Genomic DNA, 121,896 nt, shown 5'->3' on the forward strand with positions numbered 1-121,896 from the left:
TACACTACTGCCTTAAAGTTCATTCCCCTTACACGCGTGTGCTACGCGTGACGGAACGTGTGTGAGTCGCGTTGGTCACTCATGTGGAACCTGTTGACCAAGCGTGTGAGACCCGTGTGACACGCGTTGCACATGGGTGTGAGTCGCGTTGGTCCCTCGTGTGGAACCCGTGACACACGCATTCCTTTGGGAACAAACTTTTGACCAAAGAAGGACCCATCTTAACCTAAAATTGGTGGTTGTAACAGAGAAATCAATTATTAATTGTCTGATGAAGTCTTTTCATATGTGATCTTGCAGGACAATAAGGGCGATGTGATCAATCAGACCCATCTTGTATACATGTATTCTTTTCATTAAAAGGTTTGTGTAAATTAAACAAATGCGGCACGACTTCCAGTTAGTTTATGCATGAGGTTTACGGGTGTATTGATTTTATTGGATCTTAATTACTTTATGATGGATTCGGTCATTTTGTGTCAGCTCCATGGTCATGACGCTGGGAAGGTTACAGCAGGAGGAAACACATGATGGGGAGGATTTTGATAATTGCCGTACCATAGGTATAGGGGGTATCCTCTCATTTGTTACACATGCCAGTTGTTACACACCCCAATACACATAAGGTCACAGACCACTGCACACACCTATTGCCTATTAGTTAAACATGGGATAGTCCATACTCGTTACAGACATAGAAAGAGAACGCAACACAATCCATTAGCACTAAATATCATTTTATTGCATTTGATATGCATTTGTTTGCAAATCTATGTATTATGAAGTTCATCATCACCAGTTTTTTGCCAGCAGGTATTGTTTAAAGGTTCCCGGTCACCGGACCGTGCTAATCTCTTAAAACAACAGGTGATGCACCGTTTAGTTACCCCTGAGCTGGTGAACACAGTTCACCTTACCACTGAGCTGAGCTGGTGAACACAGTTCACCTGAACTGACACTAATACTTCTGCGATGGTACCTTCAGCATGTGCCCGAGTTTATGTTACCAGATCTACTCAATCGCCAGCTTGAAGAACGGCTAGATCGCGAGAAGAGACTCCACTTGCCTACGGTGCATCTCACCTTGTGGGACTAAGAATAATGATGTATCCATGTGATATTGTGTATAATCTGATATTTTGTAATAATGTATGTTTGTATCATGCTGATAGTGCTAATATTGTCTAATGGTTGTATTTCATAATACTGTTGATGGGATTGATGATGATGATGATGGTGATGATGATGATAATATATATGTTGAAATAAATGAATGAATGAAGTCACAGTGTCCATTTTATGGGTAGCCTAGTTACCCCTGACCTTATTACACAGGGAACAACTTTTGCCCTGCACGCTCATTCATGTGTGTCCTCTTATCTCAGGTGGGGCGGTGGGGTAGCCTAGTGGTTAAAGCGTTGGCTCGTCACGCCGAAGACCCGGGTTCGATTCCCCACATGGGCACAATGTGTTAAGCCCATTTCTGGTGTCCCCCGCCGTGATATTGCTGGAATATTGCTAAAAGCGGCGTAAAACTAAACTCAGTCAGTCAGTCTTATCTCAGGTAATCCCTTGCTGGCTGCTGGCAAACTGGGGGTACACCATCTGCTTCGCTGCGATGTGACATACTGTACTCTTTGGGTTTATACCCGGACTGTCGACAACAATAAATAATCCGTCCAAATTACTTGTCGACAGTCCGGGGAAAGGGAGATGTTGTTCTACATGAGTGACTTCACGCCCAGTGTTCTCGAAATTAACAAACAAATTAAAACAGAGAGCGATATATATAGAGTGAGTGAGTTATTATTTAACGTCACATCGGCAATATTTCAGCCATATCGTGACGAGAACATATGTGACATTGAAATAGAATAGATGTATATTATAAAAACCTAATAGCACTATTTGGACAATACAATATAAAAACTGGCTATAGATCGCCAACAACTGAAGGTAGATCTTGTGTGGCCAGTACGACATCGTCGTATGATGACCTCTTCAAATCTGGACTGACAACTCAAGTAGGTGTAACCGATAGTTGGTTTTATTGCATGTAATTTATTGATACCTACTTGGCTGTCCCACCTCTTTTGCATCAGATCACGGATATAAGATCTAATAGCAGCTTTGTAATCAGAGTATGGGATCAAAAGTGGTGTCACAGATTTGTTGAGTGCTGCCTTAGCAGCAATATCGGCCATTCTGTTCCCAGAAATGCCAACGTGGCTGGGTAACCAACAAAAGATGATGTCGCATTGGCCAGTAGCAAGCTCATTATACAATTCAATAATTTCTAATAAAAGTGGATGTTTACAAGAAAGATTTTTAATAGCCTGAAGACACGAGAGAGAATCGGAAAATATTATGTATTGTTTATATTTACGGTGTTTATTAATCTATTTAAGAGCTGTTAATATGGCGTTAGCTTCTGCTGTGAAAATAGAGCTGTTATTTGGTAGAAGATATTGTTCTGGATCCAATGACAGTGGCACATCGCCACCATCCTTGGATCCATCTGTAAATAAGGATTTGTATGTATTATATTTATTTTTTAATTGATTATATTCTTGTTTATATTGTAATTCATTAGTTACAGATTTCTTAAACTTTGTCAGAGTTAGGTCAACTTCAGGACTCACAAGTTGCCAAGGAGGAGAAGAAGAAGACGGGAAGGAGATATATTTTCAAGCTCAATGCCGGCAGCAGAAATGAATGGTTTAATTCTCAAACCAAGAGGCAGAACAAGAGAAGGCTTTTTGTTGTACAGATCCTCATAAAGAGGATTAAAAACACAGTTAAATGCAGGATTTGACTCATTAGAATATAGTTTTGTTACATACTGCAAGGATAATTTTATACGGCGTTGTGTCAGAGATGGCTCATCGGCCTCGGCGTAGAGACTGTCAACAGGAGAAGTTCTAAAGGACCCAAGACAAAGTCTTAGACCTTGGTGGTGGATAAAATCTAATAGTTTGAGGTTGCTTTTGCAAGCCCCACCATAAACGAAGGAACCATAATCAAGTTTGGAACGTACCAGTGATCGATATAGATGTAGGATGGTAGCTTGATCCCCTCCCAACTTAGAACTGGAAACGACTTTCAACAAGTCAAGTGCCTTGAGGCATTTAGTTTTAAGGGATTTAATATGTGGTAGAAACGTTAAGTGTCAGTCAAAAATAATACCCAAGAACTTGGCCTCCTTCACAACTTTGATGGGTGTGCCATTTAGAGATAGTTCAGGATTCTTATGCGGATTGTAGTTACGGCAGAAATGTATACAATTAGTTTTGGATTTAGAAAATTTATAGCCGTTTTCAAGACACCATTTATTTATCTTGTTTAAACACAACTGCAGTTGCCGTTCAATCGTATGCATATTTTTACCACAAGAAATATTAAAATCATCCACAAAAAGTGATCCATCGATTGAATCATTTAAAACCTTGGATAAACTGTTGATCTTGATACTAAATAAAGTAACAGACAAAATACTGCCTTGTGGAACACCCTGATCCTGATTGTAATGATCAGACAGGGTAGAACCCACGCGGACTTGAAATTGTCTGTCATTTAAAAAAGTTAGTTAAAAATTGAGGCAAACGGCCTCGCAATCCGAAGCCATGTAAATCTCTTAATATGCCATATTTCCACGTAGTGTCATATGCCTTTTCAAGATAAAAAAAGATAGACACAGCGTGTTGTATATTAATTAGAGCGTTTTTAACAAATGATTCCAAACGCACTAGGTGATCGACAGTCCTTCTGTTTTTACGAGGGCGGTGGGGTAGCCTAATGGTTAAAGCGTTGGCTCATCACGCCGAAGACCCGGGTTCGAATCCCCACATGGGTACAATGTGTGAAGCCCATTTCTGGTGTCCCCCGCCGTGATGTTGCTGGAATATTGCTAAAAGCGACGTAAAACCAAACTCAGTCAGTCAGTCAGTCAGTCTGTTTTTACGGAAACCACATTGTATATCTGTTATAAGGTTATTGGTTTCCAAGTACCAAACAAGTCGATTATTTATCATGCGTTCCATGGTTTTGCAAACACAGCTTGATAGTGAAATCGTTCGATAATTGGACGGATCCGTATGATCAAGTCCAGGCTTAGGTATTGGTACTACTATAGCGTCACGCCATGAGGAAGGAAATTTCCCTGACGTCCAAATATCATCAAAAATGTGTAAGAGCGTCTCTAAACATGACTCTGGTAAGTGTTTCAGGAGTTGATAATGTATGTTATCTGCACCTGTAGCAGTATCGTGAGCTTGCTCAAGAGCAGTATGGAGTTCATGAATAGAAAATGTTTCAGTATAATCTTCCCCATTATCTGAATTGAAATTAATAGTTTTCTTTTCTTCTTGTTTTTGATATTGTTGGAATTTAGGCACATAATTAGAAGAGGAAGAGTGTTTAGCTAGAGTTTCACCGAGTTTATTCGCAATATCTGATTTATTTGTAAGTAATTGATCTCCATGTTTAAGATGATGGACACTAGATTTAGTACCTTTACCTTTAATTTTCTGGACCATGTTCCAAACCTTGGACATGGGCGTTCGAGAATTTATTTTGGATACATAATTTTGCCAAGATTGGCGTTTACTGTTGAAAAGTACGCCGCGCTTTAGCATTTAACATTTTCAATGATTTAAATTATGCACCATAGGATGGCGACGGAAATAATGTTCTGCATTTTTCCTTGCCTTCCTAGCTTGTTTGCACTCATCGTTGAACCATGGTTTTCGGATATGTGGATTTGCAGAGGACTGTAGTATACACTCATCAGCTATGGTATTCAGTTCATCAGAAAAAACGGTTAATAGCATCAGGAACGTCAATAAAAAGGTCAGTGTTTCAGTTTTGTAGCACATATAAAGCCCAGTTAGCCTTTTTAAAATTCCGCCTTGATGATGGAGGTACATCAGATGGAATTACATGTTTTAGTATAGTAGGGAAATGGTCACTTCCACATAGGTCATCGTGAACTGACCATTCACATTCATTTAGTAGTTCTGAATTTGTGACTGACAAGTCGAGAGCAGAATAGGTTCCTGTACCAGGGTGTAAATATGTGTTGGAACCATCATTATAAATACATAAATCATTATCTGAACAAAACTCCTCCAGCAATTTACCTTTAGCGTTTGTATTTGAACTACCCCAGAGTGGGTTGTGCCCATTTTAATCTCCCATAATAATACAGGGCTTCGGGAGTTGGTCATATAGAGCTTGAAGATCAGTTTTGTGAAACGTTGAAGACGGAGATATGTAGAGAGAGAGCATAATGTAAACGCAACGTGCAAAGTTAGTCGCACTGCAACAGCCTGAAGATTAGTAGTAAGTGCAACAGGGCTATGATAACGTTCTGTTTGACTAGGATGGAAGATCCTCCAGTGGCCCTATCACCCGGAGGTGAAAAACAATGATATGCATTAAAATGACGAAGGTCAAAAGTATCTGTCTGTTTTAAATATGTCTCCTGTAGACATATCGCTGATGGTATAAAATCTTGGACTAATAGCTGTAAATCGCTTAAATTAGTCCTCAGTCCTCTGCAGTTCCACTGCACAATACTATTGGAATAAACTATCTTTTGGGGGGATTTATTGGGGATCTACCCAGCACTTGTTTGGAGGGCGACAAGCTATGTGCCCTAGAATGGACGTTTTCAGATACGCCCATGTCCTCAAGAGATCCATATTTGTTGAACAACTGAAATCTATGCCGCGATATATATAGAAGAGGCACCCGTGAAGAGCCGCCTCCTCGTGGTGGGTGCTGGGTAACGCTAAGCGCTCTTCGACCCCCCGTTGTGGACCCGGGGGGATATTTGGTCCACCAACCCGTTTGCCGTGGGATGGGCCCCTGTGTCGATGGAGGACGGGAGGCTGGTGGTTGAGGGCACTGGTTCCAGGAGCAGTGTTCCTTTGCCCAACACACCACTTCGCCCCTTACTTCACCTAGACGGGTGGTTGAACTTGTCCCGGTTCAACCAATCGGCTGGTCACGCCAAGCCCTGTGTGTACTACAATTGTGAATTGTTACACAAAATTTTGGGATTTATATAATGATATTTTTAAGTCTTGGCCAATTTTTTGATCTCATAATTTCAAATACACTATTTGATGTATGTTTTTGCCTAGAGTCGTATGCCCAGAAGGCGGTGGCTCATGGGCCAATCTGGTGGAAGAATAAATCTTTTACTTTCTTCTGCTGGAGTATATCATCCGAGTATCCTTGGTGCTGCAAGTTGGAAACCCACTTGTTTTTAGCATTGTCTTCATGATACTCCATGGTGGGTGGGGAGCTCGGATGATGAACCTTTAAACACTAACCATGGCTAACGAAACCCCTATTACCAAAAAGAAACGTACTCTTGACACAGATCCTGAGGTTAATGACCAACGACCGTCCACGTCTATTGAATACTGGCCACGTTTTATAGTGCTTGAGACTGTTGACAAGTCTCCTTTAAAACTGAACCCTTTTGCTGTTTCAAAAGGCATACAAGGCATTGCAGGAGATGTAAAACAGGTCAAACGTTTGCGGACAGGTTCTCTACTTGTTGAATGCAGTAAGAGAAATCAGGCAAACAACCTTCTGTCAACTAAATCTTTTGTCGGCATTCCCGTATCAGTTTCGGCTCACCGAACGCTTAACACCAGCAAGGGTATTGTGAGAGACCGAGACCGACTGTTTGCTGATATGCTAGAAATTGATATTGCATCAGAGATGAAGGAACAAGGTGTGCTATACGTGAAACGTTTCACTGTCCGAAAAAACAATGAGATCCAACAAACGAACACCTATTTGTTTTCATTCTCCACTCCAACTGCTCCTACTTCCATAAAGGCTGGTTACTGTCAAATCAAAGTGGATACGTACATTCCGAATCCACTGAGATGTTTCAAGTGCCAGAAATATGGCCATGGTGTAAATACTTGCACATTGTCTGTTGTGTGTGCTCACTGTGGTGAGAAGACACACACGACAGAAGATTGTGCAAGTAATTATAAAAAATGCACAAATTATTCTGGAGACCATTCCTCTTTCTCTTAAGACTGCCCAATTTGGAAGCTACAGATGGAGATAAATAAGATCAAATTCACTCAAACTATTAGTTTTGCCGAAGCCAAACAGCTTGTCCAAAGATCTGAATTAAAAGAAACGTATGCCTCCAAAACCAGGACTCCATCTGAGGCAACACTTAAAGTAACTACATCATCTTCAAGCTGCCAAACAAATTTGACTTGGGTGAAAACCACTTCTCCACAGATTTTCTCCACTGCAATATCGATTCAAACAGTAGAATCACTTCCTGACAGGTTCGACAGTCAACCAGAGCCAGATCATGATCATGGTACATCATCTCAGTCTACCACAAGGTCTCAATCGCAAGCTCCTGTACATCACATTACTAAAGGGAAGAATAAACCTAAGCCTGATTATTCTAAAAAACAAAGTGGCAGAACACCAAAAGGGTCTGAAAATAAAATTAACCTTTACAACAAATATGGATCACTTGAGGACATGGACGTGTCCGAAAATGTCCATTCTAGGGCACAAAGCTTGTCGCCCTCCAAAACAGTGCGGGGTAGATCTCCAATAAATCCCCCGAAAAGATAGTTTATTCCAACAACATCGTACAGTGGAATTGCAGAGGACTACGGCATAATTACAATGAGTAACAGTTATTAGTCCAGGATTGTATGCCGTCAGCATTTTGTCTGCAAGAGACATATTTAAAGCAGACTGATTCTTTTGACCTTCGTCATTTCAATGCTTATCATTATTTCTCACCTCCAGGTGACAGGGCCACTGGAGGATCTTATATCCTAGTCAAACAGTCTGTTATCCATAGCCCTATTACACTTACTTCTAATCTTCAAGCAGTTGCAGTGCGACTCACTTTACACGTTGCATTTACATTATGCTCTTTGTATATCTCACCGTCTTCAGTCATTCAGAAGACTGATCTTCAAACTCTCTATGACCAACTACCAAAACCCTGTATTTTTATGGGGGACTTAAATGGCCACAACCCATTTTGGGGTGGTACAACTACTAATGCTAAAGGTAAACTGTTAGAAGAGTTCTGTTCAGATAATGATTTATGCATATACAATGACGGTTCCAACACCTATTTACATCCTGGCACTGGAAGTTATTCGGCGCTTGATTTATCAATCACGGATTCAAATCTACTGAATGAATTTGAATGGTCAGTTCACGATGACCTCTGCGGAAGTGACCATTTTCCTACAATTCTTACATCTGTTAACCCATCTGATATTACCCCATCTTCAAGATGGAATTTTAAGAAGGCTAACTGGCCTTTCTATCAAGCTCTGTGTTGTAACAGACTTAAACCTGAACTTTTTATAGAAAGTCCTGATCCTATAAAGGCTTTCTCTGATGAACTAATTAACATTGCTGATGAGTGTATCCCAAAATCCTCTGCAATTCAACACATACGAAAACCATGGTTCAACAATGAGTGCAAACAGGCTATGAAGGCACGGAAGAAAGCTGAAAATTATTTCCGACGCCATCCTATGGTCCATAATTTGAATACATTTAAAATTTTAAATGCTAAGGCACGGCGTACCTTCAAGCAAAATAAACGTCAATCCTGGCGAACTTATGTATCAAAAATAAATTCACGAACGCCGATATCAAAAGTATGGAATATGATCCAGAAAATAAAAGGTAAGGGTTCTAAATCTACCATTCAGCATCTTAAAGATGGAGACGAATTATTAACTAGTAAATCTGATATTGCAAATAAACTTGGAGAAACTATGGCCAAACACTCTTCCTCGTCGAATTATTTACCTGAATTCCAAATTTATAAAAAACAACAGGAAAAGAAACCTATTAATTTCATTTCAGATAATGGGGAAGATTACAATGAACTGTTTTCTATTCATGAGCTTCATACTGCTCTTGATCAAGCTCATGATACGGCTACAGGTGCTGATAACATACATTATCAGCTCCTGAAACACTTACCGGATTCATGCTTAGAAACCCTTTTAAACATTTTTGATGATATTTGGACATCTGGACATTTTCCTTCTTCATGGCGCGATGCTATTATTGTCCCAATCCCTAAACCTGGACGTGATCATACTGATCCTTCGAATTATCGACCAATCTCATTAACTAGCTGCGTTTGCAAGACCATGGAGCGCATGATAAATAATCGACTTGTGTGGTACCTTGAAACTAATAACCTCATAACAGACATTCAATGTGGTTTCCGTAAAAACAGAAGTACTATCGATCATTTAGTGCGTTTAGAATCTTTTGTTAAAAATGCCATTATTAAAAAACAACATGCAGTGTCGATCTTTTTCGATTTAGAAAAAGCATATGACACCACATGGAAACATGGTATTTTAAGAGATTTACACGATTTCGGATTGAGAGGCCGTTTGCCTCTTTTTATATCACAGTTTTAAACGGACAGGCAATTTCAAGTTCGCGTGGGTTCTACCCTGTCTGACTGTTACAATCAGGATCAGGGTGTCCCACAAGGCAGTATTTTGTCTGTCACACTCTTTAGTATTAAAATAAATAGTCTTTCAAAGGTTTTAAGTGATTCAATCGATGGATCTCTTTTCGTGGATGATTTTAATATTTCTTGCCGTGGTAAAAACATGCGAACTATTGAGAGACAATTACAAATTTGTCTAAACAAAATTTATAAATGGTGTCTTGAAAACGGGTTTAAATTTTCGAAATCCAAAACCAATTGTCTACATTTTTGTAGGAAATACAAACCCCATAAAGATCCTGAATTATCATTAAATGGCACACCCATCAAAGTTGTCAAGGAAGCTAAATTCCTTGGTCTCATCTTTGATTCGCATTTAACCTTTCTGCCACATATCAAACATCTAAAAGCCAAATGCCTGAAGGCACTCGACTTGTTGAAAGTCGTTTCCAGTTCAAAGTGGGGAGGGGACCAAACCACCCTCCTTCATTTGTATAGATCACTGGTCCGATCGAAACTTTATTACGGCTCTATCGTATATGGTGGGGCCTGTAAAAGCAACCTCAAACTACTTGATTCTATCCATCACCAGGGTCTAAGACTTTGTCTTGGGTCTTTCAGAACCTCTCCCATTGACAGTCTCTACGTTGAGGCCGATGAGCCATCTTTAAAACTTCGCCGTATCAAATTGTCCCTACAATATATCACAAAGTTATATTCTAATGAATCCAATCCTGCTCACACTTGCGTTTTTAATCCTCTTTATGAGGATTTGTATAATAAAAAACCTTCACTTGTCCCACCTCTTGGGATAAGAATCCAACAATATATTTCTGCTGCTGGCATTGAGTTGGAGAATATATCTCCTTCCCGTCTTCTTTCTTCTCCTCCTTGGCAATTAGTGAGGCCACAAGTTGACCTAACACTGTCAAAGTTTAAAAAATCCTAAACTAACGAATTACAGTATAAACAAGAATATAATCAAATAAAGAATAAATATAATACATACAAATCCTTATTTACAGATGGGTCCAAGGATGGTGGCGCGGTGGCTTGTGCCACTGTCATTGGATCCAGAACAATCTCTTCTCGTTTACCAGATAACAGCTCTATTTTTACAGCAGAAGCAAACGCCATCTTAACAGCTTTAAAATATGTTCAAAAACACCCTAAATATCAACAATATATCATCTTTTCTGACTCACTTTCTTGCCTTCAGGCTATTAAAAATATTTCTTGTAAACATCCACTTTTATTAGAAATTATTGAATTGCATAATGAGCTTGCTACTGGCCAATGCGACATCGTCTTTTGTTGGTTACTCAGCCATGTTGGCATTTCTGGGAACACAATGGCTGATCTTGCTGCTAAGGCAGCACTCAACAAATCTGTGACACCACTTCTGATCCCATACTCTGATTACAAAGCTTGCATTAGAACTTACATCCGTGATCTGATGCAGAAGAAGTGGGACAACCAAGTAGGTATCAATAAATTACATGAAATAAAACCCTATATCGGTTACACTTACTTGGGTTGTCAGTCCAGATTTGAGGAGGTCATCATGCGACGATGTCGCATTGGCCACACTAGATACACTCATGCGTACCTATTGAAAGGTGAGGATCCTCCGTTTTGTATCCCCTGTGATGAGAGAACCACGGTCAAGCATCTCCTGCTTGACTGTGTTGAATTCTCCATCATAAGGGATAAATATTTTAATGTTACAACTGTTAAGGATCTTTTTAGTACTGTTCATGTTCATTTAATTCTTGCTTTTTTAAAAGAAATTGATTTAATGAATGAATTTTGATAAATATGTTCTGTACATATATGTATTTTAATTATTGGTAGATTTGATTAGTAACTTAGATTGTTAGTGGCTGTACCCTCAAAGGGGGTTGAAGTATTGTAAAATTATTGTCCTCCTGAGAGGGTGCGTAAGTCCCAAAACATTTCAAGTACATTTAGGTATACCAGGTGTTTTAATCGTAGTATTTTTGTCATTTTAATGTATGGCTAATTATCGGTATAAACGCCAATGGCTGAAGGGATGGTGTAAATCCAGCTAGGGTCCATGCAGGTAGCAAAGGTAACGTAAGTCCCCATGGGCCTTAGTATGGTGATCTACCTTCAGTTGTTGGCGATCTATAGCCCATTTTTACATTGTATTGTCTTCTTTAATTGGAATATTTTAGCTTTGTTCGCTAGTTTTATATTCATATCTGTGATTATCTAGTATTTTTACTGTCCTTCGTCGGCAGGTTTTTATAATATCTATATATATATTCTATTTCATTGTCAAATGTTCTCGTCACGATATGGCTGAAATATTGCCGATGTGACGTTAAATTTTAACTCACTCACTCACTCACTATAGAAGACAATATATTTATTTAGTCAATATAACAACATGTATGTATCATATGTCACACAATATAACATATTTGTATATATATTTCATAAATCTCACACAATATATTTGTGTGTGTGTATTATAGAAATAAGTGATTTCTACATGTGTATAAGCAATAAATATATAAACGATGAGTCCAGATATTTTTTCTAATCTGTAATGTTCAGCCAGGATGAAGCAACTCTGAGACATGGTCTGTGTAGTTCAAGTCAATAAGTCTGTCGGCAAGAGTGAGTGAGTGAGTGAGTATGGTTTTACGCCGCTTTTAGCACTATTCCAGCAATATCACGGCGGGGGACACCAGAAATGGGCTTCACACATTGTACCCATGTGGGGATTCGAACCCGGGTCTTTGGCGTGACGAGTGGACGCTTTAACCACTAGGCTACCCCACCGCCCCCCTGTCGGCAAGAAGGTCGGCCTTCAAGGATCGAATCCTAGCGTCAATGATTCGGTAGCGACGTCTACGGACGGGATCTCTGCTTTCCTTGGATCTGGGGGCAGTGGGGTAGCCTAGTGGTTAAAGCGTTGGCTCGTCACGCCGAAGACCCGGGTTCGAATCCCCACATGGGTACAATGTGTGAAGCCCATTTCTGGTGTCCCCCGCCGTGATATTGCTGGAATAGTGCTAAAAGCGGCGTAAAACCAAACTCAGTCAGTCAGTCAGTCCTTGGATCTGCTGAATTTTAACTTCAGTAGCTGACTGTTCTTTTTGCAGCATTTGCACAACCTCAAACAAATTCGGATGTGTCTTTATGGCATACTTGTTGATTTGGCTGTGCCAACCTTCCAAATTATTATTAGTTCTGTGTCCCTTATTTTCAAGTTGGCAGACCATCATAAGGGACAAATATTTCAATGTAAAAACAATGAAGGATCTTTTTACAAAAATTAATTATCATTTAATTATTGTTTTTTTAAAAGAATTTGATTTGTTTGATGAATTCTGATTAATGTATTTTGTAAATAGACATATTTTAAAGATTGGTAATTTAGATTAGTAACTTAGATTGTTAGTGGCTGTACCCTACAATTATTGTCCTCTTGAGAGGGTACGTAAGTCCCAAACCTTTCAAAGTAAAATGTAAATTTACCATATTTTTAACGTAGTATCTTTGTTCTTTTAACTGCCGGCTACATTTTCCTACAATCGCCAGCGGATGAAGGGATGGTGTCAATCCAGCTAGGGTCCATGCAGGTAGCAAAAGTAATGTAAGTCCCTATGGTTCGTAGTATGGTGATCTTCCTTCAGTTGTTGGCTATAACCCGTGTTTTATACTGTATTGTCCTCTTTAATTGAAATGTTTTAGCTTTGCTCGCTAGTTTTATTCATATCTGTGATTCTCTAGTATTTTTACTGTCCATCGTCGACAGGTTTTAATCTTCAAAACGTTTTCTCTTTATATTGTATAAATTGTTTTCGTCATGATATGGCTGAGATATTGCCGATGTGACGTTAAATATTAACTCACTCACTCCAAGTTGGCAGAGTCCATGGACCTTCTACACAGGTGGTAGTAACGTAATCCAAATGGTTCGGGCAGTCATCACTGCAGTCTGAAACCTGTGGCGAAGATGGGTCACCCTTATCCATCTGTCCTGTCTTGGCGTTGTTACACGTGGACGTCAAGAACGTGGCCGATCGATGACGTCATTTGTGTTTTGGTCTCACCAGTGCAGAAATGGTGTTCCGGTGGCAGTGGAAATGTGCAGCCACTTGTCGTTGAGACATTCCCCCACGGACCATCCCAATGGCCTCATGACGTTGTGCAGATGTGAGCCTTGGCATGCTATGCGTTTCAATAGCCGTTTAATTTTTTGAACGATCGCAAGGGCAGGGGTTGAGCTTGCCAAAGTGAGAGTATTGTGTGGCATTCATTTGCTCTGTTTCTCTTTCCCGGAATGCACGTGCAACAACGTATTGCACGTCTCAAGGACGAACCCACTGACGTCACGGAACGTGGCATGTGCATGCATGTTGGATACATGTCTCTAATCTCTGAGTTTAAATTCTTATGTGTCTACACAGGTTTGATAAATTTAGATTTTACATTTTTGTATGCACAGCTTCTTTATGTGCCTAACACAGTTCGACAACGTTTACATCATCACGGGATCAGACCACGACGTCCCGCAATACGGCCTATCCTGACACAACGTCATCGACAAGCTCGCCGAATGTGGTGCCGAAATCATGTCACAGACCCTTGTTTTGGTGGAGAAATGTTGTTTTTACATATGAGTCCAGGTTTAACATTTCCCATAGTGATGGACGTCAACGTGCCTATAGACGCGTGGGAGAACGTTATGCACAGGCCTGTGTCTTGGAGAGGAATCGCTTTGGTGGTGATTCGGTGATGATTTGGGATGGAATAACAGTACGCCAAAGAACTCCTTTGGTGATTGTTCAGGGCAGCTTAACTGGTGTGGGCTACAGGGATCAGATTCTTCGACCTGTGGCAATTCCTTTTCTGCAACGTCATGGCCCTGGGTTAACATTCCAACAGGACAATGCCCGCCCTCATACGGCAAGGGTTGCTATGTATTTCTTGCAACACCACAACGTTGACTTACTGCCTTGGCCTGCAAATTCACCGGATCTCTCCCCGATAGAGCATGTTTGGAACGAGATGGATCGACGTCTACGCCGTCTTCCTCATCCGCCAGATAACGTCCTTGACCTTGCAACAGAACTTGAGAGAATCTGGCGTGACATCCCACAAGCCTTCCTTGCATGTTTGATAGGCTCTATGCGTCGTCGATGCACTGCTGTTCTCAATGCCGATGGTGGACATACCCGTTATTGACTCTTTACATTAATGAATAAATTATATATATCATTCATGGGTACATTATACAAACTGAGAGAGAGGGTAAATAAGTCATATGTAAGATAATAATAAAAGTCACATTCACACAATGTATTTCATTTTCGACCTTTCCGCAAAAGGGACAGGTTCTCAGGTGAATAGGATTAGGGGGGGTAGATAAACGTGCTTTGTCAATATCCATCGTAATTACAATATGAGATATTCATAGGTGGGTTGAGACAATAGATGGATTGTTCATCGGTCTGAATAGTGCCTCAGTATCCATTTTCGTTGTAGCTAACCATTCTTTGGATAGTGTACAACATTATCTTTGTTCGCGTCGTAGTTTGCAGGTTTCATTACATCACACAACCTCACTGATGGTGCAGTAGCTTCACATGTCACCACCAAACTTTAGTGATAAAAATGCAAGTTTTTTCAAACATACATTAGTCTCCACAAACCCGTATTTAGAAATACTATGGTTAGTTGGATAAATGCCAAACGTCACTCCTTCGTTCATTCATCATGCATGCATTCATTCATTGGTTCCTGTGACTGGTTCTATAATGTAGGATGGGTGACTTATTGGACGTAAGAGTATAGTTACAAAGAGTATAGTTACAAGGACGGCGAAGTTCCGAATTCCAAGTGTGTTAATACCCGTGAAAGTGCGGATTAGAATTGGCCAGCGGTAAACCATGCTTGTTGGTAGAGGCGACTAACGGGATTGGGTGGTCAGGCTCGCTGGCTTTGTTGACACGTGTCATAGGTTCCCCATTGCGCAGATCGATGCTCATGCTGTTGATCACTGGCTTGTCTGGTCCAGACTCGATTATTTACCAACCGCCGCCATATAGCTGGAATATTGATGAGTGCGGCGTAAAACTAAACTCACTCACTCACTCTCCAAATGTGTTAATGAAATGCATGATAAGAGTTCAAATACCAAATACCGAATGCCCAATGGCGAGTGCCGAATGTGCAAAAGAAAAAACTGCACGTGAACAAAATGCAGATTCCGGATTCGAATCCCGAATATGAAAAAAAATTTAAGATTCATCATTCGAATCCCGAATGTGAAAAAATATTCAGATTCGGGATTCGAATCCCCAATCCCCAATCCCGAATCCGTTTCAAACTTCATGTTGCTCGATACAGGCAGTGGAGAACTGTTCACATGAGAGTCGGTACTGTGTATGGCAGAACAAGAATATGGCGACGACGTGGCCAGCGTTACTCAGACCAATGTGTTATGAAAGAGACTCATGGGGAGGTGCAAGCATCATGGTATGGGGTGGAATAGGCCTGAACCAGAGAGTGGGTCCTGTGGTGTTCCAGAACCTTGGTCCAGGGAGGAGGCGGCATCACAGCGGTGCGCTACATCGACCAAGCTCTCAGACCCCACGTTATACAACATTTCGCACGTCACCCGGAACAACATGTTCCCGCATGATAACGCCCGGGCCCATACTGCCAGAGCTACACGGGACTTCCTACAGCAGAACGATGTTAACATTATGCAGTGGCCAGCCCTTAGTCCTGATTTAAACCCAATCGAACAACTTTGGGATGAAATTCAGAGTAGACTGAATAATCTCATACCAAGGCCGAACACAGCCGATTTTATTGCGCCAGGCCTTTCTCAGAGTGTGTTTCCAGGTGCCAGTGACCTTCATCAATCGATTGGTGCACTCCATGCATAGACGCTGTGCTGCCGTTATTGCCGCTCGTGGTGGTCACACTAGATACTGAAGTCAAGAGTCTGAATGAACTGCAAACGTTAACGTAATGTCTTGAAATTGTGCTGAGTTATTCATTGATGTGTCAAGGTATTGTACACAAAAAATGTTTTTGATTCGCTTATTATGTCAATTTCTGTAATGATTTGATTACTGTGCCTATCTAATTTTGAATTCGTACTGACGTTATTGTTTTTGCTGCTGAGTATATGTACATTATTTGTCATAAGTAGTTTCTTAAAGTTATGCATATTCGTTTTGAAGTCACTTGGCAAATATTTACGACGTAAGTCATATCTAGGACAAATGAAAGTAAAATTGTATTCGTCTTCAAGACCCCCGTAACAGATAGGATATGTTCTCAGATTTGCGTTAATTTTACACCATCGTCCTTCATTATATTTTAACCTTAGTTATCCTGCTCTAAATCTAACTTAATATTTACGTAATTTATAATCTGCAATTTCAAAAAAGTATTTTTCAGGATTTAATAAACTTTTAAATTCTCTATACAAAACATAACGTGTGCTATTGTCAAGATCGGATCTCCAGTTTTGTTTAAAAACATCCACTTAACGCATTTTAATGACTCCGATAAAACGTACACGATTTCCAACAGTTTGTGATAACCAAACAAATCCAAATCCATAAGAAAAGAGCAAATAAGGAATTTTTGAAGCCCATGTCTCATAGCCAGAGTTATCGACATTAAGTAACATTTCATAAGCTTTCTTTGGTATGCAATCTTTATGCATTGTAATTATTTTCATCCAGTAGTTAAAACAACGAACAGCTGCTTTTACAAAAATAGGGAAACGGCCACATTCACCATACTCAATAGCGTTAGGTGTCTGAGGTCCAACGTTTAGGCATAATTTGCAAGCCGAAAGATGTCCCACGTTTCTGAAGCATGTACTAGGATAGATTGTATTTGACTATCAAATATTTTGAAAACGATATCCGGTGATAACGAACCGATTTTCTAAGGTTGCCATTCAATTCCATTAATGCTTTTTTACCACGCTAGGAGAGATCGGAAAACGATTTGCCCAGGCTAACACGTGAATATAAAACCGAGATACTTATAGCTATTGACTATCTTTAAGTTATTACATTTAAAGTACCATGCATCAGTACTTTTAAGTCTACCTCCCCTCCTGAATACAATATTAGATTTATCAAGGTTAACGTTTAAACCCACTTATCTGAATACAATGCTAAAATATGTAATTGATTTTGAAGAATACATTTAGTATCTAAAGCTAAAATAACATCAGCGAAAAATAGCATCAGAATATTTCTATCATATCGGCAAATAACTGGATTCCATGTTTTCCATTTTGTGAAATTTCAACAGAAAGCTCATTTATGAACCGAGAAAAGAGTATTGGACTCAGCATACAACCTTGTTTTAGACCAAAAGGACAGTTAAAGTAGTCTGTTAAATGTGAATTACATCGCACACATGATTTAATGGAAGAGTAAATACCTTTTAGCGCTGGCATCATTTTCCCACCCAAACCGTAGCTTGAGAACAAGCTCCATAATTTAAATCTGTCTATTGAATCAAAAGCCTTTTTAAAATCTATAAAAGCAACAAACAATTTTTTTTCTCTTTTTACATAAGCATTTTTCAATAAGTGCGTTCAACGTGAAAATGTGATCTATAGTACACATGATTTAATCGCACACATGATTTAATGGAAGAGTAAATACCTTTTAGCGCTGGCATCATTTTCCCACCCAAACGGTAGCTTGAGAACAAGCTCCATAATTTAAATCTGTCTATTGAATCAAAAGCCTTTTTAAAATCTATAAGAGCAACAAACAATTTTTTTTCTCTTTTTACATAAGCATTTTTCAATAAGTGCGTTCAACGTGAAAATGTGATCTATAGTAGAACAAGCATTGTCACTAAGGTGACATAATCCCCCGCCGCAAATTATCAAATCAAACTTAAAAAGTAATGAAAGTGAAGGTCGTAATTTAAGATGAAGTTAAATGTCAACAAAAACATGACCAGTCAACCTCTCTTGATGTCTTGCTCTGTAGTTGTTCAAACGCACAAATATACTGAACATCATTGAAAACGCACCACTTATAAGAGTTCAGATTAGTAAAAGCACGTGTAAGGAATTGATATTTTATGAGTGGGTAATAACAGATGGACGACTGACAAAAACAACAACATAGCAAAGAATCTTATTCATTGAAATGCTCCACAGTCAGAAAGGATCAAACACTCGTGGGGTCAAATCGAAAAGTCAATATCGCGTGTGACCGCCATTTGCATTGACACATTGCAGTTCAAGGTCTCCTCATTGAGTCAATAAGCGTCCGAAGAGAGTTCTTGAGGATGGCATTCCACTTCAGTAGTGCAGCCTCAAGTTCCCGGATGTTTCGCATCTGTTGTCGCCGCGAAAGACTTTGACCAATTTCGTCCCACAAGTGCTCCATGGGGGATACATCTGGCGACTGTGCTGGCCAATGAATAACCTGGATGTGTTGCTGGGCCAGATACTGCATGGAAAGTCTTGTTGTGTGTGCCCGTGCGTTGTCCTGTTGAAAAGTATGGACATCTTGGTGGTGATTGAAGACGATGTGATGCTGAAGAATCTGCTCACGGTAATAAAGGGCATTAACTCTCCCTTGACAGACATGAAGGCAGTCCTGTGATTGTAATTTATTCCACCCGAGACCATGACGCCCCCACCACCCAAAGGTCTGTCTGAACCACACACTCATCAGCATAACGTTCACCACGTCTACGCCAAACACGTAATCGGCCGTCAGCATTACGTAGATGAAGACGTGAATCGTCAGCGACTACCACACCATGCCATTGTTGTAACCTTTACTGAAAATGCCTGCTTGCCCATTGTATACGCTCGTTACGATGTCTGTCAGTCAGAATTGGTCCAACGTAAGGACGTCGAGCATGGAGCCCTGTAGCGTGTAGACGGCGTCGCATGGAGTCAGCGCTAATGACCACCACGTCAACCTTGAACTAGTGCAACAGTCCTGGCAGTCGGCAGTGTTCAATCACTGATATGGACAAGGTCAATATGGCGATCCTGACGGAGCGTCGTAACACGTCGTTGCCAAGGTCATTGAAGGTCACGGGTGCTGCCTGTCTACTGATGTCGTCTATGAAGCCTAACGATGGTGGAGTGGCCAAGTCCAAGTTGTCGAGCAATATCCCTGCTGCTGGTGCCTACCTGAATCATGCCTACTGCACGTTTTCTTTCGTGAGGTGTTAACCTCGGCATCTCTGTCCTCGTTTCACAATCGTTAGTGAAGCAATGAGAATCGGTTCCCATACACCTGCTTTTAATGTCACAGTCAGTATGATTTCAGAATGAAATTCGCGCTTTTTTCATGGCGTGGCTGCATGTTGATGCATTTTGGAATTAAGAGTCATACTGTGGACAGAAATTTGTTTCTAAAGCATTTTTTCAACTGGACATACCCTTCGACTTCATGTTAGTTATATTCATTGATCATTGTCATGCTGAAATCCATCTTGATGTAAATATGGACAATTCTATACTGGTGCGTTTTCAATGATGTTCAGTATATTTTCAAGACTCACTTTGACCTTGACATGAATGTCTTAGTGTATGAAATATGCAATTATAGTAATAAAGAAATTGCTTATTGAAAAACATTCAAGGGAAGTCTTGAAAGTCCATGAAGAAAATCCAGTGAACTGTTCTTGAGAAATTTCGCTGACAATCTTAACATGCCGTTTAACATGCTGAAATCTTGAAAGTGTCGCAGTGACCTTGAAAATTATGTGATGGTCACCACAATCGGCTGGGCCTTGCACCTACCCCAGATGAAGCTTGGTGTCAAATATGAAGAAAATCCAGAGAACGGTTCTTGAGCTATCTCGCTGACAAGGGTAAAACGTTAAAGTCCCCTTGTGACCTTGAAATGAACGTCAAGGTCACCAAACCTGACGGAGACCTTTCTTTTACTGTGATGAACCAAGGTACCAAATATGAAAAGAATCCAGTCAACGGTTCTTCAGATATTCTAATTCGTACGTACTGACGGACGGACGGAGCCTAATACTATATCCCCGCTTCGCGCTAAACGCGCGGCGGGGGATAGTAACCTCCTTTAAAACCCGTTTGAGTTTCTGATATCTTATTCATGACAATTGCCCATTGTGTTAGACGAGTGTTTAATATGCTGGTATATAATTTGCTTAAAATACTTAACAATGAAATGCCCCTATTGTTATCTGGTTGTGGATATCACCCTTCTTGTGTAATGGCATAATTTTTGCTTTACTCCAAACATCTGGAAAGCTGCCGCTCTCAAATAGTTTATTAAATAATACGAGAAGAAATGGCATAACGACCTTTTCCGATGATTTAATCATTTCTGCTAGTATATTGTCGACGCCAGGCGATCTATCAATTTTTAACCGTCTAATAGCATCAAAAATTTCCTCTTCTTTAATTGGAGAATCTAACATCTGTTTCTAAAAATCGCTTGATTCAGGACATATATGTGCAACACATGTAACAAAAGTATCTTTATCTCGATCAGTAAGATCAGTTTTATCATACAGTGATGTGAAGTGATTAAACCATGATTCATCAGAAATATCGGGTGGTTGTTTCCTGGGATTAGATATATTTCTCAGTTCCTTCCAAAATGATTAAGCATTATGCCTAGAGTTATATAACATTCTGGCTGTTAGCTTATTCTTTTCCACTTCCTACATTTATTTCTATAAGTATTTCTGATTATGTAATAGTTCTTTCTATTTAAGTTATTTCTATCATTTCTAAAGCCCCTTTCTTGCCTCCAATTTAGCCCTGTGGCAATCCATACCATAGAAGTTCTTAGGTCTAGTTTTACGTCGAGGTGGCATTTTCATACAACCTGCCGCTTCTAATATACAATCTACAAATTTGGAAACAGCATTAGTAATGTCTATTGAAATTTCATCTGTGAGTAAGTCTAGTACATGCTTCCTATCATATATATTACATACAAATATTTGTTCATCACATGATTTCCATTTATATTTTGGTATGCAAACATTTTCCAGTGGTTGATTATAATTACTTTTTACACTTTTGAAACTGAGTACCAGTGGCATGTGTTTGCTTTCAATTCTATCACATATTTTGAAACTAACAAAGTACTTGAATAAATTAGGGGACAAAATAATATATCAATAACACTACAGCCCTGGTCAGAAATGTACGTGAACTGACCTCGTTCATCGCCTTTCATACTTCCATTAACTAGAAACAAGTTAAAAACATAGCAAAAGTTCAAAAGTAAATTCCCAAATCTATTTACAATAGCATCCTGAGTCGACCTGGTGTCTATAGGTACTGGTTCATATTCAGGAAAATAATTATCAATTCTGTCATCTGGAGCGTCAGGTGGCTGATTACCATCTCCAACACGAGCGTTAAAGTCACCAATCATATAAATATCACAATCAGTAATATAATGGGGTTTGTCTAGTAACCACTCTTCTAATTGATCAAACAGGGTACATGTTTGTACTTTCTTATAGAATGTTGAACCTTCTGGTGGAACATATACAGCAAAAAGTAAAATATCTCGTTCAGTATTCAACATGTTTGTTTAAGCGTAAACAATAACATTTGATATTGTAATAGGTATCTCTGAACAGTAATGTGACAATGAATTCCGTATAAGCATGTAGATACCCCCTGAACCCCTTCCAAGGTTAGACAATTTATGAGCTTTACAAAACTACAAGTGAAATTCAGATAACTCTGGTATAGTGATCAGATAATCAACAAAAGTCTCGTATAGGCATATTAGGTCAAACTGACCTGGGAAAGCTAAAACATCTGAGTCTTGTAACTTTTCTTTTAGGCCATCGATATTCTATGAAAGGAATGTAAAGGGAACAAAAGAGTTGTTATCGTAGAAATCACTACGATTTGTGTCATCACTAGGCGTCTGTTGGTCATCCATGTCATCAACAGGTATTTGTAATTGGTTACAGGCCCGGACGATTCCTATTGTGATGACATTGTGTCAAAAACATTCATTAAGATACGTTTGGTTAACATATTGGTTACTAATGCATCCTCGTGTATGATGCAGAATGGTCACTTGTCAACGTTTTTCGACAACGAAAGTGGATGTAGACAGGGTGATCCCATCTCTCCATATTTATTCTTACTGGTAGCCGAAATACTAGGAATAATGATCAGAGACAACCATAGAATAAAAGGAATTGTGTTAAACGACATCGAACATGTTATTGGTCAACATGCAGACGACACTGAATTGTTTTGGACGGTTCCAAAACCTCTCTTAATGAAGCTATGAAAACTTCGCTCTCCTTTTACAAGATGTCAGATTTGAAAATAAATATTGACAAAACAAAAGCAGTATGGCTAGGTTCAATGGCAGGTAGTAAAATAGTTTTATCCCATGAGTATAAGCTGGATTGGTATCATGATAATTTCGATGTGTTGGGAATCAAAATAAATGCTCATTAAGAAAACCTATGGGTAATTAATACAAAGAAGAGACTCGAAAATATAGAAAGCATTCTGCTGAATTGGAAAAGACGTAATGTAACGTTGAAAGGGAAAATAACCGTCGTAAAAAGTTTAGCGCTATCCACGATTGTCCAAATCATCTAATCCCTCCCTGATCCCACGAAAACATTTATTACTGATTATTCTTCAAATTCATATGGAATGATAAAATATACAAAATAAAACGATTAATTTAAAGCGAATGTACATAGAAGGTGGTCTAAGAATGGTCGATGTGAAAACCTTTATCGACTCTTTATAACTTTCATGCTTGAAGAGGTATATTTCAAAATCTAAGAACTGTGGTCTTGCCGGTTTCCCTTTACAAAACCTTCTTCTCCTAGGAGCCAACATTACAAAACACCATGAAAAATCCATTTTGGAAAGACTCTCTTGATGCCTTGCATAGATACAGTACCTGGCCATAAGTATTCGTAATTTTGGAAATGACTTTGTTTTTGCTAAAACGAATGCACCGTTTAGATTCGCACCGCGAGACACATTCAGTGTTCAGAAACGCTGATTTTCTAAAAATAGATTCCCTGTCCCTGACTCCTTCTGAATGGAACGGGAAACAAAAATGACGTCACGGACGATGGCTTGGCGTCAGAAGATGACGTGACACAGCCCGAGTTAGATGAGGAGATCAGTCTGGAAGAAGTGAAGTCAGCTGTTATGAAAGCGAAGAGTGGGAAAGCACCGGGCGTGGACGAGATACCAACACAACTGCTGAAAGGGGAATTAACTGTGGGACTATCACACAAACTCTTTAATGTATGTTTCAGATCAGCTAAAATCCAAAGAATGTGGTCGGATGGTATTATCAATCCAATACCAAAATCATCGATGGTTGACAAGTTGGACCCACTTAACTACAGGGCGATAACTCTTGCCCCAGCTGTCTACAAGGTCTACTGTGGTGTGTTGAATGCTCGTCTAAATGCGTGGTCGGAGAGGAATGATGTTTTAATGGACGAGCAAAATGGTTTTAGAAAAGGTAGATCAACCATGGACCATATTTCATCTATCACAAGTATTATAGAAAACAGAAAACTAGAAAGAAAATGTACTTTTGTCGCTTTTATTGATTTTAAGAAGGCCTATGACTGGATCGACCGAAACATTCTCTGGAAGAAGTTGAACGAGAAAGTAGTAAGAGGAAGAATGTTGACGGCTCAAGGTTCGGTGAAGAACATGTATCAGTATTGGCTTATGCTGATGATATCGTACTACTCGCTGAGAATGCAGAAGACCTTCAGTGTTTATTGGATGAAGTAAATATATGGTGTGGAGTAAACAAGATGACTATCAACCCAGAAAAGTCAAAGGTGGTCCATTTTAGAGTTCCTTCAAAAAGTAAAACAAGTACTATTTTTACATGTGGTGATTCGGCCATTGACGTTGAAGATCAGTACCACTACCTCGGCGTGCTTCTAACTCAGCATCTGGACTATAACGCCATGGCCAAATCTGCAGCCAAGTCAGCCAACAGATCACTGGGACTGCTCATCTCAAAGTTTAAGGCTCTAGGAGGAATGCCCCATAACGTGTTTACGAAGCTCTATGACACCATGGTCTTTTCAGTTATAAGTTATGGCGCTGCAATATGGGGAACAACAGAATACTCATGCATCAACGCAGTTCATCATAGAGCAATTAGATTTTTCCTAGGTCTAGGGAAATATGCACCCAACGCAGCTATAAATGGAGAGATGGGATGGGTTCCCCCAAAAGTGAGGAATTGGACATCTGTGCTAAGACATTGGATAAGATGCGTTAATACAACAAGGAGAAGACTGAATAAGAGGATATTTGTAATGGCGAACAATAGCAAAAAGAAAAACTGGAAGTTTAAAGTCAGAACCCATCTTGTATCCCTTGGATTCGAACACCTTACAGATATCGAACACCACCTGGAAAAGAAGCTATTCACCATGAACGTGCAAGAAGCAATGTATACGGCATACAAACAAGGATGGAGAGAGAAGATGTATGATGAAGGGGGAAGACGAGGAGGAAACAAATTGAGAAACTATAGACTTTTTAAAACAAAATATGAAACAGAACAGTATGTTAAGTATCCGCTTCCCCGAGGTCACAGAAGTTCTTTAGCAAAGTTCAGATGTGGAGTGGCCCCACTAAGAGTTGAAACGGGAAGATATGAAAATATACCGCACAACGAGAGATTTTGTTTTAACTGCCAAAATGTAGTCGAGGATGAAACCCATGTTTTATTTTTATGTCCAGCTTTTAACTATATCAGAAAAGATCTTATGCAAAAATGTGCTCTTAATAACGTTCATTTTAAGGATTTATCATGCCATGAAAGGCTTTCATATATTTTTACTTCCCCCGATGTAGTTTTTAGCGTTGCCAAAACCTGCCATGATATTTTAGTTAAAAGACGTGAAATTTTATATGGCTAATTTACATGACCATTTTATATAGCTGTATTTTGTAAATATATTTTTTATGAATATTTTATTTTAATAATGCTTAAGATGTCTCTCATAAGTCGCTGAGCGACTGGTCGTAGCATATTTTATTTATAATGTATATATATATGAAGTTATATATGTTTTATATGTACTACGAGTGAGACTTTAATAAACCTGTCTGTCTGTCTGTCTGTCTCAAAACATCAGTGTCGATTCGGGAAGTTAACTTGAAAAACCCCGCAGATTGTGGTGTCGGGAACGCAGGAATTTCACAGTTGATAATAACTGGAGTAAATACATTTTTTCTGACGAAAGTCAGGTTGTTATTGGAAGGGACAAGCGTGTGTATGTGTGGAGAAAGGGCGATGAAGTAAACCGGCCGCATTTAGTGTGTCGGCCCTCGCAACGTAAAGTGTCTCTCATGACATGGGGGGTGTCACCTTCAAGGGGATTGGAACTCTTACCCCAGTAAATGGTAACATCAATGCTGCAAAGTATATATACATCCTTGAAAACAATCTTTGGACAGTTATAGCCCGTCATTATACAAACGAGCCATATGCATTCATGGACGATATTAATGCTCCCGTACGTCGGGCCAGAATTGTGAAAAACTACAAAGAAGCAAATGGTATTATTGACACAGAATGGCCCCCACAGTCTCCAGATCTCAATATAACTGAAAATATCTGGTTAAAAATTAAGAAGCGGTTGCAGCCCGTCGCACATCGCATCAACAAACCTGACGAACTTTACGCGGAAATTCTGCGTGTGTGGGAAAATCTCTCACTGGACTATGTTAGAGACTTATATCGGACTTTACCTGACCGTGTACGGGAAGTGCTGCATATGAAGGGTCAACTGACAAAATACTAAGGTAAGACTTTCAAGCGCTATCAAGTTACGCTGTTTTGAGTTTCCCTCCTTTTCCCGTGCGCATGACATCGTGAACGTCAACATCACGAATACTTATGGCCAGCACAAGAAAAAAAATGGTGATTTCCAAAAATTTCCAATTTGGAAATAACATATTTCCAAAAAATTCCAAAATTGGAAATATGATAATTCCAAGGCTTGGAATTTTTTGGAAATTTAGGAGGGGATTTTACCACTACTTCTTTCAGTTTCTCCTTTTCCCAAGGCTCCCCATGAGTGTATAGACTGTGTATTCGTCCTCCTAGGAGTGTATTCGTCCTTCTATGCGATCAACTAGGAACCAATTCTATATATTAGTATAACCAGGGAGACTATAAGACGTTGTAGATTATCCCTGGCATAACTTCACTCATGTGCATCCTTGTTGTTCTAAATGTCAAAAATTGATATTGACTGTTTTATTTGCCCTTGGTATGGCTAGCATTTTCCAAAATACCATTTTAAGTGTATGTTTTACTTATTATCCACATAAGCGCAAATAGTTTTTGACCTGTCTCGGTTTGCATAAACACAAATTACATAGACCTACGTTACATCATGGATTAAATAAAAGTTTACCGGACCCACTGACTGACTGGACAGGGTTTATTACATGTCATAAAAGTGAACCCTTGCCAGGGAAAAATAGGCTTATTGTAGTAGAAGGGATGGACCGTTTGGGTGTTGTATCATTGCGTAATCAACAGTCAACAGACCATGAAATGTTGTTTTAAGACTGTAGGCGAATAGAGAACAACCCGTTTGGGTTTGTGGTCAGAGACGGTGTTATGCAGTTGGTGTATTCACGAAATATCATGAACTTGTTAATAGATAATTGGTTATGTTGTCCACACACGGGCGGACTGAGGCAAAAACAACCCAAATGAATTCCTTCTTAAAAAACTTCATAGTGTAACTAATTAGTTTGGTCATTTACAATGAAAGGTGACTAAATGTTTAATTCATTTTAGATCATGTTAAATAATTTCTAGAGAAATCACTACACAAGTTCATATCACAGATTATTCCAGAGACAAATAGTTCATGGGATTCTAGTTTATGAAAAGCATTAAATTCCAAAATAAGCAAGCCAATCTGTTCTCTAATGCTCAGGAATTATTACCACTTACATGACAATAGTTTGAGAAGGTGTCGACTAAGGAAGCCGACCTTTCGATTTTGATAAGGCTCAGGACGTTGACAAGGGGTACGCTTTGAAGTTTGGGTGTTATTTTAGCACATGGCTAATCTCATGTGACGTATTTATTACAAGCTGGTGATTGATGGAAGTGAACACATCGCACACGGAAGCCGACCGTGTAAAAATATGATTAAAACAATCATATGATGAACACATTTAAAAGGGCACTGATCCAGAGCAATATCCGCGCACTGGTTGTTGCTTTTGTTATTGTTTTTCTCCGCTGAGTACCCGGATGATATCCCAGTATTTTCGACTGGTTCGTGACCTTTGCTGCACCACCAGTATGCGCAATTGATAGTATAGGTATAGATTGATCAACAAAAATGAAATCTTTTTTACTCGATAATACACTCTTCAAAAAAAGAACCGCAAAACCCAAATATCAATGAAAATTTGGTGTTATTCAAGGACGTGTAGATCAGCGGAAAACAAAGATACATGAATGGAATTTTGTGGAGCAATGCATTGCTATCTTGTCCATATTTCGTGAGAATAACAGTCATCACAGTCTATACTGCTGTCCACCAGGTGGTGTTGAAGTCAGTACCTCGTATGACCACCTCCAGCTGCTACCACTGCCCGACACCTCCTGGGTACAGATCGAATCAGTCGTTGGATGTTTTGTTGTGGAATCCTTCTCCATTCCTCCTGCAGCATGTGGAACAACTGTTGAAGATTCTGTGGTGGAATACGACGTCGACGTACCCGTCTATCGATCTGATCCCAAAGGTGTTCGATTGGGTTTAGATCCGGGGATCTGGAGGGCCAGGGGAGGGTATTGATGTTGTTATTGGCCAGGTAGTCCACGGTGGCACGTGCTGTGTGGGGCCTGGCGTTGTCCTGTTGGAAGAGCTGCCGTTGACGGTCAACAAAGTGAAGGACGTGCGGACGGAGAATCTGGTTGATGTATCGATTGGCCGTCAGATTGCCTTGGACAAGCACAAGTTCCGATCTGCGGGTGTATGAGATCGCTCCCCACAACATAACACTCCCTCTACCGAATCTGTCCACCTGTCTGATGCAGTTAGGAGCAAAACGTTCATGACGTCGTCTGTAGACACGGTCTCTACCATCACGTCGCCTGAGGAGATAACGGGATTCATCGCTAAACCATATGCGCCTCCAGTTTGTCAGGTTCCATGGCAGCACCGTGTTACACCATCTCACTCGTCGACGTTGATGTAGTCGTGTCAAGGAGGGGGCAACTTTTGGACGTTTGGCACGTATTCCTACTCCTCGGAGACGGTTCCTGATTGTCTGATCGGACACTCTTCGGGCTCCAAACTGTTCTTGTGCTGTGTCCCGGGCGGTACGATGGCGGTCACGTAGGTGGGTTACCCGGATGTACCGATCTTGGGCAGGTGTGGTGACTCTAGGTCTTCCTGATCTTGGACGGTCATTTGTCGAATTTGTTTGACGAAATCGATCCCACAATCGAGTTATTGTGCTGGGATGAACGTTGAACATCCTTGCCACCTAACTCTTTGATTCGCCAGCTTGCCTGATTTCGATCGGCAGCGTTGAGACGTCCCATTTTCGTGTACAGTACTTGCAAATATCGTGGATGAAATTGTGAGATTCATTTGGGTCTTTTATAGTCACATGCTGTACTCATGTGAGAAACAATCATTGTGCCTGATATTCGTGCTGCATGACATCCACGCACATCATGACAATCCTGATTGATAAAACCGTTCAAAATCATTTTTGGTTGCGTTTGGTCAAGCATGATCTTCTAAAACATTCCAGAAACAATGTGCAACCCTAAAAAAAGGTTTGAGTTTATATATGTGTACAAAATTGTAAGTATCATTCTTGAATTTCATTTTGCGTTTCTTTTTTTGAAGAGTGTATTTCCATCTTCATTTTTATTATAACAAATGAAAACATTTTGAAGTTTAATCATCTGCCAGTGGTAAAAAACGTCAGGACTGAAAAATAACGAAGTCAGTGTATGTCTTTATATTTTGTCTTATAATCCTAATTATTTTATTGTCATATTTGTATGCATTTTGAAACTTAATAAAAAGCAAACGATCTGCTTATACTTATAGTGTATTTATAACATGACTGTAATATCTAGACATTTGACAGAATGCCAACATGAATCATATTTCACACACGCCCTAGGTGTATGTTGTCTGTCTCATTACGCTACATCCCGATTTCGACAGTCCCAAATTTGACAGTGACATTTCTCACTTCTGTAATTGATCTAGCCAGTTATCCCAATTTTGACAGTGAACTTTGGTACACTTTTCAGCTCTTCTCGTGCCCGTTTTTTGACAATACTGGTAAGGATATAGGAACCAATAGAGCTTTGGTCTGGATGTGTGTGCTGTTTGTCCCCGCTTCTGACAACAGTCCCATGTGCTGTTGTAGTGACTTAGGCTGTTTTCAGGCACTGACATCTACATATAATGGTACCATTCCTGTTGGCAGTTCGTCTCAGATACCTATATCCATCCAGCAACAATTCTCCACCTTTCTCAGCCATGATGAATTACGATAAGAAAATGTGATGTATATGTGGGCATATATACTTTGCAAGTAATTGGTAAAGCTACTTCTCCCATCCTGCTCATGACGTAACCTTTTTTAAATATTGCATTCATACATCTCAACGGATAATGCGGCTTCTCGCATCCTTTTCTCTGAGTTGATTGTGGTATTAGTGTTCAAGAATGTAACTTGTTCTGTACTTCTCTCAGGTGATTGCATTTACATAACTACCCTTAATTGGTGCAGCTAGTTATCCCAGGTTTGAGAGCGAAACTTCGCGAATCAGTGACCAAGACGCTGTCAAAAATGGGACACTACCTCCACATAAAGGAACAATATGCCATTGATCTGCAGCTTACAACGAATCCTGTTCCATGTCAAGTGACTTCTAACAGTCTAATATGCGCAAAAGGGATACATCGATTCAGTTTTTTTACCATTGGTCTATAATCTCATTGGTCATCCAAGATCGCACACATGGCAACTAATTGCATGATGTCCGCCATTCTTTAAAAGGGTAATTTAATTAGCTAATAATGAGGAATAAATCCACTTGTGTTTTCCTTGGCCTGGTCATCTCCTCCCCCCCCTCCCCAACCATTGTCTTGCTAATTAACATGGTCTGGTGATCCTCTTACGCCTTAAATAAACAACTGGCAAAAGAGGAACACCCCCATCAACTTACTGACGGTTAATACATTGAAGGAAAGATGTTGTTTTTACACAGGTACTTTACGACAGGGTGTAATCAGTATAGATTAGTAAATCTACATACATAAACACTACCTTTTGACAAATCCGCTGTGCAAGATAAAAGTAATTAATCAATCAGCGTGTTAGCGGTTAATCCTTTGATCAATGTTTGTTTTGTATCTCAGCTGATAATTCGTCTTGCTGCACTTCCATGAGCATATTACATAACATGTAATACATTTGTCACATCAGACCTTAATTCATAATGCTGAGTATTTACTTTGTCGGGTAATCTGAGTGGTATTACCATCATACCTGTTATAAATTCAGTAATCGACCATCAAGTGAATGATGACAAATAACATGTGTTGGTTTATACCACCAAACACTGGTTACAGCAAAGGGGTAGTAATCGCTGTAATGCATGCAATGTTAATTGCCTGAAAAAACTTATGGGCCGACACTGTTTGGAGGATACGAACGGAACTTCATTGTTGCATAAGAAATACATATAAGCATTTGATGTGTACTGAAGTTAAAATTGTATATACCTAAGTAAATTTTCATTTGTCATAAATATAATATGTAATAGACATCATATGTTTACATGGCATGATTAAATATCGAGGTAAAAAAACACAGAAATAAGATCAAATTGGATCAGTCACTATGCCATCTATGCATTAGAAAATCCGAAAAGCATACACTGCTGGTATACTTTATTGCAATCAGACAGGAACTACCGGGGGTATTCTCAAATAACAGCATCTGATGAGCATCCACCCTTCCTAATGTTCCGCTGTTTGGGTTGAAGAAATTTTGTCAAGGTGGCCAGAAGCCAGATACCGACAAGCTTGCAGTTTGGTTTTAATTAATTAGACTGTTGGCGAGAAACATTAATCGCTCTGGATCAATTCCCCTCTAATAATGAGAAGAAGCATGAAAGTGTACATTCGATTTCGAAATGGCTAATGCTCAACTTGAACATAAGTTTATTCCTACACCTCGTTGGTGCAATATGCCGAAGGCCAAAGACAACCCACGAAGAAGAAATACCGATACCTGGAACGTCGTCTTCAAGAACTGAGACACCAGTTTCAAAATGGAATGTTAACTGTTAGACAGTTTGCTGATTCAGCGTCTCTTCTTTCACATCTTTAATATATTTAAAATGTACTTATAAATGCGTATGTATATTTAAAATTTTGTAATATTTTGAAACATTTAATAATATGATGTAATATAACTATTTATAATTCATGTAAAATGTAGCATGTTGTAACATGATTAAATAAAATCTGCCCATACAGTCTCCCGTCTCCACTCGTGGCTTACGCCTTCTATGTTTTTTATGTGTTTTATATTTCAATGTATATATGCTGAAATAAAAACACTTTCTTTATACATATATTTGGCTCTTTTTCTCATTAGGTGTGCTCTCAATCGCATAATCCGGAATATCCTCTCCTATCAACATGTAGGCCTATCATTGTCTCTATAATCCAATGTTAATTTGCTAACGGACGGGACATCAACATTTCTCTTAACTCATCCGTTTGGACCAAAGGTCGATAGAGGGCAGTTTCCATGTATATTCTCACGCCGTTATCAAGATAAAAGTTACTACAACCAGGTCAATAAGAGTATATATGCATAGTGACAAGCAGCAAATTAACAACAGGTAATTCAGCAAAGAGCACATCGTTGGGGCCAACAGGAGAGTAAGATCAACAAGTCTAAATCCACTCCATTGTCCAAGTGATGGTATCAATCAACATTCAATCAGCTTGTTTATCCTGAACGTTGTACATCGAAATGCCGCTCTATGGAATAAACAGGGAGTTGTTATCACGTAAGTGGTATGTTTCGTTGTGTATCCCCATACTGTTTACTGCAGTATAAGTGGGATCTGCTTCACTTTGCGAATGACCAATCTTTTGAAGTTGAATTAAGTTCTACTTTAGTGAACTGCTACCTAACATATTGATCTCAGATTAAAACATCTCATTCCAAATTCGTGTTTTTTATTTCAGGTACTAAGAAATACTGAATTTTTACGTATTAGATATAAATCTATCGGTACCAGTTTGACGTGTCTGGTCATGAGTTAACAAATATAGTGATTATATATTTTTGACCATTACACGTGTCATTTACACGTCATTTATGCAATTATAATGTTCTCTGATCCATTTCATCATACAGCACTTATTTCATTCAATGTTTTGAAGCTCATATGAAAACATGAAAAATGTTACTGTTCCAGTTCCTTTTGGAGAGTGAAATTATTTTTGTTCCTCAAGTATTCCAACCAATATAGTCATTATGGTTACAAACGGTCTGATTTTAATGCCTATCAAGTTAGATGTTATACACGAGTGCATGCACACACACACACACACACAAAACATCCGTAATTTGTGAATTCTTTTCGGACGATAAAGAAATATCTAATTTGATAAGAATCACTATATAAATTATCTCCCCTTACTCTGATAGAAGCATGGCATTGTTCCTTCATTTTTTAATAATTGTATCTGCAAAGAAGGTATTATCAAAAATGTGAAACAAACTTCCGTATACTACCATTTCACTAACATTGCGATATTGACCATGGAATAATGTTAAGTTTAGTCTGTTTTCAATGTCATTATATGTGAGGTTCCTCATTCACATATACATACAAACTGACAGCATAACACAAAACAATATGCAACCAACCCAATGTAATACAATACAATTTTAACCGCCTGTGCATACCACACTGTTGACGAATCTCTCAGGTGTGTTAGAGCGATAATCACATCGCGACATGATTAACAAACCTACAGCTAAGCAGATTTTAATAACTTACCTTTTTAATAAGAAAAGCAAGATTTATGGATGTCAACTTCTTTATTGTGAATAACACGAAGTTTCGGAGCATATGCTTGCTCCTTCATCAGGTGAAAACCAGGTCACAGTAATGCATTCCACTTCTTAATGCCCATCAAAGATTTAACTTACTTTCAGAGGCTTCTTTAACTCATTAAGGCCGAGAGACGCATATATGGGGCAAATTGATCAGCTCCTCACAGCGAGTGACGTGTTTATGGGGCAGGTAATTAGCAGTTTCTCACAGCGAGTGCCACATACAGTCGTCAACAGAAAGCACCTCTTATTCAGCGAGAGACGCACATGTGTGTTGTACTTTCAAAAATCGCACTGTACATATTATTTCAACCAATTTAGCAGTACTGAGGAAATGTTAGCTTTTCTTACGAGAGATCCCACCTTTAGTATCAATCAGAAGAAGTATTTAAAGTGTTTTGATAACAATTGCTAATCATTATCATAGGCTTTTTACCGTTTAGCAAATGAACGCATGTCGGCGAGAAAGGGCCTGGTACTCTTCCTTGGGAATGGATACTAAAATACTTCGGATGCACCTTGATTGAATTAGATGTAATGGTTTCGAGGTTACTAAAAATTATATTTCCTTCAACTACCTAATAAATAGGAAACAATATACGAAATTTCAAGGACATACGAAGAATTCAAACACAATAGAATAGTTTGAATTTACTTTTTAAGCATCATTACGTTGTCATGTTTCATATACTGAAACATAATGTATAAACACAAGTAATTATACACCCAAGCTCGAATAGATTAAACATAATTGAACTTATTAATTTGAAGTTTACTGAATTGTAACTAGTTGTTTTCCATAATCTAAAGTTCGTAATGTTAGCTAAGTGAATATAAAGTGATAAGTCGCGCCTTTGCATCGAATACATATAAACATGTCAGTGTTATTACAACAATGAAATGTTTTACTACGTTTGTTACAAAAGACAGTAAGTTGGTAATTCAAAACATTGTCACACATGGACAGAAGTAATATCATAAGTTATTACATGTAAGCCATACAAAGGTATTTCAAGCATTTTTGTTCAAGCTGTTGAAAGTTTCATGTTGATTTGAATTGTCAGTTTTCCATGCAATTTACATGAGCATTCTGTAAAACGTTTGTATTTGATCTGTGAAATTATCAAATCCGGTGCAATTATCACGTGTATCAATCAACTCAGTCTCTATTGATCCATCGTCAATAAAAGCTGGATAGTATATCAGTTACGGTATCGATACACATGCGTATAATCATTCAAGCAGATTACAGTAATGAGATAATTGAACGCCTCTTTCGACCTTGAAATAACAGCCTCCGGTAGAATGCATATGTAGTTACGTCCTTATTTGTCCCGTGACAAGTGTAAAATAAACAGATGCGCTGTTATATCATTGGACATCTCGCTTTATGGAGTCGCGCCCCTCTCTGTGATGTTTATACATGCATGCACATCTGTAATCTTATGAACCTCGTTGGCATTCAGTAAAGATATAGGCACGCCCACCTTCATAAATATTGGGGGTGGGGGTGTCAACTGCAAGTTTATACACTATAATAATTCAATATAGTGTCACCTCGTGAATTCTGTAATGCGTGTACTCTAGTTTGGATAGTCATTCGTATCAAGGTGAAGATTATATTTACATGTACAGCAAACCATTATGTTTTATGTACTAGTTGTGTGCATAAAATGTATATGAAAATAAATACTACCTCTACTCAGTGGTTGGATTTCAATCGGTTTGTTTTACTTATCGAAAAACACTAAAATGAGGACAAATAAACTCGCCAAAGTGACTATCTACTCCTATTTGTCTTATGTGTATATTTCATACATCGTTACCAGTGTGTATGTTTACAATACACAAACTGTTACATGATAGCTTGAGTTGATAAAGCCGAAACCCAGCATATCTACTGGTCAAGGATATAGCCAATAACCAATCTCTATCAAAGCTGCTGAGTGACAAAACGTGCTCTTCAGAAATTTCGCCCACGCCCCATCACCTGTCCTTTCCTCTGTGACAGGTATCTCATGATACGATTGGTCGCAGATAACATATGACCAGCCACTACATTGAACAGTTGAGATACCGAACGTTCTATTCGGGAAATTTGATGACGCCCTATCACGGGACTCTTTGTTTTATGTTTATGCAAGGAATATGTAGTATACATTTTGTATATGTATGTTTGTATGGTCACGTATGTTTTCTGCATTAAATCTGTATGAAATAAAGTGCAATGCTATGAATGTGCTTTGTGCTAGTCACAGACTAGCGTTATAGTACTTTCATTAAAATAATTCGTAAACACTAGAAATGTATCGGCAAAACCGCTATTTTCGTCGAAGATTATAAGGTATGAAAGTAAATTCTTCTTTACAGTATGTCATTGTCATAGATGTTTTGTAAATTTAAACCTCACACAATGATATAAGAGAGAGAATTTGTTAACGTGTGTCTCATCTGTTACATACAAAGAATACACGTGTATGCATATTGTGATAAAATATAAATGTACAAGCCGACAAAAGGTCTACAAGAGAAACTTGCAATAAAATTACATAAAGCTTGCAATACACGACATGTATTCACACCTGATTTCTTTCAACATATATCTTTACGACACAATTAAACAATCAGGACTTGTTTGTACGACTGGACAGTTTCCTGTGATCCCCGAAACCTGCCAGGGAAATCAGGTGTGACTAGCACTAATTAGTCTCGGCACAGAGAGTGGGCAATCAGCAAGGGCTTCCAGGTGTTGAGTAGTGATGGGGCTCTCGGGCTTAATGAGTTAAGAGGCATAAAAACTTGTTAATTAACAAGGTAGTAGGCCTTGTTAATTGGTGACTCTTAACTGCCTTGACTCACTCATCAATCAACAAGGGATTAGGTCCTGGGGGCGTGCAAAGAACAATAATTTACCATCACCCACCAGTTATCTCCCCCCCTTGTGGACATTTCCAAAATTGTAAATGTTTTGAAATCTCATATTTCCAAAATTGGAAATGTCTTGGAAACATCATCTTTCCAAGACATTTCCAAGCTTGTAAATGTGGACTTTTTTTCCAGTGCAGGTACTGTATGTTAAAAGATATGTATGCAACAATAACGATATTAATGAAATACTCATGCAACCACTATGGCTAAATCACTAGTGTAACCAGCCAAGCTTGATCATTCATAACTGGTTTAAATGTGGAGTCGTATATAGTAAAGATATTTGTAACGACCACGATTTTCTAACATTTGCGGAACTTAAAAATTAAGGGTACTGTACTTGATTTTTATCGTGTTCTTCTTAGTACACCCAAACAGTGGAAAGAAGTTATACGAACAAGAAACAATTTTAATATACCGACGTTATGTATGTGTTCTCCTTTGAATGTTTTGATTAAACCTAGTAAAGGCTCAAGGATATTCTATGATAATTTCATATCTGATCATAACATTCCGAATGTGTGTCTCAAATGGAACGGGCAACTTAATGATTTGATAAATTGGAAAACCATATTTTCACAATATAGACAATCCACTAAAGACACGAAACTCAATATAAGTTTTTGCACAGAGCCATTTACACTAAACGAGAACTACTAAAAATAAAATCGATAGATACTGACCTATGTACATTATGTGGTTCAGTAAGTGAGAATATTTGAATGTGTAACCATCAAAATGTTCTGGACAGATTTTAACAATTTTGTAACTCAAGTCCTTGGTAAAACGTATGAAACGTCAAACCATGATATTACTGAACCGCAAAAGAAACGTGAAACGATAGAGGTTTCTTAAACCACACACTTTAATTCGCTCTAATTAACAATCAAAACGGAGGATTGCGTTCAAACTTGACAATTATGGTTAACACATATTCGGGAATCACATTTAAAATCCATACAAACAAATTCACCAAAAATGGTCCCACTAAGATACCTCAAAGTCAGTATCGTGTTGGCTTCCATAGGCATCAATGACGGCGTTGCGTGGTCTGTACATGGAATGAATTAGCCGGTTGTTGAAGGCCATAGGCACTTGGGTCCGTACTCTGTTTAATGCCTGATCGAGTCGAGCCGGAGTTGTCGGCCTTGGTTGAAGGTCATTCAGTCTTCTTTGAATCTCGTCTCAAAGGTGTTCTATTGAACTTTAATCCAGACTGAGTGCAGGCCATTGAAGGGATGGGATGACATGTTGTTTTAGGAAGTCCAGTTGTCTTACAGAGAGATGTGTTTTCAGCTACGTTTAAAACGTGGGTTCTTATGACTTGGTCAGTATAGTGAGCAGCTGTCACACCATTTCTTCGTCCTGGGCCGTGATTCTGGAATACCACGGGGCCACCTCTCTGGTTCAGATCGATTGCACCCCACACCATGATGCTTGGACCACCCCACGAGTCACTTTCAACAATACACGCATTGGCAAACCGTTCTCCGTGCATTCGCCATACTCTCACTCTGCCATCTGTCGAAACACAATATCGGCTTTCATCAGAAAAAACACACAGTTCTCCATTCTCGATAACATCAAATTCGATGCTGAGTTGCCCATTGCAGTCGGTTTTGGCGGTAACGAGCGGTGAGAACAGGACATGGTCTGTGACAGCAGATGTTTCTTTGGTGCAAACGTCAACGCAATGTATCGGCACTCATGGGTCTCTAGTGAGTCCCAGTGGTCTGGCGAGCTGTTTCCGTGGCTCTGGTGAAGCGATCCTGCAGATGGTTGCGCACAATCTGTCGGTCTTGACGTTGTGAGTGAGTGAGTGAGTTAATATTTAACGTCACATCGGCAATATCTCAGCCATATAGTGACGAAAACAATTTATACAATAAAAAGTGAAAATACTTTGAAGATTAAAACCTGTCGACGATGGACAGTAAAAATACTAGAGAATCACAGCTATGAATATAAAACTAGCGAGCAAAGCTAAAACATTCCAATTAAAGAAGACAATACAGTATAAAACACAGGCTATAGATCGCCAACAACTGAAGGTAGGTCACTGTCACATATTGTGTAGTGAGTTATCTCCCCTAGACCAAAAAGCTGAAGCGAGGCTTGCGGCGTGTGTCGCCATTACTGCCTGACAGCAAAAGATGTAGCCAGTGGTGATGTGGTTCTTAAGTAAATAAACCATTCATTCTGAACCCAAGAATCCTGTGACATGGTGTCAGAAGTGGAGCTACACAAGTAAGCATGGCTAAATTCAACCCTCCCGAGAATTTCGTCTTTTCCAAGCCGACAGAATGGCCCGAGTGGCGACAGAGGTTTGCGCGCTTTCACACGTCAACGAAACTGGACAAGGACACAAATTAGGTACAAGTTTCCGGTCTTATATATGCTATCGGGAGGGAAGCAGAAACAATATATTCGTCATTCACTTGGGGTGAAGGTGAAACAGAGGACTATGACACAGTAATTGTCAAGTTCAATGAACATTTCATACCACACAGGAATGTCATTCACGAGCGAGCCAAATTCTATCAAAGGTCACAAAGGTCAGGGGAATCAGTCGAGGCTTTCATCAGACAATTGTATGAAATTGCTGATCATTGTGATTTTGGCAGTAATAAAGAGGAATCAATACGAGATCGAATCGTTATTGGAATTCTGGATAAAGATGCTTCGGAGAAAATGCAGCTTCAATCAACGTTAACCCTGGAAACTGCAAAACAGATGGAAAGGCAGTCAGAATTAGTGAAGTTACAGATCAAGGACCAAGAAACAGGGGTTAATGCAGCAAAGAACGTAGATGCTTTACAGAACAGACAGAGACAGGCCAGACCTAACTTCACCAAATCAGGAAACCATGTTAACAGGCGACCGTTTAGGGGAGTTAATTCATCCCGAAAGTCAGACAGACAGGCTTGTGGTAGGTGTGCACGTTTTGATCAGGGAAGATGTCCAGCTTCAGGAAAGATGTGTAATTCTTGCCACAGAATAGGACATTTCCAAGTAATCTGTAGAGGTAGACAAGTGCATAATGTTGATGCTAGTCCAAGCACACATGATAATCACCATGACAATGATTTCTTCCTGGGATCTGTAGATTGTGATAATAATGACAAGCCATGGTTTACCACTCTCAAGATACAAGACACACCTATTCAACTGAAAATCGATACAGGTGCTGATACCACTGTAATCAATGAAGAAACGTACAACAGTCTTAGAACCAAACCAAAGTTGTCTCCCTCATCTTCTAACCTGAGAATTGTTGACAGCGGAATTACATACCTGGGTGAATTCTTCACTTCAACTAGATACAAAGGTGACTTTTACAAGTTTCGAGTGTCTGTGATCAGGGGTTACAACAACTTGCTAGGCAGGACTGTTTGTAGCAAGATGGGTCTAGTCAAGCACATAGGTGAAATTGACAATGATATGTTTGGTCAGTACGGATTACTTAAGTGTACTCCAGTTGATATCAGGTTGAAAACTGATGCTCAACCATATGCTATCTCTACGGCACGAAGAATACCGTTTCCACTGATTGGAAAGGTCAAGGATGAACTTCAGCGAATGAAAGAAGCTGACATTATTGAAGAAGTCACTGAACCAACAGACTGGTGTGCTCCTATGGTTCCTGTTCTCAAGAAATCTGTTAAGATCAGGATATGTGTTGACCTGAAGAAGTTGAACTCTGCAGTACAAAATGAATGATACATGATTCCGAACCTAGATGACATCGCACCTAAGTTAACAGGTTCCACCATGTTCACGACCCTGGATGCAGCAAGTGGATTCTACCAGATCCCTCTGTCGCCGAACAGTCAGAAGTTAACGACGTTCATGACTCCGCTTTTGCTTCAAGCGAGTACCGTTTGGCATTACATCTGCACCGGAGATATTCCAGCATAAGATGACAGAACTTCTCAATGGACAGGAAGGTGCCGAAGCAATTATGGACGACATCATCGTGCATGGGAAGAATATAAAAGAGCACGACAAGAGACCAGATGATGTATTATCTACACTTAAGAAAGTAGGACTGGTCCTCAACAAGGAGAAATGTCATGTTGCACAGAAAGAAATAGTCTACTTTGGACACAAGATCAACAAGAACGGGATAAGTCCAGACCCAGCAAAAGTTGCTGCAATCTCAAGTCTCAAACCACCAACAGATGTGAAAGACCTTCGCCGTACAGTTGGTATGGTCAGTTATCTAGGCTCGGAGCAGCCTTGTTTCAGATGCATGGAAACGAACTGTAACCAGTTGCATATGCATCACGCACACTCACTCAGACTGAGGTGAAGTATGCTCAGATCGAGAAAGAATGTCTTGCAAGTGTGTGGGCCTGTGAGAAATTTGAGCGATATCTGGTAGGACTCTCAGATTTCAAGATACTGACAGACCATAGACCTCTAGTTCCACTGATGAATACACAGGATCTAGACAGAGTTCCTCTCAGATGTCAACGTCTTCTGATGAGATTTCGACGATACAACGCTGTAGCTGAGTACGTTCCAGGAAAGTGTCTCGTCGTCGCTGATGCTTTATCAAGAAGCCCGATGGATGAATCATCAACACAGAGTCACAGTGAAGAGGTTGTTGAACAGCATGTCAACATGGTGCTTACAAGCAAGCCGATGTCCGATGTTAAGATGGAAGAGCTAAGACAAGCAACTCTGTCTGACAGTGAACTACAGATGGCTATACAGCTCACCAAGTATGGATGGCCTGATTACCTTAGCGACGTGCTGGAACTCGCCACACAGTATTTCAAAGTTCGCACTGACCTGTCAACTGCCAACAATCTGCTTATGTACAGAAATCGCATTGTCATTCCCAGAAGTATGAGAGACTCAGTATTGGAGTCCATTCACATTGGTCACCAAGGGGTTACCAAGTGCATTGAAAGAGCCAGAACTTGTGTGTGGTGGCCAGGTGTGGTAAATGACATTAAGGACAGAATTGCGATGTGTGCATTTTGCATTTGCAACAGGGCGACTCAACAAAGAGAGCCACTCATTACCACTCCATTACCTCAACTGCCATGGATGAAGATTGCTGCTGACCTGTGCTACATAAATGGTCAGAACTTTCTAGTGGTAACAGACTACTTTTCACGCTTCATCGAGATTGCTCACTTGACAAACATATCAAGGCAGCAAGTCATTGTAAAAATGAAAGCCATGTTCGCACGATGGGGAATTCCAGGAGAGGTACTGTCCGATAATGGCACGCAGTTCTCGTCTGAAGAATTCGAGAAGTTTGCCCAACAGTACAACTTTCATCATACAACATCCAGTCCTCACTACCCGCAGGCTAATGGTGCTGCGGAAAGCGCAGTAAAAATTGCTAAGAGACTGTTAATGCAAGACGATCCATATTTTGCACTGTTGTCTTACAGATCAACCCCGATTGAAGCCACAGGTTCCAGCCCTGCAGAGATGATGATGGGTAGAAAACTACGCACTACTTTACCAATCACAAGAGACAATCTAGTTCCCCAGTGGCCAGATTTGGACAGAGTTCAATCCAAAGATGACAAGATGAAGAAACGATATGAGCAGCAGTACAACCGAAGACATTCTACACGACCCTTACCTGGACTCACTCCAGGTACCACGGTTCGTGTGAAGCTAGACAGTGAAAAACAGTGGTCTACACAGGGTGTCATCAAGTCTGGCGACCAGTCTCGCAGAAGTTACGATGTGGAGACACCACAAGGCATCTACCGCCGAAATCGACGCCACATCCAGATCGACAAATCAGGGGCCGATAAACCGGATCCATCAGACGACCCAACTCCCAGTCTTGTGTCGCAGAACTGTGTTCCAGTTGAAAATGACCAGACCATGAGCTCAAATGTGAAGCCAGCTTCACACGATTCAGGCATTAACACTCCGGTGACAACTCGCTCTGGTCGCATAAGTAAGCCTCCTAGGCGATATGATGAAGACTTTTAAATGGTAAAAGTCAGTGTGTTCAAGTTTATCAAGATGATAAATAATGGACTTTGTCATAATGATGACATGAAGTTATTACAGTTGTGCTATTCCAAAGGGGAATTTTCAGTGAGAATTGACTTTTAAAGTTAAATGTTTAAGTTCCATGTTCTTTAAAGTTGAAATAATTCAGTGCTAGAACCCAGTAATATCCTCAACACATCTGTATCCTTTTATTGAAGTGTATAAGATAATTAGTTCATTATCTGTTGAAAAAGGGAGATGTCACATATTGTGTAGTGAGTTATCTCCCCTAGACCAAAAAGCTGAAGCGAGGCTTGCGGCGTGTGTCGCCATTACTGCCTGACAGCAAAAGATGTAGCCAGTGGTGATGTGGTTCTTAAGTAAATAAACCATTCATTCTGAACCCAAGAATCCTGTGACAGTCACCATACTAGGAACCATGGTGACTTACATTACTTTTGCTACCTGCATGGACCCTAGCTGGATTTACACCATCCCTTCAGCCACTGACGATTGTAGGAAAATTTAGCCGGCTGTTAAAAGAACAAAGATACATTTTACTTTGAAAGGTTTGGGACTTACGTACCCTCTCAGGAGGACAATAATTTTACAGTACTTTAACCCCCTTTGAGGGTACAGCCAGTAACAAGTTACTAATCTAAATTACCAATCTTTAAAATATATCTATTTACAAAACCCACTAATCAGAATTTATCAAATAAATCAATGTATTTTAAAAAAACAATAATTAAATGAAAACTAACATTTGTAAAAGGATACTTCATTGTTTTTACATTGAAATATTTATCCCTTATGATGGAGAATTCAACACAGTCAAACAGGACATGCTTGACCGTGGTTCTCTCATCACAAGGGATACAAAACGGAGGATCCTCGCCTTTCGATAGATATACATGAGTGTATCTTGTATGTCCCTTACGACATCGTCGCATGATGACCTCTTCAAATCTGGACTGAAAACCCAAGTAGGTGTAACCAATATAGGGTTCTATTTCATGTAATTTGTTAATACCTACTTGGGTGTCCCACTTCTTCTGCATCAGATCACGGATGTAAGTTCTAATGCTAGCTTTGTAATCAGAGTATGGGTTTAGAAGTGGTGTCACAGGTTTGTTTAGTACTGCCTTTGCAGCAATATCAGCCATTGTGTTCCCAGAAATGCCAACGTGGCTGGGTAACCAACAAAAGACGATGTTGCATTGGCCAGTAGCAAGCTCATTATACAATTCAATAATTTCTAATAAAAGTGGATGTTTACAAGAAAGATTTTTATTAGCCTGAAGACACGAAAGAGAATCGGAAAAGATTATGTATTTTTTATATTTACGGTGTTAATTAATATATTTAAGAGCTGTTAATATGGCGTTAGCTTATGCTGTGAAAATAGAGCTGTTTTTTGGAAGTCGAGAATATATTGTTCTGGATCCAATAACAGTGGCACATGCCACTGCGCCACCATCCTTGGACCCATCTGTAAATAAGGATTTGTGTGTATTATATTTATTTTTTAATTGATTATATTCTTGCTTATATTGTAATTCATTAGTTTCAGATTTCTTAAACTTCGTCAGAGTTGGGTCAACTTGTGGCCTCTGTAATTGCCAAGGAGGAGAAGAAAGAGACGGGAAGGAGATATATTTTCCAGCTCATTGCCGGCAGCAGAAATGAATGGTTTAATTCTTAAACCAAGAGGCGGAACAAGAGAAGGCTTTTGTTCTACAAATATTCCTAAAGAGAAGTAAAGACACAGTTTAATGCAGGGTTAGACTCGTTAGAATAAAGTTTTGTTATATACTGCAAGGCGTTGTGTAAGAGATTGCTCATCAGCCTCGACGTATAGAGGCTGTCACCAGAAGAAGTTCTAAAAGACCCAAGACAAAGTCTTAGGCCCTGGTGGTGAATAGAATCTAATAGTTTTAGGTTGCTGTTGCAGGCTCCACCATATACGATGGAGCCATAATCAAGTTTGGAGCGGACTAGTGATCTATGTAGGTGTAAAAGAGGGTAGCATGATCCCCTCCCCACTTTGAATTAGAAACTACTTTCAATAAATCCAGTGCCTTCAGGCATTTATTTTAAAGGGATTTAATATGCGGCAGAAAAGTTAAAAGGGAGTCGAAAATTAGACCCAAGAACTTGGCCTCTTTGACAAGTTTGATTGGAGTGCCATTTAAATTTAGTTCTGGGTCCTTATGTGGCTTATATTTTCTACAGAAGTGTATACAATTAGTTTCCGAATTAGAAAATTTAAAGCCGTTTTCAAGACGCCATTTATTTATTTTGTTTAAACACAATTGCAGCTGCCGTTCAATACTACGCGTATTATTACCACGACAAGAAACATTAAAATCATCCACAAACAGTGACCCATTGATTGAATCATTTAAAACCTTGGACAAACTAGTTATCTTTATGTTAAAAAGTGTGACAAACAAAATGCTGCCTTGTGGGACACCCTGATCCTGATTGTAATGATCAGACAGGGTAGAACCCACGCGGACTTGAAATTGCCGGTCCGTTAAAAAGTTGGATATGAATTGAGGCAAACGGCCTCGCAATCCAAATTTGTGTAAATCTCTTAAAATGCCATATTTCCGAGTAGCGTCATATTCTTTTTCTCAATCGAAAAAAATCGACATTGCCTGTTGTTTTTAAATAATGGCATTTTTAACAAATGATTCTAAACGCACTAAATGATCGATAGTACTTCTGTTTTTACGGAAACCACATTGAATATCCGTTATAAGGTTATTTGTTTCCAAGTACCAAACAAGTCGATTATATATCATGCGTTCCATGGTCTTGCAAACACAGCTAGTTAGTGAGATCGGTCTATAATTCGAAGGATCAGTATGGTCACGTCCAGGTTTAGGGATGGGAACAACAATAGCATCGCGCCATGAAGAAGGAAAATGTCCAGATGTCCAAATATCATCAAAAATGTTTAAGACGGTCCCTCAACATGATTCCGGTAAGTGCTTCAGAAGCTGATAATGTATATTATCAGCACTTGTAGCAGTATCGTGTGCCTGGTCAAGAGCAGTATGAAGCTCATGAATAGAAAATAGTTCATTGTAATCTTCCCCATTATCTGAATTGAAATTAATAGTTTTCTTTTCCTGTTGTTTTTTATAATTTTTGAATTGTGGTAGATAATTCGAGGAGGAAGAATGTTTGGCCAAAGTTTCTCCAAGTTTGCAATATCAGATTTACAAGTTAATAATTCGTCTCCATCTTTAAGATGCTTAATGCTAGATTGAGCGCCCTTACCTTTTATTTTCTGGATCATATTCCATACCTTTGATATCGGCTTTTGTGAATTTATTTTTGATACATAATTTCGCCAGAATTGACGTTTACTTTGCTTGAAGGTACGCCTTGCCTTAGCATTTTAAATTTTAAACTTATTCAAATTATGGGCCATAGGATGGCGACGGAAATAATTCTCAGCTTTCTTCCGTGCCTTCCTAGCCTGTTTGCACTCATTGTTGAACCATGGTTTTCGTATGTGTGGAATTGCAGAGGATTCGGGGATACACACATCAGCAATGTTAATTAGTTCAGGACTTTCTATAAAAAGTTGAGGTTTAAGTCGCCTACAACACAGAGCTTGATACAAAGGCCAGTTAACCTTTTTAAAGTTCCATTTTGAAGATGGGGTAATGTCAGATGGGTTCACAGGTGTTAGAATTGTAGGAAAATGGTCATTTCCACAGAGGTCATCGTGAACTGACCATTCAAATTCATTCAGTAGATTTGAATCCGTGATTGATAAATCAAGCGCCGAATAACTTCCAGTGCCAGGATGTAAATAGGTGTTGGAACCGTCATTGTATATGCATAAATCATTATCTGAACAGAACTCTTCTAACAGTTTACCTTTAGCATTAGTAGTTGTACCACCCCAGAGTGGGTTGTGGCCATTCACATATCCCATAATAATACAGGGTTTTGGGAGTTGGTCATATAGATTTTGAAATTCAGTCTTCTGAAGAGCTGAAGACGGTGATATATACAAAGAGCATAATGTGAGCGTGACATGTAAAGTAAGTCGTACGGCAACTGCTTGAAGATTAGAAGTAAGTGTAATAGGGCTATGGATAACATTCTGTTTGACTAGGATTGAAGATCCTCCAGTGGCCCTGTCACCCGGAGGTGAGAAATAATAATAAGTATTGAAATGACGTAGGTCAAAAAGATCTGTGTGCTTTAAATAAGTCTCCTACAAACAGAATGCTGACGGCGTACAATCCTGGACTAATAACTGTAACTCATTGTAATTATGCCTTAGTCCTCTGCAATTCCACTGTACGATATTATTGGAATAAACTATCTTTTCAGCGGATTTATTGGGGATCTACCCCGCACTTTTTTGTTGGGCGACAAGCTTTGTGCCCTATATTGGATGTTTTCGGACACGTCCATGTCCTCAAGTGATCCATATTTGTTGTAAAGTTTAATTTTATTTTCAGACCCTTTGAGGCCCTGCCACTTTGTGTTTTTGAATAATCAGGCTTAGGTTTATTCTTGCCTTTAGTAATTTGACAGACATTAGATAGTGGTTGAGACTTTGTGGTTGACTGAGAGGATGCGTCAGGATCAGGAACTTGCTCTGACTTGCCAGAAAGTGGCTCTGCTGTTTGAGTCGATATTGCAGTTGAGAAAATCTGCGGAGAATCGGTTTTCACCCAAGTCAAATTTGTTTGGCAGCTTGAACATGATTTAGGTACTTTAGGAGTTGCCTCAGATGGTGCCTGGTTTTTGAAGCATATGTCTCTTGTTGGTCGCATCTTTGTACAAGTTGTTTCGCTTCGGCAAAACTAATATTTTGAGTAAATTTGATCTTGTTTATTTCCATCTTGTGTCTCCAAATCGGACACTCCTTAGAGAAAGAGGGATGGTCTCCTGAACAATTGGTGCATTTTTTGTAATTACTGTCACAATCTGCTGTTGTGTGTGTTTTCTCACCACAGTGAGCACATACAACAGACAATGTGCAGGTGTTGACACCATGACCATAACTCTGGCACTTGAAGTATCTCAGTGGATTTGGTATGTATGTCTCCACTTTGATATGACAGAAACCAGCCTTTATTGACTTTGAAGCAGTCGGAGTTGAGAAAGAGAACAGATACGTATTGGTTAGATGGGTTTCATTATTTTTCCGGGTTGTGAAGCGTTTAACATATACAACACCTTGTTCTTTCATCTCGGAGACAATATCTATTTCCAGCATGTCAGTAAAAAGTCTATACCGGTCTCTTACTATGCCCTTGCTGGTGTTGAGCGTTCGGTGGGCAGAGACTGATACGGGATTGCCGACAAATGAGTCAGTTGACAGGAGGTTGGTTGCCTGTTGTTTTCTACTGCATTCAACTAGAAGTGCACCTGTCCGCAAACGTTTAATGTTTTGAACATCTCCTGCAATGCCTCGTATGCCTTTTGATACAGCAAAAGGGTTCAGCTTTAAAGGCGTTTTGTCAACAGTCTCAATCACAATGAAACGCGGCCAGTAGTCAATGGATGTGGGCAGTCTTTGGTCGTTAACATCAGGATCAGTGTCAATTGGACGGGTTTTTTTGTAATGGGGGTTTCGTAAGCCATAGTTATTGTTGAATGTTTCATCATCCGAGCTCCCCACTCTCCACGGAGTATCACAAGGACAATGCTAAACACAAGCGGATCTCCGACTTGCAGCACCAAGGATACTCGGATGATATACTCCAGCAGAAAAAACTAAAAAGATTAATTCTTCTACCAGATTGGCCCATGAGCCACCGCCTTCTGGGCATAAGACTCTAGGCAAAGTTCACGATAAATATATAACAAAATCAAATGATGTTACATGAACAAGGGTGCCAAGACCAAAATTTAAACAATTCCAAATAAAATCTTGTGCAATTACATAAACTCCATGCACAGGGCCTGGCATGACCAGCCGATTGGTTGAACCGGGCCCATTCAACCACCCGTCTAGGTGAAGTAAGGGACGAAGTGGTGTGTTGGGCAAAGGAACGCTATTCCTGGAACCAGTGCCCTCAACCACCAGACTCCCGTCCTCCACCGACACAGGGGCGCAACCCACGGCAAACGGGTTGGTGGACCAAATATACCCCCGGGTCCACAACGGGGGGTTGCAGAGCGCTTAGCGTTACCCAGCACCCACCACGAGGAGGTGGCTCTTCACGGGTGCCCTTGACGTTGTGATGTTACTGAAGGTCGTCCACTGTGTGGACGGTCTGGGATGCTGTTAGTGGCCTGTTTACGTTCCTGCAGTCGGTAGATTGTCCTAACATGAACATTAAAATGATTGGCTACCCTCCGTGCAGCCTGGCAAGCTTGCAGTCGCCCCAAGGCTTGGTTCCTCTGATCTCTCGTAAGTCGTGGTATCGCGATTGTGTTAACACAAGAATGATTTCAGGCGAGTTTTGGATTCGCTTTCGTTGGTAGGGTTGTCACGATATGCACGTGCATTTTCATTTTCACGAATGTCATACGGAACCTTTTACCTCATCTGTCTTTTTCGGTGAGTTTAGTCGATATGCTTTTTCATCAGAAAACACACTGATGTTGGTAATAACTGTCAATTAGGATTGAAAAACATGTTAGCAAAACGGTACAATCACAATAAAAACACCACCTTGTAAGAACCAAATTTTGCATTTGGGTTTGAAAATCGCGTTTCTTTTGCGGTTCAGTATATTTTGTTGCAGTGGAAACCATTTACTCAACCACATGATATTATTGGCAAAGCGCCACATTTTCGTAATGAACATAAATGGACACAAACCTAGCTTCACAATCTACAGAACATTATTAAAGGACGTTTATGAGATTGAGAAATTTATCGATACAAAAAAACGACAATATGAAACATTTTGACAGAAAACGGAATGTCCTAGATTGCAGTCCTGTAATTTAGAATTTAGTCTTTCACATTCTCCGTATTACTGTGTAGCATTTCAATTGCTTAAGCCATATTCCCAATTCGAAATACATTATACTGTCTGCCTTTTATTATGCAATTTGTAGCATGTTACTCTACACATATACCTTGCTCAACTGTAACCAACTTAAGTGCTTAAAACATACTTTAAAAAATATATTTAACGTCACATTGGCAATATGTCTGCCATATCGTGACGACAAAAAGTTATGTACTAAGAATAAATATATTTACATACTTTGAAAACCTGTCAGCGAAGGACAGTATAACGACTAGATTATGACAAAATAATTATAATTGGTTTGAGTTCACTGTAAGATGTTAAATCATTTAAAAAACAACACAATATAAAATCGGGCTATAAAAAGCCAGCAACTGAAGGTAAGATCACCATACTAAGCACCACGGGGACTTACAGTACTTTTGCTACCCGCATGGACCCTAGCTGGATTTACACCATCCCTTCAGCCCCTGGTGACTGTAGGAAAATTTAGCCGAAATTTAAAATAACAAAAGTACTTCGTCTGAAGAATGGTAAGTTTAAATATACTTTGAACGTTTTGGGACTTACGTACACTTTCAGGACACTAATTTTACAATACTTCAACCCCCTTTGAGGGTACAGACACTAACAATCGCAGTTGCTACTTTATCCTACCCTGTTTAAAATACCATGTATCTCTTTTCGAAACATATTATTCAAAATTTATCTAATAATTCATTTTCCTTTAACAAACCAATTATTAAATGACAATTGACATTACCAAAAAAAATCTTATTTGTTTTGACATTAAAATCGTTATCCCTTGTGATGGAAATATCTATACAATCAAGCAGGACATGCTTGACCGTGATTCACAATGGATGCAAGATGGAGGATCTTCCGTTTTTAACAAATATTCATGTGTATACCTTGTGTGGCCTGGCAAATAAACTGAAATCGGCTAATTGTGCTGTGCAGATCGAAGACGTCAACGTGTTCGTACTACTCTACGCAGATGGCATTGTACTGTTATCCCAGGATGCTAACGGATTGCAACAGCTGTCAGATATGTTACATGCTTGGACTGCAAAGTGGAGACTGGAAGTTAACAAGGAGAAAAAAGTCTTAGTCTTCAGACGGAAAATTTCATCAACGTATGCTGAAGTGTTTCGATGTGGGGATATGGAAACTGACCACGCTGACAGCCACAGGGGATATGGCTGAATGGGCAGTGTGACATGAGACAAGCTGTTAAAGAACTAATCAGGTCATCTTCAAGAGCACTGGGTTTCCTTCTCTACATGTACAACACATGTGGCGACATGCACTTCAGTGTCTTCACTCGACCGTTCGGCAGCAGGGGATGTACGCTATACAACGCAGGGCAGCAAGAGCTTTTCAGGGGGTGTCACGGAACACGCCTAACATCACCGTCAGGGGGTACATGGGTTGGCCTGACCCACAGTACAGAGTCTACCTAGAAGCAGCTCGGCTCTGGCGTCGAATCGAGAGAGAATCACAAGGATCACTCACAGCATTGATTCATACCTGTTCCAGGCGTTTTTGAGAGTGATTGAGTGAGTTACTATTTAACGTCACATCGGCAATATCTCAGCCATATCGTGACGAAAACAATCCATACAATAAAAAGTGGAAACATTTTGAAGATTAAAACCTGTCGACGATGGACAGTAAAAAGACTAGAGAATCACAGATATAAATATAAAACTAGCGAGCAAAGTTAAAATATTCCAATCAAAGAAGACAATACAATATAAAATACGGGCTATAGATCGCCAACAACTGAAGGTAGATCACCATACTAGGGCCCATGGGGACTTACATTACGTTTGCTACCTGCATGGACCCCAGCTGGATTTACACCATCCCTTCAGCCATTGGCGTTGATGCTGAGATTTAGCCATACATTAAAAACACAAAAATACTACGATTAAAAACCTGGTACACTTAAATTGACTTGAAATGTTTTGGGACTTACGTACCCTCGCAGGAGGACAATAATTTTACGCTACTTCAACCCCCTTTGAGGGTACAGCCACTAACAATCTCAGTTACTAATTCAAACTACCAATAATAAAATATATATCTATTTACAAATCACTTAACAAATCTAATTCTTTTAAAAATGCAATAATTAAATGAGAACTGACATTATTAAAAAGATCCTTCATAGTTTTTACTTTGAAATAGTTATCCCTTGTGATGGAATATTCAATGCAGTCAAGCAAGACATGCTTGACTGTGATTCTTTCATCACAAGGGATACAAAACGGAGGATCTTCGCCTTTCAATAAATATTCGTGAGTATATCTAGTATGGCCAATGCGACATCGTCGCATAATGACCTCTTCAAATCTGGACTGACAACCCAAGTAGGTGTAACCAAAATAAGGTTTTATTGCATGTAATGTATTGATACCTACCTGGGTATCCCACTGTTTCTGCATCAGATCACGGATGTAGGTTCTAATGCTAGCTTTGTAATCAGAGTATGGGATAAGAAGTGGTGTCACAGATTTGTTGAGTGCTGCCTTAGCAGCAAGATCGGCCATTGTGTTCCCAGAAATGCCAACGTGGCTGGGTAGCCAACAAAGGACAATGTCGTATTGGCCAGTAGCAAGATCATTATACAATTCAATAATTTCTATTAAAAGTGGATGTTTGCAAGAAAGATTTTTAATAGCCTGAAGGCACGAAAGAGAGTCTGAAAAGATTATGTATTGTTTAAATTTGGGGTGTCTGTTAATATATTTAAGAGCTGTTAGTATTGCATTCGCTTCTGCTGTAAAAATAGAACTATTATCCGGTAATCGAGAAGATAGTGTGGCACAAGCCACTGCGCCACCATCCTTGGATCCATCTGTAAATAAGGACTTGTATGTAGTATATTTACTTTTTAATTGATTATATTCTTGTTTATATTGTAATTCGTTAGTTTCTGATTTTTTAAACTTTGTCAGTGTTAGGTCAATTTGTGGCCTCACTAATTGCCAAGGAGGAGAAGGAAGAAAACAGGAAGGAGATATATTCTTCAACTCAATGCCAGCAGCAGAAATATATTGTTGGATTCTTATCCCAAGAGGTGGAACAAGTGAAGTTTTTTATTATACAAATCCTCATAAAGAGGATTAAAAACGCAGTTGTGAGCAGGATTGGATTCACTAGAGTATAACTTTGTGATATATTGTAAAGATAATTTGATACGGCGAAGTTTTAAAGATGGCTCATCGGCCTCAACGTAGAGACTGTCAATGGGAGAGGTTCTGAAAGATCCAAGACAAAGTCTCAGACCTTGGTGATGAACAGAATCTAATAGTTTTAGGTTGCTTTTGCAGGCCCCACCATATACGATGGAGCCGTAATCAAGTTTCGATCGGACCAGTGATCTATATAAGTGAAGGAGGGTAGTTTGGTCCCTCCCCACTTTGAATTAGAAACAACTTTTAACAAGTCGAGTGCCTTCAGGCATTTGGCTTTAAGGTATTTAATATGTGAGTCAAAGATGAGACCAAGAAATTTAGCTTCCTTCACAACTTTGATGGGTGTGCCATTTAAGGATAGTTCGGGGTCTTTATGGGGTTTGTATTTCCTACAAAAATGTATACAATTGGTTTTTGATTTAGAAAATTCAAACCCGTTTTCCAGACACCATCTATTGAATTTTGTTGAGACAAAGTTGTAATTGTCTCTCAATAGTTCGCATATTTTTACCACGGCAAGAAATATTAAAATCATCCACGAAAAGGGATCCATCTATTGAATCACTTAAAACCTTCGAAAGACTATTTATTTTAATACTAAATAATGTGACCGACAAAATACTGCCTTGTGGGACACCCTGATCCTGATTGTAATGATCAGACAGGGTTGAACCCACTCGGACTTGAAATTTCCTGTCGGTTAAAAACTGGGATATAAAAAGAGGCAAACGACCTCGCAAACCAAAATCATGTAAATCCTTCAAAATGCCATGCTTCCAAGTAGTATCATATGCTTTTTCAAGATAAAAAAATATTGATACTGCATGTTGTTTAGTTATAATAGCATTTTTGACAAAGGATTCTAAGCGTACTAAATGATCAATAGTACTTCTATTCTTCCGAAAACCACACTGAATATTTGTAATGAGGTTATTGGTTTCAAGATACCAAATTAATCTGTTATTTACCATTCGTTCCATGGTTTTACAGACGCAGCTGGTTAAAGATATCGGTCTGTAATTGGAAGGATCAGTATGATCCCGGCCAGGTTTGGGTATAGGGACTACAATGGCATTACGCCATGAAGGTGGAAAGTTTCCAGACGTCCATATTTTGTCAAATATATCTAAAAGTGTGACCAGACATGGTTCAGGCAAGTGTTTCAGTAGCTGATAATGGATATTATCAGCACCCGCTGCAGTGTCATGAGCTTGCTCAAGAGCTGTGTAGAGCTCATGTAAAAACACTTCATATAGTCTTCACCATTATTTGATTCAAAATTAACTTTTGTCTTTTCCTGTTGTTTCTGATATGTCTGAAACTCAGGGACATAATTTGCTGATGAAGAATTTTGGGCAAGAGTTTCGCCAAGTTTATTTGCTATATTAGATTTGTCAGTAACTAAATTATCGACATCTTTAAGATGGTGAACAGCAGATTTTGAACCTTTGCCTTTAATTCTTTGAACCATGTTCCATACTCTGGACATTGGCGTACGTGAATTAATTTTGGAGACATAGTTCCTCCAAGATTGCCGTTTGTTTTGTTTGAAGGTACGACGTGCCTTCGCATTGAGTATTTTAAATTTATTTAAGTTATGGACAGTTGGTGATGGACAGTTCTCTGCCTGATTGCCTACAATCGGTAAAAGCAGTTTCTCTACATATGGAGTTGTAGAGGACTTTTATACACTCATCCGCTATTTCATTTAAAACGTCAGAAAAAACTTAATAGGGATCAGTTATATCACTGAAATATTCAGTTTGTAGTTTAGATGTGCACAAAGTTTGAAATAAGGGCCAGTCCGCCTTGGAAAAATTCCATCTTGTATAAGATGTAGAATCAGAGGAATAAATTTCTGATAGGATAGTTGGAAAGTGGTCACTTCCACAGAGATCATTGTGGACTGACCAATCAAATTCATTGAGGAGGTTAGAGTCTGCAAGAGACAAATCTAAAGAAGAGTAGGTGCCGGTTGCAGGATGCAGATAAGTGCTTGAATCGTCATTATATATACACAAGTCATTATTGGATATAAAATCTTCCAGTATTTTACCTTTAGTGTTAGTGCTTGTACCACCCCAGATCGGGTTATGGCCATTGAGATCACCCATTATAATACAAGGTTTAGGAAGTTGGTCATAGAGAGCTTGAAGTTCAGACTGCTGGAGTGTTGAAGAAGGCGGAATATATAAAGAGCACAGTGTAAAGGTAACGTGAAGAGTTAGTCTCACAGCAACAGCTTGGAGACTAGTTGTGAGTGTTACAGGACTATGGATAACGTCCTGCTTTACAAGGATTGAAGACCCCCCAGTGGCCCTGTCACCCGGAGGTGAAAAATAATTATATGCAACAAACTGACGTAAATTAAAAGTATCTGTCTGCTTCAGATAGGTTTCCTGCAGACAGAAAGCTGATGGTGCACAATCTTGGACTAATAGCTGTACCTCATTACAATTGGTCCTTAATCCTCTACAGTTCCACTGTACTATATTTTTGGAATGGACTATCTTTTAGGTGGGATGATTGGGCTTCTACCCCGCACTTGTTTAGTGGGCGACAAGCTATGTGCCCTTGCATGGGAGTGTTCGGACACTTCCATGTCCTCAAGCGAACCATATTTATTATAGAGTTGAACTTGGTTGTCTGATCCCTTTGAGACTCTGGCACTTTGAAGTTTTTTAGTTGAATCTGGCCTTGGTTTCGTTTTGTTTTTAACGACCTGTTGGACATTTGCAATTGATTGATATGGTGATTTCTCCTGTGGTATAGATGTTTCACGATTACCCTGAGACTCAGATTGGATTTGGGATGAAATTATAACTGTTGTTTGAGTGGATTGTTCTGGTGAAAACTTCTCGGGAGTAGTAGTTTTCACCCATGTCAAATCTGTTTGACAGGTTATTGACGTTGTTAGGACTTTGGACTGTTTTGGGGTTGTATCAGATAGCGTTCTGGTGATTGACGCGTATGTTTCGGTCTGTCCTGGGGTTTGTACGAGTTTTTTAGCTTCTGCAAAACTGATGTTTTTAGTGAATTTAATTTTATTAATCTCCATCTGCTGTTTCCACATCGGGCATTCCTTAGAGGAAGATGAGTGTGTTCCAAAGCAGTTGGCGCACTTTTTAAAGTTGCTGTCACAATCTTCCGTCACATGCGTCTTCTCACTGCAGTGAGCGCATGTAACAGACAATGTGCAGGTGTTCATACCGTGGCCGAACTTCTGACATTTGAAACATCTGAGAGGGTTGGGAATGTATGTGTCAACCCTGATATTGCAGTAACCTGCCTTTATTGATTGAGGAGCATTTGGAAACGAAAAAGAAAAGAGGTAGGTGTTTGTTTGATGCATTTCTGAGTTTTTACGGGTGGTAAACCGTTTTACAAAGGTGACACCTTGATCTTTCATTTCTGAGACTATATCCAGTTCTGTCATGTCAGCGAACAATCGATCCCGATCTCGTACAATACCTTTGCTGGTGTTAAGAGTACGGTGCGCAGAAACTGAAACGGGTATACCAACAAGTGATTCAAGGGAAAGGAGGTTGGATGCTTGCTGTCGTTTGCTACATTCGATTAACAAAGCACCTGAACGCAAGCGTTTAATGTTTTTCACGTCTCCTGCAATGCCATGAATGCCTTTAGAGACTGCAAACGGATTTAATTTCAGAGGCATTTTATCAATAGTCTCAATCACTATAAACCGTGGCCAGTAATCAATAGACTGTGAAGGTCGCTGTTCATCATCGTTGTCAAGTGGACGTTTAGGTTTTTTTTAGGGAGTTTCGTAAGCCATATTGAATGTATATTGTTTCATCATCCGAGCTCCCCACCCACCACGGAGTATCATAAAGACAGTGCTAATAACAAGTGGATCTCCAACTTGCAGCACCAGGGATACCCGGATGATATACTCCAGCAGAAAGATTAAACAAGTAATCAGTCTACAAGATTGGCCCATGAGCCACCGCCTTCTGGCACCAGCATCTAGGCAAATTTTATCAAATTTGAAAATTCATATTTCATACAATATATACACAAAACCAAACATGTCAATATTGTGTCCAAATAAATCCAAGCCAAATAATTTTAGAGCAACGAAATTTAGTGCTCAGGGCTCGGCATGACCAGCCGATTGGTTGAACCGGGCCCATTCAACCACCCGTCTAGGTGAAGTAAGGGGCGAAGTGGTGTGTTGGGCAAAGGAACACTGTTCCTGGAACCAGTGCCCTCAACCACCAGACTCCCGTCCTCCACCGACACAGGGGCGCAACCCACGGCAAACAGGTTGGTGGACCAAATATACCCCCGGGTCTACAACGTGGGGTTGAAGAGCTCTTGACGTCACCCAGCACCCACCACGAGGAGGTGGCTCTTCATGGGTGCTCTTCAAAACATGTGCCGTCCATTCTACCACAACCGCGTTAAAAGATGTAAAGAAAATATATACTGTTTTTGAAAATCAGAGGTATATAACGTGATTGGTTAATGTAAATCTCATGCATCATTCTATCCAGGGAAGGCGATAAACAATTTTCGATAACACCAGAAAGTATTTCGAGTTGAACAATTGCTTTGGTCTTCACGAGAAGCAACCCATTCGGCATTCACATAAGACAACAAATCTCGCTGATCAACTTTACTGAACGCATACACAACATCTATAGATAATCGATATTCTTTGACTCCACCAGTACGGACAAATTTAGTAAACGTTTTAGCAAAGTGATAAAAAAGCAAACTGATCTGTTTTATTCATGGTTCCTGGGAAGCGCAGATTCTCGCGACCTTCAGCAGTATTTCAGACAAGGACCACTTAACTCTCCACAAAAACTGAGATCGACAAATCAAACGACAAGGTCAATGGTGGTGTACTATTTTCTTTGTCAAACTATGAGGTCAGTCTGATGGGAATTTTCTCTATCAATTAATCAATTATTTTTTATCAATATTTCCAAATCTTTATTTGTAGATTAATACATTTGAACTGAACGGCTTCATGGCAGTTTAATGGATCAGGCGAGGGGATCAAACGCTTTTGGCACGCATCGATAGATCTCCATCTGAAAAATATAAGAAAGTAACGATGTCTCAAGAGCTAATTTTTCACAACATAAGCAACTATTATTGTGATAAATACATTTAGCATGAAACTTCTTTGTCACAGATGTAATATCGCAGGAAGCAGAAGTGATATATGTTCCCATGGTCCCTAGTGCCTCGGTCTAACTTTGGTTGTTGTTAATCTATATTCCAGTTTATATTGTATTGTTTTTTTATGTTTTATTGAATAGATAACAGTTTTAAATCTTTGCCTGGGATATTCTAGTTCTTTTACTGTCATTTGTTAACAGATGTTATGGTCGAATCATATATTAATTATGTATAACCTGTGTTAGTCACGATACGGTTGAAATACTGTGACTTAAAATATTAACTCACACACTCACTGATATATGTTTTCTATTACAATAGGTATTGTGGTTAACGCCTCCGTCTCCGGATTTAATTGTCCAGGGAAGCAAGGCACCTTGGCAGCGTGACACGTTAAAAATGGTTGAAGAGCTAGGGCTGGTAGGCTTGGAATCAGAGTTGGGCAAACGATACCTCAGTGGGACAGAACACACAATGTCGACATTAGCCAGGACAAGTACAAGGACTCTACCCTCCACTCGTTTCACCATGCACAATTTAAGTAACAGACACTAAATTTCAATAGTACCTGTTTGGACGTCAGTTGTTTGACAGCTGTGATAATAACTGTTTACGCCGTTTTATACATTCACAGTCGGATATTTAATGCGCGTATGGTTTTGGTCACATATAATTCAGACTCCTACTTTCATTTAGATATCTATTCCTTCAAAAGTGTATGTCTGCCTCTTCTTACCCCTCTTATTTTCCCTTTAAAACCGACACTACCACCACAGCCTGTGTTGCCAATAAGGAGCGGATGACTTCGCTTTTGTATCACTCCTGAAACAAATAGCATTTACTCATTCAGTTTTATAACAGACATATAATGTGTGTGCCAGCTGCACAATTATGTCATTTCGAATTGCATGCATATGTTGTGGTAATTCTAAGTCTACTAGATATAAATATTTGTAAATGCAAACCTTTCCATGGTATGGAACCGATGTTCCCATCAACATATCCTTTGAATTGTTCCCCATCGTAGACAGCAACAACTCTTTTGAAGAATGGTCCCCTCTACAGTGAGTCAGTAGAATATGTTATTTTTGTGAACATGACAGAAACAAACCTGACAATAAACGTTGGCAATTGATATTCAACCTTTCTTACTGACAGAACTTCCTTCTTTGTATAATAACAAGCATAGTCACTAAGGTGACATAATCCCCCGCCGCAAATTATCAAATCAAACTTATAAAGTAATGAAAGTTTAAGTTAAATGTCAACAAAAACATGACCAGTCAACCTCTCTTGATATCTTGCTCTTTAGGTGTTCAATTGCAAACACACACATATTTTCAAGACTGACTTTGACCTTGACATGAATGTCATAGTGTATGAAATATGCAAAAATAGTACTAAAGAAATTGCTTATTGAAAAACATTTAAGGGAAGTCTTGAAAGTCTGAAGAAAATCCAGTGAACCGTTCTTGAGATAACTTGCTGACAATTCAGGTTAACATGCTGAAATCTTCAAAGTGTCGCTGTGACCTTGAAAATTAAGTGAAGGTCACCAAAATGGACTGGGCCCTGCACCTACCCTAGATTCAGCTTGGTTTCAAATATGAAGACAATCCAGTGAACGGTTCTTGAGATAGCTTAACATGCAGGTTAACATGCTGAAGGTCACCACAATCGACTGGACCCTGCGCCTTCCCTAGATAAAGCTTTGTATTGAATATGAAGAAAATCCAGTGAACGGTTCTTGAGATAGCTTAACATGCAGGTTAACATGAAGGTCACCACAATCGGTGGTAAAACGTGAAAGTCCCCATGTGACCTTGAAATGAAGGTCAAGGTCACCAAACCTGACTTGGCCCTTTCTTATACTGTGATGAACCTAGGTACCAAATATGAACAGAATCTAGAGAACAGTTCTTAAGATATTCCAATCCGTACGTACGTACGTACGGAGCCTAATACTATATTAGTATAGCGCTAAACGCGCGGCGGGGGATAATTATGTCGTATCCCCTTGTTAAAACGAGTTTAAAAGAAAACGTTCGGAGTGAATGAATATTTTAGCAACCAGCTACATTATTCATCAATCAGTATACCATTATCAGTGTATCAGACGTGTACTAACCGGGTCATGGACCACTAACTTGTACCTATAGCTTCCGTAATCGAACAGCTTTAAAAAGCGACCATTCAGTGATCAAAGTGGTTTGCTTGGGCTAGTTCGAACTGTCCGATAGGTAGAGTTATGATGTTGATCATGTTCTGGCAGCAAACAAATAGCAAAAGCACCATGTTCGTCATGTTCCTTAGGTTGGTGGCCTACCTTCACTTTCTAATGATAAATATCTGTTTTCCTGTTATATCAAATAAGAATAATAACATTTGATGCTCTAAGCCTACTTCTAAAAAATACACATTACCATTAGGGAAGTGTCTAGCTGTAACAAGTGGTATAAAATGATTGAAAGAACAGGAAAAAGTACAAAGTATCATGCAACACATAAGGTAAAGTCATATGAAACTAATTAGTGAATTATCTTTTTTTAGGTTTTCATACTTCGTTTAATATTCTGCAGTTCATTTTATGGACTACCAGCTAGCCCGACTCGGCCCAACTTTTCTTGCTTCGAGTTGATGTAGATAAACATATTCTTGTAATGTATATTCATATTGTCGACAGGTATCAACAGGCATGGCAAGGTGTGAGGAACATTATCGGTTTTTCCAAGAAACAATCCCCCATCAACACAACAGACGACCAGGAACATGCTGAAGATGTTCACTGACAAGGTGTTGGACAGTCTCTGTAAATGCATTGCACAATCGACATTTCATGTTACTATGACCTTTAAAAATCACATTTTGGCGATTGCGAGTGAGAAGTGACTGGTCTTGGGCATCAAAAAGGATTACCTCAGTTTCGCATTAAACTGTTCCACACACAGTATGTACACGCGATGCTATGGTTTCTAAAGTATCATCCGACAAATCACTACGTGTAAAGGTACACATTAACATTCTCCACATTTATCAAACCCAACCCCCCGAATTGATTGGCATATCTAAACGATTAAGAGTGAGTGAATGAGCTAATCTTTTTGGTCACATCGACAATATTTCATCTATATCGTGAAACGATTAAGAGGGGACGAGGGTGGTGGGCTCTGTTATCAGACATGATCCTTCTGGCCAGGCGGTCAAGAATGTGTTCTTTGTCCAGTCAACTAGGAATAGGAAAGTACTGGCACAGCAAAATGATGGGTGGCTTTGATCTTGTTTCAAACATTTATCTCTGACCTCTAGATTTTCTTAAAGCGAGTTATACACTTGGTCCGAGGTTTTTCTTGAATTTGGGCATTGTGGAGCTTTGAAATACACAATGCCATTTTAGAAAGTGGTCAAATGTAACATATGTTATATTTGGGATTACACTTTCTAAGTAAAGTACAGATTCTAGTACTTGTATATGCATTATCCATTCCTAAATATTCACTTTCACTTATCTTATATCTATTTTTGAAGAATCAATAGCCAGGCTTATTTAATTAATACGAGCATGTCTTCAAGTTATATCAATTCATGTTTAGAATAGTTACTGTTGGCATATTATAGCTTATTTGACAGGCTGGATAACAAATGCCCCTTCCCTGCTAAGTGATTTTGTGTGTGTGTGTGTGTGTGTGTGTGTGTGTGTGTGTGTGTGTGTGTGTGTGTGTGTGTGTGTGTGTGTGTGTGTGTGTGTGTGTGTGTATTGGGGGTAATGAAGTGGACTGTATTGTGGGGGGGGGGGATAAAGTGGACTGATAGAATGATGCTTGTTTGCACATTCCCAACTCAATGGTTGAGTCATAACTATGATATAGGTGTAACATATGTTATATTTGGGATTACACTTTCTCATGATATAGGTGACTGCCGAGTCCAACAACAATTAGTTGTGGTCTAGTTTTCACTTCAAGTCTTTGAAGGGCATTTAGAAGTGGAATACATAGGAAAAGCAAGATTTTATGGATGTCAACTTATTTATTGTGAATAACACGACGTTTCGGAGTGTATGCTTGCTCCTTCATCAGGTGAATGGTAGGTAGTATAAGGGGGTATATATATACATACACACACACACACACATACATGGGGCACTTATTCTACACCCTATCTATTACTATGTTGTTTTAACGTATCACTGACCTCATGTTTTTATTACATATTCTTTCCTCAACATTGTTAAACTTGTTATACATGTTTTCTTTGTAGTTTTCACTTGAAAACATGTTTTGCCAAATGAATTGAAACTTGAGCCCCGTTCTGTGCTTTATTACATCAAGCCTTGTGTGGTGTTACTGTGATATAGATATAATATTAACAGCAACATCTGGCGCTTCCACTTACCAAAAATTCCACATTCGTCTGAAAATAGGTATTTTCGCCAACATCAATAGTGAACTTCACATATTTTCCTTCCAGTGCAATTTCGATGGAATGGCTTTTAGTTGAATTGTCGCAGTTGCTTAGAAGGACCTGTCTTTCAGTTGGTTTGGCTGTTTCTGCTTCTTCGAAATTGAATATGATTGTGAGACCTCGTGCGTAGTCCACGTTATTAAAAGATGTAATGGCAATATGGCTTCTGCCATTGAAGATGAGCTCCACATCATCATTTGTTACATTGACCACCTCCACAAAGACATCATGCCGCGTGATTGACCCAAGGCCCTTCGGTTTGCCATTTACAACAGTAATGTTGACGTGGGGGTAACATGTGGACACGGTGCCTAAAACATAAGAGTAATAGAGGTTATGTTGCAGTTGATAGTGTGGCAGTAATTTGTTTTATCTAACCGATGCAATCAATAATAACTGTTGGGATACACGTACACCTCTGAATAAAAGAAACAGGAAATGGTTATTCCCTACTAATGAATTTTTTTATATAATTGACATTAATTATTTCCTGTTCCCCCTGTTACAGTAAAAGGCAATAGAGCCAGGGGGCTCTAGGGGCTTTTGCAAGAAAACGTTAAGAACAGAAAAAGCACAAAATAACAACACAACACCCCACAACACATTCACTAACCAGTCACACTTACAAATTTCAAACAATTACAGTAAGTTTGTTTAAGTTCAAGTTTATTCAGCCTATTCAGTTCTTCATTAGAAACAAGAACAAAGAATTCAGAAAGTCTTTTAAAATTTGCAAAATCATGATATAACAACCTTTTTCATAACACTTATCTTGTTCACTTTTACTGAAGGATATATTCTTTTCCATAAAGTAGCTATCTTGTAAATAATGTCTAAAATGGTTAAAACTATAGTACTGTCGGAAATAGAAAAAAAACTGTTTTTAGGCTGTTATTCTGTATCCCTAAAATTGACATAATTACAAATAGCATATGTCGAAATAACCCACTTCGGCCTAACTGGGCGTTCAGTGGGATGCGTAATACGATATCCAGAAAAGCCTGTTTACTCGTAAAATCGGGCAAAACTTAGAAAAAATACGAATAGCTGCTGAAAACAATAGATCAGACTATAGATGGCAATTAGGTCGCTCAGCCAGGTATGACGACGGACCGTCGACTCACCTGGCATGAAATGCACGTGCCGCCTACAGGCACAAGGGGTCATCTCAAAGATATTTTGTGCTTTTTCATGTGTGTTGACTATGTCTCATCTACTGATTAACATCTACGTGTCTTTCTTTCATAAAGTATATGCTGAGATATGTAAGAGAGTATGATACCCGAAAACCATAGAAACGCATCGTAGTATGAAGGTGGCATGACCACCCGAAGATCGACAGGACTGGATATTATTTGTAAATTGTTATGACGTGCCGTGTACCTCCCCAGTATAATTGCCCTAAAGGATTATCTTATCTTAGCTGATATCTCTATCCCCAAGCCCGACCCCAAGTTTTGCTTTTGAGACGGCCCCTCCTATCTGTGTCTTTTTATAGTGACAGTGAGAATGCATGGTAGCTACATCCTTAATAGTTTCGGCATAAAAGTTATTATTTTTTACGCTAGCTATCGTTTATAATGAATCTACGTCTAATTTCAAATTGGGCATTTCAAAAGTGTCCTTTGTAATACAATATCGTCTCACACTAATTTGCATAAAGCCATGGTCTGTTCCAAATAAGACTGCACTAATTTCCCCTTTGTAAAGTTCCTTTTTCTCCGTTTCCTATCTCTCTACCACTGAGACTGTAGTTAGGCCGAACTTAGTTTAACAGATATTTCACACTTTCACATATCAACTACATAAATTGTAGGGATAAAGGAGAAAATACAGTTTTTTTCTATTTCCGACAGTACTATAAGAGTAGTTTTTAATACCTTACATTTATCTATGAAGAATTTAGCTAACAACAATATTAAATCAAACACCTCATCAGTATATACATTTGTTCTCATTCCAAACACAGTAAGTTGCAGGTCCAATTTCATGTTGTGAACATGTTGACATTTATCATTCAATAATTCTAGAAAACATTTCCACAAATCTTGCACATGTTCACAATACCAAAACAAGTGGGGGATTGTTTCAATCTCACATTTACAAAAGGTACATAAGTTGCTTTCAGTTAATTTGATCTTAAATAAAAATGAATTAGTTGAGAGAATACAATGTGTAATCCTGAACTTAAAGCATTGGATTTCGTATCCCTTGTAGTCTTTAAAGTTTAAAAATATTTTTCCAATTCAAGTTCAGCAAGCATACAATCCTCCCACTCATTCTTGAATAATTTATTATAATTTAACATCAGATGCAATTAAAACATAATAACACTTGGCTCCCCTCTCAACAGACATCAGTTTTCGATTAACTGTATCAAAAGAAGTGGGTTTCAGTATCTTGAACTTAGTTTGATAACTTTTAATTGCCATGATAAGACCATTATAATGGAGAAATTTTATGTCAAGTTCGAAAGTGTTCTGAAATTCCTCGAGAGTACGGTATGTTACGTCTAAATTGATATAATTACGAATCTGATTAACACCTCTCTCAAGCCAGAAGAAACAGAAAATTACCTCTTTACCAATTTTTAAGTGCTTGTTATAATAGATTGGTTCTGTGATGAATTCATCAAATGAACATGGTTGAATCTTATGTGCAAACGTGTCGAAAGCAGAAATACAATCAAGTCAAAGTTCATTCTTAATACCTTTGGAGAGTGTACCTGGATAAAAATTACCAAATACAGCTAGATTGTGCATTTTGGTGGAGGAATCATAGCACAAACACTTCTATTTGAATGAATGAATTTGGTACAACGTGCATCACACCGATAAGGATCTCACAACAATTTACTTGCACGAGAGGGAACAGCAGAGTAAATAATGTATTATAATTAACAGTCTGAGTTGGTTCACACATACCTCCAGGTTGTCTATCAATAAAGTGTTCACACTCTTGTCGGACGCACAACAAGTTCCCTTGCTTCGATATTGCTTGAGTGCTGAGATATGTTGTTTGAACATTGTAATACGTGTAAACACATACATATTAAGCCTCTCCCGGCAATATAGTATATGTGTCCGAACTTTTCATTCTTTTCAACATAACATGCACACAAATTACAAATGGTCGGCCCCCTTCTGAAAGAACTCTACGAATTCATGTTTTGTTTCAGTTGTACGCAGTTGGTTATTGAAGTACTGTTTCGGTCAAGCCTAGTTTGCCTAAGATGGGTTATATAGGATATTTGAATCGCCAAAATGCCTTTGAGAAGTCAATCTATCCAAATTTTTCTCAGAATTCAGAAAGTTATACCGTAGTTTTAATACCCAACTTTGTAGCCGTGAATTTAGAACTACTTGTCCAACGGGCTTAACGTCAATAAATAGCAATACGTTTTTCAAACGCATGACCACGTTTATTCTGCAAGTAAAATCTGCCAGCTCTAGCCTGGATAAGGGGTGAATCTTACCATCACCGTCTTAATTGTTATAATCATTGCTCTTGTGTTATATCACCTTTGAATTTGTAGAGCCATAGTGACACGTTTGTAGTGATTTGCACTGGCTTGTACCGATTGAACTGTCAACTTTAGATACATTTATTCAGTACATCACATTTCTTTGTTGTTTAGCACCAAGTTCTTTTTCGGACTGAATCCCATTTAAGTTTTTAGTTTCAACTTGGGAATCATCAGCTAACACGGTTGTTAATCTAGTAATGATTGACACAGCTGATCTAAAATCCCATTTGTCATGAAGTAAACTAATACTAACCAGGTCTGATTTCATAAACATGGACGTCCATGTAAGTCAGTGGACCAGATTAGTAAGAGCTGGGAACATAATATGAAATGAGGAAAGATTGATATTAGACGGTTTGTTTTATTCAAAGTATTTGAAATACGTTTACTATATTCAACTTCAAACGTATATCGGGATTACTCGTTCGTACTCTACGAATTCATTGTCGTAAGAGGCGACTAATGGGATCGGATTTTCAGGCTCGCTGACTTGGTTAACACATGTCATCGTATCCCAATTGCGTACGCACATACTGTTGATCAGTGGATTGTGGTGATTGCAATTAAATTCCAGCAGAGACAAATGGCACGTCCCTATGTACGAAACGCGTGTATGGTTGGGCAAAAAAGTTTTTATTCCATTTCATGATTAAAAAACACATAATAATGAATTTTATATTGTTATTATGTTATTTATTTACATGTTGAGTTTCCGACATTAGCCTATCCGGTATATAGAGAATACTACACGAGGTCTCATTACATACGAATTATACGAAACGAGTGTCCTTCCTTTGGTATCTGACCGAGCGAAAGCGAGGTCAGATAACATAGGAAGGTCACGAGTTTCGTATAATTCGTATGTAATGAGACCGAGTGTGGTATTTTATTTATTACCTACGTCTTACATGCATTAAATTGACAAAATAGCGTATTTTTGTTATTGTTATGGTTTCAAACCGAAACCGGTTTGATAAAGAGGTTGCGGAGAGTTTTGTACTGTACAATATTTGCATGACGTCACACTGTAATGACGTCACTGCCTTGGTAACCGAACTAGTGCAGCCTCCTACAGTAAACTACTCCGTAGCACCCGTTTCTTGGTTTGCAGTTGCTTCATTCGGCTAACATCACTGGTGGAACCATTGCGTTTATGTTTTTCGACGGATATGATGTCTCAGTTCGACTCACAATTAAACAGCGACACGGCAACGTTTGCAATGTTTACATTCCCACAATGCATTTAAGTTGTAGAATGAATGAATTCACGTGTTTGTTATGAATGAAAAAATAGTTACGTCAGAATGTGACCTAATTGAGAGGTCATCGGTTATCCAATCAAATCGTTAGAATCTCAGGTCAAGTCGTTACGACACAGGTCAACGCGATACGACACTCGTGTGACGTACGAGACTAGTATGCAACTACCCATACGTTGACCACGTGGGTAATAAAGGTTTATATTTGAGCTGAAGAGTACACTCAAAATATCTTACCAGAACCCTGCATAAATGATCTAGACAGAAGAACCTTTTGCATTCATGTTTTTTCAGAGGATACCAGTGTGTCTGAGATATAGAGGTATAAGCACCCCAGCCTACGTTGAGCGAAATCATTTGCAATGCATACGTCTACGTGGAAACTTGCTAGTATTGTTAGCTACTACAAAGATGTGGTGCTTACCAGGATCGACACGGTCCCACTGTACACACGTGCATGCCGGACTCTCTTCAAAGATTGTTCCATCGCCGCAGTGCATTAGGGTCTTTCCAGTACTGCCAATTTGATAGTATGTCAGAGGATTGAGGGAATTTGCCATCAATGTACATTCTGAAAATATTGAATTTAACAACAATATATCAGTGCGCAATGTAGTGTTTTGAAATCACACTCACTCGCGCGCGCGCACACACGCACGCACGCACACACACACACACACACATACATACATACATGCATATTGACAACTGAGCTTAATGTTTATCCCGACTTGCCAAGTCATATAGAACACAGGTTCACGTTTCTGTATATTCTGAAAACCCATATGTCCAGAAACTCAAAACATTTAAACTGCGTCGCCCATGGACAGGTGTTCAATAGTGAACATCCGTAATTGCTTATTCATTATGTTTATGCCTTGTTATCAACACGAACATATTGTCAAAGTTGTACCTAATCACTCTGAGTTAAAAAGACTTTCGGAGGTTCAAGGTTCATTACTTCTGATGCTAAACGTTTTGTGCATGTCGTAAACGCCACAACTTCTATATTTGTCCGAGTTTACTTTGAAAAGCAGAAAATATGGCGTGAGACGTGTTATAGCATCAGTGATGCATGCATCAATCCAGTGCATATGTAAGATGTTGAAGCTTCACTCAACATAATTCCTGTCACCATGGCACGCTGTCTTTCGACCAGCATCTCCTTATAACATCAATTATAACAAGGAATGCTGTTTGATCTATCCTTAATGATGCCAAGCTTGACTATTAGTGTGGGGCAGTGGATTGCACCTACAAACTTACAAAGTATATGTACTTGCACCTTGCATACATATTAGTACAAAAGCCAAAATGCACTTCTGATTTTTTTTAAATGCACCATTCCATCGTTTAACTTGTGCCGAGGACAGACATTGCGGTTTTGACAAATATCAAAGCAACATCTCAATACCCCTTTGACGTTGATATTGGATGTATTCTCGCCATACTGTGAACACTGCATTACAAAAATTTAAACACACGAGATGTACATATTTACCTGAGAATCATTTGAGGTAAATGCACAGCATCAACAGTTGTAACCATCTGTTCAAAAATTGTCGGCATGAATTTTAACCCCCTTTGTTATATGTATGAGAATCGTGTTTTAATGTCTGCGAACAAAATTTTATCCGACCCGTCTCATGATTTACATTCTTGTTTTAAACTTTTACCATCTGGACGTAGATTCCTCGTCCCTAATGTTCGCACAAAAACGTCCCAAACATCTTTTATACCTGTTAGCATTAGACTTTTAAATGAATGTTAGACCTAGCCACAATTTTAAATGCATTTGACTACTAGTCTCTTACAGTATACACTGGTTATCCTTCTCATCCTGTTTATTTGTGTGTTTAAGGTGATCGTTGTTCTTTGCTTAATTTGTTTTATCCACGCTGTATGCCTCACTGTTGTAAAAAGAATTCCTTTGTCAGGCAAATAAAGTATTATTATCATTATTAACCCCCAGCACCATCCATGAACTAACAAACTCAATAACAAGAACTCAGTGCATCATCAGTAAAATAACCTTTATTTTCTACAACACAACGTAAAAATGTAGGTTTCATGACCATTCAATACACAATTTCTTTTAAACAAATAAACGTTCAAATATAAGCATTTCTTCTGGCTGTTTAAGACTGAACCAAAAACTGAACAAACTGCAAACTTGGTGACCTTGTGGCATTTGTTTTATGTTGTGCTGTAATCTCAGATGGCCTTCTTACTGCCTCTGAAATCACATGTCTTTTTGCATCACTTGTCCGATTGAAGAGTGGAATTGTATCTCGTTAGCACACCTGATAGTTGGTCTGATACACCACAGCAGGGTAGAAAAGTGGCGTTTGAGGCGAATGCAAAAGAAATTTTGTCTTACAAAACCAGACTAACACTCATCTTCTTTCCACTCAGCTGAGAAAAGAAAGAAACACATCTTAAGCATTAGTTTACAAATAATGCATGGAAGGATGGCACGTAAGTAAAGTCACGCATCCTTCTCAACCAAAATGTCTCATAACAAAGAAATAACGTGTAAAACCTAGATTTGCTTATAATAATTGAAAATATAAAATCAAAGTGTACGTGAGAACTGCTAGGAAAAGACGATTTTCGGACGATATGCAGAGAAATAAATATCTTGGCGCTATTAATGAAACTCCACGAGTGCTTAAATTGTGTTTCTTTGGCATTAATCCCACACATTTTTAGCTGCAGGGTTCATTTTGTTATTATATATTATATGCCTATTACAAATCTATATTGACAGACGATCATTATTGATGAATCGGTCAACATTTAACATCCCCGTCATCAAATATTTGAATAATAAATACTCGAAGGCACTTGTTCCAGCCTAGAAGTGAGGAGGGGATCAGAAGACCCTCCTCCAACAATAAAGAGCACTGATCCGTTCCAAACTTAGTCACGGCTCCACCATTCATGGTGGGGTCTGTGCAAGCTATTCATCATCAAAGATTGGGGTTTTGCCTTGGAGCCTCCAGAACATCACCGGTTCATTGCTTATTTGTGGAGGCTGATGAACCGTCATGAAAACTACGTCGTCTTAAAGGATCTTTTCAGAATAGTTCTACTTTTACAATCTACTAAATCGAATTTTGACTCAACAAAAAGGAGCGTTAAAATTAACGGCCATAACCATCTATGGGGGAGTACTGATACAAATAATAAGGGAAAGGTCCTTGAAGATTTTCTCTCCAATAATGATCTATGCATCTTCAACGATGGATCAAACACTTATCTCCATCCTGCCACTGGAACATACTCTGCACTTGATCTATCACTTACGGATTCTAATCTCTTAAACGAGTTTGAATCGTCGGTCCACGATGACCTTTGTGGAAGTGACCACTTCCCAACTATTCTTACTCCTATCAATCCCGCGGATGAACCACCTTCAACAAGATGGAATTTTACTAAGGCCAATTGGCCATTATTCCAAACTCTCTGCTCTGAAAAACTTATACCGGACACCTTCAGGAATGTTCCTGATCCCATGGAACTATTTTCTGATATCTTAAATACTATTGGAGACGAAACCATTCCTAAGTCCTCTGCAAACCCGCACATGCGGAAATCATGGTTTGATACAAACTGCAAACAAGCTAGGAAAAATAAGAAGAAGGCGGAAAAATACTTCCGACAACATCCTACTGTGCATAACCTGAATGGCCGTTAAAATGACAAAAGCCAGGGCAAGACATACATTTAAATAAACTAAACGCCGGTCATGGAGGGAACATGTGTCCAAAATCAACTCCCGCACACCCATGTCCAAGGTGTGGAACATGATTCAAAAGATTAAGGGCAAAGGATCCAAATCTGGTGTTCGCCATCTCAACGATGGTGACTCTCTTTTAAAAAATAAATTTGAAATTGCAGATAAACTTGGCGAAACTTTGGCAAACCACTTCTCTTCCACAAAACTATAACCCCAAGTTCCAGAAATACCAAAACCCAACAAGAAAAGATATCAGTCAATTTTAACTCTGATAATGGTGAGGATTACAATGAAACGTTTTCTCTCCATGAATTACGCACTGCCCTGGGGCAGGCTCACGACACTGCGGCAGGAGCTGATGATATTCATTATCAGCTCCTCAAACACCTCCCTGATTCAAGTTTGGAAACTCTACTCAATATATTTGATGACATTTGGACAACCGGCAACTCTCCTCCTTCGTGGCACAATGCCATTATCATCCCTATACCAAAACCTGGCCGGGATCATACTGACCTCTGAAACTACCGTCCTATGTCAATAACTAGGTGTGCTTGTAAAACCATGGAGCGCATGGTCAACAATCGATTAATCTGGTACTTGGAGACCAATAACCTCCTTAGTGACCTCCAATGTGGTTTCCGAAAGTACCGAAGTACCATTGACCATCTTGTGCGTCTGGAATCTTTTATAAAAAATTCCATTGTCAACAAACAGCATACAGTATCTATCTTTTTCGATTTAGAAAAAACATACGATACAACGTGGAAACATGGTATCTTAAAAGATTAACATGAATTTGGATTGAGGGGCAGATTACCTCAGATAATATCTCAGTTTTTAAACAACAGACAATTTCAAGTACGGGTATGTTCCACACTGTCTGATTATTTCCACCAAGATCAGGGCGTCCCTCAAGGCAGGATCCTGTCTGTCACCCTTTTTAGCATCAAAATTAACAGCCTCACTAACGTCTTGAACAGTTGTGTTGATGGGTCCCTTTTCGTGGACGATTTCAATATTTCATGTCGTGGTAAGAACATGCACGCAATAGAAAGGCAGCTTCAACTCTGTCTTAACAAAATCCGAAAATGGGCCAATGAAAATGGCTTTAAGTTTTCAAAATCCAAAACAAATTTTATTCACTGTTGTCGTAAATACAAACCACACAAGGATCCAGACCTATCTTTAGATGGTACTCCCATCAAGGTAGTAGAAGAGGCCAAATTACTGGGACTCATATTCGACCGTCACCTGACATTCTTACCACACATAAAATATCTGAAAACCAAGTGCTTGAAGTCTCTGGACTTACTAAAAGTCGTTTCAAATACAGAGTGGGGAGGGGATCAGACTACTCTCCTTCACTTGTACAGATCTTTGGTTCGCTCTTAACTAGACTACGGCTTCATTGTTTATGGTGGAGCCTGCAAAAGCAATTTAGAAACATTAGATTCTATCCCCCACCAAGGCCTGAGGCTCTGCTTGGGAGCTTTTAGGACCTCTCCTGTAGACAGTCTATATGCAGAGGCTAACGAACCTTCACTTGAACAACGCCGAATTAAACTTTCACTGCAGTATATCACTAAATTATGTTCGACATAAGATTAACCCTTACAAATGTATATGGACCGAACTCTGATAGTCCTTCCTTTTATATATCTTTATTTGATAAGATTGTAAATATGGGTAACGATTCAATTGCAGTATGTGGAGATTGGAATCTTGTCTTAGACCCCTCCATAGACCTTGAAAACTATAAACACATTAATAACCCACAGGCTCGTAAGACTGTCTTGGACCAAATAGGCAATTTAAACTTAATCGACGCATGGAGAGAGTTAAACCCTAAAACAAAAAAGTATACATGGTGGAAAAAGAATCCTCGCCAACAAGCCAGATTAGATTTCTTCTTGGTAACTGAAGACCTCTTTAACATAAATAGTAATATATCCATCATACCTGGTTATAAAAGTGACCATTCTGCTGTAACGTTATCTTTATCAACACAAAAAAATAAGGAAAAGGGAAGCGGCTATTGGAAGTTTAACACATCATTATTGAGACGAGAGGATTATATAACACTAGTAATTGACTTACTTAATGAAACAAAACGTGAATACGCAGACCCTACATATTCAGATGAAGAATTAAACGAGATTAATGATGAACACTTACGTTTGACTATCAGTGACACTCTATTTTTAGAGACATTTTTAATGAAACTGAGAGGAAAATCCATCTCATACTCTTCATATCTTAAGAAAAGCAGAACTGCAAAATATAAAGAACTAGAGGAGAATATATTTCATATAGAAGATGAAATAAGAAGTAACTTCCAAAACGTTAATGAAACAATTCTTGCTGATTTATCTAAAAGTAAAATTGAATTGGAAAAAATAAAAGAAGAAGAAATAAAAGGAATCCCAGTTAGAAATAGAATCCAGTGGTATGAAGAAGGGGATAAACCTACAAATTATTTTTGCCATTTAGAAAATAGAAACTATACAAACAAACTTATTAACTCCCTTATTCGTGATAATGGTGAAGAAATAGCAGATGGACGAGAAATAATAGTGGAACAAAAGCGATTCTATGAAAACCTGTATAAATCTAATTGCGACATAGATGAGGACATTAAAGCTGTATTCGAACATATTGCTACTCCTTCTTTAAATAAAGAACAGTCAAATGAACTAGAGCGCGATATTAGTGTTGAAGAACTTTCGCATGCTGTTAAATCAATGAAAAATAACAAAAGTCAAGGTTTAGACGGCTTCCCTATCGAATTCTTCAAATTTTTCTGGAAAAATCTGAAAATTTGGATTCACCGATATATAAAAGTAACTTTCAGCCAGAATTCTATGACTACGACAATGAATAGAGGAGTAATTACATTTATCCCTAAGCCAGGTAAGGATAGAAGATACCTAAAGAATTGGCGACCTATCTCTCTCCTAAACGCATTGTATAAAGTTATAAGTACTTGTATAACTTCTTTATGACATTATGTTTGAAACTAAAAGGCAAAACATAAAAGGTTTATTAATCTTAATTGACTTTAAAAAAGCTTCGACACCGTGTCAAAATTATTCATTAAGATGGTCCTAGACAAGTTTGGTTTTGGAAGTAACATTCAAAGATGGGTTAACATATTGATTTCTAATGCCTCCTCGTGTATGATACAGAATGGTCACTTGTCCACGTTTTTCGATAATGAAAGGGGATGTAGACAGGGTGATCCCATATCTCCATATTTATTCTTATTGGTAGCAGAAATACTAGGAATAATGATCAGAGACAACCACAGAAAAAAAGGAATTGTTTTAAACGACATCGAACATGTTATTGGTCAATATGCAGATGACACTGAATTATTTTTGGACGGTTCCGAAACCTCTCTTAATGAAGCTATGAAAACTTTGCTTTCCTTTTACAAGATGTCAGGTTTGAAAATAAATATTGATAAAACAAAAGAAGTATGGCTAGGCTCAATGGCAAGAAGTAAAATAGTCCTATCCCAGGACTATAAGATGGATTGGCATAATGAGAATTTCGAAGTATTGGGAATCAAATTAAATGCTCATTTAGAAAACCTATGGGTAATTAATACAAAGAAGAGACTCGAAAATATAAAAAGAATTCTACTGAATTGGAAAAGACGCAATTTAACGTTGATAGGGAAAATAACCGTCGTTAAAAGTTTAGCTTTATCCACAATTGTCCACATCTTCTCTTCTCTCCCTAATCCCCCTAAAACATTTATCACTGATTTAAACAGATTATTCTTCAAATTTATATGGAATGATAAAATTGATAAAATAAAACAAATTAATTTAGTCCGAAGGTACGAAGAAGGTGGTCTAAGAATGGTCGACGTGAAAACATTTATCGACTCTCTAAAACTTTCATGTTTGAAGAGATATATACTACCCATCAAAAGTTTAGACTCACTTAAAGCACTCGCTATGTGTTATGTATATGTATGTGGTTACATCGGAGATGAATTTCTCCACTAACTTTGGGGAACCAACTGCAAACCTTATGCAGATGGATTGCACGAGGATCATGCATTACATTGCTGAAAAGCATGTGCAAATATCGTGCATGTGAACAGCTGCGTTTTGGTGTAAAGTTTGGTTAAGAATTCGCCAATTTTCACTGAGTTTCATCATTTATTGAACTCATGACAATAATCTTTGCAAGGTTACGAATTTGTTTTACAATACATCAGTTCATGTGTACACAGTACCTTTAAACAGTATGGAATATTTTGCAAAATCTAGTTTAGAACAGTTGACTGTAGTAAGTGGCTACATTTTCACTAGTGAGTCTAAACTTTTGATGGGTAGTATATTTCAAAACCTAAGAACTATGCTCTCGCCGGTTTCCCTCTACAAAACCTTCTTTTTTTTAGGAGCCAACATCACAAAACATTATAATATTAAAAATCCATTTTGGAAAGATTCTCTTGATGCCTGGCATAGATATGTTAAAAGATCGGTATGTAACAATAACGACATTAATGAAATACTCATGCAGCCACTATGGTTAAATCACCAGTGTAACCAGCCAAGTTTGATCATTCACAACTGGATTAAATGTGGAATAGTTTATATTAAAGATATTTGTAACGACCACGCATTTCTAACATTCGCAGAACTTAAGGCAAAATTTGGTATTAAAGGTACTGTACTTGACTTTAATCGGGTTCTCCTTAGTATACCCAAACAGTGGAAAGACGTTATACGAACAAATAACAATTTTAATATACCGTCGTTATCTATGTGCTCTCCTTGGAACGATTTGACTAAACCTAGTAAAGGCTCAAGGATATTCTATGATAATTTTATATCTGATTATAACATGCCGAATGTGTGTCTCAAATGGAACGGGGAACTAAATGAGTTGTTAAATTGGAAAACCATATTTTCTCAATATAGACAATGCACTAAAGACACGGAACTCTTAGATTTTTAATATAAGTTTTTGCATAGAGTCATTTACACTAAACGAGAATTACTAAAAATGAAATTGATAGATAATGACCTATGTACATTATGTGGTTAAGTAAGTGAGGATATTTACCATGTATACCTTGATTGTCCAACCATCAAAATGTTCTGGTCAGAATTTAACAATTTTATAACTCAAGTCCTTGGTAAAACGTATGAAATGTCAAACCATGATATTCTATTTTGTTGCAGTAGTAACCACTTACTCAACCACATGATTCTATTGGCAAAGCGCCACATTTTCGTAATGAATATAAAAGGACACAAACCTAGCTTCACCATCTACAGAACATTATTAAAAGATATCTACGAGATAGATAAATTTATCGAGAAGAAAAACGATAATATGAAACATTTTTACAGAAAATGGAATGTCCTAGATGCAGTCCTGTAATTTATTTTATTCTACTCTACCCACATATCTTGTTCAAATGTAACCAAGTAAAGTGAATATAAATACTTTACAAAAAAAAAATATGTTCAAATCAGTCCAATCCAGCATACAATTGTGTTTTCAACCCTCTCTATAAAAACCTGTTTCCGAAACTGCCAAGCCTGGTTCCACCACTTGGAATCAGAATTCAACCACGCATGTCTGCAGCTAAAATTAATCTCAATATCATAGCACATTACCGGCTTCTGTCTTCGCCACCCTGGCAGATGGTGAAACCACAGGTCGACCTTACCCTCACTAAACTCAAAAAGTCTGAAACAAATCCTTTGGTGTTCCAGCAGGAATACAACCAGTTACGTTTCAAGTAGGACACCCATAGATCCATTTTCACAGACGGATCCAAGGATGAGGGCCAAGTTGCCAGTGCTACAGTCATTGGATCCAAGACTGTCTCCTCTAGGATTCCCGACAACAGTTCCATTTTCACTGCCGAGGCCAAAGCTATCTTCTCAGCTTTGACCTATATTAAACAGCAGAATCATTCCAAAAACTTCATCGTCTTCACAGATCCATTATCTTGCCTTCAAGCACTTCAAGTCAAGTCACCCAATCATTCTCGACATTTTAGAACTTAACAACGATCTTTCTACTGGCCAATGTGACATCGTTCTCTGCTGGTTGCCGGGTCACGTCGGCACAGCAGGTAACACAAAAGCCGATGCTGCACCTAAAGCAGCTCTTGACAAGCCCTTATCTCCACTGCTGATCCCGTACAGTGACTTCAAACTCACTATCATAAGCTATACTCGGGACCTCATGCAAAAGAGGTGGGACACTCAAGTAGGAAGTAAAGACTGTACGAACTGAAGACAACAATTGGTTATACCTACTTGGGTTGTCAGTCAAGACGTGATGAGGTAATTTTACGACAATGTCGTATTGGCCACAGTCGGTTTACACATGACTATCTGCTGAAAACTGATGGGGATGGACCCCCCATGTGTGTCTCTTGCGATGAGGTTTTCACCATCAAGCATATTCTGCTTGACTGTGTGGGCTGATCGACTGCAAGGGACTCACACTATGATGCAACAAATCTGAAAGATCTGTTCTCCCGCGTGAGTGCTCATCTGATAGTGAACTATCTGAGGGAAGTTGATCTATATCATAAATTGGAACTGTAATGTCACTAACAAGTTGCCTGCCTTTAAATTTAGTGCTGCCTTTTTCTGTCTTTAAATGACAATGAAATGAATATATGTTTTTGAAATAAGACTCATTTTGACTCTGTACTTACAATGTTTATTAATGCAGACTTGTTCTCGTCACTATATGGCTGGAATAATGCCGATGTGACGTAAAACCCAACTCAACTCAACTCATTTCAGACATCTGCTGCTTGTTGACCCTGCATTTAGCTGATTAGATACAGCTAAATTGTAATAGGTCGATTTTTTATCAGTGATGAAATTGCCTTTTTAATGCGTCTTTTCCTATGGCACTTGTTTTAGTTTGGATGTCAAAAGCAATGAATTGGAAGCCAATATCATGTAGTGCACAACAGTGTTGGAAATGGATTAGAAGCATATGGAAAGGAGTGTGAGCAACTAGCCATGGATCTCCACACCCTTTTCAAATACTCATCAACAAGAAGAGAGGATTACAGGGACATTCAGCTGGATTTGGGTCTAGAACAGCACATGTTCCTGCAGCATACAAGTTTGGGGTGGTTGTCCATAGGGCCATCAGTTTCTAGGATACTACAACAGTGGCAAGGGATTGTTGAAGTTCTACAGAAAGATACAAAAAATGCTCCACAGAGTTCAGCTTTCAAGAGAATACAGATTGCTGTGAAGAATCCATTAACCCCTGTTGAACTCAACTTCTTAACTTAAGTGGTCACCCGGTTTGAAGACTTTATGTGCAACTTCCAGCATGACAAACCACAGATTCATCTCCTTTATGAACAAAATTCTGGGCTTGAGGATTTTCTATCAGGCTGTGGCAAGCTTCTTGCAGTCAAGACTCCATTCGGAAACAAGCTGCTCAGAAAACTGTTACTCATGTTGAATATCCGGCCAAGGCTTTTAATATCCCTTCTGCAGAAGTGGTCCACATCCTAGATGAGTGGCAAATCTATCTGTTAGACAAGGACATCAGGGTCACAGATGAAAACATGAGAATTGATCACGACTGGAGGGATCTGTTCAAGCTGACCACACAAAAAGGATCTCCAAGGTATTCCCACCTTTCAAGAGCTGTGAGTTGAGTTGAGTTGAGTTGGGTTTTGCGTCACATCGGCATTATTCCAGCCATATAGTGAAGAGAACAAGTTTGCATTAATAAACATTGTAAGTACATACTCGGAATGAGTTTTATTTCAAAAACATACATTCATTACATTGTCATTTAAAAGCAGAAAAAGTCATAGCATCAAATTTAAAGGCAGGCAATTTGTTTGTCACATTTCACAGTTACAATTTATGATAGTTACATTTCACAGTTACAATTTATGATGCAGATCAACTTCCCTCAGGTAGTTCACTATCAGATGAGCGCTCACGCAGGAGAACAGATCTTTTAGGTTTGGTGCATCATAATGTGAGTCCTTTGCAGACGATAAGTCCACGCATTCAAGCAGAATATGCTTGATGGTGAAAACCTCATTGCAAGAGACACACATGGGGGGTCCATCCCCATCGGTTTTCAGCAGATAGTCATGAGTAAATCGACTGTGGCCAATACGACATCAGCAGTGGAGATAAGGGCTTGTCAAGAGCTGCTTTTGCTGCAGCATCGGCTTTTGTGTTACCTGCTATGCCGACGTGACCGGGCAACCAGCAGAGGACGATGTCACATTGGCCAGTAGAGAGGTCGTTGTAAAGTTCCAAAATGTCCAGAATTATTGGGTGACTTGAAGTAACATTTTGAAGTGCTTGAAGGCAAGATAATGAATCTGTGAAAACGACGAAGTTTTTGGAATGATTCTGCTGTTTAGTATAGGTCAAAGCTGAAAAGATAGCTTTGGCCTCGGCAGTGAAAATGGAACTGTTGTTGGGAATCCTAGAGGAGACAGACTATAGCACTGGCCCTCATCCTTGGATCCGTCTGTGAAAATGGATCTATGGGTGTCACACTTGGAACGTAACTGGTTGTATTCCTGCTGGAACACCAAGGGATTTGTTTCAGACTTTTTTGAATTTAGTGAGGGTAAGATCGACCTGTGGTTTCACCATCTGCCAGGGTGGTGAACACAGGAGTCGGTAAGGTGCTATGCTATTGAGATCAATTTTAGCTGCAGATATGTGTGGTTGAATTCTGATTCCAAGTGGTAGAATCAGGCTTGGCAGTTTAGGAAACAAGTTTTCATAGAGAGGGTTGAAAACACAATTGTATGCTGGATTGGACTGATTTGAACATAGTTTAGTGATATACTGCAGTGAAAGTTTGATGCGGCGTTGTTCAAGGGGAAGGTTCGTTAGCCTTTGCATATAGACTGTCTACAGGAGAGGTCCTAAAAGCTCCCAAGCAGAGCCTCAGGCCTTGGTGGGGGATAGAATCTAATGTTTCTAAATTGCTTTTGCAGGCTCCACCATAAACAATGAAGCCGTAGTCTAGTTTAGAGCGAACCAAAGATGTTTACAAGTGAAGGAGGGTACTCTGATCCCCTCCCCACTCTGTATTTGAAACGACTTTTAGTAAGTCCAGAGCCTTCAAGCACTTGGTTTTCAAATATTTTATGTGTGGCAAGAATGTCAGGTGACGGTCGAATATGAGTCCCAGGAATTTGGCCTATTCTTCTACCTACTATCTAAAGATAGGTCTGGATCCTTGTGTGATCTGTATTTACGACAAAAGTGAATACAATTTGTTTTGGATTTTGAAAACTTAAAGCCATTTTCATTGGCCCATTTTTGGATTTTGTTAAGGCAGAGTTGTAGCTGTCTTTCTATTGCGTGCATGTTCTTACCACGACATGAAATATTGAAATCGTCCACGAAAAGGGACCCATCTACACAACTGTTCAGGACGTTAGTGAGGCTGTTAATTTTGATGCTAAAAAGGGTGACAGACAGGATGCTGCCTTGAGGGACGCCCTGATCTTGATGGAAATAATCAGACAATGTGGAACCTACCCGCACTTGAAATTGTCTTTTGTTTAAAAACTGAGATATGAACTGAGGTAATCTTCCCCTCAATCCAAATTCATGTAGATCTTTTAAGATACCATGTTTCCACGTTGTATCGTATGCTTTTTTTAAATCGAAGAAGATAGATACGGTATGTTGTTTGTTGACGATGGAATTTTTGATGAAAGATTCCAGACGCACCAGATGGTCAATGGTACTTTGGTACTTTCGGAAACCACATTGGAGGTCACTAAGGAGGTTATTGGTCTCCAGGTACCAGATTAATCGATTGTTGACCATGCGCTCCATGGTTTTACAAACACAGCTAGTTAGTGATATAGGACGGTAGTTTGAGGGATCGGTATGATCCCGGCCAGGTTTTGGTATAGGGATGATAATGGCGTTGTGCCACGAAGGAGGAAAGTTGCCGGTTGTCCAAATGTCATCAAATATATTGAGTAGAGTTTCCAAACTTGAATCAGGAAGGTGTTTCAGAAGCTCATAATGAATATCATCAGCTCCTGCTGTAGTGTCGTGAGCCTGCCCCAGGGAAATACGTAGTTCATGGAGAGAAAACGTTTCATTGTAATCCTCACCATTACCAGAGTTAAAATTGACAGATTTCTTTTCTTGTTGGATTTGGTATTTCTGGAACTTGGGTTATAGTTTGACGAGGAGGAGTGATTTGCCAAAGTTTCGCCAAGTTTGTTTGCTATTTCAACTTTATTGGTTAAAAGGGAGTCACCATCTTTGAGATGGCGAACACCAGATTTATATCCTTTGCCCTTAATCTTTTGAATCATGTTCCACACCTTGGACATGGGTATGCGGGAGTTGATTTTGGACACATATTTCCTCCATGACCGGCGTTTAGTTTGTTTAAATGTACGTCTTGCCCTTTTTAGAGCAGAGAGTTTGGAATAATGGCCAATTGGCCTTAGTAAAATTCCATCTTGTTGAAGGTGGTTCATCCGCGGGAGTGATAGGAGTAAGAATAGTTGGGAAGTGGTCGCTTCCACAAAGGTCATTGTGGACCGACCATTATCATCCAGTGGCAGGATGTAGATAGGTGTTTGCTCCATCGTTGAAGAGGCATAGATCATTATTGGAGAGAAAATCTTCAAGAACCTTTCCCTTATTATTTGTATCAGTACTCCCCCATAGAGGGTTATGGCCGTTCAGGTCGCCCATGATTATGCAGGGCTTTGGGGGTTGATTATACAAGTTCTGAATATCTGAAGGAAGATAGAGTAGGTAGGGAGGAAGATAGAGTGAGCATAGTGTAAACCCTATGTTCAGAGTCATAAGGACAGCAACAGTTTGTAGGTTGGTGTTAAGTGGAACAGGGCTATGGAAGATGCCCTGCCTCACCAGGATAGAAGTGCCTCCTGTAGCTTTTACACCGGGAGGAGAAAAGGAGTGGTAGGAACTGTACCGACGGATGTCAAATTTATCAGTCCTTTTTAGGTAGGTTTCTTGGAGACAAAACGCGGATGGTTTGAAGTCTTGAATCAATAACTGTAATTCATTATAATTATTCTTAAGTCGTCTGCAATTCCATTGGATCATGTTTTGTGAATTCATGGTGCTTCCAATGGTGACATGTCATGTGAACGTGAGAAAGCGTTTGATGAACTCCTATTGGTGTCAGGTGGAGATGGAGTTACCTCCATATCCAGAGGGCCAAAGGAGTTATGGACCTCGACGGGGACATCTGAAGGAGAGGTGGCCTTTGGTTTTTTGTTTGGCAGTTGCTCAAGTTGCTTTAGTCTCTCTAGCCTTTTTTCTCCTTTTTTAGCGCGCAGTTTCTGTTTCTGGTTTTGGCATTTGTTCTGGTGTTTGTGATTCAGAAGTTTTGACTTTTGGAGATGGAGTGGCTGAGATGGGCTGAGTTGTGTTGAGTTGAGTTGGCTGAGAAGACATGACCCATGTCAGGTCGGTCTGACATGAGATAGTTGCAGTAGTGATAGAAGGACGGGAGACAGCAGAAGAGTAGGTGATGGTTGAAGGGGCTGCAGTTAAACTTGCGACCCTCTTCTCAGCTTCATGAAAGGAGATATTTTCTTTGTGCTTGATCTTTAGGATCTCGGATTCGCGTTGCCACACTGGACAAAACTTGGAAGAGGCCATATGGTTACCACCGCAGTTTGTGCACTTCACTTCCTTAGTACAGTCGTTGCCCTCATGCTTGTCACCACAGCGGTAACAAACAACAGAGGAACGACAGGACTTGGATCCATGTCCAAACTTTTGGCAGTTGTAGCACCGGAGTGGATTGGGGACATACACCTCCACACCTATGCTACAATAACCAGCTCTAATCGAGTCAGGAATCTTTGCTCGCGCGAAGGTACAGAGATAGGTGTTTGTTGGTTGAACAACACCGTCGAGATTGAAAGTGAATCGTTTTACGGCTGTCCCTTGTTTTGCCTCACGGAATGCAGATGTAGAGAGGGGTGTCTCTGTCAACAACAACATTGTTACCCTTGAGAGAAATCCACTGAGTGAGGAGACCATTAATGGCCTCAGATCAACAAAAGACATAGTTAAATTTTCAGGGCCCCGTTCCACAAAGCGATTGTACTTAAATATATACTTACGACTGTCGTAGCGCTACGATTGCTTTGAGTAACGGGGCCCAGATCCCCAGCTCCAACGACCAGAGAAAGTTCCTTAGACCAGATCCATCATATCAGCAGCAAAATCGGCATACTCTGTTTATAAAAGGAAGCTCACAGAAGAGAAGGAGAAGGCTGACAGCAGAACGAAGGAGAGAGAAACAAGTGCAGCAGAGGAAGCAAAGAAATAAAGTCCATGAAGAAATTAAAGCAACGAACATAAATCTGCATGAGAAAGAATCTTTATTCAATAAGGAAGAATGTGATATCAAGGATAAGCTTGACTGTGATCATGAACTGCTCAAAGGTGGCAACAGGAAACTGAACAGTAGTGGCAAGAAGGCTGACTCAGCTCAGATGATGATAGGAATGGCCACTGAACAGATCGCCAACCTCAACAAGCAGGCAGAAATCAGAGAGAAACAGAATGCCGGAAAAGAAAACTTCTGGAAAAGTGCATAAATGGTCCTGTGAAAAAGGTTTCAAAAAAGCTAAATCTGAACATAAGAAGTGACTGTGTACTCTGATGTCAATGGCTTTATAGACCCAGAGAAAGTGTATTGTGTTACAGTCAAGGTTTTTGTGTTCAGTTTATCATGTTCAAATTATTCATTATGGTTATTTCCATGTTGCTTTGATTTATTTCTTGTTAAAGTGATGGAGAAGGCTGGCTGTAAGGGGAAGAGGAGACCATTACTTTAATTTCTAATGTTTTTAAGGATCCTATATTTAGCTTTAGTCCTATATTTTCATCTTTAGGAGTCCTATATTCATATATTTTGGACGGCTTAAAGTGCTTGACACCTTGGACCTGTCATCCATAAGTTCCCGCTGTCGCCTACTTCGAAGGATACACGTAAGTGAAAACTTGTGAGCTTGTTTAATAAACAGCTGAATAGACTGTTGTATTGTTAAGATAGTGTTGTTAAAATAAATATCAATGTAGCATCCAGTAATAAATTAGTGACCAGTTTCTGTGAAATATAACGCGTTTTTTGCATTATTTTAGACTCCAGACTTAACCTATCGCTCAAGGAAGGTCATAATTAGAAGCGTTGATATTAATTATTCATCATGAGAGTATGTTGTAGATATGTGTCTTTATGAATGATTTCGTAGTTCAGTATGGTACACCGCAAAACGCAGGTCAGGTTTTCTGAAAAAAGACGATGTCAAATTGCTGAGGGAAGTGTTGGCTTCGTACCCGTTCAAAGACAAGGGAAATGGCAAACAGCAGCACACAACGTGACAAGTACATGGTCAAACTTCAAAGTCGATGCTAGGTGAGTTGGGGAAATGACGTACCATTGTTAGACCATTTCAAAAAGAAATCCTCGGAAGATTTAAAAAGGTAATAAACGCTATTTAACATCTAATCATTCCTACATTTAATCTATAGCCTATAGTATAAGCTATAAAATTTGAATTGAAACGTAGATCAGATAAAATCAGCCGCAAGTATAACAAAAACAGCTAAAATCTATATATTCATATATATTTATTATTTATATTAAAATTATTTTTTTCAAAATCGACGCAATATAAAGAATTGGTCTGTTCAAAAGAGATGCAGCATGTTTTCACTTGGACATGATTAAAACTTTACATTTAAATTGAATTACTAATTAATTCAAGTTAAATTAAATATGAAATCTTAGAGTAATCCTTTTATATATTCAAAGTTTAGTAGATCATTACAACATCACACCTCTGATAATGTTGTTTTCCAGCTCTGTCAATATTGAGGAATATGATGACAAGATTGCTCTCTTGGACAAAATAACAGAACTCAAGGAGGAAGAGGAAAGGAATCGTGAGGAGGAAAAGTCTTAAGAGAATTGAGATTGAGAATAAAGGGAAAGAAATCAGAAAGACGGCTAGGGAGGGTATGAGTAAAGGTTAGTGATTCGTTCCTGTATATAAAATATAAAATCGGAAACATCTGAAGGAAACATTATGCAAAGTAACAATGGTATAGCGATGGTTTTTTTTGTTTCCTTGACATATGGGGTCTTATTTATGTATTTGTGTTCTCTAAATCTAAATATTTATACTTATTTAAGAACCTGTCAGCAAAGGGCAGTATAACAACTAGACTATCACAAATTGATTAAAACTAGTTTGAGTTCAGTGTAAAATTGTAAGTCATTGCAAAACAACACAATATAAAATCGGGCTATAGATCACCAGCAACTGAAAGGTAGATCACCACACTAAGGACCATGGGGACTTACAGTTCCTTTGCTACCTGCATGGAACCTAGCTGGATTTACGCCATCCCTTCAGCTGCTGGCGATTGTAGGAAAATTTAGCCGACAGTTAAAACAACAAAAATACTACGTTTAAAATTTGGTAAATTTATATTTTACTTTGAAAGTTGTGGGACTTACGTTCCCTCTCAGGAGGACAATACTTTGACAGTACTTTAACCTCCTTTGAGGGTACAGCCACTAACAATCTAAGTTACTAATCTAAACTACCAATCTTTAAAATATATCTATTTACAAAACACATTAATCAGAATTCATCAACGAAATCAATTTCTTTAAAAAACCAATAATTAAATGAGAACTAACAGAGGTTAAAAGATCCTTAAGTGTTTTTATATTGAAATATTTATCCCTTATGATGGAGAATTCAACACAGTCAAGCAGGATATAGCTACCGTATTCGCAAAAAAAGGAAACTGCCTACACATAATTGTTGTAACATTTAAATCACTTTGTCATTAAACAATTCAATAAATTCTCATTTGATTAATACTTATATTTTGTCCAGACATACAGAATAGCTTAGCTACGCTCCTGGAATACTACATGAAAGCAGGGCGGTAGGGTAGCCTAGTGGTTAACGCGTTCGCTCGTCACGCGAAGGCCCGGTTTCGATTTCCCACATGGGTACAATGTGTGGAGCCCATTTCTGGTGTCTTCCGCCGTGATATTGCTGGAATATTGCTAAAAGTGGCGTAAAACGATACTCACTCACACACTCACTCACTCACTCTACATGAAAGCACAGGTCTCAAACATTTGTAATCTAGTTTAGTTGTGTATGTATTCTTGAAGTGATGGTGGTTCGAGTTGAAAGACTGAGCTAGTTCACTTCCATACAGGCAAGCGTGGCAGTTTGTAAGGATAGCAGCAACTTTGTAGTATTTACCAACTGGCTGCAAATACAGTTTTTGGTTCTTCTTGAAATCTAGAAATGCAAATTTCCAATTTTTGAGCAATTTGCCAAAGGTCCACTCAACACAGACTCTGACGGCTGACATCTTCTTGTTGAATGGCTCTTGATTAGGTGTTATCATGCCTCCTCTGTATGGTGCAATTATGTAAGGTGAAATTCGATACGCTGGGTCACCATATACACAAAACACATCATTGTTTCGACATGTCATATTCTCAGACATGTCCTTTTCAACCTCGCTCTCTTTAACATACCAGCATCATGGCGTCTACCTTCTATGGGCCCATAAAAATGGGTTATCATTCCATTGGGTGTTACTATACTTTGGTTCCTTTAAACCATGTACACGTTTATGTCCATTGAAAGGCCGGCATATCAGTCGCACAGTACCATCCATAAGCCAGAGCAGTTAGTAAAAGGAGAACCTTGGTAATGAATGGATCGAGACATATCTTCCAGATGATCATGTGATAGCCAAGGTTTGTCCAGATTGTCTAGTAAATGATTGTTCATGTCATAAGTGTAATTTACAACAGTATTAAAACTGTGCGACAATTCTGAAGTCAATCTTCCAAAAAAGTGCTTCAAGTCTTCAAGCCGATTTGAATAGGAGGGTCTTTTAAGGAGAACGCACAGACCATCAATACCTGAACAAGTTGTACGATTCGAGCAGTGAAATTCGTCAGGCAGCAGTAGGGTTTCTTTAAGTGTGAATAAATCTTCTCTAGTAAATCTGAAGTACTTACGGCACTAATCGTCATTGAGTTCATGTAATTTGATAGATCTGTCGGACAAAGTAGAGAGGGTGAGCAGCGCTGCGTGTACATGTACGCCTACGTGTGATCAGGGGATTCCCCTAAATACCTGTGTATTACGTCATCACTATTTGCTGACCTGTCATCCTACAAGTTCCCGCTGTCGCCTACTTCGAAGGATACATGTAAGTGAAAACTTGTGAGCTTGTTTAAAAAACAGCTGAATAGACTGTTGTATTGTTAAGATAGTGTGTTAAAATAAGTATCAAAGTATCATCCAGTTATAAATTAGTGACCAGTTTCTGTGAAATATAACGCGGTTTTTTGCAGTATTCGAGATTCGAGATTTAACCTTTTGCTAAAGGCAGGTCATCATTAGAATCGTTGATATTAATTATTTATCATGAGAGTATGTACCAGACATGTGTCTTTATGAATAATTTCGTATTTCATTATGGCACAACGCAAAACTCAAGTCAGGTTTTCCAATCAAAAGACGTTTTACATATACCAGCACATGTACCAGTACACGTAAGACTTACTCACGGTCACTAAAGTTTGGTAGCGTGTACGCGTACGTGTACGTGTAAGCTACACGTAGGAGCACATGTACACGTAGCGCTGCTCAACCACTCTAATGTAAATTCCGATGTCAAATAACGACGCTGTTTGGACAGGAATCTGACGACAAAAATACGAGTACGTAAAAGAGAGAAAGAGAGAGAGTCGTTTTGGGATCACGTCGGTGAGGTGTTTTTTTAAACTGGAAATATAATTTAGGTTCTTTTCCACAATATGTCCGAACGCGAGGAAAGGTGAAATGCACAGTGTGAAATAGCATATGTTCACACATTTTAATTCCTTTAAATTTACAATTATAATGTCCCAGTTTCTCACATTATGATCTAAATACATGCCTAACGCCTTAGTGACGAATCTTTACGATTGTAAATATCCAACATCTATCGTTATATCTGTAATGAAGATGTCGTGCAACATTTAGAAATATATAGAGAAAGCAATGTGCCAGCGTCTTCTGCGTGTATATTGTTTACCTAGTTTATCGATAGAAAAATGCACCCTCGAAAGTCTTTATTACTCTCAATTCGATAAGAAACGGAAGATATTGTTGTTCATATTTCGACTTCTCTGAAAGAGCCCCTCACATCTTCGAGTCCTTAGAAGCTTGCTGGAACTCAGCCATTTCAAGCAATTTAGTACACAAGAAACACCTTCACTCAAAAGATCTTCGGGTATATTATAATATCGAAAAGTGAATACTAAACTAACCATTTGTGGTTTTGTTCGATGTTTAAAACGTGAATAAGTCTCTCAGTGTGTGGCTGCAAGCAGTTAGATGGAAGAGAACGTCAGTTGGCCATGTTCGAGGATTACGTCCAGTGGGCGAAACAGCCACTGTCTCGCTAGCCCATGGCTAGTAAAAATCCAATCGGGCCAGTGAATGTCCGCAGTCACTGACCCGACTGGCTGGTGAATTTTCATGGGGGACATTTTGTACATATATCACTTTCTCCGACTTGATAAGTTATAATACACTTTTAACTCATGCAAGGTTATGGCCTGATAAACATGTTCATCATATTAGTAGCTTAATGATGAAACCCGTGTCATTCAAATTTCGGGCTAGTGAATTATTTTGCGGGATAGTAACTTTCAGGCATAGCTAGCCCGACTGGCTAGCAAAATCTGAAAACTATTTCGCACACTGATTACGTCACGCGTGACATCAGATTTGATTTAAAACCCTGCCTTCAGTCAACATGTTAGTGTTACATGTGCCATCTTATAAATAGTATTTTAACTGTTTCACCACGTACAGTGTTATAAAGTAGAGTTGTACTATGACCTATTTTAAGGTAATACTTTTTCGTTTGTTTTAACTGTAATAATTTTGGGGGCGGTGGGGTAGCCTAGTGGTTACAGCGTCCGCTAGTCACACCGAAGACCCGGGTTCGATTCCCAACAAAGCGGCGTAAAACTAAACTCTCTCTCACTCACACACTCACTGTAGATTCAGGGCAAGATTATACTATGTTATACTACACATGTCGGTAGAGCAAACGTGCTGTGTTTACAGTTCAAGCATTTTGTGTTTATATGCATGTGTATGAATTCAAACTATATATTATTAGTTTTGTAGTATTACAACTAATAATAATAAAAAATAACTTAAATATGTGATTATGTCACTCACCTGTTATTGTGATGGACGTTTTTAAAAATATTGCATATCTTCTTCATCCACTTCATATACATTCAGTTCTTCTCTCGAAATATCGTCATTTTCATAACCGTCGGATGATTCATAGTGACGACCAGAATTGTAAATTCTTTCAACACTTGTTCACGTACAAGTGTCAGTTTTTCATAAGTGTGCATCAAACTTGTATCCCCATGTGTATGCTAGTATAAACAAGGCATGTTAAAGAATGTGTATGAAATTTGCACATGATCATGGTCCTGTAGGTCCGCGTTGTTCTACAGCACGCATTATAAAGCTCACCACTCTCACATAACCAGTTGGTGAATAGAGAGGTTATTCACAGATTATGTGCATACATTTATCTCTCGTCTCAGTTTCTGTGTACGTACCTGTTCCATTTTTGGCAGGTGTTACTGTCGGTTTTGCTGTCGTTGTTGTAATAGCTGTGACTGACGTTGTTGGAACTGCTGTCGGGAAGGCTGGTTCACGAGTAGCTCGAGTTTCTGATTCAGAAGAATTTCCATTGTTACATGGCGCTTCGAAACATCATAACAACCTCTCTTTGCACAAGTTCGTCTCGATAACATGTACTTGTACTCACATGATAAAAAAAAATTGGTCAAGTCATACACTTCGTTATCTGAGGTTTATGCTGACTATTTTCGTTGCTGACGTTTTGCATATTGACACACAAGTATTGTGTGATCGGCTGGGCTATATTGCTGCAATATTCGAATGGATCAGTGTATAGTTGGGTGGAAGGGGGAAGCCTTGATACCAACACGTAACAAATATGTTTACATGTTGCAAGCATTTTTTAAAATAAAACACATGAATGCATGTGTTTTGTATTCTATTACTCATTTGTACAATATCCTTTTCAGAACAATATTATGGATAGACCAGAATATTCTACTATTCATTCACATTTACATAAGAATTACAAAGACTAAAGTAGTTATTCGGAAAGTCATATCAACACAGGTAAATCGCACTCGAGCAGGCCAGGGAACATTCCGCAAATCGAAAGATTTTGTGAATGTAGAGATTTTGGTTAAGTAAAACACTGCACAACTTTCATGACAGAACAGGAATGTGTAAAAGCTTCCAAAAACTAAGGTGTCACATACATCTACAGAGAAACATAGGATTGCATGAATTTAGTTTTCAAGTAAAAAAACCCCTTGTCCCTCAGACTATTACAAATTTACAAATATAATGAATAAAGTTCTTAAAAAAAAGGTTTAAGATAAACAAATACTCCGAATAACTACAATTGTATACCCATGGTTGATTCTCTCTGCAAAGTGGTTACATCCATTTTAACGTGGTGCCATCAGAAATAGTGTCGTAACAATAGCTTCATTTCTAAAATTCAAGCTGGATTTAACACTGCAATAAACTGTATTTTCTCCTTATATGCTATCAAAAAGTAATATGTACATAAGAATAAACGTAGATTGTATTGTGTGTTTACTAATTTTCAGTAAATCATCTAGTTTTATTTGAAAGAAATCGATGTAATTAGCAACTTTTACAATTGTGTAAGTGTATTCTAAGCTTTCTACACCGTTTATGTATAATCTGGGCGCACGTCAAACTTGTGCTTTTGGTCGGCGACTTTTTACATCATCATTCATATGCTTCTTGAAGTTTGACTGTTTGTTTCGAAACATTCATCCACAAAAAACAGACCATGTATATTATCCACAGTGAAAGTAACATTTATAGCTTTTCCACCATTTGTTTAATGATGAAAAAGGGTATTAATGTCACTTTCAAGAAGGTATAAACACTGATACTTTGAAGGTAAACAGTCCACGGAGTACCATTTGCTGGGTATTTAGACATTACGTGCACCTACAGACTGTTTTGGAGCCAGCCCCCAACTCCATTACACTTTGGTGGTATTTCATTTTCTGATGTCGTTTAGCTTCTTTGAAGCAGTCATTCGTCCCATTCAGAAGTGTGGGGAACATGTTACTGTAAAGAAATTAGAAATTTCCAAACCAAAATATGTGAATGTTACTTAAGAGTTAGTAAAAGGGTAAATAACATTAGCTCTCGTTGTGAGTCTGCTGCGCTCTTACCGTTGCAATGTACATATCAATTGTCAATATTGTGCGTATTAATCCATGAGGATTCATGCAGGATATGTCACCAGTGTTATCTCATTAGTAAAGTAGGAGAGAATGGGTCTAAAATATCAAGGATATCATGCTTGACTTTCGTTTTGCTTGGCATTCTCGGAAAATTACTGATTCTAAGGTATTTACTTCACAAGTTACAGTCTAATGAAATACATTCATTACTACTCGTGTACTTAATTAAGAAAAACTAAAGTAAGGCCAGAAATGATTGGAAAATGTTTTTTGGCAATTATTTGATAATGACTGCTATTTCAGTTTCAAAACTCATACATAATCATCCATACCACCTCGACCTGATATGGCATATGAGTAATCATTATGTACCATTCCCTAATCATAACGATTACTCGTAAAATATCGAAAAACCTAGAAATATACTTCATGGTAGAAACACTTCAAGTAAACAAACTATACTGTGACCCACCTGGCAGGCAGACAGTGTGACAGCGTTATGTAACGCACGGGCAGTGCATGTTAGGGACCGCCTCAAAATATCAAGTGTCAGTATCACTGCTGGTCGACGGAATTACAACAGGTGCAACCCGCAGACGGTATTCGTCCTCGATTTTGAGAACATGGTCTTCTGCCTTTTGCCACACTTCTGGGGTAATTCTCGCAAAAGAAGCATACACAAGCTCTATAATGTCTGAAAGCGTGAATGTGGTATTATTGCGAGCAATACAATTCTTACAGTTACCCCAGATCAGCTCGACGGGATTGAGCGCACAGTGCCGTACTGGTGTACGCAGAACTATGTGGCCTTGTTTTGCAGCTAGTTCGTCAGTGATGTACTGGATTGGCTTTTTGTGCTGCCGGATGAGCTGGAGCTTTGTTTCTGATTGCCTGTAAGGCATGTTACAGGAAGTGAGAAAATCCTGCAACTGAGACTTGAGATTGGTCATGGTGGGTGTGATGGTACCAGGGGCACGCAGGTTATGGTAATTATGGTTATCCAAGTTGATAACGCTTTGGTTCGTCCAGCTGTGGTAAAAGCTTATGTTCGAACCAATCCAAAAATACCCGCCCATTCATCTCGCTATGGTAATCACCATTAGATTTCTTAGCCTCAAAAACGAAGTCACAACCCCCAATCAGTCCCTTGCTACGGGTACAAGCATGCAAGATGATCAGGCATCCACCTTTGCCTGATGGTAACACTTGTGCAGTAGAATAATCTGAAGGAAGCCACATTCGATCGGTTGAGTGATTTTTATTACACCAGGTTTCATCAAGGTATATCATTTGAAACCCCAAATTGCGGTATTCTTCAATTGTTCTGAGATAAGCTAATCGCATGGACAAGATTGAGTACTTTTCTCTAAACACAGCTCTGTCATCTCCCCTTTTGGTGTACCTGAACCCCATTTCTACCAGAGCTACTATAAGTGTTGTTTTCGAGACATTTATTGTATCTTTGATCTAATCTTGTATTTTAGCACACGTCGGTGGGATTTTGCGTTCATACAATTTATAAACTGTACGGCGTATGCCACCCTTATCAAAGCTATCCAGTTTGTGTTTCCTACCTGGTTTTGCTTTTGACCTGACTACATGTCAAATTAAGGGCTTTACACGTACTATAGTAAACCCTGTCATAGCTGACGAGAGGTCCCCCCTTTGTTTCTCCAGTATGAAATACTGGTATAAAGTTGAAATTAATTGTTCTGCAGAGATATCAAGTCGCATGTTGCCAGTTCAATGCTCATACACGAAGTGAAACTTTTATGGGGGAACAAGATTATCTATGCAATTTGAATTAAGTGAGTGAGTGAGTTAATATTTAACGTCACATCGGCAATATTTCAGCCATATCGTGACGAGAACATGTGACATTGAAATGGAATATATATATTATAAAAACCTGCCGACGAAGGACAGTAAAACAACTAGAATATCACAGATATACATGTAAAACTAGTAATTATATCTAAACCATTTTAACTATAGGGGACAATACAATATAAAAATAGGCTATAGATCGCCAACAACTGAAGGTAGATCACCATACTAGGGACCATGGGGACCATGGAATATTCGGAAAAGATGATGTATTGTTTACATACTAGGCACATAAAGAAACTGTGCATACAAAAATGTTAAATCTAAATTTATCAAACCTGTGTAGACAAATAAGGATTTAAACTCAGAGATTAGTGACATGTATCCAACATGCATGTACGTGCCACGTTCCGTGACGTCAATTGGTTCGTCCTTGAGACGTGCAATACGTTGTTGCACGTGCATTCCGGGAAAGAGAAACAGAGCAAATGAATGCCACACAATACTGTCACTTTGGAAAGCTCAACCCCTGCCCTTGCGATCGTTCAAAAAATTGAACGGCTATTGAAACGCATAGCATGCCAAGGCTCACGTCTGCACAACGTCATGAGGCCATTGGGATGGTCCGTGGGGGAATGTCTCAACGACAAGTGGCTGCACATTTCCACTGCCACCGGAACACCATTTCTGCACTGGTAGGACGCTACCAGAACCTTAAATGACGTCATCGATCGGCCACGTTCTGGACGTCCACGTGTAACAACGCCAAGACAGGACAGATTGATAAGGGTGACCCATCTGCGCCACAGGTTTCAGACTGCAGTGATGACTGCCCGAGCCATCCCAGGACTTCGCCGTATCCACCCCAACACAGTTCGACAACGTTTACGTAATCACGGGATCAGACCACGACGTCCCGCCATACTGCCTATCCTGACACAACGTCATCGACAAGCTCGCTGAATGTGGTGCCGAAATCATGTCCGCAGACCCTTGTTTTGGTGGAGAAATGTTTTTTTCACAGATGAATCCAGGTTTAACATTTCCCACAGTGATGGACGTCAACGTGCCTATAGACGCGTGGGAGAACGTTATGCACAGGCCTGTGTCTTGGAGAGGAATCGCTTTTGTGGTGGTTCCGTGATGATTTGGGGAGAAATAACAGCACGCCAAAGAACTCCTTTGGTGATTGTTCAGGGCAACTTAACTGGTGTGGGCTACAGGGATCGGATTCTTCGACCTGTGGCAATTCCTTTTCTGCAACGTCATGGCCCTGGGTTAACATTCCAACAGGACAATGCCCGCCCTCATACGGCAAGGGTTGCTATGGATTTCTTGCAACACCACAACGTTGCCTTGGCCTGCAAATTCACCGGATCTCTCTCCGATAGAGCATGTTTGGGACGAGATGGATCGACGTCTACGCCGTCTTCCTCATCCGTCAGATAACGTCCTTGACCTTGCAACAGAACATGAGAGAATCTGGCGTGACATCCCACAAGCCTTCATTGCACGTTTGATAGGCTCTATGCGTCGTCGATGCACTGCTGTTCTCAATGCCGATGGTGGACATACCAGTTATTGATCTTGTAACATGGTCATTTGACCCCTGTCCCGCTTGTGGACTCGTGACGTCATTGTGATTGACTTTTCAATTGAAATTCTCCCGACTTGTTATGGTCTCATGATCCCTACATTAAAGTTTATATGTACCTTTGACATTGTTATCGTACTTATCAACTGGGATAATATACTGAAAGCCATTAGAAACGCATCACCCATTCTGATGATATAAGTTTTGGTGACGTAAATGGTTCGAACCCAAACTGTTGCATGAATCAACTAACCATGTCCCCTGAAAAGCATGCAAAGTGAGAGCAGCATGCATGCAGGTGCGGTCACGTGACACATGATGATCACATAACCACGAATTGTCATGTAGAGCATGGCCAGATGACCCAACTGATCCGAAATGCAAGCAGGGTTAAAGTTTGACAGTTTTCCTGTAAGAATCACATGGTTTTTGGTCTTTAATTCCATTGCTGAATTTGTAACGATGCCTCGATTATCGGCTGTTCAGAGAGAGCGAGCAGTGGGTTTGCTTAATTCTGGATTATCCACCCGTGCAGTGGCCGCACAGTTCAACTGTCACATGTCGACAATTGTTAGACTATCCCAGCGTCTTCAACAAACAGGCAGCACACGTGACCGTCAACGTCCGGGACAACCACGCGTCACAACCCCATATCAAGACCACTACAACCAGATCACCCATTTGAGGAACCGGTTCCAGCCAGCAGCAAGGACAGCTTCAGCAATCCGTGGGAGAAGGGGAAGCATCAGTCCTCAAACTGTGAGACGTCGTTTACGTGAGAGAGGGCTACGTGCACGTCGACCTCATGTTGGTCCAATTCTGACACGTAGACATCGTCAGGCACGTCTCGCTTGGTGTAGACATCATCGCAGATGGACACACAGAGAGTGGGCATGAGTCCTGTTTACTGACGAATCCAGATTTCACCTCAGTCACGCTGATGGACGTTTGCGTGTGTGGCGTAGACGCGGTGAGCGTTACGCAAATTGCTGTGTTTTGGAGGCTAATCGCTGGGGTGGAGGAAGTTTGATGATTTGGGGCGGGATCAGTGTATTTGACTGGACCCCCTTGCATGTCTTTCGAGGCCGTGTTACCGCCCAAACGTACACGCAGGACGTTTTAAGGCCTACCGTTGTCCCTCACATGATGACCCATCAACGTCTGCACACTCTGCAACAAGATAACGCCAGACCCCACATCGCAAGGCATACCATGGACTTCTTGCGACAGAACAACATCAATGCCATGCAATGGCCATCGCTGTCTCCTGATTTGGCACCCATCGAGCATGTCTGGGATGAGATGGGGAGGAGACTTGCCAATATGGCGCCACCTCTCAACTTGCAGCAGCTGGAAGCGTCTCTCCGCAGGATATGGCAACAGATCCCTCAGGATTTGTTCAGGAGGGTCATCTTTTCTCTCAGGAGGAGGTGTGTGGCTGTTATTGATGCTGATGGTGGACACACGCGATACTGACGTTGTCTTCCTTCTTGTTGTTTACCTGTGTGAACTTTTGATTTGACCCCGTCTCTGTTTAACCCACGTTGCCTTGGTCAATAAATGCAGTACAACTTCATACCGCATTTCATTCTCTTCTTCAATGGTCACTTATCACATCGTTCTCTAAAAAATTCTTGGAATCCAAAACGCACCTAAGACATATGCTAATCTATCAGTGATGCGTTTCTAATGGCTTTCAGTATATTTTGACAATGCACAGTTTCTTTATGTGGCTAGTATATTTACGATGTTTATTAATATATTTAAGAGCTGTTAATATGGCGTTAGCTTCTGCTGTGAAAATAGAGCTGTTATTTGGTAGTTCTGGATCCAATGACAGTGGCACAAGCCACCGCGCCACCATCCTTGGACCCATCTGTAAATAAGGACGTAAATAATTTTTACGTAATTATTATAAATATAACTACTACAAGATCTTTTTCACATATAGATGTTAAAAACAAACCTTTTTACAATCATTTATGTGATTTAATTAGTTGAGGCTATATGAATAATTATAGTCTGTATTTCAAAACTACAGTTTGTACTTAGAATATTTACGAATGTTGTTAAAACGTCAAAATTTCCTCCTGTGAAGTCACCCCTCAAGTGCATTTTTTCAGCTAAGCTTTAATACCCAACTAGGTAGAGTCGTACATGTATCATATATGTGCTTTTATCTTGTGTCAAATTCATCATATTGATATTAAAGCCAAAAAGCATTTTCCAAGCATTTCTGGTCTTCCAGCAGTGTAGCATCCAGCACACATCATTAGTAGCAAACTGTAAATGTCCTCACAAATCTGTGCTATTTTCTAAATATTTATAAATATTAACTAAGAAACCATAGATTACAAATGCTTAGGTGCGATTTTTAAATTCCTTTTCACATATCCAGACAAAATACATGAAAATTTCCATACCATCACCGATGACACTTAAAAGCTTCGGTGGCGTGCTAAATGTTATTACAATACAAATCACTATACAGGTGTTACAATACCAGTACCAAATAGAGCGGCAGTGCAATTCAAGGTTAGTAAAATACATGTTGCAGTGACCATTACAATAATGACAACGGTGGTAATATTCACCTCACTGCAACAAAGGTCAAATGTCCTAAAAGGCCCTGACAGGTAAAGTCGAGAATTTAAGGATGTTGACTTCTATTTGAGGAACATGATGTTTCGGAGTATGTTCTTACTCCTTCATCAGGTGAATAACAGCGTATCAAGGGTAATAATGATCCCCTTATACGCCAAACTAAAATATTCCTCATCTCAAATTCCTGCAAAAACAGGCTTCACCGCTTTAGACGTTGGTTCTTCCTCTTCATTTTAGGAGTGAGTGAATATTGCTTAACGCCGCATCAGCAATGTTGCAGCTTTTTGCGGCGACTTCATTTTGGGAAGACTGGTCAATGGATTGTAAACTATTACATTGAACAAAGTACATGTAGTACCAAGGTACATTTCAAATATCATTATTGCAGGTCCAATACCAAACTGAGAGTTTCTTTTTTCAGTGGCAGAAACCTTTCTCTGAGGTTTTGGCAAATGTCCATGAAAAATAAGAAGTAGGATGATCAAAGCCCGATGCATCTTCCTGCAATAGGAAAGTTCAAGCAGGAATACCATAATCATCTGGCTGTAGTTTGAAAGGTTTCTCAAAATAGGGTGCCTGGCGAGCAGAGGTTAATGAGAATGGCTTTGATTTTCTTAAAAGCAGTCCTAAACAAATTTCACTCTTTTGCAAAACAAATGAATGAATGAATGAATGAATGTCTGTATGTCCTCCAAAAAGATATTCAGATTACATAAACATCAGTCATTACATATATGTACAAAGCACAGTTATTTACAACAATGATAGTTCAGAAAGTATACATCAAGGACTCTTTTAAAGAATAGATATAATTCGAAAAATGTAGTATGATGGTTTGCCATGCTGTTTCCTGAAGGCCAGGGATGTGACGTTTTGCACCCCAAACAGTGCAAGGACATCTCATCATCAAGCATTTCAATTAATACATATCATTCTAGGTCCAGTAGGTCAAGTAGTGTCATATAAAAAATATTTCTTTGGCTTATTGCAAATTCACAATGTAAAATCATGTGGGCATCGTGGTCATAGCAGTACTTATTACAACGCATACATTCTTTTGAGAATTTGACTTTAGAACCGACTAGTACAGCAAGTTGTATATGGTCTAGATATTCTGGGTACAGATACATTAGAGTGTACAGTCTATGTAGACTCAGTGTTTGATGGATTGCAGCATATCTGGACATATCCTCTCTTATGGAGAGTCTCAATTTCCATGGAGCTTCTTCGCAAGAGAAGATACAACTTACAACTATTCTGCGCCAAACTGTCTTTGACGGAAAAATACCAGTTTGCACGTAAGTTAATGCATAGTCCAGTAGATTATACTTCCGTGCCGTACATAACAGAGCGTTGCAAATACTGCGTGAGTTAATATTTAAGTGAACAGTGAGTGATAAGAATGCACAGAACAGCGTTTTCGTTGATGATGTACAAGCGTAATGCAAATAATCTTCCAAGGAATAATAATTTGCACTTGTCAAGGTACCCAACCATTGTCCAGGGATCTAGTTTGGCACATACAGAATCTGTTGGCATACGTCTGTTGAACCCTTGAATACATTTAGCAAAATATCGTTGGGTATTTTCCACCAAATCAATGCTTTTGCCATATAGCGTTGGCATGGTTTCACAACCATAGAAACTTGTAGGTAAAACCATGCTTTTCCATATATTAACACATGTAACTGGATGTAAGTCAGTACTGTTAAGACCCAATGAGCGTAAAGAATTTATGGTTTGCCTGGCCTTTTGACAGTCAGCGAAAACTCTATCTTTACAAGACAGATCTCATGAGAGTAGAATGCCACCATATTTTACTGATGGACTTATATTAATAGAGATGTCGCAAAAGGAGAATGAGAGCTCAGGACAAGATTGTTTCCCTTTCCGAAAAACTACAACAGTGTTTTTCGAAGCATTGTATGTTCAGCGACATCTGGGAGCATATTTTGAAACAATATAAAGTGAATTCTGCAGCCCAGACGGAAAGGTACTTAACAGTGTCGTATCATCGGCTAACAAAACTGATGGTACATCAATACCATATACACATATACCATTGTTACTAAGTATTAATTCAGTTAGTAAATCATATATGAAGACAATGAAGAACCATGTCGACAAGACTCTACCTTGCCCTACACCTTATTTTACTTCAAATGTGTCTGAGCTATTTCCGTTGTACATTACAAAAGAAGAGCTGCAGCTGTAGCTGTGATATAGTAGATTCCACATTTTACCCGTTATACCCAAATTGTGGCGTTATAAGATTAAACCGCCATGCCAAATGCGATCAAAAGCTTTCTCATCATCGAGAAAAGCTGAGAAGACTTGGGAGCCACGCTCCACATAATATGTTATGCAATCATAGAGGATAAACGTCGACATAATTGCACAATGTTCGTTTCTAAATTCAAACTGTAGAGGTTCTGGAAACTGGAAAGTAAGGATTAATATGGCTTATATGACATTGTAGACGTGACAGTAATAGTTTTTCAAATAGTTTCCCCATACAGGAGGTTAGGGTGATACCTCTGTAGTTTTTGGGATCACATTTTGCACCCTTTCCTTTATAAAAGGGACTAATCATACCTAGTCTAAAGATATTGGGAAAGTACACAGCTGTCATAATTGCGTTATAAAAGACGCAGAGCTTATCGACCGGCACGTCACCTCCATAGATAAGATGTTCATTGTTTACGTGATCTAGTCCAGGGGATTTGTTACGCTTTAGATTAACCAGATGTTTTTTTAACTCTAACGGCTGGATATCGGCATATAGTACAGCGTCAGCAGCAGTAGAATCATTAAGTTGTGAAATTATATCTGCCAGTTTGACATCCACAGATGCTTTAAATTCATCATCAAAAGTTTCAGCATGATGTGGTATGGCGAGGTTAGCATAGTAGGCACCCCACAGGTTACATATGGCCTCTGGTGTGTCCGCGTGGGTATTGTTAAACACGAATTGGTCAACTGTTGACAGCGGGCGTCTCAGCTTACGCACAGATTTAAAGAAGGCATTAATATCAGTTTCTGAAGAAATTTCAAGTTCACGAGATAGTTCTGTGCGTTGTTTTCGTTTTGCCTGCCGATGTAAACGACGGAAATCGCGCTTAGCACGTTTGTATTCTCGATATGAAGAAGAATCGTCTCCCCTTGGTTTGTCGTCTGCTAGCCAGGTTCACCGAGAGACTTGCATCTGGTAATGAGTATCATTTAGGCCGTTACTCTTTCAATATGGCTTTAGATAGGAACATGGTTGACGAGTCACCATCGTCCTCGGACACTTGCAGCGGGAATGGCAAAGAACTTCCCAGCAGTGACCGCTTCACAGTGTGACGTCACCAGGTACCTGAAAGCCCCCTTGTGTCCTCACGTGTGAAACTGTGAGTGAACTGAATTAATGCTGACGATAATGGGTCACAGAGGAGAAAGCTAAGTGCAGATTTCACTGTGAATGACATGACCGATGACAGGGCATACTGATATTGGGCGGAACAAGGTACACATACTGGAACATTTTCACCATTTTCTGTCTGTGCATGAACAATGTCAAAATCAAGGTGCTGTTGTTGGTCGATTTGGTGCAACAACAAGATAACAAAATGTTAGAATGACGTCATGCACGAAAGATCTCTCTGCGCCTTCATCAAACAACGATTAAGGACGGTTTGACTGGAGATGTTCTTCAAACCAGGGATGCTTGCTGCTGATGTGGTGGCTGAACGAAACCGATCAAGGAAGCGTTGAACCCACATGTATCAATCTTGAGCAGGGGTGGTAACTCTTGGTCTCCCTGACCTTGGACTACCGGAAACACTTCCAGTGGCTGTGAGTCACATCCATAACCAGTTTATGGTTGCCCTGGACACATTGAACTGCCTTGAAACCTCAGCTTCACTGCATCCGGACTGTATTCTGTCAATAGTGCTTTTACGTTGAGCGTTGGATAATTTTGGCATTGTTTCACACTTCAGTATTCGTAAACGATTGCTTTCGTGTTTTATAGCCAATGTTCAAATCTCAATACATGAACAACACAAATATCCCGTGCTGCGAGTTTTGCTGCGTTTGGGCGACATGTTTTTAACCTTTTACGTTCTTTCCGTTGTCCTTGTGTGACGTCGGTTCAGTTTGGGTTACAAAACAGTTTCCTCTAATCTGCTTCTGCAGATTTATAATCAAGAAAATGTTTTATATACACTCATTTTATTAACAAAACCTATGAGAATGTGTAACGTTTCTTTTTCTGTGAGAGTATAAATACGTACTAACTTAGTATTAAACAGTTGGATAAGATCTGCTGCAGAAGATGCATTTAAGGATCTTTGATTTTATATATCAAATTGTTGGGAGTCTGCATGAGTATGAAATGAGGCTGTGGTGGTTTTGAATATAGAACCCAGATTTTATGATTTCTATTTCACTTTCGGATGTGTGTGGTAGAAGTGGCTGAACGTAGGCTCAGCGGCATTTGGAAGCAAATGCGACTGTAAATGTGCACAATCAGTCATCGGAGAAGTTTGAGTGAGGGAGTTAATATTTAACGTCACATCGGCAATATCTCAGCCATATCGTAACGAAAACAATTTATACAATCGGTCGATGATGGACAGTAAAAATCCTAGAGTATCACAGATATCAATATAAAACTAGACTGTAAATCTAAAACATTTTAATTGTAGAAGACAGTACAATATAAAACACGGGCTATAGATCACCAACAACTGAAGGTAGATCACCATACTAGGGACCATGGGGACTGCATGGACCCTAGCTGGATTTACACCATCCCTTCAGCTATTGGCAATTTTAGATAATCTAGCCATAAATTAAAAGAACATATATGCTACGATTAAAAATAGTGGTTGGTTGAAATTAACTTTGAACTATTTTGGGACTTATGTACCCTCTCAGGAGGACAGTAATTTTACAATACTTCAACCCTCTTTTGAGGGTACAGCCACTAATAATCTCAGTTACTAATCCAAACTACCAATAATAAAATATATATCTATTTACAAACTATTCATCAAAATTTATCTAATAATTCAATTTCTTTTAAAAATTCAATAATTAAATGAAAATTAACAGTACTAAAAAATCCTTAACAGTTTTTAAACTGAAATACTTATCCCTTGATGGAAAATCAATACAGTCAAGCAGGACATGCTTGACCGTGATTCTTTCATCACAAGAGATGCAAAACGGAGGATCTTCGCCTTTTAACAAACATTCATGAGTATACCTTGTATGGCCAATGCGACATCGTCGCATGATGACCTCTTCAAATCTGGACTGACAACGCAAGTAGGTGTAACCAACATAGGGTTTATTTCATGTAATTTGTTACTACCTACTTGGGTATCCCACTTCTTTTGCATCAGATCACGGATGTAGGTTGTAATGCTAGCTTTGTAATCAGGATACGGAATAAGAAGTGGTGTCACAGATTTATTGAGTGCTGCCTTAGCAGCAAGATCGGCCATTGTGTTCCCAGAAATGCCAACGTCACTGGGTAGCCAACAAAAGACGATGTCGCATTGCCCAGTAGCAAGCTCATTATACATTTTATCCTTTTTAATAGCCTGAAGACACGAAACAGAATCGGAAAAGATTATGTATTGTTTATATTTACGGTGTTTTTTAATATATTTAAGAGCTGTTAATATGGCGTTAGCTTCTGCTGTGAAAATAAAGCTATTATTTGATAGTTGAGAAGATATTGTTCTGGATCCAATGACGGTGGCACATGCCACTGCGCCACCATCCTTGGACCAATCTGTAAATAAGGATTTGTATGTATTATATTTACTTTTTAATTGATTATATTCTTGTTTATATTGTAATTTATTAGTTTCTGCTTTCTTAAATGATGTTAATGTTAGGTCAACTTGTGGCCTAACCAAGGAGGAGGAGAAGAAAGAAGACGGGAAGGAGCCATATTTTCTAGCTCAATGCCGGCAGCAGAAAAGAATGGTTTAATTCTTAAACCAAGAGGTGGAACAAGAGAAGGCTTTTTGTTGTACAAATCGTCCTAAAGAGGATTAAAGACACAGTTAAATGCAGGGTTAGACTCGTTAGAATAAAGTTTTGTTATATACTGCAATGACAATTTTATACGGCGTTCTGTAAAAGATGGTTCATCTGCCTCGACGTAGAGACTGTCAACAGGAGAAGTTCTAAAGGATCCAAGACAAAGTCTTAGACCTTGGTGATGGACAGAATCTAATAGTTTTAAGTTGCTTTTGCAGGCTCCACCATATACGATGGAGCCATAATCAAGTTTGGAACGGACCAATGACCGATATAGGTGTAGGAGACTGGCTTGATCCCCTCCCCACTTAGAATTTGAAACGACTTTCAACAAGTCTTCGGGCATTTACTTTTAACGGATTTAATATGCGGCAGAAACGTTAAATGAGAGTCAAAAATTAAACCCAAGAACTTGGCCTCCTTAACAACTTTGATGGGAGTGCCATTGAGAAACAGTTCCGGGTCTTTATACCGTTTATATTTTCTACAAAAATGTAAAGAATTAGTTTTGGATTTAGAAAATTTAAAATCGTTTTCAAGACACCATTTATTTATGTTATTTAAACACAGCTGCAGTTGCCGTTCAATAGTATGCATATTCTTACCGCGACAAGAAATATTAAAATCATCCACAATTGAATCAGTTAAAACCTTGGATAAACTGTTGATCTTGATGCTAAATAAAGTGACAGACAAATTTACAGCCTTGTGGGACACCTTGATCCTGATTGTAATGATCAGGCAGGGTAGAGCCCACTCGGACTTGAAATTGTCTGTCATTTAAAACGTTGGCTATAAATTGAGGCAAGCGGCCTCTCAATCCGAATCCATGTGAATCTCTTAAAATGTCATATTTACACGTTGTGTCATATGCCTTTTCAAGATCAAGAAAAGATAGACACTGCATGTTGTTTATTAATTAGAGCGTTTTTAACAAATGATTCCAAACGCACTAAGTGATCGACAGTACTTCTGTTTTTACGGAAACCACATTGTATATCTGTTATAAGGTTATTTGTTTCCAAGTACCAAACAAGTCGATTATTTATCATGCGTTCCATGGTTTTGCAAACACAGCTTGTTAGTGAAAGAGTGTTTAGCAAGAGTTTCACCCAGTTTATTCGCAATATCTGATTTATCAGTAAGTAATTGATCTCCATGTTTAAGATGATGGACGCTAGATTTAGTTCCTTTACCTATAATTTCCTGTACCATGTTCCATACTTTGGACATGGGTGTTCGAGAATTTATTTTGGATACATAATTTTTCCAAGATTGGCGTTTATTCTGTTTAAATGTACGCCGCGCTTTAGCAATTTAAAATTTAAAATTTGTTTAAATTATTCGCCATAGGGTAGCAACGGAAATAACGTTCTGCCTTTTCCCTTGCCTTCCTAGCTTGTTTGCACTCATCATTGAACCAAGGTTTTTCGAATATGTGGAATTGCAGAGGACTTTGGAATGCACTCATCAGCTATCATGTTCAGTTCATCGGAAAAACATTTGATAGCATCAGGAACGTCAATAAACAGTTCAGGTTTAAGTTTTGCAGCACACAGTGTTTCATATAGAGCCCAGTTAGCCTTTTTAAAATTCCGCCGTGATGAAGGAGGAACATCAGATGGAGTTACGGGTTTTAGTATAGTTGGAAAATGGTCACTTCCACAGATGTCATCATGGACTGACAATGCAAATTCATTTAGTAGTTCTGAATTTGTGACTGACAAGTAGAGAGCAGAATAGGTTCCTGTACCAGGGTGAAAATATGTGTTGGAACCATCATTACAAATACATAAATCATTATCTGAACAAAACTCCTCCAGTAGTTTACCTTTAGCGTTTGTAGTTGCACTACCCCAGATTGGATTGTGGCCATTGAAATCTGCCATGATAATGCATGGTTTCAGCAGCTGGTCAAATACAGCTTGAAGATCGCTTTTGTGAAACGTTGAAGACGGAGAGATATATACAGAGCATAATGTAAACGCAACATGTAAAGTAATTCGCACTGCAACAGCCTGCAGATTAGTAGTTAGTGAAACAGGGCTATGGATAACGTTATGTTTGACTAGGATGGAAGTTCATCCCGTTGCTCTGTCACCCGGAGGTGAAAAACAATGATATGCATTGAAAGACCGCAGGACAAAAAACATAAATAGGTCTGCATTTTAAATAGGTCTCCTGAAAACAGAACGCTGATGGTGTTAAATCCTGCACTAAAAGCTGCAATTCATTGAATTTAGTCCTTAGTCCTCTGCAATTCCACTGTATGATATTATTCTGATAACCTATCTTTAACTCATTAAGGCCGAGAGACGCATATATGGGGCAAATTAATCAGCTCCTCACAGCGAGTGACGTGTTTATGGGGCAGTAATTAGCAGTTTCTCACAGCGAGAGTCACATACAGTCGTCAACAGAAAGCACCTCTTATTCAGCGAGAGACGCACATGTGTGTTGTACTTTCAAAAATCGCACTGTACATATTATTTCAACCAATTTAGCAGTACTGAGGAAATGTTAGCTTTTCTTACGAGAGATCCCACCTTTAGTATCAATCAGAAGAAGTATTTAAAGTGTTTTGATAACAATTGCTAATCATTATCATAGGCTTGTACAGCGTTTAGCAAATGAACGCATGTTGGCGAGAAAGGGGATTATGATGTTTTACAGAGGTAAGTGCCTGGTACTCTTCCTTGTGAATGGATACTAAAATACTTCGGATGCACCTTGATTGAATTAGATGTAATGGTTTCGAGGTTACTAAAAATTATATTTCCTTCAACTACCTAATAAATAGGAAACAATATACGAAATTTCAAGGACATACAAAGAATTCAAACACAATAGAATAGTTTGAATTTACTTTTTAGGCATCATTACATTGTCATGTTTCATATACTGAAACATAATGTATAAACACAAGTAATTATACACCCAAGCTCGAATAGATTAAACATAATTGAACTTACTAATTTGAAGTTTACTGAATTGTAACTAGTTGTTTTCCATAATCTAAAGTTCGTAATGTTACCTAAGCGAATATAAAGTGATAAGTCGCGCCTTTGCATCGAATACATATATACATGTCAGTGTTATTACAACAATGAAATGTTTTACTACGTTTGTTACAAAAGACAGTAAGTTGGTAATTCCAAACATTGTCACACATGGACAGAAGTAATATCATAAGTTATTACATGTAAGCCATACAAAGGTATTTCAAGCATTTTTGTTCAAGCTGTTGAAAGTTTCATGTTGATTTGAATTGTCAGTTTCCTATGCAATTTACATGAGCATTCTGTAAAACGTTTGTATTTGATCTGTGTAATTATCAAATCCGGTGCAATTATCACGTGTATCAATCAACTCAGTCTCTATTGATCCATCGTCAATAAAAGCTGGATAGTATATCAGTTACGGTATCGATACACATGCGTATAATCATTCAAGCAGATTACAGTAATGAGATAATTGAACGCCTCTTTCGACCTTGAAATAACAGCCTCCGGTAGAATGCATATGTTGTTACGTCCTTGTTTGTCCCGTGACAATTGTAAAATAAACAGATGCGCTGTTATATCATTGGACATCTTGCTTTATGGAGTCACGCCCCTCTCTGTGATGTTTATACATGCATGCACATCTGTAATCTTATGAACCTCGTTTGCATTCAGTAAAGATATAGGCACGCCCACCTTCATAAATATTGGGGGTGGGGGTGTCAACTGCAAGTTTATACACTATAATAATTCAGTATAGTGTCACCTCGTGAATTCTGTAATGCGTGTACTCTAGTTTGGATAGTCATTCGTATCAAGGTGAAGATTATATTTACATGTACAGCAAACCATTATGTTTTATGTACTAGTTGTGTGCATAAAATGTATATGAAAATAAATACTACCTCTACTCAGTGGTTGGATTTCAATCGCTTTGTTTTACTTATCGAAAAACACTAAAATGAGGACAAATAAACTCGCCAAAGTGGCTATCTACTCCTATTTGTCTTATGTGTATATTTCATACATCGTTACCAGTGTGTATGTTTACAATACACAAACTGTTACATGATAGCTTGGTTGATAAAGCCGAAACCCCGCATATCGACTGGTCAAGGATATAGCCAATAACCAATCTCTATCCAAGCTGCTGAGTGACCAAACGTGCTCTTCCGAAATTCCCCCCACGCCCCGTCACCTGTCCTTTCCTCTGTGACAGGTATCTCATGATACGATTGGTCGCAGATAACATATGACCAGCCACTATACTGAACAGTTGAGATACCAGTGTGTATGTTTACAATACACAAACTGTTACATGATAGCTTGAGTTGATAAAGCCGAAACCCCGCATATCGACTGGTCAATGATATAGCCAATAACCAATCTCTATCCAAGCTGCTGAGTGACCAAACGTGCTCTTCCGAAATTTCCCCCACGCCCCGTCACCTGTCCTTTCCTCTGTGACAGGTATCTCATGATACGATTGGTCGCAGATAACATATGACCAGCCACTTCATTGAACAGTTGAGATACTGTTCGGGAAATTTGATGACGCCCTATCACGTGACTCTTTGTTTTATGTCTATGCAAGGAATATGTAGTATACATTTTGTATATGTATGTTTGTATGGTCGCGTATGTTTTCTGCATTAAATCTGTATGCAATAAAGTGCAATGCTATGAATGTGCTTTGTGCTAGTCACAGACTAGCGTTATAGTACTTTCATTAAAATAATTCGTAAACACTAGAAATGTATCGGCAAAACAGCTATTTTCGTCGAAGATTATAAAGTATGTAAGTAAATTCTTCTTTACAGTATGTCATTGTCATAGATGTTTTGTAAATTTAAACCTCACACAATGATATAAGAGAGAGAATTTGTTAACGTGTGTCTCATCTGTTACATACAAAGAATACATGTGTATGCATATTGTGATAAAATAGAAATGTACAAGCCGACAAGAGGTCTACAAGAGAAACTTGCAATAAAATCACATAAAGCGTGCAATACACGACATGTATTCACACCTGATTTCTTTCAACATAAACTCTGTCAAAAAAGAAACGCAACCCCTGTATTTTAGAGATTTTGATCTGAAGTTTTAGGACGACACGGCATTTTTATTATTTAAGACAGGAGTCTGAAATTTGGCAGAATAATAACCCAGATGGGCATGTTTAAAATTGTCATTTCAAAAGTCATCTCACAGACACCAGTTTGTCACCAGGGGGCGTCTTTCTCAGTATCTCGTATGAGCACCACGCGCTGCAATCACTGCACGGCATCTCCTTGGACAAGAACGGATAAGACGCCGGATTCTTTCCTGGGGAATGGCTCTCCACTCCTCCTGCAGTGCAACGGCGAGCTGTTGCAGCGTCTGTGGCGGCGGCTGACGTTGACGGACGCGTCGATCCAGAGTATCCCACAGGTGTTCAATAGGGTTGAGGTCTGGTGATTTAGAGGGTCATGGCAAGACATTGACGTTGGAATTCTGCAGAAAGTTCATTGTTGCACGTGCAGTATGAGGCCGGGCGTTGTCCCGTTGAAAATCTGTGTCTGTTGGTCAATAATCGGGAGAAGGTGAAGCTCTAACACGTGGTTGATGTAACGTTGGGCTGTCAGGTTCCCTGGAACGATCACCAAGTCTGATTTCTGGTTGTATGAGATGGTTCCCCAAACCATGACGCTTTCTCCGCCAAATCTGTCCACCTGTCGGACGCAGATGGGCGCAAAACGTTTATGACGTCTCCTATACAGACGCTGTCTTCCGTCGTGACGTTGCAAAAGAAAACGTGATTCATCAGAAAACCAGATTCGCCTCCAGTTTTGTAAAGTCCGTATCCTTACGTTGTTGCACCACCTGAGTCGTCGGCGTCGATGTAGGGGCGTAGTACAGGTCCAACAACTGGTCTACAGGCACGTAAACCCGCTTCTTTCCGACGGTTCCTAATCGTTTGAGCTGACACTCTCCTCAAACCTGGTATTTGTGTGGCAGTCACGGTTGGTAGGGCATGCCGATTACGCAGGTGATGGACCCGGATGTACCGATCTTGAAGGGGTCGTGATTCTTGGCCTTCCACTTCTCGGGCGATCGTTGGTCAAATTGAAGTTGTTGTAGCGGCTCCAAAGTCGGGATATCGTTGTTTTGTGAACATTTAGGTGCCGTGCAACAGTTCCAAAACTTTCTCCGGCTTGAACACGACCAATGGCGATATTTCGGTCGGCAGCACTCAATCGTGGCATTTTAACACAGCTTTTCGGCGACAAATGAATGAATATAATACGGAAGCACATGGGCTTTTATACACCCCTACATTAACTGCCATTTTCATGATTTGCATGTGTTTTTTGTGCGAAGTCACCATGAGGGTCATTTCATGCGTTGTGACGGAATAAGCAATAAAATACACTTATGCGTACAAATGCAGTTGTTTGGATGGTAATCTTCATTAATTACGTGTATCATTTCAATACATTCGAATAAAATTTAGTTTGGAAGCAATAACTTCATTCAAACGAATTTTTCATATCTGAGGACAGGGGTTGCGTTTCTTTTTTGACAGAGTTTATATCTTTACGACACAATTAAACAATCAGAACTTGTTTGTACGACTAGACAGTTTCCTGTGATCCCGGAAACCTGCCCGGGAAATCTGGTGTGACTAGCACTAATTAGTCTCGGCACAGAGAGTGGGCAATCAGCGAGGGCTTCCAGGTGTTGAGTAGTGATGGGGCTCTCGGGCTTAATGAGTTAAGGGGGATTTATTGGGGATCTACCCCGCACTTTCTTGGTGGGCGACAAGCTGTGTGCCCTACAACGGACGTTTTCGGACGCGTACATATCCTCAAGAGATCCATATTTGTTGTAAAGTTGAAAAAAAAAATTCTGACCCTTTTGGGGCTCTGACACTGAGTTAAATGAAAAGAATCTGGCTGTTTACTTTTGGCAGAGACCTTGTTGAGACTTTGTCGACGACTGAGAAGATTGGTCATGATCAAGGGGTGTCTCTGATTGGGTTCAAGATGTACCAGGAAGTGATGCTCCTGTTTGCGTAGATGCAGCGGGCAATAAAAGTTGAGGAGAATCTGTTTTTACCAAAGTATAGTTTGTCTGACAACTTGCAGACACTTTAGTTATTCTAGATATTGCCTCAGTCGTTGGTCTGGCAATGGAAGCATAGCTTTCTGTCTGTTCTGAGCTTTGGGCTAATTTCTTTGCTTCTGCAAAACTAATGTTTTGCGTGAATTTTTTTTTGTTGATGGCCATTTGCTGTTTCCAAACGGGGCAGTCTTTAGAGTAAGTTGGGTGATTCCCTGCGCAGTTAGTGCACTTTTTGACAATACTGTCACAATCTTCTGTTGTGTGTGTCTTTTCACCACAGTGAGCACACACAACAGACAATGTGCACGTATTTACGCCATGGCCAAACTTCTGACATTTGAAGCACCTAAGAGGGTTTGGAGTGTAAGTCTCCACATTGAGGTTACAATAATCTGCCTTCAGTGATTTTGGTGCATTAGGTAGAGAAAAGGAAAACAGATACGTGTTGGTTTTAATGGCTGTGTCGTTTTTACGGTTTGAAAAGTGTTTAGGAGAAGTTTGATGATCACCTGACAAATCTCAATTTACACTAATAGATCTTGTATTGTATGTTCCGTTTTGATAAACTCACGGTATTGATCATGTTTTTCGATTAGATTAGTCTGAAGCTCATCGGAATCAGTTATTTCATCTGTTATTCCTTCTTCAGTTTCTAATAATTCTACAAGGTTAACATCAAATTCTTTCCACAGTTTGATGTTTTTCATCTTAAAGGTCAGTTGTACTCACAAATGTAGTAATGTCCTCAACCGTTGGCGTTGTCTGTTAACAATATCAAAGACTTTTGTACACAGTTTTGTGCTTTGTGCGCTATGAAAACCTCTTGTTAAACAAAAATTCTTTAGGTGCGACATTTTCTAACCGGGTCGCGGCAGCAATAATTATGTATGAGGTAAGAAAATGATAGAAATCAATGGTCACTATTAACTACATTTATTGATGTTGGAACTGTTATAAAAAACTGGTTGAAGAGAGTATCAAGTATGGCGTCATGAAAGATATGAGTATATGGAGTGATGTCACAATAAATAGAAATTCACAACAAAACTGAGTATTAGCCAGATTGCGTTTACAGCGGCAATATGACCAGAACAAGATGATATCGCTGTTGTCATGACTTTCTGTGGCCATTCAGATAAGTAAACACTGACCTAATGGCGTTCACTTAGTGACATATATACATATCGTTTGGCCCAAGGTTATAAGTGAATATTAACCGTACAAAACTTTCAAGATGAGGGCACAGTGACGCTAGACCGTAAGCATAAAAATCCCTACTCAAATTTTCGTTCGGACGATGACGAAAAGTAATATGAACATGTCAAATGTGAAATAGCGAAATAAACGAAACGTATATATTTACTCAGTGATACCTTCACTGCTGACCTTGTCGAGGACAGATATTATAAGAATGCCGATATTAAAGCGACTTGTTTGGTTAAACCCCGTTTATAACAGAATGCCAAATATTGTTTGGCCCATGTGGAAGTGATGCAGCGCTTAGATGTCAATCATTTGGTCAGTCAACCTATGAGCACAGGCATTTTATAAGCGAATCTAGGATTTGAAGGAAATATGAAAGGGTTCTGCAATCTCCTATAAAGCCAGTTTGCCATGGGAGATTCCAGAACTCTTCGATTTCGGGTTCAAATCCTAGATTTGATGTGCCTTAGAAGATTAAGCCACCCATGATCAGTATTTCAGTCACAGATTGACTTTGACGTTATAAGCAAATAATAGATTATATTACCATAACATCTACCATAACTAAGGACATTAAAAGAAATTGAAATCACAGAACAATTTTTGCAACTGGTATGAAATAATTACAATGTGGCTATTAAAAACTATACAATGTATAAATCACTGTAACCATTGTAGGGCAACCAAACCAGTAACAGTGTGCATGTGGACTTTTGCAACGTACACATTACCCCAATTGGATTTACACCCATCCCTCTTGCTACTCGCAAGTCAAGCCAAACAGTTAAAATCAACAAAAATACTACTATTTACAGTATATATGCATTTAAAAGTTATCAGTTATTTCAATTTCTTTTAAAGATCAAGTTATTCAAAAGAGAACTTATATCTGTAACATATACAATTTAAATGTTCAATTTATCCACTTGGCCACACAGATACTGCACAATAAAACATAAATAACAACGTATACTTTGTAGTTACTTACCTGCATTTTCAGGGATACATCCACATGCGTGTTTGTTGTAAATGTGATTGGAGGGACAGTCCTTTGAAAACCATTGATTCCCCGAAATGCGGAACCTGAACTTGAAAGGTTCTTTTGGGATGGCTTCAAATCCACAACCTGTAGGTTTCAAGTGTCATTGTGATATTAGCGATAATAGAAGTTCAAACCTTCCGAATTTAAGATGATTCAGTTTTTTAAATTATCAGTTCAAATTCTTTGATCAGGGCGACAAACATAGCAAGTGACGATTAAAGCTGAAAATGTCTCATTCTTCCGTAAACCGGTGTCACTATATAGATAAATGAATCATCATACACGTTTCCCTTTATTTCACAAATGACAAGAATAATATCTATTAGCATTTAGTACACAATTTCATTCACGTTAGTTTCTTTCTAGGTGCATGACAGTACCTGTAAATATCTTTCTTTCTAATTGTTGAAGACCTCAGTTCAATTTGTTTTAGATGGGAAGGATAGTTGGGCAACAGTGAATATAACGAATAATGAACTCAAGCCAGATTATGCAGAAAGTAGAAAGAAGTTGAGACTGCCTAAAAGTCAGGCCATGAAATGTGAGCCACGTCGTCCAGGCCGGCTTACTGATAAAGTGTGATCGAAGGATTTTAATAGAAACGTGAGAATCTATGCAAACAAATACGCAGCGTTGACAAATGTATAGTTTTGCTGAAGGAATCAGACCTTATCAAGCACCAGCTTATATGTTGTTGCATATGGTTTTGAAAAACCAATTCCGCGGTATGAAGATGGTGATTGTAACATATTTTACTCTGATCAGAACAAAAACGAACAAAAACGATTTACTAGCAATCTGAGAGGAAAACATAAACACGTGAATATCAACAATGCCGGAACGTGTAGTTACCATGTAATTTGCGCGCCGCTTTGTGTTTCAGAACAAGAACACACAGGGCTCGTACAGTTACTTTCTCAGTGAAGTACAGATTCTGGTACAGATTCTGGTACTACTCAGACAATGTGACTCAACCTAACAAAGTACGAGAAACTGTACTTTTCTGGAAATTGTAATCCCAATTATAACATGTAACGTCATGGATGTGGATTTACTGAAAATTCTACCATGGCTACGTGAAATGCTCGAATTTGAATGGTCAAGCCATAAAATCAGACGGTATAAATTTGGATTGAAAATGCGTCTGATTTCACGGCGCTTCACTGCGCACGTATACAACACTGCCGCACTACTTCAGCTTGGCCACCAACATGACTAATATCAACACAACAGACGTGATGGAAATGCTGATGAAACATTTATTAAAACTCGAAAAAATACAATTATACGATTTCTCCTCCACAATTATTAGGGGACCTCACTATCATAATTATTACCTTCTATTATAAAAATATTCAAACTCAATTACAATACACAGCCCCAAACATAAACAAACAATATCTAACATATAAATCAGAAAACCTTGTAAAAAATACATCCCTATCTATCCCTATTTGTGCGGCAAAACGTTCGTAAACATTTACCTACCTGGTAAATGGTATATTTGTTTCCGTTTAGAATGGGAAATTCGCAAGATAACGGTCAGGCGAAACACAAAATTTGCCACTCATACTCCATCATGTCCCGTTGCATCGTTCAAAATGTCAAAAACTGAACCATGAGAATTCAGTTCTCTGCCACCTTCCCCGAAGGCTGTCACTGCTATGTTCGTACACTTTGAAAAGCTTGGCCACAAGCCAGTCCCAAATGATGAGAACAATGTTCCAAGGAATCCCAAGTTAGTCGCATGTACACAAAGTAGCACTGTCACTCTTTCGTCGCATGCCGGGGTGGAGGCATGTACGTGACATCATGATCGACACTCGCCGGTCATAAAAATCAACAGTCTTTGATGAGTTACAGGTTATAGGTCGAGCAGAAAAGGATCTATTTTTCGATTCTGCAGGGTTCAGGCTCGACAGTCAGTCAGGTATTTTCCACTTGCACTTCGAATTTCAACCTTTCGCAAAATGTAAACACTGGCTCGTCAGCCATTTCAAACTGTTGCGTAACTGTCTACTTCCAAGAAAATAAGTAGGTCAGACGATTCCATTATACTGTGGCCAGGGGGGTACAGTAATACGGCACACAAAGCAATAGGCTGGTTTCGGTCTTGTGGAGTTATGATTATAAAAACCAAGCTCTTAGGTGTTACATTATTGCATTGAATAAACAGTAGTTTGTTTTCTTTGGATAGAATATATTTTATGTTGCAATGTTTATCAGACGAGTTCAATTCGCCTCTCAACCCATGCCGGATTACGCAGTGTCTTCCGCAGGACGAGGAAGTTCGATGTTAAATCGGTTATGGTAGAGTGGAGATAAACATACTGTGTTTGGAAATTAGATGAATGTTAGACCGAATTGAAAGTCTCTAAATTTTATTTGAAGCCGAACGCGTCATCTAATTTCCAAACACAGTACGTTTATCTCCTAAATACATTAATGATTAAAGTTTTTCCCAGGAGAGTCATTTGACCCTGAGGGGAATCTATGTTATTCTGAAAGTAGTGTTTTGGATCCTGAGTGACTTGATTCTAGGATCCTAGATTTCTCATGAATCATGCTTTCCTATGGTATAAGTCTTTTGTTGTCTGTTTTAAAAATAAATGTACAACCACTCTATTATTAGGCATATGTATTTATATTTATTTAACGGTATGGTCTCTGTACACAGCAAGACCTACTCCATGTTTAAAAAAGAGCATTCCTTGTCTCGTCGAAATATCATGAAACAATTGTATTCAATCTCTTTACTGACTCACCGTCGCTTGCTTCTGTCACAACTGCTGTCACAAGCACTGGACATGTATACAACGCAAGCATCAGTGCTTGGAAATGCATCATCAGGAACATGATCTGAAAATGGTTGACATGGTGATAATGATCACTTTGACTGGAAGGGACTTCTTAAAATTGATCTGAACACTTAATTGTCGCACATTATATAAATATTTAGCAGTGTTCTCGATAAATAAATTATGATTTTAATATGAATTCTAAATAATTATGAAAATTTTTATAAGATCAGTTTCCTCCGAAATGAAAATGTTGTTATCTATTCAATGGAAAGAGCACCTCATACTACAAATGTGCAGATATTGAGCGAATATTGGAATAGAAGTGATGTTGTGTTTTACCATTAGCAAATGATTACAAATGACTAGAAATGAAGGCATTTGTCCTATTTAAGCCAAGCCTACCAGAACTGTATTGTCTGCCTGATATGCATTTACTGGAGTATGTATTGCACATGTGGGTCACGCATACTACTGGTTATAGCTTGGGGCGAATCGTGTCTCTCCACATCGCCTTGCTCGCTGAATTTTATGATTCTTGCCATGAAATGAGATCCCCGCGAGTCCTCTTGTCTGATAAAAGTCGTGCACACATTTCATTCATGTTCTTTAATTACTGTCGTATGCGACGCTTAGTTAGAGGTAACATACTTACAAACGCAAACAGTATTCATCATCAAGACAAAAGCAGCATTCCCTAATATAAGATGGAATATACCACTGTACTAGTGAAACTGATATAGTATTATGAATGTCTTGTGGTAAAGTTTACAGTAAAGTATTGTGTTTTGTATGCAATCGTAATGTGGCAAGGGAAGTACGAAGATTTGACTATCTGTGGTGTGAGTTCTTTTCTTGTGACTGAGGCAGTAAGTATTTCAACCATGGCGTGACTAAAACAAGTTATACGTTTAAAATACATAAACTCAGATTGTACAAACCTGCCAAGAAAGGACAGTAAAAGGAGTTAAAATATGACAGACATAGATGTAAAACTAGCATGTAACTCGAAAACTATTTTAATATTGAAGACAAAACTATATAAACCCGGGCTACATACCAAACTCGGGATCATTGGGACTTACAGTACTTCAGCCATCAGGAAGAACCCTAACGGGATTTACATCTTCACTTCAAAACCCTGGTAGGCCTAAATTTACTTTAAATGTTTATGGACTGACATACCCTTTAAGGAGGACAATAGCTGTGAACACTTTAACCCCCTTTAAGGATACAGCCACTAACAATCTCAGTTGCTAATCCTTTCCTTGTAATTAGTGTGAGAAATTCAACTCAGTTTCAATTTCCTTACCTGGTTTATAATCCGTAAATATTTAATATATATCCACTTTTCAGGGAGCATGAAGAGCGAGGCTGTTTGTACACGGACACAATGGATTGCTGTGAGAGAAAGCTGCCGCGGTTGTCACGATGTCGCCCTCATTAATGTCGAGTCTACGTCGCACATGTCACTCATTGTGACAAGTAACTGTTGGGAACGCTGACCTACAAGTGTTCATTGCTGCTTTCAATGTTTGAGAATTCTGCTCTAAAAGTTGAAGTGACCAAAAAGAGTATTTTTCCTTGTGGCTATATCTATTTCATACTTCTGGGTACAATTTTAGCAAGTTGATTTTTCGTTCGGTTCTTTCCATTCTCTAATGTCAAAAGAACGTTAGTGTCTATGGAGCTATGATATGGGATAAAATGTTAAAAGTGTAAATGCTGTTTAAAAGTTGACAAGAAAGTTGTGTATTTCCTAATTAATGATATATGTACAAAGTAAGTGGCCCCCATGCATGTCATGTACACAATCAGGTAATTTGAGGCTGGCAGTAGCATTAAGCTCTACGAGAACACACTTAACTTCCCTTAATCTGTGGGCGTTGGTAACGCTGCAGTCACTATTGTATTGTATGTTTCAAAAGCGCAGGTTTTTAACTTAATTTGGGTTTCATTTCATGAAGTTATTTTTACTCACTTTCGTGTCCCGTCTAATTTGCATTAAAGCACGCGCATTTTTATTCCCCGCCAGTGTGTGCTCCGTCCGACGGTCCGTCCGTTCGTTCGTCCGTCCGAGATGATGCGGACAAATTTTTTTCAGAAGCCGTTGTAGATATGTGTGTTGTGTTTTCAGGACATGGATGCCTTGATGCAGTTCGAAAACAGAACACGGGTTAAACATTTTTTGCGGCCCTTGTATTTCGTTTCTTGACTTAGTGCATTGTGTCCCCCAATTGGAACAGATTTTCTGACAAACCGTTATAGATAGGGAAACCAAATTTTGTATGTGTTTTCAGGACATGCTCGTGCTATGTAACGCTAATAGCTATCCCCCGTGTGGACCAACGCTTGTAGAAAATCTAGCGATATCGTTTTGAGCTAATTGCTGATTGGGCAATATTTTCGAAGTACTATGAGGTCGAAAGAGTTGTTTTGATCATGATTTGTTCTGACGACATACACGTTTACTTAAAATGCCGACCCGTGGAGAACTGATCTTCAGTAACCCATCGGATGGTCAGGCTCGCTGACTGGGTTTACACATGTCATCGTATCCCAAGTGCGTAGATCGATGTTAATGCTGTTGATAACTGGATTATCTGGTCCATATCTGATTATTTACAGCTGGATATAGCTGGAATATTGCTGAGTGCGGCATACAACTAAATTCATTCACTCACTCACTCACTTTAGCATGTTTAAGTTGTAAAACGAAAAGCGTAATATTGTCATAGAATGTATGGACCTTTGTTAAAACAAGTTTCAAGCCTCCTACAAAAAAAACCCGTTTGTTTGAGAAATCTCTGCTAAAAGCATAATCCATTGCACGAGTATCAAGAGCATGTGTTTGTGAATCATTATCAAATAGTGATGTCCCTGCTGCGTCACCAAAATGATTACAATGAGGGCCCTGGACCAAGGCAAAACTGATATCCCGTGACCTGGAGACCCTTGTCATTGAGGGTTATGCGTGGATGGGGAAAAGACAAATCACAAACTCGTGCTTTTGGTACTTTTGAATTGCGTGTAAAAGTTGGTTCCTGTGTCGAAGTAAAGGTGTATTGCCCAGTTTCACCCGAATGTAGAAGGATATCGATATTTAATTTGAACTATTTTGAAGCATCTTTACAATTAAGAGACTATTGTCGTCCAAATGTTTCCATATCCTGTCCTAACTAGTCTGTATCACAATCTCAGAACGATGTATTACTTTCCCTTCCGCCGAGCCCTAACGCCCCAAATGAAGCATGTCTAGATTTTCCCGAGTTAAGGGTTTGTTATGTGCAGGAAAACTCACTGCAGGGTGCTAGTTACAGAGTAAACATACCAAACTTTGATACTGGCGGGACCAACATCTTCAGTAACATTTGTATCTGCCAACTCTCAATTCGCCAGTGGTGAGGCATTACGCTAGTGAGGCTAGGCGTCCTGTAACAAAAGTATCATATCTTGTATGCAGTCTATAATCTAAACAGATCCAGCTATATATGGCTTAAAGTCACTGCTTGAAGAAAGGATCCATATGAAATGTATTTTGAAATATTTAGTTTTTCGCTGCCTCAATCATACTCTGACTAATTTTAATCGAAAACACATAGCAACCTATGCTTAATTGTTAATTGTGGCTATGATTTTGTCCATCAAGGCATTTGTGTCCTAAAAATCGAACCACATTTAGGTTTGCCTATCAAAAAAAGGTTTTTGAGAAAATCTCTCCCCATTGGGATTACCTCGCACTTAGTCAAGACAAGGGCCATAGCACTGTAACAAATTGTAACAGGGTTTCGGTTTTCAAACATCATCAAGGCATTTATGTTCTGAAATCAGATATCAAATTTCGTTTCCCCATCTTTAATGGTTTCTGAGAAAATCTGTCCCAATTGGGGATACCGTGCACTAAATCAAGAAAAGCGTGACAAGGGCCATAACTCTGTAACAAATTGTAACGCGGTTTCCGTTTTCGAACTCCGTCAAGGCATTCATGTTCTGAAAACACATACCAAATTTGGTTTCCATATCTATAATGGTTTTGGAGAAACTGTCGCCATCATCTCGGACGGACGGACGGAGATCAAACCTGTATACCCTTCCCACTTCGTGGCGGGGGATAATAATATGATAATAATATATTCAGTTACTACCTAAATATGACACTCATCCAACAATCAAGGTTTACTGCCTTTTGTCGACAATACCTTGTATTCATTCCAGTATGGCTTTAATATTGCAGACGTGATGAAAACTTTACTCACAGGATCCTCCGCTTAGTACCCTTGTGTATGAAAAATGTATTGTGTAACTGCATTACGTGGCACTCTTGAAGGGCTACCTCTTCGTGGTGAGTAGGGGGCGGTGGGGTAGTCTGGGGAACCTGTGTGCCGTTGGTTGCACCCCTGTGTTTCGATGACGACGGGATTAGGGTAGTTGAGACACACAATTCAGGGATCGTGTTCCTTTCGTTCAAAACACACCTCAACACCTGACCTCATGATCAACTAGACGGGTGGGAGAATGGGTTCGGTTCCAGGCTTTATCAGCCCTGTGCATGGCGAGTAGATATTGCTACAGGAGCTGATAATACACATTCTTCGAAAAAATAAACGCAAAAGCAAAACATCATTGAAACATTTGGTCTTATTCAATTATATGTATATCAACGAAAATAAACGGTACAGCATTGAATTTATGTAGAGCAATACATTGGTATCTCGTGCACATTGCACAAGAATGGCAGTCATCATAGTCATTACTGCTATCCACAAGGTGGCGTTGACTTTACTACCTTGTATGACCACCTCTTACTCTTACTTACCTCCTTGAAACAGATCGAATCAGTTGTTGGATGTTTCGTTGTGGAATCTTTCTCCATTCCTGCTGCAGCATGTTGAACAACTGTTCAAGGGTTAATGGCGGATTACGACGTCGACGTACGCGTTTATCGATCTGATCCCACAGAAAATAAATTGGTTTCAGATCCGGGAAGGGCCAGGGGAGGACATTGATGTTGTTATTGGCCTCCCAGATTGTATCACCTATTTCAGCACGGCTCCCGTGGGAGCTGCATAAATCGCCTTACACGCGCATGCTGCGTGTCGTGTGATAGCTGGATCCTGGAGCTACACGGAGAATATTTCCGTTTGTTTTTATGCAAATTTATAGCCGAGCAATTAAGGTTTCTGTGATTTTAAGCTGTGCGTTTTTCTTCCACGTAGGTCCCGGTGGAAGAAATTTGTTCCGCCCAGCCAGGTAGTCCTGTAGCATGTTCTGTGTCAGGTATGGTGTTGTCCTGTGGGAACAGCCCCCTCTGGCGGTCGACAAGGCGATGCACGTGAGGACACAGAATCTGGTCGATTGCCTTGGACCAGCACCAATTCCGATCTGCAGGTGTATGAAATGGCTCCCCCCACTCCACGTCCACCAAATCTGTCCACTTGCCTGATGCTGTGGGGTGCAAAACGCTCATTGTGCGGTCTGTAGACACGTCTTCCGTCACATCGCTTGAGGGTGATACCACGATGCATCACTGCGCCTCCAGTTTCCATGGTTCCATGGCTGAATCGTGTTACACCACCACTCGCGGACGTTGACGTAATCGTGTCAAAGAGGGGGCAACTTTTGAGCCTCGATCTGGCACGCATACCTGCCTCTCGGAGACGGTTCCGGATTGTCGTGTGGAACATTCTCCGAGCTCGAAACCGTTCTTGTGCTGTGTCCCGGGCGGAACGATGGCAGTCACATAGGTGGGTTACCAGGATGTAGCGATCTTGGGCTGGACTTCCTGGTAGCGGTCTTCCTGGTCTTGGATTGTCATTTGTCGAATTGGAATGCACAAAACGATCCCACAAACGAGTTATTGTGCTGGGATGAACGGTGAAGGTCCTCGCCACGACACTGTTTGATTCGCCACCTTGTCGACGGCAATATGTCGGTCGGCACCGTTGAGACGTCCCATGTTCTCATCCAGTGAGTGAGTTAAAATTTAACGTCATACCGGCAATATTTCAGCGATATCGTGACGAGAACATATTTGACATAGAAATGGAATAAATGTATATTATAAAAATCTGTCGACGGAAGACAGTACAGCAACTATAATATCACAATAAGAACTAGCGTGGAAAGTTAAAAGCAATAGCACTATTTGGACAATACAATATAAAAACAGGCTATAGATCGCCAACAACACAAGGTAGATCACCATACTATAGTACTGTCGGAAATAGAAAAGACTGTATTCTCTCATTTATCTCTACAATTTATGTAGTTGATATGTGAAAGTGTGAAATATCTGTTAAACTAAGCTCGGCCTAACTACAGTCTCGGTGGTAGAGAGATAGGAAACGGAGAAA

The 121,896-nt window shown here is 39.2% G+C and overlaps 2 protein-coding genes across 2 annotated transcripts; one reads left to right on the forward strand and one right to left on the reverse strand.

Annotated features, from left to right (window-relative positions):
* The first annotated feature begins 40,533 nt into the window (after nt 1-40,533).
* Nucleotides 40,534-42,584, forward strand: LOC124290708 (uncharacterized protein K02A2.6-like). Its single transcript, XM_046727512.1, has 2 exons — nt 40,534-40,827; nt 40,917-42,584. The coding sequence occupies exons 1-2, from the start codon at nt 40,534-40,536 to the stop codon at nt 42,582-42,584; spliced, it is 1,962 nt and encodes a 653-aa protein (XP_046583468.1).
* A 15,121-nt stretch (nt 42,585-57,705) lies between these two features.
* LOC124290719 lies at nt 57,706-116,941 on the reverse strand. Its single transcript, XM_046727523.1, has 9 exons — nt 116,856-116,941; nt 115,511-115,604; nt 112,692-112,829; nt 89,612-89,725; nt 67,583-67,729; nt 62,305-62,684; nt 58,878-58,971; nt 58,649-58,734; nt 57,706-57,821 (listed from the first exon to the last, which is right to left on the reverse strand). The coding sequence occupies exons 1-9, from the start codon at nt 116,904-116,906 to the stop codon at nt 57,774-57,776; spliced, it is 1,152 nt and encodes a 383-aa protein (XP_046583479.1). The 5' UTR covers nt 116,907-116,941; the 3' UTR covers nt 57,706-57,773.
* Between the last annotated feature and the right edge of the window lie 4,955 nt (nt 116,942-121,896).

Source organism: Haliotis rubra, unplaced genomic scaffold (genome assembly GCF_003918875.1).
Source record: "Haliotis rubra isolate DU_JTF1 unplaced genomic scaffold, ASM391887v1 Scf471, whole genome shotgun sequence".
NCBI lineage: Eukaryota > Metazoa > Mollusca > Gastropoda > Lepetellida > Haliotidae > Haliotis > Haliotis rubra.

What these genes read in the sequence shown, in the direction of transcription:
- LOC124290708 (XM_046727512.1), top strand. Translation starts at nt 40,534, where the DNA reads ATGACAGAACTTCTCAATGGACAGGAAGGTGCCGAAGCAATTATGGAC. An exon ending in TTCGCCGTACAGTTGGTATG is followed by an intron (nt 40,828 to 40,916) that starts GTCAGTTATCTA and finishes ACACTCACTCAG; the next exon opens with ACTGAGGTGAAGTATGCTCA.
- LOC124290719 (XM_046727523.1), bottom strand. Translation starts at nt 116,906, where the DNA reads ATGCTCCCTGAAAAGTGGATATATATTAAATATTTACGGATTATAAAC. An exon ending in TGTGACAGAAGCAAGCGACG is followed by an intron (nt 112,830 to 115,510) that starts GTGAGTCAGTAA and finishes TGAAACCTACAG; the next exon opens with GTTGTGGATTTGAAGCCATC. An exon ending in AGACGAATGTGGAATTTTTG is followed by an intron (nt 58,972 to 62,304) that starts GTAAGTGGAAGC and finishes GACTCACTGTAG; the next exon opens with AGGGGACCATTCTTCAAAAG.